This window comes from Pezoporus flaviventris, unplaced genomic scaffold, assembly GCF_033815535.1.
Source record: "Pezoporus flaviventris isolate CSIRO_AGI_PZ_B2104156 unplaced genomic scaffold, CSIRO_AGI_Pfla_v1 ptg000001l, whole genome shotgun sequence".
Lineage (NCBI taxonomy): Eukaryota > Metazoa > Chordata > Aves > Psittaciformes > Psittacidae > Pezoporus > Pezoporus flaviventris.
This window is the reverse complement of record NW_026892549.1, coordinates 51539359-51663458: the sequence shown is the minus strand read 5'-3', so window position 1 is coordinate 51663458 and position 124100 is coordinate 51539359. Positions and strand designations below refer to the sequence as shown.

Genomic DNA, 124100 nt, shown 5'->3' with positions numbered 1-124100 from the left:
AGTTGCAGAGATCTTAACCTATAGTAATATATGAAACTTTTTTTATTGTTTACTATTTTAATACAGTATGTGCTCATAATCAGAAGTCCTTGATTGTATCTTTTTATGTTTTAAAAGAAAATGTGGAGAAATCTGAAGTAATAGGACAGAAAGGTGTTTGGGAGATGAAGAGATGCTTTCTGTGTTTCTACTTACCTGTTTACTGGGAGAAGGTGACATGTAGTTCACCCTGTACGGAAGGATTGCTGTTGAGGATGAATTAAGTCCACAAAGGCCATTGGTCATCATATTCTCTTTTTTATTTTTGCCATAAGTTCTACCTGGCAAACCTATGCTTATCCAGAAATTTTCTCTCCCAGAGGAGGTTCATGAGATAGATACATTACTCCCTTTCACTATACCTTTAGTCATGGACATCTCTGGATTAAAAGTCAAAACTTCAGTTTTATTGCTGAATCCATATTCACTGAAAGCACACAAAAAATGTGCCAGAAATTAATCTGGCAGATGGAAGAAAAATTGACTCTACTAGCATCCTGCTCAAACTACTGCTGCCTGCTACCTTAGTACTTTTCCAGATCTCCCAGCAGATTATAAAACTTGCAATACTGATAGCACATTAGACACATTAGCAATCAAACTCTCCAAGTTTCTCCTACGTTCTGTAAATCTCTAACGCATTCCAGTCTAAATTTTTGCATCCCTCTGCTCAGGTCCTCCTGCACATTGTCCAGTCTATTGACTCTACTACAGTGTGTCATGTTTCTCATCTCTGACATTATGTCGTTTCTTCTTTAGCTTGCAGAAAAGAGGATTTCTTTTACCATTCTTGTAGAGATGCTGTGCAATAATCACCTCAAAGGGATGAGCAGCAGCTTCACAAGAAAGCTGGTCTTTTGTACCTAGTTTTCCCTTTGTGACCAAACATATGGTCTCTTGGGGTGGACAGGGTTTAATACAGGTGGTTTGCAATTGTAGTTCATCATATTCTTCACAATGGTTCACTATTTCTGAATAGCATCACAGCAGGTAAAATAGGCTGGCTAAAAACACTGCCTTTGAAGAAATTGAATTTAACTCTCTAGTACCCATCTAGCAACTTTGCTCAAGAAGGCTCCTTTATGGATGTTTTCTGCAGAATATGCTTGAAATTGCACACTTCAACAAAATCTTTAAACTTCAAGCCAACTGCAATGCACTGGACACAAATAATCCAAAATCAAAACTTTTTCTAGCATAAACACACCATTTGGCCAACTAGGTCTACAGCTCCACAGTTTCTTTGGCATTTCTACTTCAGCTATTGAACTGATGATTTTGATTTATATTTTGTCTTTTTTTTATGTTAATACCATCATTGCCTAATACTGTAAGTTTAACCTTTGTTTCTGTATAGTATTTGCCTGCTTGAAGGAAATCTTTTTTCTTCAATTGCATTTTTTCATTTCCATTTAGCTACATTTTTCCTTTGCTAATTGTTTTACACTGTTACTTCCTGGTATCCCATTTTTTTTATAAATAGCCTCTCAGCGAGGCCAGCTACCTAGCAGGTATTAAATCTTCAGGACAGCCTTTATTTCCTGAAAATAGAATGTAATAGTGTTTAGCAGCCCAATAACTGCACTGCTCAATCTCAAGCACCTATATGAGATAAAAGAAACCTAGGGGCTCTTACCCTACAGTAATAAGAAAAATAATGCTTTTTGCTCTTAACCCATCTTTAGACCTTTTTCTTGACTTGAGGAAAAGAAATCTCCCTCATTCTCCTATATTTGCTTGCTGTGTTTTGTAGACGTTGATTGTGTTGGTTTTATTTATATATTGTACCACCTTCTTTCTTATATTTGTGTTGTTTGATGCATTCTTCTACTCTACTCTACAATCTTTTCAGTTTAAAAAACTTAGAGCTAAGTATCTATAATAGCTACAAGGAAGTTATAACAGGCAAGGAATGAATCTGGGAGGGAGAGGCTACAACATTTGAACTTATGCTCTCATGCACCCAAACCCAACAAAATAACCACTGAGCTAGAGGGGAGCACCAAAACAGAAGAGAAAGGAAGACGTCTGGATGGAAGGAGAGTGGAGATGAGATGCATCTTCAGCTGCTCCACCAGCCTAAAAGAGCAAACATTCAGACAAAATACAAATTTTTCTCCATAGTTTCTCTAAAACAGGTTCAAAAATCCAAAGTTGTGATTTAAAAAAAAAAAAAACACACAAAATCTGTTGTTCAGGGAGGACTTAAACTATCAATTCCTTGTTGGTCTTTCACTTTAAGCATCCAGAACTACTAAAGAGCTCTCTGCAAGAAGGCCCTGATGCAGTCAGTAGGGGGGAAATGACATTTGATGTACACATTCAGAGCTGGGCTCCTCTAGGAAATAGAAAAGGAGCAAGAACATTTCATTATTTTTATAACATCAATATTAAATTATATGGTATATAAATCAATATTAATACTTCTCATTTAAGCCACTGGGCATGTAAGCTGAAGTATCCAATAAACTGTATCACTGTGATCAGTTCTGTCCTCTGTATCTCTTTCTGCTCAAAATAAATTAAGGAAATGTTGAGCAAGAGTAAGAAAAAAAGCCCTGGAGATGGCATTATTGAACTCCTTTCAAAATATACATTTAAATGTGAAAGATCGCTAAAACTAGTCAACAGCAAAAGAATACGCTAATACCTGAATCTCAATTCTTTGTTCATTGTGCTTGCAGATAAACTTTATCTGGAAACATTTATCTTAACCTCTAAGGTCCACTGAGCATATCTGAAAGATTTCTTTTTTACATTTTTTTCCCCTCTCTAATCTAGAATTTATTCTTTCAAAGTTTTCACTTGAAATAAATCCAGAAGTAAAATACACTGTAAAAAGTTGCCAGTGTTAGGACATACTGCTTGCAAAAAGAAATCCAACATGGATTCTGCTGCGTAGCTGCATAAAATCTGAGCTGTGAAGGTGAAAAAATTGTGTTAAAAAACCTCAATAGCCCTATAGACCAAACTGTTGCTTTTCATTCTTGGCTGCTTTATTTGCTCTCTTTGAAATACTAGAAAGGATAGGCTCCCATTACACTGACAGGGCCCCTCGCACAAGTAAGCTCTGCTTAGTCCCAAGCCTGTAATCAGCTGTATGATTACATACAAAGTCTTGTATTTTATATCTAGAGTTCAGTGGCACAGGGATAAAATCATGACAGTGATACTACAAACACCTTCGGAGCAAACAACAGCAAATCCAGATGATTTGGTTAAAATCAAATTATAAAAGAATCCATAAATCTTTCTTTAAATGTTTAAGATAAACTACCACATTGACTCTACCACTGATGTAAACATAGTGTAAGTGCCAAATTATGAGCAGCAAACAACAGGATTTTACCTTCTAGATGAGATTTTAGTGAATTGTTGCCACACAACTATTGCACTACTGGTTTTGAGAAACCGAGAGACCATGTAAGCTATTAGAAGTCTTGGGGCTCATTGCTCACTGAGGACACGTCAGTTATGGAAAACAATAGCAATGACCATATAATATATGATAATTTAATTTAAATGTAAGCTCTAAAATGATATTATCATAACCATTCTAAACTACATTTTCTACCCTTTCGAGGCCATCTGCAACAAAGAACTGTGCTATATGTTATAGCTGGTATGTATTTAATGCTACTTTATAAATTAAAATCAACTTTTTTGCAAATTGTCAGCTCATTCATTCTAGGTTCATGAAATTAAACCTGTATTTACAAGAAGCTGTGCCACACTGCCTGCATAACAAATAAAGTAGTTTAGAGCAGTGAAATTTCCCCCACCATGCTTTTTAATTTTTTTGTCTGCTTAAAAGGATTCTGCAATACTTGAAGGAATGCTAAAACAGGGAAAGAGATGTAATACGCATGTATGCTATAAACATAGCCAAGAGACAAAAAAAAAGAAAAAAAGACACGTCCAACAACTTGCATTGCAAAAGTTCCTTAGTCAACTACTTGGATTTCCCAAGAGCTCACACTTCAAGTGAGACTTTACCTCTGTGATTCTCCAGTGGTGGTTTTTACAGAATATTACTTAAGACTGCTTTCTAGTTAAAGCTCTTTTTCAGTGCCCAACTCACCTGACTGGGGAAATACTGCATGCATCATATGGAGAGATGCAAAGAGAGGCTTGAAAAGAAAAGAAAATGTCCCTCAAAATTAAATACTCTTTGCCTTCAACAGCCTCACAAAACATTTATAATTACTCATGGATTATAATAGCCTGCTGATGAAAATCAGAGATTAAAAACGAATTTCAAACGAGCACCTATACTCTGAATGTTATTTATTTTGTACATCTGTATAAACATCCAGTAGAGGTATGATCACAGCCACTGGTATTTATTTAATGCTACTTTATAAATAAACTTTTTGCAAATTGTCAGGTCATTCATTCTAGGTTCATGAAATTAAAGCTGTATTTACAAGCAGCTGTGCCACACTGCCTGCATAACAGATAAAGTAGTTTAGAGCAGCAGACCTACCTTTACATCAACATGTTGAAGTAAGCCATTACACCTCAGATTATCCAGTGAAATTAATGTTATCTAAAACTTCTCAGGGATCCAGTATCATAAACTCACACCTGAGTCACATTTATAGAAATTATTTCATGCCAGTAAAAAGAAATTACTGAGCTCCAGCTTGGGTAAAGAAAACCAAACAGATAACATTAGTGTGAACTTGTCAAATTCCCGATTCCCAGTCCCTACTTACGTGTATGGACAACCTTGAAAATGTCAATGCTCCTACTCTTTCAGAAGGAAAGGAATATAAAATTTTGCCTACAGTGCAAATTTATGTCTTGTCCAGAAACTTATCTATCTGATAACTTACACTGACAATGGAAATTGGCTAAGTCACATTGTATTCAGTCTTGAATAAAAATTCTTTCTCTGGAGTCTCAAATAATACTAGTTAGAGGCAGCTTTAACAGGACTGCTGGTGATTACTTCATACAAACTGCAGAATTAGCCCAGAGGGCATTATTTAAAATGCCCTCTTATTCCTATGTGTAAATTACTTCAGAAGAATGTATTCCAAATCAGCCATTCAAACAGCAACAAAGCAAAAGATAAATACTTCTATCTTTAATTTCCTGGAAATAATCTCATATGGGATACACTGGAAGGAATTCTACAAAAGGAAACCACTTGCAAAACGAGAAGCATGTATTTAATTAAATGCTTTGCAAAGATACATGAACAAAACTATGTGCATGACTTTCTTTAGGGATGGCCCCAGCTGTTTATTTTTATTTTTTTTTTTAAGGAACAAAAAAAAAAGTGGAGAGCACAGATGCAATAAAGAAACAGCCTAAATAAGTTTGTACCCACATACTTTACAAAATAAAGCATGCTAGTGGTACAAAACATTCTATATACTGTATGACCAACAAATAAATGCACTGTAACATTGTTCTTTCAAACACCATAAGCCTAAGAGCTAAGCTCTGAAAATGACACTGACAGTAGGCATCTTTCATTTCATCAGCCTTCTAGAGAGTCATTTAGCACCATCACTTTTTTTGTTGATTTTGCCCTGCCTATCTCCTTTCTTGAAATAACAACAGAAGCATAGCACCTTTTGATATCTAAAATAGAAACAGGAATATTAAATGCATCCCAACTTCCAGAGATGAGGTAGCTCATGCTAAGAAATGATGGAACTTTTTTGCCTTGACAACTCAAGACCAGTAAGTCAAATTACTGGGGATGCATGTCTGGATGTCAGCTAAAACCAATGAATTTCTGAATTTACTTTCTTTTTATTAGAAATTGGTCTGGTATACATGTGAATGACTTGCAACGTATATAAACTGGCACCACATGTAAGACATCTGTATCATTTGATATGTAATGGCTTCTTAGATGGGCAAATATTGGAAAATCAACAAGTACTGGGTTTAAGAAGTGTTTTGAAGATTAAGGGTAATTTAATGGAATTACACAGATACACTGGAGAAGTGAAGTCTGGCCTTAAAATTTCAGATCTAGGACACCCCTACTGAAAACTCATATTTACTCCAGTAGTGTTTTTACTTCATAAATTAATCATGGCTATGGAATACTCTTCTGAGCAGACTATTTCATAAAAAGTGCAGGAAAGACAATGCCAAATTAAGATGATCTTGTATGAAGACATTTTTTTCTACAAAAGTCAGATTTCTGTGAATGGCTATTTTACTGGCAACCACAGGAAGACAAACTGGGGTAGAAGGAGGAGGTATGATTGAAATGTAGCCAACAGGTCACAAAAGTGCTCTACTTTTCTGTTATTCAGTATGCATCCTAGCAAAAGAAATAATCCTTAGAGCTTTACATAGTCCCACATTAAAACTATCTATTTTGAATACCTGTAAATTTCAAAATAATTTGAAACAAAAGTGAGGAAAAAGATTGGTATTATTTTTAAAACATGGTTATCAATCCTCTTAAATTGTACTGCTGTACTAAACAGTTTCAATCATTTAAAACAGAAGGTTTGAAAGTAAAATAAATATTCAAAAGGAGGCTGGGCATTTAAAAAGAACCGTATATACAATGCTGATCCAATATCAGCCATTACTTCAAGAGTCTCAGGATTAACTTCAATCAGTCTAAGTTCATGTGTTTAATTGCTGCTGTTGCTGGGTAGTGTGTTAATTTCCCCCCTTCCTCCTACACAAAGCAAACTGGCCCAATTTCAATTCCAAATTCCTGGTCGGTACTGCCAATGTCCACCGGTGCCAAATCTATGATAGGTAAGCGTGCCACATTCTGCGTTCTGTACTCAAAAACAGTCTTGCCCACGTTCCTATTACGTTTCTGGAGGAGAAAAAAAAAAAGAGAAAAACGTAGCCAGAGCTCATGTCAGAAACAGCCCAAATTCTAGCTGGTGAGTCAGTTGTCTGATAGGTCAGAAGAAACAACAATAAAGGATGTTTTGCTAAGCAACAACCCCTGCCCTGTACTGCACCTTGGTTATTTTAAAATGTATGTATCTTGCTCTTACAGCAATGAACAGACACGTCAGATTGACACACCAGGATTTCTCCCTCAAGCCGGACTGATTTTTCTCTATGTTATGAAATTCTTCTCTATGTTTTAATATGCACCTGCACACACAACCTTGGGCCATATTACTTTAAAGCACAGAGAGTACTCTAACTTTTCAAGTGCCAAACTAATTTTAAAAATATTTTGCCAGTATCTTGGACTTGGCTGACAATGCTACTGAACATAAGAAAAAATTACTACTTGATGGGTTTTATGCCCACTTAAGTATATGGGGGACATTTTCCTTTCCAACTCAGTCACTCACAGTACCAGCAAGTTTCCTTCAGTGCATTGCTGCAATAAACTTACCCATCTGGCAGACAAATGCTTGTGGTTATCTGACCAATTTTTGTGATTACACACAATTAAACAAATACTAGGAAGTGCAAAATGCTCATTGACAAGTAGTAATTTGTAAAAATCCTCTAAATACTGCAGACTTCTATTATGTGAAGAATTCTAGTAAAATACTGATTTGATCAGTTACTTCTACAATTCATAACAAAATTCTGCAGCACTTTAATTACTTCTATGGATTTTTTTCTAAATAAAAATGACAAAAAGGCCAAACTTACGGAACAGCTGTCATGAAGAACAGTGTATCTGAATCGGCTATTGCCTTCTGCTTTTATCTCCAGGTCATTGGCCCCTTTCAGAATCACAGCTTTTTTAAGGTTCTTTGTCTGGTCATCCATGTACCCAACACTGTTCTGACAGATGTAAGTGATATTCTGAGAAGCTTCCTTTGATAGGAGGCGCAGGAATGTCATCTGAGTAACAGCTGTATCCCCATACACGAACTGTGAAGATAAATAAATAAATCAACATGTATTTCATAAAAATGAATTAAGAGTTCATGAATTTTAGAAACGTCTATCATTACCATAACCCTTTCCAGACATGACTAGCAGAAGCCCCATTACATGGTTTCTTTTGTAATATGCTACCAGTTAAGGACAAAGAAATGTAAACATCCTGTAACAGGGGCCATTTTGGAGAATTTTGACCATAAAACTGTGCAGCTGAACAACTCAAAGGCGGCTGGGCCCCCACAAACACACCAAGTTTTGGAATGAATTCTGCCTTGTTTCAAAAAGGGATTCAGTAGAAGTTAAACCTCACATATGAAATAGTGCATTAGAGCAACCTAGGTAGGTTGTAGGTAAAAAACATCAAGCACAGAAACCCCTTTTATAGTGTATCTGCTATATTGCAACTTCAGCAACTTGTTTTCCATAGGTTTTGTAATGTATTTAGAAGCATTACAAACAGCCAAAGTTTAACAATATAAAAATTAACTATACATTTGCATATGGGCTTTATTAACTAATTAACTTTCACAGAAGTTTGACAAATGCTTTACAAAGAGCCAATGTTTCTGTAAAAAAAAACAAACAGAAGCTATTTTTCTACTAATAACAAAAATCGGAAATTCATGAGGGTCTTTTTTTTCTCCTTGTACTGGTTTTATTTTATTCATGCTTTATGAATCATTGCAACATAAAAATCTATAGTCAAGACTTACTAAGAATGTATACTTTTCACTGAAACTGGAGAAGAAAAGAGAAAAATCTCATACATTGACACTGCTATTTTATACAAGATGTTTATCCTGCTTAACAGTCTTAGACACACTTGTTATTTAGAATTCATAAGGAGAGCATCTGACTATTACACAAATACTACCATTAGTTATAAAACCTGACAGAGTTTTCAAAAATGAAATACTCCTTTATAGTATTCCTGAAGATATTTTCTTCCTCCAAAGAGCATTTGACTTACAAAACCCCTATGTGTAGCTCTGCAGGCAGCTGAACATGAGCTCTGACATCTTCAGTCATGGTAAGTTCTGCTGAATTTAGTAATAACTGAAAACATCTCAAGAAACCAATCCATACCACATCTGTTCTCAGTATCACATGTTCTCATTTGTTCAAGTTCTGAGCTGTTTTCAGGAGTCCAGTTGATAGCAAGATAGTTTTTTACTCTCCAAATACTAATTTTAAAGATATTTAATTACTCCCTAATGAAATAACAACTGAAAATATTTTCTGTAGTTTTGATTGGATAAACTAGGTATAAAAACAGCAAAAGCTAGTTATTATGTATTTTTCATATCATAAACTTCTGTTATTTGTCAGGATCATAAAGCTGTCTTTGAGACGTTAACACAGCAGGAAAACGCAACAGAAAACTGAATGGAATTTTTGTCTGCCTGGAGACTGATGCGTTCAGCATGGACCATCCTGACACATGTGGTAATACTCACACTTTCTTTAAAAACTGATTTCTAAAGTTAAGTTTTGTATTTTTTTAGGGGTAAAGAGTTTTCCATAACAAAGAGTAGAATTCAACTAAAATGGCAGTGGCTTAAATCTTGCATTAGGGTAAAAGTACTTTTTTTTAAGGCAAGGATAGTGAGTTACTACAATAGATTGCTAGAAATGCTGATAATTTTTGGATCAAGAGAAATAAATCTCTTCCAGCAGTGGTACACTTGTAGCCAACCCTGCCTTAGATGCACTTGCATTGTTTTTCCAAGCTCTTCCTCTGTATACTGTATCATAATAATAACCAATTGAATATAAGCCAGTAAATCAATAGTTATAACGTTCTGACTGTAGTAGAATCTGCCCAGAATAGTAGATGAAGCTCAAAACCAGAAAGAAACAAGTTTCACAGAAATTTTATATATTTAATTACCTGTGATCCTCTGTTCATATCAAGGCCATACCAAATGGGCTTTAAGTCAGATGACCTGCTGGCCCACCATGTTTTACGTGGTATAGTAGATGGATTTGCAGAAATACAGGTCTCTCCAGTTTCCATGTTGCAGTATACTTTTATAGCATCTTCAACACATCCTTGGTTAGGATCAATCCAATATTCACCTACAAAGCACACAAGTTTCAGAAAATGGGGCAAAAACCTGGTAAGGCCTGCTACAAATTATCTCTAACTTTGTTCCGATTTATCTGCATATAATCCATATAAATTAGGAAAGCTCCTAAATGGCATGTTAGCGCATTAGCACCTATAAACTGCTAGTATGGAGCAGCAGCAGCAGCAGAAGAGAATTCTGGACAGAAAGCATTCACAGGTTGTCAGCCCACAGGTAACATTTTGAGCTAATAGCAATTAAGTAAATATTCACAACTGGTGTACCAATGTATCTCTGTCACAATATAAGCAAAATTCCATGGTAATAAGCCTTTCTGAAGAAACATTTCACGGAAGCCTAAAATATTTCAGATTTTAAAATACATTTCAATAAAAAACCTGAATAAATAAATATGGGATACATCAGCATATATAATTTATTGGCAAGAAGAAATACATTTTTGTGAGACATTTTCAAGCTCCTAGTGTGAATGTCGATTTAGGCCATCAAAAATCTGTATTACATTTTTTTTCCAATGTACAAGTATATACTGGAAACAAGACAGCATTATTTATACACACCACTCTTCTTGGATGGGTGGCAAAGCTTCAGGTCATCACAAGTCCGTGCTGGGTGTTTCTCTGACCCATCCGGGCTGCGCATAGTCTCAATCTGGGTGCTCAGTGACTTCAGTGTGGCATGGACTCCTGGGTCTGTTTTGTTATGGTCATCTGGGGCTGCTTCATCTTCAGTGAACTCTGGTAGAGGATCTGCCATAGCATCATCATAGTGTCCCATAATGTCACCAATGGCAGCAGTGAGGTGGCCTGGAGGTCCTGGAGGACCAGGGGGGCCAGGATCCCCTGGAGGACCCTAAGGTTAAAAAAAAAGAAAAGGGGGCAATAGAGGCAGCAGCAGAATAAATACTACACAAAATGACAGTGTCAGTCACCCTAACGCACAAGGAATGTTCAGATACAGATAAACAATTCCCATTTCCAGGAACAGGGGTAAGAGATTAGAACTGCATGTGAGGTACTGTCTCTGTTTCATGCCTTTTCTGCTTTTCTTAATACCTTGCTCAACTTCGTATCACTCATCATTTCAGACTTAACAGCTAGAAGGAGTCACCAAGGAATGGCCTCAGTCCATTTCTTGTTAAGCCATCTGTCCCTCCTTGTTCAAAACCCTACCCAATGACTTTACTTATTAAAGTAGAAGTAAGTGATTTTTAGAGCAATTGAAAAATTTTGCTTCCCCTGAGTCACCACAGGTACATTTTAAATTAGTAAAGCTTGGATAGCAAAGTTGGCACTAGAAACATCCTTACATTCATCCTGCACAGTGCTGAGATTTCTGGCCACAGATATGTGAGATAGGATCAACATCATCCTAACTTGGCAGAACAGGTGTTTTCCTGACTTAGTAGATTTTCCCAAATGATGGGTTGTGAGGTCCTTCTGTCAACCTGACTGTGACACCTGGGGTGCTAATTGAGTCTTAACACAGAAGATATCTGTTAATAAAACATTATCTCCACCTGCAGGTTCTGCCAGCTCTTCTTTGGCAGCAGAAAGTCTGTAACATACCTCCATTTGAAATTTAATGCTCTGGTGCATCAGACAATGTATCAGAATGTGGCATTTCCTTTGAGAGTAATTAATTCACAACTAGTAGCCCAAATGCTTACCACAGAGCACACACCCAAGTTTACACACTCTGCGTGTGACAAATGAAATCTCAAACTTTTATTTCTTGCTTTTGGTTCCAATTTATAGTTGCATGCAATCCACCGTGGAAAGTAAAACTAAAAATACCGGTACATGCTATTTCTTGTACTGTCTCATTACACAGATGAAGTAACTGGACACACAATCTTGCACTCTACCACAGACTTTTCATTCAAGTGTTGGTGCCTTGGCAAAAGTGGAAATACTGATAATTGGCAGAAATTGAAATGAAAAAGGGATACTATAAGCACATGATAAACACAGGAAACCTTATGTCTTATGAGACAATAGCCGCAGAAACTCTCTTCCCTTTCTTACTACTTTATTCTACCTTTTCCGCTTTTTCCCCAAGAGAATCATTCATGTGATCATCCTGATCACACTATTCTCAAATCCCTCTAATTTTCTAATTTATCTTCTTTGGTATAGCCTACCTTATGTTTTACGGCTTAGGGTTTTGTGAATTGGTAACTGTGGAATATGGATGGGGTATTTAGCAAAGGTTTAGGATTTTTTCCAAAACAGCCAATACATTTTTAACTGTCATGGTTGGTATCTGTAAAACCCAGATCAGCCTGAAGATCAGCTGATGTGAGTGTCAGAGTTTGGGCTGTTTGTTTGGACTGAAGGATTTCTTTAATGGATGATGGAGTATGCTGCTAGCAATCAGTCAGATAGCTGTTCTAATTTAGTACCATCTTTGTGGGACTACTGGCTTGAACAACTCCAGATTCCACATACACTAAATGACCTATGCTTAGGCCTGAGGTTTTAAAACCCAGCCTGACAAACAGCTATGCTGAACTGCAGATCCGTCAGGATCCAGTGAGGTAACTGCAGTAGTAGCCCCAGGCTTGCCTAAGGAGAGCAGAGGTAGATCAGACTGGGACTGTCACAGGTCTGGAAGATGAAAATGAGTAAGAAACAAGCCCTTTCAATACACAGGTACTCTGGCTATTTGTTAGAGAAATTGTATCAAATCTTACCATTTGTCTTGAGCTCAGGGATGTTTGAGGAAGTGGTGCAATGGACTGTAAAAAAGCCTGATAATTTAAAGGTAACCTTTTCCCTCATATTCCCATCAACTTACCTCAGGTCCGGCTTCTCCTACACTCCCTCTAACACCAGGAGGCCCAATTGGTCCAAGTGGACCAGGACTTCCATCTTTGCCAGAAGGACCAACTGGACCTGGAGGACCCTAGGAAGTATAAGAGAAAGAAGGAATGTATTTTAGCATTTAATAACAAAAAAGCAGGTTACAAGCAATAACTTTTCAGGAAGCAAGACAATTATTTGTGTCTATTACAAAACTTTTAAAAATCACCCTTTTACTTCTTCTTTAAAAATAAGAAGGCAGTTTCAACGCTGGTGTTCTGAAGTGAATCACCTCCTTGTACATACCTTGGATCAAATGTATACTTTTTTCCTGTTACAGGAAAACAGTTACGTGGGTTCAATTCCAGGTGCTACATATACTGGAGTAGTGCTGTACACCCACACGTATATGGACTAAGAGACAGACCATCACTTAGAAAAACCAAGGGAAGTCATTGTTCTCCTTTAATTTTGGGTGAATGACATACGCAGGGGTATGACAGGCAAGAGTAGCAATTAGCAGAGCTGCCACATATATGGCTTTACATTTGCTGCAGCAAAATTGTCCGTAAAAAGAGACTGTAGCCCTGTAGTTATTCTGAAATAATTTTTTTTCTAGCTATAAACTACACCAATTTCAATTTTACTACATTAAACAAAGTAATGACTCTACATGATACTGAAGTCAATAAAAGTCAGTGAAATAAAAGTGAAGCAGAAATAAAAATCTGACTTGGACAAAAACAAGCAAGAAAAACCTTAAACATAATACTCACCCGAGGGCCAAATGGGCCTGGAATGCCAGGACTGCCCTGTTCACCAGTAGGACCCTAAAAAGAAGGAATTATCATATCATTGTAACGTTTAAAGCATATTCCTTTAGTTTTAAAGAATTAGGGTGTGATATATACAATTCTGTAGGAATAGGATTTTAATATACATAAGCTATCAGTAGCACCTTTCCCTCTTACAATTAATTTTCATTTTACTGTTCTCTTTTGTCACAAAGTAACAACTATTCACAATTTAGATTAAGAGAATTTACTGGTGCTTGTCTATATCTAAAGTTGTTTCTGCAGAAAGGCTTTGCTTTCATAACATTTAGAATCAGACTGGCTTACAAAAGAGTAACTGACAGCACTACTATGAAGTGGAAAGACGCTTTGGATGTGGGGTTTTCTTGTTGAATCTTTTCTTGCATGTTTAAACTTCCAGCTCTTGCACAGAATCAGTGAACAAATGTAAAAAAAATTAAGATTTCCACAGCACTTCCATTCAATTGCCACTGAAATGATGAAGTTTTTGAAAATATTACCAAGATACTGTCACAGTACTCCTAGGATTTTGCATTTGATTCCTTGACTGTCAAGAGTTCAAACACTGGCAAAAAGCATTTCACACTCTAATGTACTTATCTGAAACTATCAACTTTTGTTACCAACTTGTGCTGACAGGTTATAGATTCGGTGACTGGCATAAATGGAACAAGAGTAGGAGAACACATATCTTGCAAAGCGCAAGTTTACTTCATCACGCAACAGTATTGCAAAATTACATTAAAAATATTAACAAGTACAGACAGGTTACTTACAAACACCTTGTGGGGGAAAAAAACCTCATATTTACCTTTTTTTCATTTTAAATAACTATGTTCCTGATACATTATTTAACTATCAAGGAAATAAAATGATAGTAAAAATAGAACAACTTACAGGAGGACCTGGAAGACCTTGAAGACCAGTGAAACCCCTGTGTCCTTTCTGGCCCCTGTCACCTCGATCTCCATTGTCACCTTTGTCACCACGAGGTCCTTGGGGACCCTGTAAAGATCAGTGTTGAAATGTAAAATTCTGAACTGAATAAAATCCCCAGCCTCAAAAACCTCTCACTCGCTTTTAGACACTGCATTCAGACCCCCTTTACTTCTAAAGCTAGAAAGAAGGTCGTGCTGGGGCAACTCCAAGAACTAATTTTTTTACCAAAAAAAATAAGTAAATAATCACAGAAAACAGTACTATACTTAATTATAGTCTAGCTGTAGTAAATTTAGTCTATTTAGCTTCATAATACAGTCACAAAAAGCTCACAGTAAAGATACTAAATCATTTACCTAAAATTTGTAAGATTGAGAATTTTTTTTGTCTTATTGGAATATGGCAAATGATTTTTGCAGATGAGACTGAAATATTGTGGATCCCTCACAAATTCATAATGATAAAACATAATTTCAGTATGAAATCCTCTATCTTGCATCTTCACTTCTGAGAGCTCCTTTCACCTTCACTATGATTAAAATACAGCTGAAGTTCCATCTCTAACTAAAGACAATAATGTTCAGGCTCCCCAGTACAAATAGTTTGGTTCTATTACCATCACAATTTCACTCTTTCTATTTTTGAAAGTTTTAAACTTTTTATACTAATTCAAGAATCACCGGAAAACACAGCTTCTGCTTTCAATTCTGTATTTCTCAGCCCAAACTGCATGCTAAATTTCTCAATGCCAGATTCCAAATAGCTTATCAATGGCATTATTATTACTAACTACTCAATAAACCTTTCCTGTACCTCATATGACATCTGCTTAGGGACAGGACAACATTCTTTTGAATTTCTCAAGATTCCAATTAATTTTTTGTTCCAAGCTTGGATTGTAAAAGAGTTATGTAATGCAAAAAGATGGGTGTTCTTTGTTTTTCTATTTGGACTGAAGTCAATCTCCTGAGTTTCATTAAGGCAGTTTCATGGAAACAGGTGATTTTGTTATATTTTTGCCATTTTTGTCAAAAAACGTGCCTTTTTGTTCAGCATTCATTTCCTTACCCGTTATTTGAATTGTCAAACACGGACTCCAGCAATTTGCTAACTGAATTCCTACCATCATCTGGACAGCAACAAACTCCAAATAAATAGGCTTCCAAAGCATTCATTATATCTTTGCAGTGTTGCTAAAGACAGCTAGAAAGACTAGTATATCCAAATAGATTTGTACAGGTTTGCAGCTCAGAAAACTACCTGTATCCACTTGCAATCTGAACACTAGAAGTTGAAGCCCTCAATAAAAGTTGAGGCCATGAGGCATTCTCATTTAGGTTCAACTTCTCATGCACTCTCCTCTAAAAAGGAACTCGGATCAAACCACAGCGACCATGGAGTACTTACAGGCAAACCTCTTTTTCCTGCACGACCTGGGGGACCCATCGGCCCTCGAGAACCCTACAAAGATTGCATACAGAAGATATGTGAAGCAATGCACAAAAGCAAACACAAGTTTGTTGTTCTGTTGTTGGGTTTTTTTTTTAATTTAGGAGGTATTTAAAAAAAAAAAAAAAAATCACTTACAGTTTCACCTCTTTGACCCGCATCTCCTGGAGGGCCAACAGGACCTGGAGTTCCTGGGCCCCCTGGGGCACCTGGTAAGCCTGCAGGGCCAGGTTCACCACGATCACCCTGCAGAAGATAATTTCAACATTATTGATCTAAAGAAGACTAGACTAGAGCAATGCAACAGGACTCTAGCATTGCTGATCTATTTTGTATCAATTAGAATCCACAAAGATATTAATTCTGTAAGAACTCAAGTCTGAGTTTGTGGAGACAGGTGTTCTTAGCCAGGTTTCCTCAACTTTGAAAGGCACTACTTATTCAAAGCTGTGAAACAATTTCAGAACAAGTTCTCCATTTAAGTTAACTGAATGGAGAGAAAATCTACAGTAAGTCAATAATGGAATGGAGATTTCCAGAAGTGACTTAAGAAAACAATATATTCTTACACGTTCTCCAACTGCTCCATCTCGTCCAGGAGTACCGTCATTGCCAGCAGGTCCCTAGAGTTACAGAATAAAAACAGAGAGTATTGATCAACTCTGTAATTTTGAATTGCCATAAGAACTAGAAAGTTCTCCACCTCTAACTTCAGGTAAAGGAGAATAACCACTGGACTGGTTTTTTTGTTTGTGTGGGGTTGGTTTGTTGTTGGGGTTTTTTTTCATATTATGAGGTTCTACTACTTACCTCTGGACCAGCTTCACCTACAGGCCCAGTGGCACCTGATTGGCCAATAGGTCCTGGAGGACCTTTATCACCAGGTGGCCCTGTGGGACCTTGTTTTCCTGGTGTCCCCTGGAAAAGGTGAGAAATGTATCAAAATTCTAATCACAAAACAAAGCACAAAAAAAACCTTGCTGCCTGCAAAACACTACTCATTAATCCAGTCTGAAGTACCATTTTTAACTTCAAACCTGACAATGAAGGAAAATGTTCTAGGTTTTGAATATATATTTAATTCACTGTGTATTTTTAAGCAGTTTAATTGTGTTATCTGCCTTTGAATAGGCTTTTATTGACTAGGCACTGAACTTGAAATTGGTCTATCTAGCAGCAAATCTCTTGCACACAACCTCTCCTGATATATCAATATGTCTGATGGCATTACCTGCAATAGGTAATGTCTTTCGCCTGGAAAAATATAATGTAGTTTGAAATAAGTAACATGACGTTTTTGTTGCTGTTATTGGAGTTTTTTGGCTTTTGGTTTGTTTTTTTCCCTCCATCTCAACACCAACAAACCTTGTTGGCATGAAATAATTTCTGGCCAATTTTATCTATGAATTGATTTTATTGATCCAGTGATAATGGCAGATCCTCCATACCATTCTTTTTAATAATAGTCCATTTAATGATTTGATCTCCTGGATCATAAGGCTATCCAATAAACATCTATAAATCCTACCTTGAAGCAAAGAGAGCACAAATGGCAATTTTGAAGACCATAATTCACAATTTATGAAATAGCAGTTATAGAGTATTTACTTATACTCAATGACCTTTGGGAACCTAAATGAAAAGTCTGAGATTTTTATTTTTTTTTTTCAAGTTTTTAGTTTTAGTCAAATAGGAACATTGTGGCTAGAAGTCTTAATGCCATTAACCACTTACTCTTGATCCAAGCTGAAACCTTCCCTCATGGCAGAAGCAAAATCTTCCACCTCATGCACCATGCCTGGGATTTAACTATTTACTATTCTCTCTATATTCTCTCCTACAATTGGATTTTTCCAACTTTCTCCTCATGCTATGGGGCACTATGTTCTGAATCCCACAAAGATTATGAGAATGCCCCAGGTGGTGGCATATTGACTTGGTTGTTACTTACTGCAGGACCTGGCAGCCCTGGCATGCCTCTTTCCCCTCGTTGTCCTGGCATACCAACAATACCTCTTTGACCAGTAGTTCCTGCTGGACCAGGGGGTCCATCCGGGCCCTGAAATCCGCAAAGGATAAAACATTACAGTAGCAATAAGGGTAAGTATCAATGAGAGCAAACCTAGAGCTGGCCAAGGAAGAGTTAGTAACATCAACCAGGACTTACCGGCTGCCCATCTTCCCCTGCATCACCCTTGTCCCCAGGACCACCAGGAGGCCCAGCTGGCCCTCGATCTCCCACACGGCCATGAGAACCGGGATCACCACGAAGACCTGGGGGACCTTCTTTTCCTGGCTCACCAATAGGCCCAGCAGGCCCTGAAGCTCCCTAGGAAAATTAAAACACCTCATTACATTGGACCTTTTTCTGATTAGGACAACCAAATTCTAAGGATAGTGTTTTGATTAACTAGAAATGTGCATATGCTAAAGGAAGGCCCAAAGTGTGAATGAGTTAAAAGCTTATTAAAACCTTATTAGTTCATAAACAAGATGAAACAAACATCAAATTATGTCCAAGCTCCCCTCCAATTTGCAATTCCAAACTCCTTTCTCATGTTTTTTTTTTTTTTTAACTTCGGGTGTACAACTACTGCTAAAAACCTCGCCTTTGCCCATTCTTCCCAATATCATCAAGCTAAAGTCTACATTCAAACTTTCAGTTTATATAGTACAAATTCGCATTTTAAATGGACCTTTGTTAACTTTTCAAATACTTTTCAAAGAGTTCACATGTATATTATGCTTTCCATAAATGTCACATTTTGATAAACTCACAGTGAATGCAATCAAAACATTAAAAAGCATAGGAAGAGAGTGACAGTTTTCTGTGTGGAGTTGGAGCCTTACTTGTTGATTGACAGATAATCTTTTCGTGTGTGTGTTTCTGAAAATGTTTAGATATAAGGAATTCTGTGGGGGTTTTTATTTATTATTATTCTTATTTATTTTAATGGATTTTATGATCCACCAATGAAATAGCCTGGTAGGGGGCCCTTCCTTTCCCAAAAACTCTCCTAACTTCAGTCACCACTGAAGGGAAAGGAAAGTAAAGTATAAAGTGCAAGACAATATAGGTTCTTGTTTTGTTCCTGTAAGCAATTAAGTCATTAGAGCAGCTCAAACAACTCGAAGCCTAATTACAGTGTAAAATCTTGCACTAATTTGGACACACTGACACCAGATCAAGCCCAAGACTGATGACTTTTATTTAATACAGTCGGATGTAAGCATGAAGTCACAGAAGTCAGTGCTGACAAGCTGTTATCTATAGCATCAGGCCATAAAACACTTCTTTACCTTTCCTGCTTTATTCTGTCTTAAAGTTTTTAAAATTTATAAAACACACCTATTAGGAATATGAAACTTGACTTACAGTAGGTCCTGGAGGCCCAACTCTTCCAGCAGATCCTGGGAATCCAGTAGCACCCTAAAAAAAATACATCTTAATGCCAACTTTGTTGCAAGAAATACAGCACTAAGTACCTCAGATGTTCCAGTTGAATTAGTAAGCAAATAATAATTATATATTATAATTAAGTTAATATGTAATATAGAATACATTATACATTATTAAATCTAATGTTATTATATGTATTAAATACTATAGAATATATAATACATAATAAATAGATAATATTGCATATTACATGTTATGTAAGTAATTGCAGACTGAAAATCAAGCTGAGATGAGGAATGATATACACATTATATAAAATTTCAGGACTAAATTATCTGCAGCCAGGCCACAAAAAGTAAAATTTACTTACAGGTGGACCCTGAGTTCCTCTACCACCTTTCAGACCGGGAACACCTGGAGGACCCTAAGAGGAAAGGAGAATGAGAGGGGTGATAGTGAACACCCAGAACATTTTTTAAATAAGCAAGATCAGCCTATGCCACTGGTTCTCTGATTATGTTACTTATACTCACTGGTGGACCAGGAGACCCAGCAAGACCCTGTGGTCCTGGAGATCCAGCATCTCCTTTCTGTCCAGGTTCTCCAGGTTCACCTTTCACACCTGGCTGACCATCAGGGCCCTGTAAGAATATTTAGGAGAGAAATAATATATAGGAGAGACATTAGGTCAGAGAACAGCAAATTTTTCCAGCCTAAAAAAGTAATTTTGTAGGGAATTTCTAGAAGGCAAAAGATAATAGGAGAATAAGTCAGCCCACAAAACACATTAAGCATTTGCTTAACAGTTAAGTTGAAGAGAACTCTAACAGTTCACCACAGTCTTTAGAAGATCACAGATGAGATTTTCTGAACAGTCTGTGAAGTCAGCATTTCCATTTAAAATATTCTGTTATCTAGCTCACATTTTTCTTTTCTTTAGATTTTCTATTTTCCTCATCATCTATTACATACTTAAAAGTAAAAGGGACTAAAAAGGCATTGTCTTTTCTAGTCTTGTTTTTTTCCCTCCAAAGGAAACAGGTGCCTGATTTTTTTTGAAAGGTCTGATACAGAGTATTTAGGCTGTGGGAATGTTTAGGGTATTCAGTGGAAAACTCATAAACCTTCCATTTGGTCCATCAGCTCATTTCAGCCTTCACTACTCATGGCACAAATTTTTGCTGCCTTCAGTAGATGACACTTTATAACTTGCCTCATCCTAATCTCAAAGGAGCAACATAGCATATTCATGAAAATATGAAATCTGGTGAACAATTACATAATTTTATCAACAAAATCACTTTTCAACTGTCTAGGGTATTTATTGGCCCTTTACCTGAAAAAGAAACAGCTCTTTCTGCAACAAAAATGCTACTCACATTCCAGAACACTGCAGTATTACTCATAATGAAGGAAACTAAGCATGTCAAAGCATGACTAAAGGGAACTTATTAGTGTCACAAAACACATACCGGGGGACCAGCAAAACCAACAGCACCAGTTGGGCCATTTTCTCCTCGGGAACCCTGGCCAAAAAAAATTAGAATAATTGTATTTAACAATTTTCTTTCTATATACAAAATAATTCACAGAAGGATGTTAACTATTTGCTATCATAAACATGCTTACACTTTTGCTCTATTAATCAGAATTAACTTTTAATCATGAAATAAACAATGCTAACTGTGATGTTAACATCTGCCTCGTGTTCAAGACTATATTTAAACTTTCAGAATTTAGAGATGGAAGGCATAAGCAAGCACTAAAAGCACAGTAGGTGAAATTCTGCTCACAACTACTTCCAGAGATGGCACAATTAGCTGAAGAGTACATATTTTATGCATATTCCAGCGAGATAGACTGGGAAAAAAACACAGTAGTTCAAAGATGTATTATTCTACAAGATCAGAATGGCTACGAGCTGCTTCAACTGAACTTTCCACACAACATTTGTTTGGAAAAGAAGGAGCTGAAGGCTGCCAAAATCCAGCACTCCCTAGAGGGGTGGAAGCTGTTCCAGTTTATACTGGAAATAAGATTGCTCTGATTTATGACAGAGACATAATCAATTCCAAGTAGTATGAAGGATCTAGAAGGGCTGAGCCTCTAATTTCCTAATCAAAGTCAACCCTTAAAATCACAAATTAACAGAATATGACAAGAGTTAACATAACTAGAGGAACTTAGGTATACCTCTGCTCTTTGTCCATCTAGACAGTTGTATGTTTACAGTAGTATCTGGTATAGGCATGCTTTGAACAATTAAAAGTGGTGGTGCATTTTCAGGAGTGAGGTAAATGAGGGTAAGTCTCTGTAAATTTTGCCGTACAAGTATAGGGCCAAGGGAAAAAATATGCTACTTGTTTTTGCAAGTGCCCAGCATCAAAAAAGAACTACAGATTTTATCTACAAAGGAAGGGGAGGAAAAAGAGGAAAACATATCAGCAAATGAGACAAATGGCTGGAGTCCGGATAAGTGTTATATATTATCAACTTATGTCAGTAAAAAACCGAACATGTTTACTCACAGGGTTTCCACGGGAGCCAGGAGGACCAACTAGACCTCTAGGACCTGGTTCACCCTTAAAATTAAATTAAAGGTTATTATTTCCCAAGTAACTTATTTGACAAGTAGTAAAAGTGCCAATAAAGTGTGATAATATTGAAAAACTTCAGTCGGGAATTGAATAAACATCTGTTTACCTTTTCACCAGTGGCACCTGCTGGACCCATTGGGCCTATTGGACCAGGAAGACCCTTTTGAAAAATTAAGATGAAAAGAAGTTAGAGAAGTTGTGCTTCAAAACAGTTAATTTAAATCTTTACATATGCTAGTATTTCCATACGGTTTTTCATTCCTTTAAAGTCTTGTCCTTTATCTCAGAAAACTTGTTGGGCTTTCTTTATCTAAAACTGACTTGAATTCCCTCTCCCAGTGACCAAAATCCCACATCTCAAAGGACCAGCTTTCCTTCATTCTCTTTTTCACTTACTTCATCTCCTTTATGTAGTGTTTGTGCATAAGGCCAGTGATTAAAAAAAACACCACACCGGCATTATTTTGCTCTCTCAGGAGAAAATTCAGTCCTTTTTCCCCACTTGCACTGAAGCTCCTTCTCTTATGCTAGTATTTAACTGTTTCAATTATCTTTAAAGTGTCCATCACTACTTCTGAAGATTCACTGATATCTTGCAAACTCCTCAAGTGTCCTTTGTCTCTTCAGGGGCTGTTAAGTTGCAAATTTTCCATTCAGACCCATCAGCTCCACGTAATGATCCTATAACATTAACTATATTACCTTCCTGAATATTTAGATATCCCAATTACAGTTCTCTTTAATTAGAAGCAAAATACCAAAACTTGCACCATGTTTGTCTTGAACAAAATTCCCCCTCCCACAAAAGAACTGGTCTGGAACTTAGTTCAAACTGTAGAGAAATATAGAAAAAGAAGGCATTAACAAGGGATACTGTAATGCCATTAATGCTCTAGTGGTCGTTAGCAGAAATATCTGCAGATACCCGACTATAGAATAGGGACGTACATTTAGCTCACCATTATTTTACCCTCTCACCAGTTACTGTAAGCTAAGAACACACCTTATAATGCCTAAGAACTATTTTGTATCCTTGGATAATATCTGACTTGTATAACTTATTCCAGCTCAGAGATGATATTTTTAAGTTAGTGCTTCGGTATACTAAGGTTTCACCAAAGACCTTTTGCTCTTTTAACAATAAATTTAGCCCAGGCAGAATCCTTATCTTTTGAATGTATCTCGCTTTGCAAACACCTAGCAGTTAGTACTCCAACAGGTTTGCAAAACCCAGGATCCTCAGATACATGAGATTCATGTAAAAAGTAACTCAACACTTCGGAAGAAAATATGGCCAGTGCATACACAGCAAACCCAGTGCTTCGGGGATTATTGCACAGCTGGTCTATGCAGAACAGCATATGTAATATGACTTGAAGAGATTCACCACGTTATTTATGCATAGGAGATTCAAAGCTTTACAGTAGAGTCAGTGACTTACTGCCCATATGGGGCTTAGTACATTTACTGGAATTTCCACCTGTGAAACTCAGGACAGACCATGGGGAACTCAGTCCAAACAAGAAGGTGGCATCTGCCTTAGTACAAGAGTAAGAGCTGGAAGGGCTGCTTTTTTGTTATATATATATTCTGCCTGTCCCTTTTTCAATATTTTTACTATAGTCAGCTTAGCTGAATCCCAAATCAACACACTACTTCTGGAAATCCTTTGATATCTTAACTCTCACTATTGATGATACAAAATAGGGGTGTGGGACACAGACATCCCAAGCCACTCTGCACATAGTATCACCATGCTGAATAGCATTTAACTCCATGAGTTGAGTACCCTAGCAAAATAGACAATCTGGTGAGTGAAGAACAGGTCTAAATAGGGCAATGGATTTACTTACTCTTGCCCCGTCGTTGCCAGCTGTACCTTCAGCACCCTTCTCACCTGAGCCACCCTATGGAAAATATACAGAAAGCCTCAGTTATGACACTAGATGCTGAATACCCTGGAATAACTGCAGTATTAAGAGACTGGTGACTTGACTCAAGACAACAGAAATAAACACTTACTCTATCACCCTTGGGGCCAGGTGTTCCAGCGATCCCTCTTTCTCCAGGCATACCTTGAAGTCCTGGTGGGCCTGCATCACCAGGTGTCCCACTAGGGCCTGGACTTCCCTGAAGCAAATAAAGAACAAGTTGCTGTCTATTCATCTGTGAAGTATCTTTGTCTCCAGGCTACAGAACACACTGTGCCTGTGTTAAAGTCTCTAGAGCACTGTTTTAAGTAATAATTTTCTCTTAAATTTGGACTTTATTCATGTCCAAATACTTTTCCCATTGTGTTACTCAGGAAGTTCAGTTGTAATACTGAACTGTAATACTGTAGTCCTTCCAAAGACATTATTATTTACTTAGTGCATGAGAACAGGCAAAAAAAAGAAACTCCAGCATCTTTCTACCTTGATGCCACATGGTTCTATTACACAAAGTAGCTACAGCTAGAAGTTGCCAGGAGCAGAGTGGCTGTATTTATGCTTTGCTTTTCAGAGCTCATGTCTCACATTGCTAGAGACAATCCCTAATTGGGGTGACCTTCTTAAGCCTAAGTAAACAGACTGCAGGTGAAAGAAATGCATGGTGTTTTCAGCATTTTCTTTTAAACGTTCATCCCTGCCAAATGTCTTTATGTAAACTGAAATGGCTCTTAAAACATTGCTAGAAGGTTTTCTGCAGTTCAGAAACAGATTTGCCCGGTTTTACTGAGAAGCACAAAAGCCATTCTAAACTTCAGAGCTATATAAATTAATACAAAATATGATTTCTCAACATTTTAGTATCTTGCAATTTATTAATATTTTTTATACTGGTATAAAAATGGATTTTATGTCACCCTAAAGCCCTTTTCATGAAAGAGATCTTGTTTATACGAGCTATCCCTTTTATAATGAAAAAAACCCCTCCTCTATGTTTGCATGCATGAGCAGTATCATACATTACATCACTGCAGCAACATAAATCTCCATTCAGCTTACCTTTGGACCATCAGGACCATGGCCTCCAGCCATACCCTTTTCACCCTGGAGTCCTGATGCACCTGGTTCTCCCCTCTCTCCTGGATTGCCCCGTTCTCCCTGCAAAATAGAAAATTATTACTTATTTGGGAATCAGGGTTCAGTTCTGGTAGACAAAATCCTAAATACACTGTAAGTGCAGCACTGCTATTTGAACAAAGAGCCTGTGATCAAGTTCTAGGAGAACTGATCAAATAAAAAAAACAGCTTTATGCTTTTATTGTTAAAGGTAGGGGAAATAGCATGCTCAGCCTGGAGAAGAGAAGGCTGCATGGAGACCTCATAGCAGCCTTCCAGTATCTGCAGGGGGCCTATAGGGATGCTGGGGAGAGACTCTTCATTAGGGACTGTAGTGACAAGACAAGGGATAAAGGATTCAGACTTAAACAGGAGAAGTTTAGACTGGATATAAGGAAGAACTTTGCTGTGAGGGTGGCGAGACACTGGAATGGGTTGACCAAGGAAGCTGTGCTGTCCCTGGCGGTGTTCAAGGCCTGGCTGGACAGAGCTTTGCGTGACATGGTTTATTGCAAGGTGTCCCTGACATTGGCAGGGGGGTTGGAACTAGATGATCTTAAGGTCCTTTCCAACCCTACCTAGTCTATGATTCTATGTTGTTCAGCAAACTAAAACCCGTCATTTCATAGGTGTAAACCAAATCCTTTAGCAGCTAGTACTCAACGCCACTTCATTACCTACAAAACCATTAAAGGTGGTAGGTTTTACAGAAGCCATTTTAAAATGTATCCATGCTTACAACCATTTTGTTGGTGGGGAAAAAGTAAATAATCACTTTAGCTGTTGAAGTCCACATTCTGTATCAATTGGCAACCTCAGAGAACTGTTACAAATGTTTAAACTCTGATAGAAAACACTTACCCTAGGGCCCAATGGACCAACTGCTCCAGGATCTCCAGGCACACCCTAAGCAGAACAGAATTCACCATTAGAATGAGAGCATTACTTATGAATAATGCCTTACAGTTATGCAAGTTAGAGATAAAAAATTAATTTCCAAAGTGCTATGAATATAGATGGCTAGTTCTATTATTTGTCCGAGACAAGAGCAGAGTCCAAATCAGTCTGTCGGTCAGATTCTAGAAATTATTTTATCCAAAAAGCAGTCCTCAGACAGCTTTCAGACTACATCAGTACATATTTTGAAATAGAGTGGGAAATTAAATTACAAAGAGAAAAAATGGTAAAAGTACTTCATGAAATGAATTCTTGTAACATTACACAGAAATTACCTGATCACCTGGCTTTCCTCCCTCACCTGGAGGACCTGGTGGCCCAGGCAAACCCTGTAAAAAAAGTAAAAAAAATGATAACTAAGATGGTAGGAAATTATGTAAATCCAGGTTTAACTAAGACACCAAGAATATCAATGTAATATTATACCCCATACTAGAGTATGTTGTCAGAGACCCCTAAGAAAAAGTTACATGAATACTGCAGCAAAGTGGTTTTCCTCTTCTAAATGGCAGCCTTTCTTTAATGCTAATTTGTAGGACAAAGGCGTATCAGCCCTAAAAATAAAGTTCTCAATTAATAGAGTTTGACTTAATTAATATTCTATTATCAAAATAATTCTTTGGCTCTGTATTTGGCACATCTTTGGAAAGTCTCCAAATTAAAACAAAAACAACAAAGGTTCTCTCGAGGGATACAGAGCTGGTATTTAAGCCTTTGCCAGTTCAGTTCAGCACACAGCTGATGTGAAAGCTAAGTATCACTCATTACTCTTAACGTTGCTGCCTTAGTTCTGAAGTTGTGTTTTGTTATACATCACTTGCTCAAATTTCTCCAATTGAAGTTGACATCGGTTTTTAATCTTTCTTTAAAAAAAAACATGAATGCACATACCTGAAAACCTGTAGGACCTGGAGGGCCTTGTTCTCCTCTTTCTCCTGCTAGACCCTACACAAAAGAAAGTAGTAAGTATATAGCAAAGGAATATAGGCAGGCCTCACAATTTTTCTTCTCTCTGAATATGTATATTTTCAATTATGTGTTTATTATACATTTTTACTTAACCCCAGGACAAGGCATACCCTATCTAAAAGATGTAATAAAATGCATATCATTTCTCTAGGATCCTCCCCCAGAAGTTCTATGCTGGCATGGAGACACTCAGTTCCATTGAAACTAAGAAAGCTAGGAGTATGAACCATGAGAAAATTTTGCTCCTTGCCCTATTTTTTGTAATGGTCAGTAAAAGGAATTGACCTACTAATATATTATTAAATACAAAATTTCCCATTTTCTAGGAAAAAAATTTCTTTAAATGTTCTTGTAATTTTTTGTTTGGAATCAACAACTGGCATGAAGATAGATAAAAACAGAAGCAGAAGAGCAGTGAATGGATGGAATGACTGGCAGGTAGGCAGAGTGGTAAAAGCTGACTTACGGGTGGGCCAACAGGACCAGAAGGACCAACTTCACCATCTTTACCAGGGGCTCCCTGAATTAAAAATGGCATAGGAAGTATTGTATAGTGAACATATATAACAGAAAAGCATCATATTTTGTTATCATTACAAATAGCAGTCACACTCACTCTCTGTCCTGGGACACCTGCATTGCCTGCTTCTCCGGGTTTTCCAGGATCCCCCTGATTTGCAGAGTTAAAAATTACTGCATTTAGATACTGTTTTCATCTATTAAGATATATGCAAATGTTTAAAGTTAAACAGATCTTTAGTACCAGGTGCCGTACTCACACTACTACCCTTTGGGCCAGGAAGGCCCATGCTGCCTGGCTGACCTCTGATTCCAATTGAACCTGCAGGACCTGGACGTCCATCTTCTCCAGGAGCACCCTGCAGAGATAAAGCATTTTCCACATTCGATTATAAATGTATTTATTCTTATGAACTTATTTACCCCTGTAAAATCCTTGTGTGTATATTATATATATATACAAACATTAATCTAGTTCAGTGCTACAGTTATCAATCAACATGTTTTTAAGGCAGACACAGCTGTAGCCATGCTGCTGGATTTAACTAAATATTATGCAATTTTTATAATAGAGCCACTATGTACAGATACTTTAGTGTTTTCTTGAAGAGACAGTTAGAAAAGATACTGAGTTCAGGATGGCTTAAAAATATTGCAGCAGCTGCTGAACAACAGATACTGCTGAAGAGGCAAAACTAAACGTACAGTATCTGCACTAATTTTGGAGCCAGGAATCTAAGGTGAACAGTTAGAAGATGAACTTGCAGAAATCAAGAAAACTGAAATCAATAAAGTAATTTCAGGGAGCTGGGACCCTTGAATTAATCTGGCATTAACTGAAAATACTAAGCTTTTGTGTCGCTTACCAGGGGGCCAAGTTTTCCTTCAGGGCCTTGAACACCTGGATTTCCTGTCAAACCCTAAAAGTGGGAGTAACATTGATGTTAAGGTTCTGCATATAATTCTAGAACAATAGAGAAATGCAAATAAATGCAAAAGACATGCTCAGTTACTACCATGTATCAAAGTTGTTCATCTTTGTCTTCACTTTACAGCCTCCTCCCTCACTGTCTTTGATCTTCCTTTTTCCTATTCTTATTTTCCCTATTCTTGCTTTTACACCTCTCAAGCTTCTCACAGGCTCATCTTTAGTTCTGCCATTATCTGATCTGTAACATCCCTTTCTCTGCTTTTGTGATATTCCAAATTCTCCTCAAATATTTTTTCTGAAAAATTCTCTAGATGACATGCACCACTCAACTATCAATCACCAGTTTAATGTAGGTTAGACTTCAATTAACTTGGCCCTTAGTTCATGTTATCTGTGGCAACTATGTGCTTTACAAGCACACCCCCTTCAGTTCCACTGGCTGGTCCTAATCAAGGTTATTTCTCCTTCTTCAGAGGCAAGTGGAACGTGTGCTTACCAACATCAGCAGGAAGACAGACATTTTGGCCTTTACCCTTTAAATAGCTCCACTGAAACAAGTCTGTCCTTCTATAACAGCTTCTTAATTCTGCAAAGTTCATTGTGGCTTTCTGAAAATGAAAAATGCTGTTGTTTATAGTGTACTGCTATTAGTTTCTTACCCTTGCACCCGGGAGGCCAGGTTCACCAGGACGCCCAGGATCTCCCTGACCTCCTTTAGGACCAGAAGAACCTGCAGGACCACGCTCCCCTTGGGCACCCTAGAAAGATACCATTAGGCTACAAGTTAAGAGGTGGAACAGCAACTGTAAGGGAAGGTTAAATAAAACAGGTATCTTCTATTAAGGATCTATTTTTTTGCAAACAAGAGTTCCAAATAATTAATGCTTATTATTACTACTACTATTTTTTGGAATGATTATTTAAAAATTGTCTCTTCAATTAAAAAAAATATTTTGGGAATTTTAGAATCCCTGCATTTTTACCAAGTCAGGGATTTACAGAAACACTAGACCAATAAATATGTGAGTCAGTTTCCTGGAAGTGTTAAAAAAAGATAGGAAAGCCAAAGACAGATAAGCACATCCGTTCAAGGGACAAGTCTAGGAAAAACAGTCCACACACAAAGAAAAGGCTTTCATACAGTTACCTGCTACAGAGCAATACATTAAGAAAAAAATAGTAGAACAGGTCAAATCTATCCATATTTCAGCAGGAGGGAGCATTAAGTCAGGGACAAGCAAGCAAAACTGAACATCACAGGAACTGAAAGTGATTTTTCCCAAAAAGCTTTTAGCCTCAAAACATTCAAATCCCTTTTTGGCACCTATCAACTCCTTTTGATCCTGCTGCCAGTGATTTTGAGGACCTGCCTACTTGCCTAGAAGCACACATTTTTAAGGGAACTCTTTCTTTCTATGTATCTCCATGTATGAAAATTTAACAAATGATCCAATAAAAGATGGACACATTAATTTCATTACCTTTGGTCCAGGCAAGCCATCAGAACCTGGAAAACCACGGTTACCAGGAGCACCCTAGGAAAAGCCATAGATATGGGATGATTATCTTAATTTTTACACACCTTATTGAAAATAAAGTACTAGATTTAGGTCTTGGGGTTTCAGTTCATTTCCTTACAAATTCCTTACTTCAATACTTTAAACTTGTCTTTTTTACCACTTGGAGTGGTAACAATGCCAGTGCTTCATTAATGCATGCTGAACAGCTCCTTCTATGTGAACAGTCTCATTGAAAGCAAGGTGACAATTTATACAGGATTAAGCAAGAAATCTGAGATTTGCCTGTCATATCTCCATCATTTATCCTACCATACTATCTGAGGCACTGAATCCAGAAATGAAAGTATCCAGTATAAGAAGAAAAAAAAGATAACTATCCTAGGCTCAGCAGGAGTAGTCATTTTTCTCCTTCTTAGTAGCTGGTGCTGTGGTTTTAACTTTCAGCCTGGGAACAACACTGATAACAGTTGTTGCTAAGTGATGTTTACTCTGACCAAGGACTTTCCGAGTCTCATGCTCAGGAGAAAAAATGACTGCTACTGCTGAACCTAGGACATAGCAGCAGTGGTTTGTGTTTTACCTTAGTTACTGGACTGTTCTTATCTCAACCTGTGGGTTACACGCTTCCAGTTCTCCTCCCTATCTCTCCAGGAGCGGGAGGAGGAAGAAGGTGGGGAGTGAGAGAGCGGCTGCGTGGTTCTGAGTTGCTGGCTGGGCTTAAACCATGACAAACGGTATGAAACTACTGTTAGGAAAATAGTTGGACTATACCCAGAATGAACCTGCGATAAAACTTGTGGTTAGCTCAACAGACATATTATTCCTTTGGATTGCTTACCCTCTCTCCAACAGGACCTGGTGGACCTACTGACCCTGGATCACCTCGAGGACCTCTTTTCCCTTCTTCACCTATAGGGCCAATGGGACCCTGAGCACCTTGTGGGCCCTAGCGAAAGTAAAATATTTCAAAAAGACAAAATTACTGTTAGCTTACCAATCCTCAGGTACATTGAAAAGGACTGTCTTCTAAACATGATAAATATTTTTCCAAATAAAGGAGGAAAAAAAATAGGTTCTGGATTACTTAAAAAGTGCAGCTCTTCAGCATTAGTTTTTCTCTTTTACAATGTTTATAATTTTTCAGTAAGTGCACTTCAAATAAACTAAATCTGCAGTTCAGCTGTATAGCGCTTCTAAAGTCACCTACTCGGTCAGACACAACAATTTGTATTTACTATTCTCAAAAGGGCAAGCTGCAAAGGATCCAAAATTCAGTAAGACTCTAGTAGAAATTCTAACAGGAGAAGAGAGTCAGTGGAAAGGAAATCATTACTTTGTCTGTATGTTTCTGTCAGTTATCACATGATCATTCAACTGGTGAGAGAGAAAAACTAAATATTGGTTGACAAGTCAAACTGATTCTAATTCTGCAGAATCACTTTTCTTGCAAAATTCATATGATCACAGCATGGAATTAGCCATGCTCTCAAATAATCTTTCACAAATATTAGCTATGTGCTACACAGCTCTTCATACCATAAATGTATAAATATTCATATTATTTTAATGCATGAAGAAAATATAATTAATATATACATAACTGCATAAGTATAAATGTATTAAATACCAGTGTAAAATAAAAAAGGATGCTATTATTATGATTAGCATGCAGACCTGTGTGCTCTTAAATGTCCAAGATCACATGAATCCATTTCATAGGAGATTGGGAAATTGAAATACAGTCATTCTGAGTGTTACAGAAACCTCAGCAGATGCACTAAGTTTTTTCTGTCCTTGAGTCTTGTAAGGCCTATATTGAGTAGGCGATTTGTAACAACAAAGGATCTGCTTCACCAGTCACTGTTAGTACTGTCTAGTCAGGCTCGCTTTGGTTTGTTCCACTATAATTACCCTCATGATTACGAGCATCAGAAGTGTCTTGAAAAATTTAAGAATCTATAAAATATTCATACCAGCCTTTGTGATTTCTTTTCATCTTATACAATGGAGACTTACAGGTTCACCTTTAGGTCCTGCTTCTCCCTTGAAACCTGGGACACCTGGGTCTCCCTGAAAACACACGAATAACATCCATAAGATTAAAAGGCTGCATAGATTTTTTTGACCATTTTGTATTATGCTATGAAACAGAAAAACAGTTTCTAGTTTAGTGACTAGCTGTAGGCACTATAACAGATGCTTATAATGTTTTGTCTTTCCCCTTAGTGTGCTTATTTATATATGTATATATTTGTTATCAAAACACACTTAAATTTGACAATTCCAGGAGATAACAGTTACTGTTTGTACAAGATTATACAGACACTCTTTTTTTCTTAGACCTTTAAGAAAGCAATCCCAGTATTTTGGGCACACAGAAGATTCACAAGATCCGATTTTGGCATACTCATTAGCAAGCTATTAACTTATTTAAAGGAACTCCACTGTTAATTGTAGAATCACAGTATGGTTTGCGATTGGGTTGGGCGGGAAGTTAAAGATCACCCAGTTCCAGCCCCCTGCCATGGGCAGGGACACCTTTCACTAGACCAGGTTGCTCAAAGCCCTGTCCAGCCTGGCCTTGAATGCTTCTAGGGATGGTGCAGCCACAGCTTCTCTGGGCAACATGTTCTAGTGTCTCACCACCCTCACAGTAAAGAATTTCTTCCTTATATCTAATCTAAATCTACCCTCTTTCAGTTTAAAGCCATCTCCCCTTGTCTTATCCCTACACACCCTTGTAAAAAGTCCCTCTCCAGATTTCTTGTTGGCCCCCTTTAGGTCTGCTATAGGTCTCCCCAGAGCCTTCTCTTCTCCAGGCTGAAGAAGCCCAACTCAGTCTGTCTTCACAGGAGAGGTGCTCCAGCCCCCTGATCAACTTCATGGCCCTCCTCTCTGGACTCCCTCCAACAGGTCCATGTCCCTCTTGTGCTGGGGACCCCAGAGCTGGACACAGTACTCAGGATTGTGCCTCAGGAGAGCCAAGCAGACAGGGAGAATCACCTCCTTCAACCTGCTGGCCACTCTCATCCTGATGCAGCTCAGGATACAGGTCACTGTTTTAGTTTCATAGACTGACACATTTGCAAGACATGACAATTTCAACAAAGACATCATTACCGGCTGGCCTCGAATACCCGTTGGGCCAGTACTGCCTTGTGGTCCTGGGGAACCAGGTGGACCTGATAAACCAAGGGGGCCTCCAGTCCCTGGAGATCCCTACAGATAGAAAGAAAAGCAACTACAGTAAGGAAACATAATAAAAATAAGAAAATAAAGTGAATTCACTTACATGATTTCTTCAATAGGTGGTAAGATTACTTACAGTAGGGCCCTTAGCACCTGGGGAACCATCTGTCCCTTCAGTACCCTACAGATAACATACCAATCATTAAAATTAATTCTAATGAGAAGGATATTGATAACAAAAGCAGATGATAATTATTTTATCCACTTTGACCAATAAAGTCTGGTCTCATAAGACATTAAATTAAATAAATACGGTAACATATATGATCTACTTGTGTAAATGCCAATTGGAGTAACAATGCAAGCAAGTTAATGTGATTCTTAATCTTTAAGATCTTAAGTTTAAGATTTAAAGTACTTCTAGGATTGAGACTATATAAAGCTGTGTACCTTCAGTTTTCCAAGTTGTTTTAATTAATCAATGAAAAGTTATTTTCAACAAAATAAGCACAAAACAAACGAACGAGACCTTTCCATTCCTGAGAAAAAAGTAATTTGAGTACAAACCAATGTCTATGAAGTTGAGTTGGGTATTAGAACTCCTCACAAACAAGCAACATGCACAAACTAAGCACTGAGAGGCTCAGTTTAATGTACTTACAGGAAGACCTTGTGATCCAGCTGGGCCCTGTGGACCTGTTTCACCTCTTTGTCCTTGAGGTCCTTCAGGACCACGAGGTCCTGTTGGACCTGCTTCACCCTAAGATTTCATAGGGGAAAACAACTGGAGATTATTCTGCTCTACAAAGTAGTGCTATGAAGTAAATAAGGAGGAATACTGATTTTATAAAAAAAAACAATTCAGAATTTTCAATAGTTCATTATCCTTAAAATATATTTTAGTTCACCTAGTTCTGCTTCTACTACTTTTATGTGAATGTAAACTTTAAAAGGACAAACAGAATTTTTCCTCAATGTATACAATGACAAGGAAACTTTCTACAGAGAAGCAGCACTGTAACACCAGTGACTCAGATCAGATAAAAGAGATAGACATCTCTCTCTAAAATCCCAGTATGTATCCACAACTTGGCAACTTTTTTTTAGCTTCAGTAACAACTAAAGCTTAAGATTTGGAAATCAAATACACACAGTCTGCTTAGCTTTTTCGAGTTCAACACAGCTCTTCCGATTTTACATCATCCAATGATCAAACTTGAAGACAGCACCTCCTTTCCAAAGTTTCCATTAATTTATCATATGACAGCTTCTCCAAACATTTATTTAGGTATTATCTGGTGTTTAGCCATACCAAAACATTGATGACATGCACTAAAAGGCCTATCATTTAATTGTATACGTTATGTTAATTCTCTTATTAAGACTTGTTCCCCAAAAGCCCTTTTGTGAATGCTGCCAGCTTCAGAACACAAAACATCTGCTGAACTTGGCTACCTGACTAATTGGGAGTTTCTTCTTACATAATTTTTTCCTGTCATGTGTAAAGGAACAAAGAGGAGCAACTGGGTGGAGGACAAGTACAAGAAATGTAAGGAAGTCGTATGAACCATAAAAGGTGGTAATCATCATGTGCTCTATCATTACGTACATCTCTGATAGGGTTCAGGCATTTGTCTTACCAGTCTAGGTCATCTCAAAAAGTGTCCTCAGCTGAAACTAGAAGTTTCAGCACTATAAGGTTCTGCTTAAATATTGTCTTAGACTAGTTCTCACAACTTAACTTGTAATAATGCATCTCGTTATTCTTTGAATGCACTGGACAAGATTCCTGAGGCACTGCATGACAATCATCTTATAATCACCCCTCAGCTCAAGCAAAAGTGAAAACAAAGACAGCATCCTAACTGTGGTAAATTGCAACTGCTTCATTTGGCCTCTGATTTCTATCTTCCATCTCAAGGTCCTGACTAAGACTGATTTCACAGCAACTCTTAATGACCTGTATACATGTCAGCCTGAACCCTGTGTAGTCTAGCACACATTTTTTATTCTATGGACTTAAGACATATTAACAAGGTATTTTATTTTTTACCTTTACACCTGGAGCACCTGGAAAACCTGGAGAACCAGTTATGCCAAGTGGGCCCTATAAAAGACAGACAAAGCTGTAATTCTGCAGTTTAGATCACAGATTAGTATCTAATCGCTGGGTGAATATGCTTCTGGGATTAAGTGTATTTTTTAGTCATAAAACATTTGTTTATAACAAAAAGAAAAATAACAATAATTTTTCCAAGTGATACCGATACATTTTATAGAATCGTGGTGCAGTATTTTAATAATGTATTTACTGACCAGCAAAGTTACAGCTCTTGATTAGTTATTAATGCACAAATTGCAATGTGCACAGTTGACAATTACAGCAATTGTTTTTCAAGTTTAGTTTTTAACAAACTATTATATCCTCTTTCTAGATCTATGGTATTGTTTTATGGAAATAAAAAGATCAGATATGTGTTAAAGGATAACAATTTGTCCTACAGAATGTAGCAAAGGAGAGTTTCACTTCTTTCAGACTTAAAACAGTAATCTAGGAAAAAAGAGAAATACAAGCCACATCTACACTAAAACAACTGGACTGCTAGACAAGTTTTCTGTAGCAAGCAACAAGTGAAAATGACAAGTGGAAATATAACTAGAGGCTAGTTTCCAAGTTTTCAAAATTCACAGGAAAATTCATTCACAAGCTTTAAAACACAGATTTTGTATCAAATTTTCAAGGCTGTATAGACACATACTGCAGATACTTTACTGCTTGTATCTTTGTTCAGAGATAGGCAGGTATTTCTCGAAAAGGAAATGGAGAAGAGGGTGCCCCACCATGAAACACAGTGCTGTGCAGAGGTACACCTTCAGCTCCTGAAGGCAGTGTAGCTCTTCCCAAACAGCATTGTATCTTGAGGCAGTCGATGCTGTGTCTAAGAAGGGAGAGGCTGAGCAGAGTGTAGTATTGAAGTGGCTACACAACTGCTGTTTCTAGAGCAGAATTCTTGGTGGTGCTGCAGAGTGTAGGTTTACCTCATCTGACTGTAAGGACATGAAGTATGGGGCTGGGATGAAAACAGCTGGGGCTGCATTATATGGCAGACTGTCCAAATTCACTAGAAAGCAAACTTTAAGTGTATACACTTGAATATACCTGTACAATATGATATAAACCTTGTTTTGCTAAACAGAAAACTTCCAATTAAGGGTTTTTCAGTAAATCTGTAAATTCTTTTCATTTTCATAATGCTTTTTGTGCTGAACAAGACATTCAACAGATCTTTCTACTGTATTATAAACTCTCTGGATGGTGGCACACAGTGGTTATTAATATTCACTACAACACTGTTCCCAGATGGTTCTGCTTTATCTTTTCCTGATTTTCTTTTTTGTAAAATATGATGCATACTGTAAAAAAAAAAATGTTCTATGTAATAAAGCTTCACTGAAAAACTTAATAAGAACAATCTGCCCCCCAGAGCACTCATTACAGACAACATTTCTGCCACGACCTTGCATGGATTTCTACAGAACTGATGTAAGAGCTCACTAAGTATAATTTTGAAAACTTATGTCCCAGTTTACTGCATCACAAATGCATGTCTGCCAAATCTCTCTCTCATTGCAGGAAGAATTCCAGAATTATGCTGTACCACCTCACTGACCCAAATAACAATGCATTTCATTAACACTTCCTCCAATGAGAAACATATGCATTAAGTACCACTATCTCCCTTGTGACACTACATGGAATTTTACCAAAAATGTTAGCCAACAAGATAACAAGTCCAGTGAAGCTGAGCTCATATATTATGCCAAAGAAAAAAAAAAAAATCAAGTTTCAGGTAGAATTTCATAGCTCAAGACTCAGGTTGTTTTGTTGTTTTTTTAAAAAAAAAAACAAACAAACAACTAAACAGTTTCAGATACTGAAATATCTTTTAATTGCAAGTTTCTTCTAACGAATTACCCTTCATTCATGATACACTAAATAAAGTAGTTTTGCAGCTTCTAGACTATTTTTTCGTTTCTTATTTCTCACTGAAGATCTTAATAAAAGAGTCTTTTGATTAAGATGACACAGGAAAATGAATTTTTCTCAGGACTTAGATCACTTCTAAATAAAGACTATGCAGGGAATGAAACTTTAATTGCAGACAGTATGCAGGTGTTTGGGGGTGGTGTGGTGGGTTTAGTGTGGGGGTTTTTTTGTTCTTTTTTTTATTCTGGTTTGTTTTTTGGGGTGGGATGTTTCAGGGGTTTTGGTTGGTTTGTTTTTACACAAAGTGGGAAAGGTTCAGGCTGTCTGCATAAATGGACAGAGACTGTCAACCACATCCCAAAAGTAATGCTTTGGAAAAAAAGGAAATAAAAAAGAATACTGCATTTTTTAAAGTGGAAGCTGACTTTACACAAATAGTACAAACTCATCATAAGCCTTCATTTGCAAAAGCAACACATAATTAACTGTTTGTATGTGAATAACCACACTGGCTTCCTAATACTCACGTGAATTCACTCAAACACATTTTGCAAATGCGCTGTGAGACCAAATTGTAGGAGTGAAAGCACCACCCTTTTGATATACTGACATCCACAGTTTAAACAGCCCTGTTGCAGTTGTGACAGATTGTCTGCAGTCATGCAAGCTTTCTTGGTTTGGCAGATATACAGACACAGGCTTCTGTTTCTTCAGTTCAGTGTGTGTCTCTCCATATTTAAAAGGCTATGGTTTACACATTTTTTACTATCAGTTACAGGCTTCTGTTTCTTCAGTTCAGTGTGTGTCTCTCCATATTTAAAAGGCTATGGTTTACACATTTTTACTATCAATTTTTACTAGCAAATGCAGTGAAATGCATTTTTTCTTGCTGAGAATGGGTACAATCTCATTTACCAACTTTGTATGTGAAGGAAGATAATATGTAATTATAAACTGTTTTATATTGCAGTGTGTATCTTTAAGACACTTTCCTCCCTACAGTATGGGCCTCACTTAATGAAAGCAGCAAAGCACCACCCCTCCAATGAAGATGCTAAAGCCTACTCCTCTGCAAATTAAAACCTTTAGATGAAGCAAACCACAGAGTATTATTTCTCAGAGGATATCACTGGAGCTAAAATATGCAGAACTAGGAACCATTCATAGATAATTCCATGTGCCCTTGGCCAACAATTTTCTCATGCTTCTTCAGGTAGTATGAGAAGGAAAGTGATTATCATATAAGGTAACCACCACTATAAGGTGAAAAAAAAAAGAAGGATGATTAAGAAAGAAACTTACCATTGGCCCTGGCTTCCCAGGCATACCATGCTGGCCACGTCCACCCTAGACATGAAAATACACAAGACTGAATATTTATAACATGCTCACCTTCAAGTTAATAGCTTCCTCTCTTCAGACAGGCCAGTAGTTAGACAGTCTCATTGTATGAGCACATAACGTAAGTAGAGCACGTAAGTGTCACAGGGAGAAAAAATACAATAAATACAAAATAAAAAAAAAATACCTGACACTGGATGTAAAGCAACAGAAAGAAATTTCTGCTCAACTATGATCTCATGTCAAAGCTAAACCCACTTTTTCTTAAAAATCAAAATATTTTTAAGACAGTTTTATTACCAGCAATTAAATTATAAGACTTAATTTAAATTGAAAGTCTAAACTTTCATTTTAAATTTTCTCCAGAAAAATCAATACATATTATTTCTATTTCAGTAATTTTTGGTGAAAATAGCCTTTCACAAGAAATTTCACAGAAACGACAATTTTGTGCCACAAAAATATCAAGTGCAGTAAGGTACTTGGCCCTGTGGGCAGCTCTGTTATAAGAAAGTACCATACAGCATTCTTCTTTCAAAACTGTCAACTTTTAAAATATTGAGTAAACGCCTCACCCCACAACACTCTGCTCAGCCCTAACGTTTTTAAGCTAGGGCAGAACTCCCTGTGGAATTGACTAGCAGTTATATGAATAAACACTTCCAGGTTCAGGGATTTAAATTTAAGTAAAACAAGGAAAGAGAAAGAAGATCCTACTTACAGGGGCACCCTGTGGTCCAATTCGACCTCTTTCTCCTGGCATTCCTCTAGGTCCCTTGAAGAGAGAACAAAAAGCACATTTAGGAACTTATCATGGCAGAACACAAAAATGGGGAAAAAGTTCAGTTGATTGCCACATACCCCCCCCCCATGCCAACTCCTCTTATTCTTCTCTTCTTTGCTTTTTACTTTTTTTAACATACTTCCTTTTCCTTTGTGTCGCTTTACACTGCATCACTCTCCAGTGATTTTCTGCTCAATCTTCTTCATTTGTTTTTATCAACATAAATAGGTTTACTGAGACTACAAGCACATCACAGATGATGTGAACAACAGTTACAGAATCAAGCTGTATTTTTCCCTCCTGCAAGTAGCTTATCTTGTCCTACAGCAGGAAAGAAGTAGCAGCTTACATAAACCACTGCAGTCTCACAGGCTTGTCAGTGGAAATAAAATAGACAGTGATTTCTCTTTTCCTATTCCAACAGTATTCCCAATTTTAAACACATTAGAATTCTGTATATACTCACCAAGGACACTAATGCAATCTCATTATTTACTACGTCTCATTCACAAAGTACGTTCCACTTCAGGGATATAACATTCTGCATGACACCAGATGGTGCTTCACAGAGAGATGTCATTATCAGAAAAGGTGCTTTAGTTCCAGAAGCACCACTATGAGTCTATTTTTGCCATGTTATGCTGCTCACAAGTATTATGTTGTCCAAAACTACATCTGAATGAAAATTACTCATTAAAATTTGTATTTGCAGTAGCATTTACAATCCTAAAGCCATTTCTGTAATATCCAGTGCATATGCCACTCACTAGGGGACCTGTTGCTCCCATGGCACCTGTTGGTCCAGATTCTCCCTAGAAATGGAGATGAAATTACACAATTAGAGGAAACAAGTTAGAGGAAAATGGAGTTACATGTTTCATCCCTGTGCTCCATGCTTATGTTAGACCTAAGAGGCAGACTTGCATGTCTTTAATCTCAAGAAATAGTTCTGTCCCACCTGTAATTGTCACCTAACATTTCAGCCTTGAGCCCATCTTGAAAGGATTGATTCCAGCTGGCTATCCTGTGTTACCAGTGCTTTGAGCTGATGCTGTAAAGATGCTGCAGTACCAGTGAGAGTCAAAAATTCAAAGAGAATAAAATTGCTAGGTGAAAAATAGCCAGTTGGAGAAAAGATATTCTCTCACTTCCCCAGTGCCTTTTAAGGCATAGTTTGTTTTAAGCCAATTTCTAGTATTGTAGTCTGAAAGAGGGGAGTCAGGTTTTAGTTATGCATTGCAATATGATAGGATTTGATTTGATGTTATGTTTTGTGTATCAGATTGTCATATTATATTACATTACATTATATTAAAAAATGTTTCAAAACTGTTCGTTTATCTCTCAATTTGGTGACATAAAGACAACAGGAACCACAAACTGGTCAAGTTTGTACAAAATCACAAGATGCCCATGTGCTCGTACTTAACAGGCTTTGTTGTCTGTAGTATTACGTATGTGTCACAGATAACAACTGTCATTTTGTGTGTCAATTCACCCAATGATATCTTACAGGCCTAAAACTGAGCTCCAGCTGAAACTGACTCGCACTGTTGAACAATCTTCTTTATAAAGCCCAGATATGTCATTGTATAGCACTTTGTATGAATCAAGAGCACAATAGTAACGGGCGATTCCACTTAGCCTCTCTACTTCATATAAGTAGCACTGACAGGAAAGGCTTCAAAGCCTTGTCCAAAACATCTACTATCTTTCATTATTTTGGCATTACAGAAAACATGCTTAAGCATTTAGTTCTTTGGGCCATGAAAATACCTTTGCTCCAGCTGCTCCAATTTCACCTTTTGGACCGTCAAGTCCTTTCAATCCCTGTAAGTTATAAAAATATTGGAAAATTACATTTATATATGTACAGACTGACAGCATTCCTACTATTGTTGTTAAAATAACTCAATATTGGTGTCAAGAATGGCTCTGAGGTGGCAAGAGTAAGAAAGGAAAAAAATAGAGAAAAAAAAACACATGGAATAAAGCTTTTAAACATTTCCTAAATGGAAACCATTTGTACAAGGTACAGTTCCTTGGATTTGGTTTCCTTTCTAAAACAAGAACATTAACAAAAAAATATCCTAAAACAAGGAGGTGGCTCTGAGCCATAGAAAACGTATTTATTCCTCCCCAAAGTAAAATTCTGGCCAGAAAACTTGGTAATTTGTAATCACTCCATGTTGCAAACATATCCACCTCTCAAGGTCTCCACCCTAACGCAAGACTTGCCAACAAAGCAAGAGAACTGTCAGGTTTGTTCCTTCTGAAGCTTGGCAAGGCTCAAGCAAGCTCCTTCCAGATTCCCAGAACATTTGAAAATAGAGTGAAGAAAGGGGTGAAGGATATAATACAGAGGTCAGCTTAAAGGGGAATAGCATAGCTTTTCTGCAAAGCCCTCTCTTGACTGCCAGTAATTCAGCTACAGCTGGCAAGTCTAGTATCTTTATACTGAAACATCATTTGTAAGGAGAGGGAAAATCTTGTCTCTTACCCTGTGCCCCTTGAGACCTGGGAGACCAGGAGCACCAGGAAAGCCTCGAGGCCCCTAAATAGATAAAAGGAAAAACAAATAAAATCCTGATTTCTGCAGACAAATCTAACAATAATGTCGCCAACAGGAAAGAGGATAGCAGCATTAATACTCATACTCCTAACATTCCTTCACCTTGATGACATTACATAGCAAGGCATAGCGTTTGGGAGGTTCTCAGACAATGCAGCCTAACATACTATGAAGGTAGACAGTCTCAGCATTATGCACACTCTCACTGATATTAAAAGCTTTTATCACTTACATCAGTGTATGACCCAACCTCAAATTTCAATAGAAGTAATGAAATAAAACCAGTGGTAGATCAAGTTTTGAGGCCAAATATGGAGAAACCTTAATTAAACAGAGACCAAAACTATCATTCGAAATAATTAGAAACTTAGACCAAACTGCAAACTGTACAAGTTCTTTCAGAATACGTCAGTCAAGTAGCATGATAAGCAACTGCTATTTAAACACATTTAACAATAAAACCGAAGTAGCCTTACACTTAATTTTCTATCAAGATTCCAGATCTCTCTTTCGGGAAAGACTGAGTAACAGAGGGGAGCTAGGTGCCTCATGTTTGACTATTGGTCACATGAATTTATAATAGAAAGCCCATTAACATCTTCATTCTCTCAGATAACAATTCAATGAACTGTTTAAACGTATAATTTCTTCCTTTGTGGTGCCACTGAAGCAAAGGTTATAGTTTGTACCTTTCAGCTCAGCAAAAAAATCACAAAGCTATACTGTAGAAAATGAAGCATCATGAAGCAACATCGAAATTCAGAGGAGAAAAAAATAACATCTGAGATCTCAGCATTAGAGAATTTCACATACAGACAAGCTATTTCCTTATTAGCATATATGTAAGAAAGGTCTTTGTCTTCCCACAGTCAATTATATGGACAATGTTTGATCATAAAATTCAGTGAGAAATTACTTCAGATTTTGCAGATTCCTAAAGAAAAAGATAATTCATGAGGACATGAAATTTCTGAAATTAATAGATTAGAGTGTTTGAAATTATGCCTAATGAGTTTCTCAGTGAATAATGATCTCTGTTGTCATACAAGATCTTGCATGTAAATTTGAAATTGTACTACTTATGCTTGTTTATTTGGCTTGTGCTCAGTGGTATATGTATATCAGTTTATAAAACCAGGGCAATCAATGATGAAGCACATACATGGGATGGGTCACACAGCAAAGCGGCAAATTATATACAAGGGGAACCAGCCATCGGGTGTCTCTGTGGCAGTCTACGAGCTTGTCCTTGATCAAGACATGGGAGTACTCTGATAAAATATCAGGGTATCCAGTGGTATTCTCTATAGTGCTGTCCAACTGCAGCAAATCCTAATGCCATTTTGTGTGTATGGGTGCAGTTGTAGTACTTCTTTCCTTCATTAAAGGGTCTTCTAAAAGATTATTTTATTGAGCAAAACAGCTTGATCAGAACAGATTACGACTCCACAGACTACATTTGCCTCATGCAGTTTAGAAAACATTGTCTTTGACCCATAAAACTTAGGAGGAAAGTTTAGCAAACAACATTGCCTTGTTAAAAAAAATTGTTTCTCCCTCCAAGAGATCACATCTCTAGCTGCTAAAAAAAAAAAAAAAAAAAAAGTGCCACGCAATCACTGGATGCTTAAAAAGAAAATGAGGCAGTTTAAGAGATGATACACATCAGATGGTTCCAGCTCTGGAATTTCTCCATTCCCTTTCCAGCCACACTACAGCTCCCATCCAGGTACAGAAACTTGACTGATGAGAGCAGAACACTTAATATGAGTCAAAATGATATATCTGTTTTATTTCTAGACTGAACCATGGCAAGTACCCTCTGCAGCACAAGCACATATTATTTGGATATCCTTTATTCATATTTGCATACTGAAAATAGATATAAAAATAAAATATATATGCATATGATATAATCCTGTCTTCCCCTGCCCTCAGACTGACCCTTATGAAGTGCCACCCCAGCATAACATCATTGTAGAGTCTCTGAGCACTTCCTGCACATGATTGTGAATGACCATTCAAAACACTGGGAAATGGAAGTAAGGTTTGTATATACTATCATCTGTTCCATGCATATTTTATCAATGAAGCAGTTGAAATGTGCACCTGTGAAAGGACTCTCAGGATTAACTCAAGGACCTTTGCGTGACCTGTTTGGTTCCAAGCTATCACTCTGATCTGAATTATTAGAGTAAGCTAACACAAGTATTTCAGAAATTGAATGGCAGAGCTTTGCACTTGTTATTAAGAGAGACAGTGATGATGTAAGTATGATCATTTTGCTAAAATGTAAATAAGCTCTTACTGGAGATCCCGGAAATCCAGGCTCACCGGACTGTCCTGGTCTGCCAGGTTCACCCTAAGGAAAGTAAGAAAAAGAACATATGAAAATAGCAAATGTGAAATTATCTTATCATTCTTCCATTCAAACGAATGAGGACATTCACATCAGTATTATGTATCTTCTCTTTACTGTAACAATTTCAATGATAAAAATCAACTACACACATCACTAACAATGTACATTGGACATAGTTTTCAATCATTTTAAACAAAGAATTGCAGGAACTGAAGACTGAGTCCAAAATGCATCTCAGCATCACAAGATGGTGCTGCAAGGTAGTTTTCCTGTGAATTAGTGAAGAAACCTTTTGTCATCCTTACACAGAGTCAAATTACTTTAATTTTCCATAGAAACAGCAATCTAAAACATGTGTTGTAGCATGTTACTTCTTCTGTTCAAATGTTTTAAAATGTGTATAATTTCATTCCAGATAGGTGACTATTTTCTGTGTGATGCAATAGAAAGTATGGTAGAACCAAATGAGAATATTTTGAAGATTATTTGAAGTCCTCCAGCATCAAAACTAACCATTCCTTTACTTGCATCAACCAGGACTCTGGGTTGCAGGAATATGTAAGGCTTCAGAAAAATAGTTTCTGGACAGAGAGAAGGCAAAGTGCTTCACAAATGCAATTAAAGAAACTCATACATACACTGGAGAATGTTCTTAGAGAAGTATCAAGATTTGGCTTCACTCTTCCAAAGTTTCCATTAAAGTCCTTATACACTTTAATGGGAAAGTAGCCGTGACACAAGCAATGGTAACTTTTATACTAAAATATCATCAGTTTCCTACTGATTTCTAAGTTATAAATTACAATTCAAATGGATTTACTGTACTTTGCAAACAAATAATATACATCCACCAGTAAAATCTTAAGCTACTGTTGTGCAGTACATACATACTTACATAACATGTATATTACATATATTTTACATATATGTGCACAATCATGGATAGAGTAATAAAATCAGGAATGACTATAATAAATTATTAAGAAATTTAAAGAATTTAAATACTAAAATTTTGTTGTCCAGTTCCAGGTGTGTGTTATCATTACAGTTCTTCTAACTCATGCGATTCTGAAGAGACACCTCCAATTGCCCCCTTGAATCCCTGGTATGCTGATTTCAAGAAAGACACCTCAGTTGAAGAATTAGCTGAGGCAAGAAATAATAGAGACAGCACTTAAGCCTTAGGTATGATGGTGACATGTAAGGAAAACAAAGGACTGGTTTGAAAAGGGGTGCTAAGATTTATAAAGAGGACGTTGCACTTAATGAGTATGATAACAAAGAAAAGTAAATGATAAAAGTGGTTACAACAGGCATATCTGCAGGTTAGAGACTGTCTCAAAGATGCCAATATTTGTTTTATTAAAAATAAAACAAGATACAAAGAATAACAAACTTACATCTTCACCAGGTTTGCCTGGAGGTCCCTCTGGTCCACGAGAACCAACTGGACCCTAAGAAATAAACAAATTTGTTGACAAGACAATTTAGCCATCACTAAAATATTTACTTCCTCCATTTCAAAGTCTGGTTTTATAAAAACAGATGTAGAAAAAGGATGATTTTAGGCTTAAGCACATTTGCTCAATTTTGTGCTGCTCTTTCTAATCACCCTGCCCCTAAGAAACCTACATTACATTATATAAAAATATAGAACGGATTCTTTAGGAGAAAAACAATTTTAACGCAGTTACTGTTATTTTAAAGCTCTGGCTCTTGCTTTTACTTTTGAATAATTTTGTTGCCTCCAAAACATAAATATTCTCAACGTCTGTGTGCGTTACACTACCAACTATAATTTTACCAGTGCTTAACCATCCTCAGGTCTGTGCTGGGAAAGTAACAATGTTTATAATCATTATTATGTGCATTCAAAACAATTCAAATTCTTTAATTCAGGACAACATACTTCAAACACCACAACTCTTGACTGAAGTTACTTAATGGCTTCAGCTGTGACAACATAGGAAAAAAAAAACCCTGTTCTGAAGTAAGGACATATAATATATTGTTTGCAATTCTATTGTAGAAGTGTCTTACCATAGGTCCTGGATCCCCAGGTTCACCAGGTGGGCCTGCGGGGCCAGCACCACCCTAAAATTAAGCAGAGATGAATACAATTACAAATTCCAAAAGGTAAAAAAAATAAGGATATAAATTAAAATCCATGATCAGGCCAATCACAGCCCATGGGGCAGTCTGGATTCTAATTCAGAACCAGCTCACATTTCCAAATGAGTGGAAGTTGGATAGTAAAATCCCTCAGGCTTTAGATAGATTTGTATATGGCACAGGATTTAAGTGGTAACTTAACACCATGCTAATACTGAAAGCGGAACAGTCACCATTTTGATTACTGTTCCTGCATTAAAAAATGTGTGCTGGGTTAAAACCTTGTTACAGGTCTAACTTTTCTCTCTTGAGAGCAGCATGTTTAAATTCACCTCTAAACGAAGATGCTCTCATCCATCTGTCACTGAAGATGGACATTGCCTCAGAGATGAACACAAGCGCACACGCGCGCACACACACACGCGCACACCAATTACTGTGTGCTTTGCCTCCAACTCTAGCCTGAGGTGAAGTACTTACTTGTTTTCCTTGGAGACCTTGAGGACCTCTTGGACCCACTGGACCCTAACAAAAAAAAAGCCTGTTACACACTAGAAAATACCCTTCCCCAAGTAACATTCATCCTAAAAAGACAGCAAAATTGCCTGCAAGTGACCTCCAAGATAACATTTCTGTGGTCAAATCCTCAGAAAGGCTTTTACCTGGGGGACTGATGTTATGAAATACAAAATGAGATAGAATGGAAATCTTCAAACTCAAAAAGCCACAAGACTGTAAATTAATTAGCATCTGAAAATATGGTCTTGCTTGCTTTCTGGACCCTCACAGTCTCTGGAATCATAGATCCTAGAAACAATCAGAATAACCAGGTTGCTCCACTGAAAAAAAATTGTAATAACAGGACAGAGTTGGTTAAGGTGAACTGCCTGTCCTTGAAGGGAATTCCTATTACTCAGATTAATCTCGTAATGGAATCAATGACAAAATAAATGAACACTGCTGTTCTCAGCCATGAGCTGATAAGCAGAAACAGAGGGATGTATTTTCATGAAACATAAAAACCACCAAAACAGCTTCTAAACAGCTGTGGTTTGTTACAGAAAATCCAGATTTCCCTGTAAAAAGTTTCATGAGATTTTCAGCAAAAACCTCATGCTTAATTGTGACTTGTAATGCGAGGTAAACATAATCTTGTCCGAATGTAATCTTTTTTCTAGCAATACAAAATCATCTATAGCAGACAATAACTTGCATCCTGACAGGGGCTCAAGATTTATTTTTTCCACACACAATTCATTAATTTTTACTAACTTTTACAAAGCAAAGGTAGAAGGGTTAGGAATAGGCCTTTTAAAAATTCTAATTAACATTAAAACCAAAACAAAATACAACAGTTCCACTGTCAGTTACTCAGTTTACAAGGAAAGGAAAATAGGATATCGCAGAACATGATGAATCAATATGAAGACAGTCAGTGCCAACTGACTAAGCAGACTTTGTGTAAGGCCTCAGAGAGTCTTAGATAGATTAATATTGAAATGAGTCACATTTAAGAACTACAAAAGAAGAGGCCATACAAGAAACACAATGTCTTGAGACAGACTGAGTGAAAGGATTAAGCAAAACGGTGGAGGGCAGCAAAGTAAGTAGGACAGCCTTGTGGAACAAACCACTGTATAAGCACACAGAAAATTCACTGAAGAGAGACATTCATAAAAAAGGGGAGTTACTTGAAGAAATCACCACAAAAGTTAAGCAAAACATCAGATTACCTTTAGAAGTTTTCAAATTGTATTGAAAGTGAGTTTGAAGGGTATTAATAGGGACTTGGAGGAATAAGATCCAGGTACACAAACTCCTGGACAGTGCAATCACTAAGCATGGTTTCACTATGAATGAATGTCAAAAGTAACAGCAAAAAGTGAAACTATTTTCAAGGTATCACAAAGTGATAGGTACACGTAGGGAAAAGAGATAATGTCCAAAACCAACACAAAGTTCTAGCAGAGACTTATGGTGGTTAAAGAGATTGCACAGATGGTAAAAAAATTCAGTGTTACCATTAATTCCCCAGTCTACTAAAAGTGAAGAGGATATCTGAGTACTGAGAGATGCTGATTGTAAAACTGAACCCAGCAGAGAAATAGAATGTCCGTTTTAAAATAATACAGCAAACTTTCAGTTAAGCACTGTTTTCAGAAATACTTTTTTTAAATTACTACCAAAGATCTTTATGTCACTATGTGAAAAGAAGCCTTCCCAGTCTCCTATTTGTTTATTCTACTTTGTGTTATAGATGACACTTTTCAGTTACTCTGCAGTGAATCAAGATATGAGAAAATCAGGAGCTGTTTTCTTTTTTTCCTGTACCTTAATGTTAATAGCTGCTATACTGCAGAAGGAGGGAAGGAAGACAACAAGTAGGCTAGAAGTGGAAAAAGAAGTGCTTTCATTTAACAGAATATGTTTTTCACTTCAGTCCAGTTACTGTGCAAAGCTGCACTACAATATACTGTTCTAGAGGCATAGGAAGTTGAAGAGGATTAATTCCTCTTCGGGTTTTTGCATATACACTCCACTTCCACCCTGTCCTACAGTACAGGGCTAATCTGGTCTTACCACTGCACCAGGCATCAGTCCCATCTGACTGCCAAATCCAGATTTCTCATCCAGTCCTGCCATCTGAGCTGAAAATGGCTGGGGGGGGGGGAAAAAAAGGATTCTTTTAGCTGTCAATCATTGTGGTGGTTCATAAGGTAAAAATCCATGTAACCATATCTTCAATATGTACATTGGCTTTGCAGTGCTCACAACTAAATTCTTGTTTTAATCACTAAAAGTTGTATTTCCTATAAATTTGAGGTGGTTTAAGGCTTCAAAGACCCACTGAATATCTGCTTACTGTTCTGAGTCTATCTCCACTTTAATATTAAACAAATGGGAAAATTGCCTAAAAAGAGAAAAGCGTCCCATGTAATTAATTAGCTTTCTTTCACCATTTTCAAATTTAAATTACACCTTAATTTCACCTTCAATATTCATTCATGTCTTCTAAGTCCTTCTTTTGTTTTCAATTGCTGTGTTTCAAGTTCAGAAATACATTAAGGTAAATGGAAACGTAGCCAATTTTTTGATTGCAGATTGTAACTTTTAAGCATGCTGCCCTTATCCTGCAAACTGAAGGTACTCCTGTTCATGCCAATTCACAGAGCCAAATGCGCTAAAGCAGAGAGAACCTCCAGTGTCCTCCTCCTTCTGCAAGCACATAGTTGAAATCAATTTCATTTTGCCTCATTCAGAGCCAGATCCTCACTCATGGCAGGCTGAGAAGGAGGAACAGCAAATGTGCATTCAAATCTTTTACGAGTCAAGGTTTTTTTCACATCAGATTGGTCCCCAAACATATTTTCCGCAAGGCTGGTTAACTTCAGAGACTAGAATACAAACCAAAAATACCTTAGATCTCTGGCCACACCTATTCTTTCATATTTTCTGTGGAAATCTATAATGGATGGTGATCTAACACCCATCCCTGGTGCTTCTGTGATTCTAAGGGATTCCTCTGTGCTGAAGATATTCACTTGGGCTGAACCTGATGGATTCAGTTTGGAAATGTGGTTCAGCCAAGAAATGCTGCCTACATTTGCAAGCCATTGGACTAACATGAATATTTCAGGCGACTGCCAATAAAACTTTACTGTTTTCAGTAACAGTGCAGGAACAATGGAGTGGTAAATCATAACAGCTATATTCTGAACAGCAATAAACATGTAAAAGAATATATACCTGATGAATTCAAACATGTACTTCATTATCAATCATGATTAGTGTTCCATAGTATTGAGGAAGTGGGGGGAAGGAGTCCTGCAGAGCACTGTGTCTGTATCTAGAGCTGGTTAACCCTTCTTTTCACAATTACCTACCTTACTTAATCTTCTCAGTGTTGGTCTGAACAATTCTAGCAAGAAATACACTTAGCCACGTTTTAATTTCTCCCATTAATTATTCTGTCATTTATATTAATCTTTTTTTTTTCTTTTCTGTATTCCTAATCTGGTACACCAGTTTCAGTGTGCTATTGTCCAGAACCACTGGGTTTAAGTCAGGTAGAACTAACAGAAACCTACCAAGGATTTTAGATTTGAGCACACTGGCTTTTCTAGATGCTAAAACCCACTGCAAAAGGTGTAACCCTTCCAAGAATTCTCACGCTCACTTGTCCCAGTTTTTGGCAGAACTTGCACTGCCGCTAGCTGCTGTCCCTCTTGACCAGGAAACACAAACTGTGTTTCATGTTCACTGAAGCAGAGAGAAGTTACTTTTTCTACCATGTGGGTCTGGCCTAACATTCACTTCACTTTCTGCTAAAGCAAGTGTAACACTTACCCTGCTTATTCCATCTGGTCCTGTGTGGGTAGGGTGCCCTGGAGGACCAGGGTCACCAGGCTGGCCAGGGATACCAGGTTCACCATCAATCCCTTGAGGACCACGAGGACCCTAGAAAAAAAATAAATTAGAAATGACAACAGTGTGCAAGGGTGTTCATTAAAATCATTGTAACTGGAAAATCACTGCCATGTTTGCGATAAATCTGCATTTCTATAGAAAGATCTTCAAACAAACAACATCCCTCAAGACCTGCTCCTACCTTCAGATCAGAAGCACTGGCTAAAATTAGTCACAAATCACACACACATAAGTCAACTGCAGTAATTTCTATCACAGGCTCTTTAGGCATCTCAAGTTTCCTACCATTCCATTCTAAAGCATATATTACTGCTGAAAAAGTATTTTGCTTTGCACACAGAATAGAGTATCACGAATTTACTTCCTAAAGACATATAGCTCAGATCAGTGTACATACACATGTTAAGGCAACTCCAGCGTAAGGCTGAATTTTTAAAGCCTCCTGACATCATGAGTGGTTTAGACAGCTCATACTTTTGCTGAGTCTCAACACAGTTACACTGCCAAAAATGCAGGGTTAAGTCCTTCAGTGTTGATGTTATCTCTGGCTAGTATTCGCAGAATGGGCTAGAAAGCCATGCATTTGCTCCCCACTTTTGATCCCTAAACAGCATTCATCTTGTATCAAAACTAAAATTAAATATGGAAGCAGCTAATAAACAATAGCAACAATAATAATAAAGATATTCTTCAATCATAAATACAGAGTTTAAACTGCTTGTCACTACTGCTTTCTTCATTAGAATAAAATACTCTGACTATGGCATGGAAAATTTTATACTATAGAACAAGCTCTTCTCTTTTAAGGATCCTTAAACATAAAACATTGAAAGCCTGTTTCAGTGAGTCATCTTTACAAACACAGAATCAGACAGATTGCTCATATTTCCATGTGATGAGACTTGTGTTTCCTTCCAGTCTGTGGCACATTTCATGGAATTAATGTCTGAACTAATACTGTTTTAATTAGTATGGTTCACATGTTAAAGAAAAAGCTTTCTCTTGGGAAAGGGCTACAGTGAGATAGCAGTGGCAATATGAGTCCTGAAAACTCCCAGCAAATCAGCTAATTCTCTTAATTCTCTATCTGTCTTGATGGTCTGGAATTCCTGTAAGCCTAGCAGTGAGGGGAAAATCTGTTTCTTATCAGACATACATGTACACATACACACCTCTACTCACAGAATGAGTTGTAAATAGATGGTATTCTGAAACAAGTTAGAAGATTTAAGCATGTTGGATGGAAAAAGAAGGTTCTAGCAGAAAATTTTATTATTTAATATTTCTATTATGAACAGAAGTACACACTGCCAAACCAAAAAGCGCATACTGCCCAAAAGAGGAAACGAATAAGCCACCTTCTTTTGTTAGCTGTCAAAATAAAACAAAGCGAAACATTACAGATAAACACTGTAAAGCCTATAAAGAATTAATCAAGCTCCCATACAACTACTGATTTTCAATATCTATACCAAGGCACCTTAACAAAATCTGATCTAGAAAAAGGCCTTTCTTTTGTTTCTTTTTAGAAAAGGACCTACTTTTTAGTCACAAAAATCAACTTTCTTCAAGAGCAACACTGCAATCCCCCCACATCACAAATCAAAAAGTCTCCAAAAAGCATGTTTGTATTTGTAGGTGGCAGCTAAACAATGGTATATAACCAATTTTTTTATCAAAATAATGATTATACCTTTATTTCTATTTATTTTACATTATTTACCTATGGGCATGTATATTAAAAAAGCTCTTCCACGTTCTTTCACCAGCTCAAGGTCAGTGAGTTAAAAAAAAAAAAAGAAAAAATGCTCACAACAGGCCACGAGGGGGCAGAGTTTAAACACGCAATTGACTCATTCTTGCCCACTGCTGCTGCTCTGGAAACTGTTACAGGTTTTGCTTGTAACAGAATAAAAGGAAATGCAGATCATGGTAGAATACTCTCAAGCTACTGTCTATTTTAACTGCTACAGCAATTACAACCGACTGTAAACCCATACTGAAACAGAATATATCAACGGTTCTGAGGATGCTCAAGCTTATTTTCTGTCTTCAAAAGATCATTTGTAAACACCTAAAATACTATCATGCTCCAAATGCATTTTGCAAATGCCAATATGTGATTCTCTAGCTATTTCTCTCTCACTGTTACACTAGAAAAGAATCTGAAGTAAAAAACATGCTAACACTCCTGATTTCATTTTACATCCAAGGGTCCAGATATTGCAAAATGTAGGGACCCATAGCAAAGTAGAGTTCCTGCTCACTAGTCAGTAGAAGCTCATTTAAGGAACAAACAAACAAACAAAAACATCCAAAGAAACAAACAAACAGCTTGCAAATGTGCATAGTGGTTTTGTAATAGCAGCTGTCAGTAATGAATTTAGCCAGATTAATTTCATAAAGGGTGCCTGTACAAGCTTACCTGCTCCACAAGGTATTTTAAACAAATTGCAAACAATATGCAGAGAGGTTTTATATAATGTAACTCCAGGTGTGAGATAACATTTTTTTCCCCACCAGTAAAAATACAAAATCCTGCACTAACAGTCACTCCGTATCCAAAATCAGTGTTCTCTGGTCTCAGACCTACACTCTGACATACATACAGCTCACCAGAACCTTTGACGTAACACTTTCAGAGGAGCCGATGTTCCCAACCCCTTGCTATTACTTGAAAGCAACATAATAACCTATGCCAAAGGAACTCAAAAGTGTTTACAGACTTTTGATATTTTAGGTGCTTCTAGTCACCACTCTATAGAGACATACAAGGGATGCATAGCACAGAATCAGAAATTACTTAGCATCCTACTGATAATACTGTCCATTATGAGAGCACTTCAGATGTCTGTACAAACACAGTCAAGATTCCTCTGTGTACCACAAGACTTCGCAATTACTCCCAGAATTCTTCTAAGATCTTGACAGTTATTCATCAGAGAAATATGTAATGGTGATCTAGAGAGCTGCAGCTTGGCATCCATCTCAAAGAGGCTACACGCTTACTCCACTGCTTTAGAAGTGTCACTACCATCTATGGACAACAGGCACACACTGGAGAACAGCACAAAAGGCCTATGCCTAAACCTAGTATTGGTTTGTTCTCTTCTGAGGGATAGAAAAATATCCACACAAATTACAACTATATAGCTCTTTAAAAACTGCTTTTTGGATCACTGAAGCTCTTTGACCTAGCTTTCTCAACAGGAATGTGTCATCTTTGGTATTTTCAACACTCCCTTTTGGCTTTTCTGCGGTTCTCCACATGCAGACAGCAAAGTTCTCTTCTGAAGTCTTTATTTCCACTGAGCAATCTTGATCATATTATTCACCAGCATATCAACATACGTAGCCACAAAATTAACTCCTGCTAACTTTCTGAGCTTTGCTTTTACTTTGAGCCACACAGCTCACTCTGCTTCTGATGCACAGTAGTAACCAGCAGAAAGTCAGCAAGTTCTTAAAAAGGAGAACGTGACGTTCCAGTTTTGTTCTTTAATTTCCTTTTCTTTTAAATCCTGAAGAAAGCCATATTCTCAGACACTACTTTGGGAAAAAGTATGGCTTTTAGTGGAAAGACTGCTAAAACTTTGTCAATTGTCTCAGAGCAGTCAGGTTTCAATCCACCCAGGGAATGGGGAAATGTGAATATTTTTCTGTTTGTTACCTAATTCTTGGAAAATATGAGGAAAGTTCTGGTAACTCTGGAAGACATGGAGGCTGTTTAAAGCCATCTAACCTTTAAGAGGTTAGTCCAGTATTTGATTTCTGAGACGCTTAGTAACTTACAGGTCTTCCCTTTGGTCCTCGTTCTCCTCGTGGTCCTTGTGAGCCTGGAGGTCCCTAAAAGAAAGATTAGAAATAGTAAGTACCATTTAAACTAGCTAACAATTAATAAAGCTCTGAAAACACGAAATGCAATGCTTATTTGAAGATTAATTTGTGGGTCTGGGCTTTTTCACATCATCATGAAGCAAACACCTAAAATCACCAAATATTCAATATATTCAATATTTATTCTCAATTGTACATTGCCTGAAAGGAGTAGAACCAGGATGCAGAGGTCTACAAAATACTTTTATCTCTCATATGCTCTGCGGGTTAATTTAGCAAAGGTTTTCTGCATGCTGGAGGCTTTTAACGTGGAGATGTACAAGTCTAAGACACCCCTCCTGCTAGTCCAAAACTGCTCTCTGAGAATGCTGCATCTCCTACTCCTGCTAGATCCCTGCCAGAGAAGTATTCACCAGCATCAACTTCACACAAAGGTCCTCAGACATGCATGTATGACAAGTACATATTCATTCACTTAAGGCGTAGGCTGACCTGAGACTAGTAAAACATCTCACAATCTCCTTGCCTCCTCAAATCCAGCATGGAAAAGTCCTCCTCCACATCATCCCCACAATACAAAACAGAAATGGCAGAAAGTGAAAAAAAGCCATCATTGGAGAAACAGAAGATCGGAAAATACTCACGGCTGGTCCCGGGCGGCCTCGTATTCCTGAAACCTAAAGAACACAATATAAATCAAAGTTACCATGCAACATTATGGCTGTATTTTTCATGACTACCCTACAGAAAATTAATTATTGAAAAGTAAATACCAAGACAGAAAATTAAAGAACCAGTGAAGTTGTAAGGTTTTTTTTTGGGGGGGGGGGGGACAAAATAAATAAAGTTCCACTGGTTATCTCTTTCTATTTTGTAGTCTTTTGATAAGCAATATAAGCAAAATCTTGGAAGTATCATTGTTATTCTAAAAAAAGGTTAAATAAATGTGTGTTACAATTATTTAGTCTCAAGTTATTGATTCTTTTGTCTGTCTTTGTGCTAGAAAGGTATAATAAAGATAGAAAGTGATAATTTATTTCACCATCTTCCTCAAGTGTCTCTACACTTCCAAAGTACTAATTTACCATTATACCTCCACAAAATTCTAACTATATATGTAAAGATTATGACAGATTTAACTCCATAAATTTTTTCCCCACAATGCAATTGACAGGGATTGCTAATGTTCCCTATGTGAAACAACACAAGTTTGTTTTTTTTTTTCTGTAAATTTTTGTTGTATTTCCTTAATTACTGCAATTTTAAAGCAGTAAAATACACTCTTCTAGGGTGTGCTGATACATGAAGAAAAAAATGAACTTACAGGTGGCACTATTCCAGGTTCCCCTTTTTGTCCCTGTAAGAAAGAGATGCAAAAATGTCAGATGGCAGAAAACAAGTACAATTAACATTACCAGTTTCATCAATACCATCCCTGTGACTGTGACAAATGCTAAGAATTCTCTAAGGAGACTCAATTAAAGTACCTGCGATAGCTAATCCATACAATTTTTTAATGACTATGGACACTGATTAAGCGAAGGCTATAAATTAACAGACTGTGTAACATACTGGATGAACGAAGAGACAAAGTAAAGAAAAGTACCATGATATGTAAGTACTGAAAACATGGTGTAGTTCTGGTTATTGGATGATTTGATTTGTATGAAATGCAGAGCCCAGAGCAGCATTGAGATTCCATTTCTTTAAGGTATTCAATTAAAATTCATATCACTAAACCTATGGACGGAAAATCCTGTATATCCATCTATAGCATAGAGACAGAACACAAAATGATAGCACATAGCTTCAGAGTGAAGGACATGGCATTTGCCAATTGACTTTGAGCTGAATGTGTTGACAACAATTACATGTTACATAAAATAACTAGGTTTATACTTATTTGTGGTAACTGTTTTAATAAGGGGGAAAAGGGGACTTTGTGACAATAAAAAATTTCCTACCTTGTTTATCAATTAATAATAAGCTGGTTACAGTCCATTCATTTCCATTACCTACCTCTGCATAGACAGCTACTCAGTTTTAGTGAGTATATATACTTGATCACCTAAAATATATTTCAATTACATTTTGTAGCTGCTTACTATCTTAGAATCTCATTTATGAGAATGTATCTTTATTTCTTGTGTAGGAATAGATCTGCTCTTTAACTGCATGCTATGAGAAATGCAGCCCACAGAACCATGGCTTTGTGCAAGAATGCGTTGCCCCAGTGCTACCTACTGCACACTGGGAAGCCAAGTCTCAGCAAAATAACCCAGTTTGGCTTCTAATGACCTACTTCTAATGACCCACTGCTAGAGATGAAACAACCAAACTACTCAAACTGGAATTCCTTTGATGCAAACAGCAGGGACTTTCAGCCAGAGGATTCTCTATATTTAGGCCAAGATTTTTGCCCGCATCCCAGCATTTTTTCCATGTTGACTGCAATCACAGAATACCAGGTTGGAAGTGACCTCAAGGGTCATCTGGTCAGCCATTCTTTGAAAAAAAAAACAGTCTAGACAAGATGGCCCAGCACGCTACCCGGCTGAATCCTAAAAGTATCCAACGCTGGGGAATCCAATCTCCTTAGTCATAAAAGATGACCGAGAGGAAAGAATTAGGTGTTTTTAGCAGAGCCTGTATTTAAATTCTGTGCTCCAAGGACATTCTTTTAACAGCTGTAATACAATTAAAAAACAAAAAAGGAAATCTTACCTTTCTTCCTCTGCCTATTAAAAAGGGCAAGAAAAGAAAAGAGAAGGAGATTAATGTTTTTACTCTGACAGAACATGTTAAGAGTTGAGTGAAGGTGTTGCAGCTAGGGCCATCCCTGATTTTTGATGCACAGAACACGGTGAATTGCCTAGAGGGAACTGGGGAAGTTCCCAAAGACATGCATGCTCTCTTGGTCAGCTGTGAGGAATCAGAACAGTTTGCAGTGGTGCCTCAGTCATTTTCATGATTGCACAGAATAACAAAAAGCACTTTAGGAAAACAGAATGTCTTACAGGGAATTGTCAGAAGCTGACCTAAAAACTTTAGGAAAGCAGAATATCTTACAGGGAATTGTCAGAAGCTGACCTAACAACTGACTGTGAAGTCAAAGGAAGCTTTATTACTGAATTAATACAAGTGATGTTGATGGACCCACAACATATTACATGGTATTTTTCAAAAGGGAGAGCTAACTGAGGGACTTCTGACTTTTCTTGTTTGAAAAGCATTTGCAGTATCATGTGCCTGCAGTCAGAACCAAATATCCACACTTATATCCAAAAAAATCCTTCAGGGGAATATTTGAATAATACCTTGAATAACAATAAGGAATTCTGTAATTTATTCATTCTGCTTTTATATTTTCTGAGTGCACCTTGCTGGCATTGGCCTAATGCCTCCCAAAACACAGTGGGATGCATCGTCTATTTATTGCTTGCCACATCTTGCTCCATTGCTCAATTACATAGGTCCCTGCTACGTGCTTTTTATCACTACTTTGTTCTATATTAAGTTCATAACAGCAATTATATCTCCTGAAGAAACTGCTTTATTATATGTAGAATGTAGTTCAATACTCAATATTAAAGAGCATTAATTTCTTTTAGGAAAATTGAGGGGAAATTGCTTTAGCCAAGTCTTTCCAGGAAGAAGAGTCTCCCAGGACTGGAAAAGACATATCTTTAAGGTATATAGCAGAAAGTATGCAAAACCAGGAACTTAACAATACTTCATGCTAATTTTGATTCACATGACTTACGAAAGAATCACATGTCCATGTTTCCATTTGGGGGAAACACTTTATACTGTTTACATATTTCTGTTTACATATAACGTTGACATTTATACATCAACTGGAGGGGCCTTGAGTTGAGCATTTTAGTAAATCATGCACTTACTTTACCATGTATATTTATATAATAAATCTATCTTTATCGTAATATGTTTATTATACATGTTTCTCTTAATATATTTACCTTTCAGTTCAAGACGAACCACAAAAAGAAGACAGAATTGAACCTCCTTGAAATATCAAGATGGAATTCAGATCAACCTTTTAGTTATAAAGGCATTTGGGCTTATATCAGTTTCATAGTCCGAAGAAAACTGTTTCCAGAGCCAGCTCTAGTGCAACCCAAAATGGAAGATTTTCAGATTCAAATTTCCACCATGGAAATACTAATAGAAATTTCAGTATCAGGAGGTTCCTACTTCTTTGGGCTGTCTCTCCTTTCAAAAGAGTAAACTGGAAAACAAACTTACCAATGGTCGTGTCAAAATCACGTGTTGTATGGGGACACACAGGACAGCACTCTCCTGGGGGCACCTGCGGGTTCTCACACTCCAGCACATCTTGACACTGGATTTCATCGCAAAGAATAGCTCCGTTGTCACAGACGCAAATCTGGCATGGTGAGGGCTTCCAAATATCCCTGTTCAAGTACATCTGGCCATTCTGAGTGCAAGCTATTTCTTCAACATCTTCTCCTGGGATAGGAGACAGAGAATATACAACACGTTTTTCAAATGTGAAATCAAAGGAGTTCTGGACTAGCAAGAGCACATCTGAACATGAGAAGCAGCATCACATACATGAAGAAAACAGTCCACCAGCATGGCTGAAGCCGATACTGAGAACTTTTAAATATCAGTCATCTTAAATGCCCTTCTTATTTTACCACCATATTTCTTGATCAGAAAGCAGTAAAATAGCGTCATCACAGAATGCACAAACCCACCACAGTGTCAAATGAACACTGCCTCCTAAGTCATTCTGGTACGGATGTCATTCTAGAACAAACTCTGCGTTGAGGAACTCCTGCCATTTTCCTGCTCTTTGTAACTGCTGTGCACAGGGCATTGGAGACACCAAACTGGGGAGACTTCTACAGCACACACTACCTGCTCCCTGATGCATGCAGCTTACACAGCCAGATTTACAACCACACTGAACAGACATGGCAGAGTTTCTTGAAGAGAAAGCACCTCATTTATTAGGGTCTTGCTGTAAGGTAATACCAACACAGAGAATCAAACAGGACAATCAGTCACTGTCCATTGGCAACACCAGTCTCCATTGCAAGGGTACTTGCAGCATCTCCAACTGAATGAAGAGAGGCTCAAATCACTTATTTTGTTTAGGTTTTTATAATCCAGTTGGGCATGGGCCTGCATGATTACCCAGGCAGAGACATAAATTATGCTACGAATATATATGAATCGCATACAAAATACTACCTAAATATTTTAATTATGCATGAGAGACTATCCTATGTGGCCACTGCATTGACTGACTACATTCATATGTCCTATGTACATATTCGCACATTTGTATGAAGGTCATTCTATTTTACTGACCTTGCACATATCATTTTTAACCTAATCCACTTTTTTCTTACAAAAAGTTTCTTTTCTTTCTTAACACTATTTCTTTTCTTTCTTTTCTTTGAATTCCAATTAAGAATTAATTTCTTACTGATTTTTAGAATTCCATTCAATATAGCTTTTGCTCTCTCCTCTCCAACCAATTTGCTGTCACCAAGGCAGAAAAACTTCTCTGGGTTGAATTAATAACTTAGAAATCTTGACAATTTCCCTATTTGACTGACAGCAGCATTTAAGGGGACATAAGGGTCTGTTTCAGTACTGTTCTATCCATCCCAAATCACACATCTGCAAACCAAGAACCCCAGTGCCAAGACACAAGTCACACACAGCAAACCTATTATGCACCATCCAAAATTATTCTCCTGTCCCGTGGGATGCTGCAGAGAAGATTAATCTTACCCATCTGGGAGTTCCATCTGACCACGGAAACATTCCTATCAAAAATGTCTTTGAAACCAGACAATCCGGTTAAAAACATTATCTGAACATTCCCAAACAGCCCTAATTTCTGATACAGGAATAGGAATAGAGACAATTATATTTACCATATATGACACATTCCACTAGTCAAAAATCATGACCATTATTTTTTAGGAAAACCTGTTATTAGTGTAAAAATTAACAGCTCTAAGCACATAGACAGTTACACTGTTCTATGCATTTCTGCCCTAATTTAAACCAGATGTAATCAGAAAATCACAAAGTAATAAATATGAACTGATTTGGAATTTCAGCTTCATCCTTCAACTCAAGTCTAGTTACTCCATCAATATCAGAGCTCAGAGAAATGAAGCAGATGTCTCATTAACTGTTGCCTGCCATCACTTCTGAAGCTTTCTAACAGAAACCGAAATCTAAATTTATACCAGGTCAGCTCCTCTCTTCAATTAGTTCAACCAACTGACAAAATGACTCAAAGGGGTGCTGCAGAAGCTCAGGAGGAAATGTTTTCAGTATGAAGTAAAGACATCAACTAAGTGTGCTCTACAGTCCATTTATGACACTGTGAGAATCATTTTCCAAACTGCAGATCGTATTTTGGAAAGCACTCTTCTCGCCTCTCCCTTGTGTGCATGACATAACACACTGTCTGACATATTTAGCCTTTTCCCCCCAGATGTCTGGCATATGGTCTATGTCTTCTTTAATGTATTATCCACAGAACTTGTTGGGCTGTTTAGAAGAGCAGCAGTATGCATAAATGAAATTTCTAACTTACTGAGCCCAAAGTCAGCATTCTGTCATAACTTCAAATAAACCACATAGCAACTGCTTTGGCAAATCAGAGCTGAGCCAGATGGTGACTAGCTTCTGCCTGGGTAGCCCGCTCAACAGCTGAGAAAGAGGCAGACAAAGGCAGGAGGAAAAAAGCACATACCAACTTCTGGAAGTGCTCTAAAAGTCTGTTTTACTCTCAGATTGCAGATACATTGATAATAAGGGAAAATAAAAACACCACCACCACCAAAAAAAAAAAACAAACAAAACCCCTAACCCCAGAATACTGCCAGAAAACACATTTTTTATATTATATCTTTCAATTATGGTTGATGCTTTTAGTTTTCCTTTCTGCTGTAACTGCATTACACAGAGAACAATCTGAAAAGTGCAGCTATTTCAAAGCCAACTCATCCCACAAGCACAGTTTGATATTTTACTCTCAGGCCTGAATTACAGGCATGTTATCCATCACTCCCAGGCCAGGAGAGGCAGCAAACTGTTCTATTATTTCCACCCTGGTTTGGAAATCTGCAAGTCCTTTTTTTATTAGAAAGACAACTTCACAAACTCTTTATGTCACATGTTCTTTCTACTTTTGCAGTTGTAACACAAGGCACTGAATGGCTTGGGAAGCAGCTTTGGAAATACTTAACGTGGCAAAAAGATCTGCTAACCCATTAACAAGCACAGCTCTAATTGGTATTGGGCCTGACTAGACAATCTACAGGGTTGCAAATCCATTGAAGTCAGTGAAAATGAGTTTCAAAGTTGTCTGCAAATACAAAAGGCAAGGTAGAAGAAAAATGCTATGATATATTTAAGGACTCATTCACTCATGAGCTCAGACCTTTGTGAAAGAGGATTTCAATGAAAAGCACAGTAAGTATAATGCAAATATTTTTCTGCTAAATAGTGGTCTGTTGGAGTATCAGTTTTGCTTTAAAGAACTATTTGATCTAGAAGACAAACGGTAACAGCTAATACGCTAAATCATCATACTTGAGACTACGCACATCAACAGTTTGAAGGTAAAGACCTCATCATGCACTGACATACCCAGGCCCAGTTTGGTGACACCACTGAACTTGTACTAATTACTGGGGGAGAAACTCCATACAAGCCACTAGATGGCTGTCAAAGCCCATCACTCATCATGAGCAAGTGTCAAAGAAGTTTATCCACAGTCAAGGCTTACAAGGCACACCCTGCTTGGGCAAGTTAAACTGAGCTCGTTTTTCTTTCAGGTAGATTTCTCTCGAGGTTAATTCCGCTGCTTAATAAGGCAACAATAGGACAAGTGTTTTAAATGACAGCGTAGGAAATCATTCCAGTCTCACATCACCAGATACACATAATTTTCAAAGCAACACCTGTAAATTCTCTGCTGCTCAGTTTGCTGTTGAAAGTCAACCCACATTATTGTACCCTTATTGTTTTCATTAACATCTGGTTCACATCATGAATGTGTAAAAGACAAGTAAAGTCTGGACATGGAACCAGAGAGAAAAAGAAAAAAAACAAAGGATGGAAAACACCACCAGAAAGAATCAGCAGAGGGGGACACGGCATGACAACACAACACAGTGTCTTGAGCAAAAACACTTTAAGAGAACAGGCTAAGAAGAAAAGAAAGACCACTCCACACATATAAACAGGGAGCCTTGCTGAAGGTATCCTTCTAGAGTCTTACTTTTTCTTGCAGAAATATCCCCAAAGCTGCAAACTATACTCTCCTGTTACCCATCTCTGCTTATAGACAATCTAATGTAGGAGGAGTCAACCACCATTACCTCAGCTGAGGAGATGGCAGGTGTATGATGGAAGGGAATACAGCTTTCAATGCTCTACTTGGGGAAAACAAAAAAAAACGGCCCGAGCAAAACTTGCAGATAGGTAGGTTTTCTGCAGACATTAACAACCGTGGTTCACACACGAAATGGTAAGGGACAGAAAAGGATTTCATCAGAACAACTCCATTACATTGCATTTTTACTAGTCCTACAAATGCAATGATTAAAGGAGCCTAAGCCTGACAGACCTATAACAGTAGAGAACATAGTTTTACAAAGGCAGGAAAGATGATGATTGGCATTGAACACACAGTCCGCCAGTTTTTTGCTTTTTTTCTCTGAGAGGGACTTCTCGACACATCCTGTAACCAAACCTCAATGCTTTTACACTCCTTAACACAAAAACACTGGAACAGAGGAGCTATGGTTATTTAATGAAAAAAAAAGGATAGAAACAAAATGGCTTTAAGCTAAAAAAGGGTAGATTTAGATCAGACATAAGGAAAAAATGCGTCTCTGTGCATGCAGTGAGGCACTGGCACACATTGCCCAGAGAAGCTGTAGCTGCCCCATCCCTCGCAGTGTTCAAGGCCACGGTGGATGGGGCTTGGAGTAACCTGCTCTAGTGGCAGAGGAGCTGGAACTGGATGAGCTTTAAGGTCCCTTCCAACCCAAACCATTCTATGATAATTCTATGATGATGAAAACAGATGGTTCATTTAGCTTTTCAACCTCTATTTGGCATTCTTATGCCAGTTTGTGAAAAGTGTAAGGAAATAAAAGATTACAGAGATACAGTAATTTTTAAGGTTGAAAAAAAATTCTAGAATATGAAAAGCCAAGTTATGAATTCAAGTTATGAATTACGATGTTTAATCCTGCTGACTCACAAAGCAGAGATGCAGAAGTAAATTGAAGTGAAACATGATACGTGCTAACAACCATTTTGCAGATGTACTGTTGTGTGTGTGTGCAGACTGCCAAGAGAGGGACAAGAGGAGGTTGGTGTTAATAATCTTTGACCATCAGCCTGTTGCAACAATAATGTAGGGCTTGATCCAGTTCTCATTAAATCAGTGGAAAAAACCCTCTCATTTACTCCAGTGAGAATCAGCCTGCTTTTGTTTATCTTTTGATAACATTTTTTTTTTGAGTAGTAATAAATTAAGCATTATCCAAATTACCATGCCATGCAAATTATAATGTAAACACCAATTATTTTGAAAATCAGATACTTTTCAGGAGCACTGATACATACAAAACCTATTTTGCATTTTCAGCGCAGATATAATTTATGTTAATAATGATTACTACAACACAGTTTACCTAAGTATTTTATAGTTACATAGACAAGGATGGAACTGGAATCCCTTGCTAATAAAAGGCTAAATGGATCTACAGTTCATTTAATATGAAATATTTGATTCTCAAGACAAAGTCAAATTTTCATTCAGTCATTTAAATTCTGGATACAGCATGCATCTCAGTGAACTTTAGATAACAGCTACTGTACAGCAATGCACTTAAATCCAAATAACTCAGTGTTCTCTTGGAAACACTGACCACTAACAAAGTCTGTAGCACATTGCTAGTACTAAGAGACACAGAAGATGTATATTCTCTTGGTGGCTTCAAATTCAGTGTAAGTCTCCCTGCATACCCAACAGAATAAGCAACGAATGACACACACAGATTCAAGAGTATTATGCAGAGGGTATATTCATTACAGGACTGTCTAAAAGAATTAACTAGCACAGAAGTTCATTGAAAACTGACTTTCTCAAAGTCTGTGGCTTTGTGTTGGTTTATGCCAGCTGAAGGTCTGTTTGAATGTTTCATTTTGAAATTCCCCTGCGGTTTCCTAAGGAAATCAGGCTTATGAGATCCTACTGGCTGTACTGTGACATCTGTGTCCCCAAGCCCATTTGATTCCAGTGGCTAATTTCAGCGAAGACTGACAGAGACCTTGTGACAGAACAGGTCACTAAGACAACTGTGCCCCTGCAAATTTGCTGAGCATACACAGTTAGGAAGAAAAGGGAGTTCCAAGTCCATGGGAGCCAATGAAGGCTCCCTTGCAAAACAAGTGGATATTAACAAATCCCTTTCATTAAACTTTTGGGAATGCATGCGCACAGGCACACAGTTTAAAACCAACCCCGAGTAGGAAACCAAGTTTCATCAGAACTGTCTCTTAGGAAAAGAGGTGAGCTTTTTCATTCATTCTGTTCAGTTCCTACTTAAAAAGAATCCTAGAGGGTAATTTTTAAAGCTGGCAATAAATGTTCTAAAAAGCATTCCACATATTGAAAGTTGCTGAATGGTTTTAATTCCAAATGACTTTTCAATGTGATTGAGGAGGTCACCCCACTAGACAAGGAACTGCAACCCTCTGTGCCTTGTTTTAGAAGCATGAAAGTCCCAGGGTGTTCTCCTAAATGATGTAGGTAATTTTAAAACATGTATTTTGGGAGTGGAAAATTACAGATTCAACTGTATTTCCTGCAGAGTCCACAAATAATGTTAAGTATGAATAAATATTGCTAAGTACCAAGATGCAAGTCAGCTCCCAAGAAGAGTCTTAATTAATTGTTAATATTGCTATAGCAGTTAACCTAATTCTTACTAAAGGACACATCCTTTGTGGCTGGCAAGTCACTCCTGGCTGGCTCTAAAGAGTTCACCCTCTGACACTTATCAAGCAAGAAAACCCAACCTCCAAGCTCTAAACAACAGTCCAGAGGCAGAAAGCAAGAGCAAAACAATATATCCTGACTCAGAAGAAGTAATCTCCCAGGTGAAGGGCTCCAAGTGTGATCTGGCAACTGGGTTTTATCTCTTCCAGGAAATTGAGTCAAAATAAGTAATTCTGTTTTTCGCTCAGCATTGTGACTCCAGATCTGGCTGGACAAGGAAAACTGAAAAGGAAAAACTAATGCAAGACACCTCTGAATGAATTTTAAATTAACAGTTTATTGGCAGTTTACTACTACTGCTCCACTATTTCCTTAAGTGGGTGGAAACAATACTATCCTATATATGGTTTGCTAGTCTGTATTTTCCCAACTCATAGGTTCATGTATTTGTATCTCCGTCAGCGCAAACAGGAGTTTTGCTTGCCTTTTATGGATAATTTCCAATACAGAATAATCAAGAACAATTACAAGACTCAACACATGCTGGATATTGCCACAAAGGCAGGATATTGTGGGATCCTTTCCAGTAAAAAGGATTTCTCTTGCTGGTCTCACAGTGCTATTCAATATTTATCACTGTACTATTCAATTCCACAAAAGCACTTGATGATGTTGCATCTGCATATGTACCACACTGGTCCTGAGCTACTGAGCAAGACTCAACCCTTCTAAACGTCCTGTTTTACACTACAGACAGGACAGGGAACTATGCAGCAGCAACAGTTTGCTGAGAGATGGGTCAGGCAGGTCCTTTTCTGTTGGTTAATCCACAGTCTTACATCTGAATACTTTAAAAGCAGTACTAGAGTTATCCCATGAATAAGGCTAGATGTAGACATGTTATTATTTTGTTTTTCTCTCCACTCTGGTTCACAGGTAGGATGGCTGGACACATCACTCTGTTCCTGAACGAGGATAGGGTGAAGGAGGGAGTTTGAAGAGCCTGATCTGCCAGCAGTGCTTATATAAATGCTCTCAGATGACAGCAATTAAGTCTCAAGCATAGAGCAGGAAAGAGAATTACTTCCAAATGTCTGCTGCACATAGATTGTTATGGGGAGGCATTCAGGGCATGCCTGAGAAAACAGTGCTGCAGATCTCAGCAGTTGGAGCAAATCAGTCAAAAGCTGAAGGCAGTAGTGGGGTGCCTGGTCTCTGCTGAAGCCCACATGGCCAGACACATTGCTTGGACTTTGTCATACAAGGGAGTTAGAGTGAAGTCAGTTCAACTACAGCTGCCTGTACCACAGTCTTCGTCCTGACTGAGTGCAGAAAAAGCCTAAAAAGAGTGCTTATCATAGCCAATCATTACATTTCATTATTTCAAAAGAGGCTTGAGACAACAGATATCATTTGTTTTTCTAAGCAAACTGTTGGAGCACATTCTTGACTCTGGGATGACATTTTTAAGCTGAATCACTTTCGTTTGCATGAGGAAAGGCTGGTCCCACAGAAACAGCAGATTCTTTTGGCGGGAAGCTTACAAAAAGAACATGCAGCAAGAGACTGTCAGTGGAGGCAGAACAGGGCCAGGGCTCAGCACTGCTGAACGCTCACAAGTTTCGCAACAAAGGCACGGTCTATACAATTAAAGCAGAATTAAAACTGCAATTAGCACATTTCCTAAAATGTAACAGGCTTCACTCTGGAAGCAAACATGCCCCAGCAGTGGGAATTTTGCCCAACCTGATGCTATTGCTAATTAAAACAAATTTTATCAGGACACAAGGAACTGTGCCTGAGTATTTAAACCGAAGTCTAAACCAGCAAGATTACACTGAAAATGTGGTATTCTTCTACTGCCTACTTTGGCTCACTCTTCTGGAATCTATGAATGTTTGGCTTTTGGTCTTTCAAAATCCAGCCTTGGACTGCTGTGCATCAGTAAAAAAAACAATGCATTTTGGCTGTGAAGAACATTCTTTCAGCTGCCTCCTGTGCCAGTATCAGCGAGACATGGTTTCCACTCACAGAACATTTGGATTCCTGTAGTAAATCTATCAGCGATTCACAAGAAGACATCTTGGTTGTCCAGCCAGAAACTGACTGCCCAAGAAACTAGCTATGCAGGGTAAGACTACACCATGTCAGCTAGGTTCTGAAATCACCGTTTCCTGATGGTCCCAAAACTGACCTTTGGGTGGTTTAGAGGTGGACTTTGCAGTACTACGTTAACAGTTGGACTTGATCTTAAAGGTCTGGTCCAACCTAAACAATTCTATGATTCTATGATTATCTAATCCCAGCTGGACTTTGAACTCCCAGTCATTAGTCTTTGAATTCGATAGCCCCACCAGGTTTTCATTCACTTTGCTGTACAAGCAGTCCCATACTGAATATTGAATGTTTCCCCAATTTGTATATGGATGCTACAGGGGACGGCATCAAAAGCTTTTCTAAACTAAACAGTAACCACTGCTCTTTCATTGTGCACCAAACCAATTACCTCATTGTAGAAGGTAATCAGATTTAACCAGTTCAATGGCAAAAAGGAAAATCCATTAAATAGGCAGCCCCTAACTGCAGTCTGATCTTCTCTGCACCCATCTATACAAACTCTTAACAAGTGCTACTGTTTTAGTTTCACCTATGCTATAATACTCAAAGTCTAACTGATAAAATAACCATGCAAAAGAACCAGTTTACCTTCCTTGTTTTGTAGCATTTAGCACCTTTGAAGTTACACAAAATGCGTATGGATGTCTTGCCTTATTACATCTAGAAGAAACATGCTGCTGCCCAAACATCCTCATTCTTTGAAGCTATACACATCAAAGTTCAATAGAAACATATCATTACACCCTGCCTTTTCCACAAAGCTTTTCTACATTGTGATTTGTAAAGTGGACTTGTGTAATCCCCTAAATGTATCCTTGCTGCTAATATCACCCTCTTTTTCACCTAAAAATAAAGATTTGTAATTAGTAAGAAAATTCAGTTCCATAATTAAAAACCCTTGCATTCCAACAGGCTCAGCATTTCAAACTGAAGCAAAAACTACCCCGTGTTTGGGTGGAGTAGGAAGGTATTGCTGGAAAGCTATACTCATAATATGCTGTTTGTACAGCAAAGCTATTAATTTGCTGAAACTCTGGGCTTCAGAGAAATCAAAGAATAGCAAGCAAGAAAGTCTGCAAAAATTCAGGGACAAACCCTCTCTTTTCTGCTACCATTACCTTTACCGCACTTCAGACAGCTCAGTCAGCAAGTTCGGTTTTCAAGATGACATGGAACAAACTTCGGCAGCTCTGAGGGCTGCTTTCTACACAGCATGAAGGGATGAAGGTTATAAATAAGCAGCCTAGTTTTAAGTGCAATCTAAAGTCAATCACACACATGTGCATGAGGAAGAGACAGTGATTTAGGAGTGTCTCATGCCCAAGAGAGAATTTAATTTCTACTCAAGTTAAAACTATTTATTTTTTACAGATAAAGGAGCAGTTTCCTTCTTTCAGTGCATAAAAGTAACAATGTCAGTAAATAACTGAATCGAGCTCAGTTCATTTAAATCAACAGGTTGGGGGTGAGAAAATCTTTGAGGCTGAATGTGAAAGTAAGGCAATTAGCACTGGTTGGGAATTTTTCTACTTTTTTTTTTTTAATATTGTTGGAAAGCAGTGAATTACTGAAATATTAAGGAAGGTACCTTTATTAGATTCATCCACTTGAAAGCCTTTCATTTCATTTTCAGGAAGTTTGGAATGACTTATTTCAGTCAAGAAAACATCAAGGTTTGTTAAAGAGAAATTTATACCAAAAAAAAACCTTGTAAAAAACACCCCAATCAAGCCGAGGAAAAATGTTTTCATTGACCTGACCTGATTTTACCTTTTCCGTCATTGCTGAGTAATGAAACATCTTCCAGGTTGCCTCAATTCATCTGATATTTATAAGCAGCACCCCTCCTACCAGAGGATGTTGGTTGTATATTGCAACTGCCAACATGTCTTAAAGTAGACTCACATTTGCACACTGATATACTTTAATGCCTACTAGGAGAAGAATAGAGCTAGGGCAGGGGAAGAATATCCTTACTCCATTTTGAGAGTATTACATAACTTCATTAAATTTAAGAAGGAAGTTTAAAAAAAAAACCATTTCTTGTTTTGCCTTTATGCAATGGTAGAAAATAGTAGCATTAACCTCGTTCATGTTAGTAAGGCATTAATGCTAATAAGGCATCATAAGAAAACTCCAATGTTTAAGAAGAATTAGAGGTGTCTTTGCCTACCTGGAGACTCTCTGTTACTGCATTATGCATTTGAATACAGTTACATATTTCTATTTCCATTTAATTTTTAACTGCGCTTTGGTACTGTCCCAATTCTTGGTCCGTATATATGAAAAATCAGCATAAAAATGCCTCACACTAAATGTTAAAAAAAAAACAAAAACAGAAAGGTCATCAAAGGAAAAATCCTATCCACCCTGTCATTTGGATGTGTAATGTTGATAGAGGTTTTTTAAAAAGATACATACCAGCCATTACTTTGCTCTCCTGCAGGATTATGATTTCTGGGACAGAGGAAATTAAAGGCTTTCCTGCAGGTTCTCTTGCTCTTATTCATTGGTTATCATTCCATACTTCAGGGATAAAGCATTATGAACTTCTGTCAGGCAAACAGACCATACTAAAAAGTCTTTGAATGAATTAAAATTCAAGTAGGGATGCGCAGTTTAAAACAATCCAGCTGTTATCACCTCCAGCTACTGCTTGCTTTGAACTTGATCTACTTTTTATTTCCCTTAGTTTCCCTTTCAAAACTACTTTATCATTTTCCAGACCTTTTTTAATTTTATCCTCCTTTTATCCTACTATTGTTTCTTTGATATGAGCCTTTAAAACCCCAAGAAGGCAGCATCCAACTTACAAGAACTTGGATGTTCCAAAGCAAAGTTGTACAAATACTGACATCTTTTTGCACCAGTTCACTCTCACAGCAGAATTAGGAGCTCCAATCAGGTGCATGTAAATGCATAAAATACACTTATTATTTTGGCTGTTTATTTTCCCTTTTGTAAAAGAATGAAAGTCTGTGTGGGGTTGAGAGAAGCATCCCTGCTTAAGGGATGCAGTGTAGATACTAGATTCAAGATAACTTTTCAGGAACAACTCAGAGTATGTGGGCACTCTAGCACATGACTATGCCCCATTGCTAGTATAAACAGTCTTTTCATTGCACTCAGAAATCTGTATAAACAACATAGGGAATCCTGACTTACAACTTGGCTTGTATGTGACCAAACTCCATTTGGTCTTTGAAGTGGAAGTTACCAGCTGGAAGCTGGAATCCTCCACATCATCTTCAGCTCAGTTTAACAATGAAAATATGTCTTAGTCTACCTATCTCCAAAATTACATTATAGTAATACATACCCAGCTGAAAACAAAACAAAAGAAGGACTGCCCTTTTTTTACAGTTACTTAGTCTTCCATGCTATTAAATGATAAGCTTTTGGGGACAGTCATCAATCAAAGACACCAGTTAATGGCAATGGGCTTTAATCTCATGCAAAGCATTACTGTGTTACATTTAGAGTCACTGAAATGTCATGATGCATAGCATGACTTCAGCTCCTTATAGACACCTTTCAGTGTAGCTTTTTTCTCTCTAATGCAGTAGATCAGTATTACGTGACTGTCTGTGGTACAGGAGATGTATCACCAATCACATCTTTCACACAGTATTTCAGAGTGCAATGCAAGCAACAAATTAAGAACAGCCGAATTACTTCTTTCAACTTTACAGTTTAGGACTTTTCATAAATGACCTAAAGATCCTCTTCAGGACCCTGTGGGTAGAGAATTATCACAGGGTTTGCATTTAAACAATAGTCTGTGATTGAAGAAGCTTGACGTATAAATATGACATAAGTCCATTCAGCAGCTCTCTGATATTTTTCAAGTGACTCCCTGGAGAAGCTCAGATAATATTTTGCTTGCTTCAGATAAACTCCAACTTACCACAAGCTCACCTGAGCCTTTCAAGGTCTTACTATTTTTTTCCTCAAAGAGCACCTTCATTTCCTATATTTTTATGTTCCTAATTGCATTTTCTGAACCTCAATACCCTTCCACTTCATCTTCTTCCTCCAACCACCAAAAGCCCCCTCTGTTTCTTTCCCTAAGAGAACAAACCATATTTTTAACTTTATTTCACTGCCCTATGTATCTTTCAGTGTCACATCAAGAAGATACCTTAACATTACAAATTCCTGTTCAAGAACTGCTCAGTAAAATCTTTTAAGTATAAGAATATTATAATCTCTAATAGCACTGACAAAGGTACTCACATTTCTTACACTTGAAGAGAAAGGATGGAAATACGGTGTTGCATCCTCAGCTGATTCAGAGAGCCACAGCTTTGAAAAATCAGTAACCATCAGTCAATTGGATCTTCTCCGCTTTACATCCGCTAAAGATTTTGACTTTCCATCCATCAATTAGCAACTGTTTTTTTTTACATAAGTATCTATCGCTCTGTTCCAAGAAAGTTCCCAGAGGATTAGAAGTAGCTGTCATCTATCCACAAAGTGCTCTAGAGGTCTGTGACAATTTCTAGAGCAGTGTCCTATTTTATTCACTTTAGTGAAGAAATGTAGTATTTCCAGTGTCCTGTCTCACTAACACATTCTCCACCTGTGATAATGTAGCCTCCTGCAGCTACTCCCAACAACCTTTTGTGCAAATAAGGCCAAATATGTCAAATCATTAATCAAATTAATTAAAGTGCTTTTAAATATATTTTCTAAAATAAAATGCACTACAAGAAATAAGGAGTGAATATTTCAGTCATTAAAGATGCACACCAATGGTTATTTAAGACTGACAGGGCATCCTCAGGGTTGAGTGTCCAACTGGGTGTACAAAGTATGGGACACACGATTGATCTGCACATACACAGGGGCGAGATATGAACAAGCAAGGTTGCATCATGTATGCAGCAAGACCAAGCTCTTTATGTCATGCCAGGCAGGACTGTCATGTATGTGTGCTGTACCCAGACTTTCTAACACTTAGTGAATGACTAGTACTCAAAAGCAGCTTCCTAACCGTCTTCAAGCATAACATGAACTGCTAACACACCAATGCGTATCTCCTTGGTAGAGTGCTTTGCTGCCTAGCTCTTTTCAAAACATCATGTGAGAGTTCAGACTTTTTAATGGTGCAACATATACTAGATGCATGTAATAATAATAATAATAATATTTTCTACTCCTAGACCACCCACAAGACTTTTTGCATACCTTCAGCAGGCCTTTATCCCTGAGTTGGCAAAAGCATGTGAATGAATTCTTCTCTACTTTTATTCAGAGTTTAAAGAAAAATCCTTCAAGGCTTACAGTCTCCTAAGATCTACCTGTTGTCATTAATCTGACTATTACACGTGGCAAAGACAACAGACAACTGCATTAAACAAGTGAAAGAGGAAAGCAGACAGATTTTCACAGATTAAACACACAGAAACTTACCCTGTTTGCTCAAACTTTGTGCGAACAGGTACAGTTGCACTTAATCTAATAGATCAATATCACCACTGACAGATTCCCACTGTTTATAATCACTCTTCAGCACAGTCATCTGCAGTACCATTTTTTAAACAAGAGCGGCAGCATGATGCATGTCTGAGTGTGATCCTCTGTGCTGTAACACTGAGGAACTACCAAAATTGATGAACTGGGGGGGAATATAAAAAGGAATACAGCTTTTTGCCTCTGGCAACAAGATATGCATGAATTGATGTGTTAATGGCATGGTATTAAAGGGAAAACTATGCTACATAAACCGTTCTTACCATGTCCATAACTGCAGTCTTGTATGTTACAGGCATTGAAGAGAAGAGACTATTTTTGTAGTGGTAAAAGTTTGACAAGCAAAGATAAAAACCACTTTACTGGAAACAGATAGTTTACACTGCTATGCTATAGATAAAGTTGCATCAGCATTTCCATAAAAGACCTCCCTGTTTATAGCAGTTTTCAAACTGGCAGGCACCATTCCTACCTCAACTAACAAAATATAATCCCAGAAATAACCTGGAAAAACTGAAGAAGAAGTTATTCCTGAGCCAGCCCTGGAAAAGTGAGAAGGGATGTGTTTGTGGGGGCAGACTGACAGCAAAAAGAGATCGTATCACAGCAGTTCACTGATCTCTACCTGAAAGCAGTCTCTATGCAAGGCCGTATCTTAGTCTGCTTCTGTGGATGTTCATGGCGCAACTGCAGTGATTTCACTGATGCGGAATTGTAACACACTTCATCTCTATAATACATGCATAAATAGGCATATATAATACATATATTTTATGAATAGCTGTAAACCAAGGATAATACCTGTTAGAAACTGAAAATAACGCAGATAAAATAGCTATTTGTGACAGATGGAAAAGGTTATGTCCTAAAGGTTTTAGAGTCTTTGTCTACTGGATGATCTGACACAGATTTCATTACAGTTGAAACAAACGCCAAATCAACAAACAACATTCAGATACATCTCAGAAAACATTAGTTCAGCTTTGTCCTTCCTAAAGCATATAACTGTTTTGATCTAGAACTGATGATTATCTAGGATAGTAGTGTATGTATGCTAACTGTATCTATTGAAAATGAATTTTTTTTTTTTTAAGACCTATGTAAAAAGTAAATATAACCATGCTTCTTTTGCTACTCAGTTCTGGATCCAACACAGAATTTAACACTACAGTTCAGATTCCTCTAATTTAACAATCACAAAAAAATTTTTCTAACTTCATTAAATTTGGGTCAGGTTCTCCTTTGTACACTTACACAATTCACTTTACATTGACTATTACTTTGTTCTTGTGCTAGAAACTTAGGGGTATTCGAATTTCTTCCTATATTTGGACCACAAATCCTTTCTTTCTTCACAAGGAATTTCCTCACTGTTGGACAGGGGATTTTCAGACAGGGTTTATTTTTGGTTGATGGGGTGTTTGGAGGTTTTTTACTGTTGTGGAAGGCACTGAAAATGAATTAAACACTGTCAATGTGACAGACTAAATTTGTATCAGATGCTGTGAGCTACTGTAGTTACTCATATATAAAACATGTGAATGTACAAAGTGCAACAAAGATTACACTGACCTAAAGCTTGGTAATAGCAATTTTATACCTATAAAAACATGAAAATAAAAATATTTAATTAGATAAGATGTAAATTATATAGAAATACACACATATAATCACAGAAACCCCGTATCAATTAGGTGATACAGTGAATGAGTACTCAAACTGAGCATTGAGCTCAGTAGCATTTTGGCACAGGTTTGGCATCTTGTACAGTTCTGTAAGTATGAACACAATAAATTTATATAAATTGATATAAATTTGTGCTCACTTTGGGGCACAGGGTGAATCTTCCCTGCTGATACACTGCAGGACAAAGGTGGAGATGTTTATGCCCAAGATGAGATGCACCCCACTAAGCACAGGTGATAAACTGCTGTATTATATTAAAAACCATGCTTATTTGATTTTAATACAACACTCATCAATTTAGATATCCAGTAATTTGAAACTACTATGGAGTATGTTTAGCACGTTTTCTCATTTAAATTTCTTCTACCAGGAGCAAATACATGAGGTGAAAATGTGCCTTTCTTCAACATCAGGAGTAAGCCTGACTTAGTGCTAAAAATACATTATGCCAAAATAGAGACTAATCCTTGGGCACTACAACTACTTTAAAAAAAAAAAAATAATATTTCATATTTATGTCATATTTCATAAGTAAGTGATTCTATAGACCTGTATCAACAAGGTTTGGAGATGCAAAATATCTTTTCAACATATTAGAAGAACAGTGTAAGTTATATGGTTTCAAGGCTGATTCACATAGCACAGTTGCACGTGTTTGACTACACCATTTCAACAAACAGTTATAAATAAATGGCGTTCAGAAGCAAGCCTCACTTTGAAGCATTCCTTGGATATAAACAGCCTTGTTGTTTCAGGGCTCCTTACACTTTTGATATTAAGCAAAGCAACACAGTTTACATGCAATGCAGGTTATAATTCAAATATAACAACTCAGAAAAGCACACAGTTCAGAGGTTGCTCTACTCTTTATAGAATCTTGCCTGAAGACTTGTTTGCCCCACCAGAAGTTATCTTCCATGCAATCAGAACTTGAAGAAACAAGTTACAAAAATGACAGAAGGCAGGAGCAGTGGAAGATCACTGGAGGTAGATCTCTTTTGTGAGACCTGCATGTTCATGCGTCATTACACTTGGCTTTGCAGCAGTTCCAAGACACTTACACAGGCAAAGAACGTTATTTGTAATAGGGCTGATTTGTGTACAAGAAAGGAAAAGAGAAACCAAAATACCAAAACCCACTAAAAAAAAACCACCAACAGTCTGACCACCATTACAGATACAATCATTTTCCCAGACCCAGCTAAGTCTGGGAAGGACATTCACTGAAGGACATTCACTAAATCTCGCTCAAATTAATTGGAATCCTGACTCTGTAGGAGTCACTGCAACCTGCTGCAAAAGTGTCAGCAGCACATCCCTGGACAATACTATGTAATTACTTTCGAAGGCTGGCTAAAATGTGGTTAACACAAAACCACCCTAGGGCAAGATTTTTAGTACATGTGAATAATGATAAAATGCAACAATTTTCAAACTCTAAGTAACTCTAAGAAATCACTGTTGAACTTTAATTCTTTTACTGAGGCACAAAAGAGTAATAAAGATTATGTCATGTTAGGAATGGAACCGTGGATAAGAGAGATGATAGTTTCACTATACATCTCTCTAAATGCTAAGCAAATGATGAGGTTCCTAGACTTCAACAGCAAACCAGTCCTAAGGAATAAATTCTCATCTCCTGGTGAGTCAACAGAGAACAGCAGAGAAAGGCATTTCAAGGACTGTAAAGGTCCTTCCTGCTCAGTGAGATGGGGTTTCTCCACAGACATCTTCAGACAGACCAGCACTGTGCTCACAGGGTAAGTTCCTGAGCCTGGGGGCAGCTCAAGCACAGATCTTACCACAACGCCAAAATGGGGCAAAGCCAGCAGGATGCTGAGCCCTGCACTAGCACAAGCTACTGGGAGCTGCTGAGGCCAGCAGTCACTCTGGGAACTGCCTGAATGCCTGCACCAACAGAGCAGTTTGAAAAGACAGCTCACTAAGCTTTATAATTAACCAGTCTTTAATGACTGAACTAAACTGATTACCTTCCCCCCCCCCCCCCCCCCCCCCCCCAGACACTTATTGCCACTTTGGTACATAAAAGCTTTCTTATATGTTTCAAGAATAGTTACCTTTACTAGACTATCTGTCACCATATGCTTTGCAGGGTGCTTTCATCTCAAAAGTGTGAGTTAATGAAACTCTGAGACACAGAAGTACACAGAAATCTATTTTAAAAAAATGCAGAAACCAAAATATTGTCCTGTGGCTACTAACATCCAGGAGGGATTTCAGTTCTTACAAAGCAGTCCCAAAGAAACTAGACAACAGTGGGAGATATAACTAATGACTTTTCCAATACAAAACAAAGCCATGTACTTTCCTCTAAATTGCTCTATTGTTTCCAGTGCTGAAATAACAAATAAGTCCATTTTCAGCTCAAACCCTAACATTTGGATTAATTATCCTTCAATGATTCTCTCCTCCTTCATAAAGATACGTTCTAAAAGCTTTAAAACTAAAACGGAATCCTCTTAGCAAAGTATTTCTGAGAAGTAAGTTTTAAAATATCATAATTGTGTTTGCTTAAGGTAAGATTAACTCAATTCACAGCATGATTGGACTTCTGTTCAATTATTGCAGATAGTTTTGACTCCCAAATCCCTCTTGTTCAAAAGTCACTGTAGAGCTAATGTTGTTTTCCTTCAGTGAATGACTAGTCAACCTCTGATCAATACCTCCAATAAGCACTTTCACATGAATTTCCATCCTCACAGAAAGCTTTCCAATCTCAAGAGACAAAAGAACTTCTGTGCCACGTTGTATATCTATTTTTATATTATAGCAGCTCCCTTTTTTCTAGGCTGTAAGTGGTAGTTTCCTGCCAGATCCACCCACTCATACTGCAGCTTCTCACTTCAAAACACCCAGAGAAGGAATTATGGTTTAACAAAGATCAAAGCTCTACCTAGAAAAAACACTGACCTAGGTTTTGCAACCTAAGTTGTAGCTTACGATCCATTTTCTGCTTCTACATCAGCTGTTCATATCAGCATACATGAAAGTACACCTCTGGACCATTACTGATGTTCAGTCTTGGATTTTCTTTTATAACAAAAAAACAGAATTCCTCCTAAGGGCATATTGCCAGAAGCTGATATTAAGAAACTAAACTATTGACACCATTTTTAGTCACTGTTTCCCTTGCTCTGCCTATAGGTTTAGACTGTGCCAGTTACCTCGTCACTAAGTGTAACAAATACATCTAGCAAAACCCTCACACTGTTACCACAATATTTAGAGTAAAGTTTAAGACATTGACTATAGCAAAAGACACTTCTCCCTCCCTCCCTGCTGCATGAAGGAGCTTGAAATATCACTTTGAAAAATACTTACCCTCAGACATAAATGACTTTTACATTAGAGCAATCCTTCCTCAGAAGTAGCCGGTAGCTTAGGGTTGAGAAGGAAGCAACATTTATCAGCTTTTTTGTGCAGTAAACAGATGGGGAATGCTTAAAATTTACACACATTCCTCAAATTTCCTGTCTACAGCACATAGCATATTTTTTAATGATTTAAGTTTATTTGCAATCTTCATGTCTGTGGAAAGCATAATGGATGCATACTGAGGTGTCCTGGGTTCAGCAGTAGCAGTCATGTTTTTCCTTTGTGTTAACTGGTGCAGTGCTGTGTTTTGACTTCTAGCTTGAGAACAGTGTTGGTGAAGCCGATGTTTTCGGTTGTTGCTAAGTGATGTTTACCCTGACCAAGGACTCTGTGAGGCTCATGCTCTGCCAGGGAGGAGGGGAAGCTGTGAGGAAGCAGAGACGGGGCGCCTGACCCGGGCTAGCCAGGGAGGTATTCCATACCACAGCACGTCATGCCCGGGGTGGGGGGTAACTGGGAGTTACCCGGAAGGACAGGGGCTTCCGGGTGGAACTCGCTTTCTTGGCCGGTGGTATCGTATTCTCTTCCCTTGTTATTTTCCCTTATCATTGTTTTAGCTGATAGTAGCGGTGGTGATTTGTTGCTGGACTGTTCTTGTCTCAACCCGTAGGAGTTGCACTCTCTCGATCCTCCTCCCCGTTCCTCCGGGAGTGGGGAAGGGGAGAGCCCCGGTGCGGGGGGAGGGGAGACGGACATGGACCTCGATTGTTGTCAGCTCGGCACCACTCACTGGGAGTGAGTGAACAAGTTACCTGACTGGGTTTAAACCACGACAGTTCTTTTTGGCGCCCAACGTGAGGCTCGAGGGGTTGAGATAAGAACAGATCTGACTGGATTGATAGTCACTCGTCACAATGCTGATTTATTTGCTCTCAAGGCGTCCTATTGTTCAAGAGAGGAGATACAGGAGGTATACGCCACGGGGTACCCTATGGTTTTACCTGCTGGATCACAGAGAAGACATGACAAAGTGGGATGGAAAAACTACTTCAGCTTTGGAGGAACGGGTGAGTGAACTGAAGAGGGGAGCAAGGGCCAAGACTGATCGTCCCATGAGAGCTACGGCTTCAGTCTCTGGTGATCAGTTTCCCAGATGGAGTGGAAGAGCTGATTTTACTCCAGCTCCTGTGATAATGAAGAATAATCCCTTTCAACATGACTTAAGTGTCCAATGCTGTGACGACCATTAGAGGGGCCCTGCCTCCAGCCAGGTGGAGGTAGGGGACAATCGGATTTACTGGACTGTGTGGATCAGATGGCCTGGCACATCAGTCCCACAGAAGTATAAGGCTCTAGTAGATACCGGTGCACAGTGTACCCTGATGCCATCAAGCTGTCAAGGGGTGGAACCCATCTATATTTCTGGAGTAACAGGAGGATCCCAAGAGTTGACTGTGCTGGAGGCTGAAATCAGCCTGACTGGGAGGGAATGGCAAAAGCACCCTATTGTGACTGGTCCAGAGGCTCCATGCATCCTCGGCATAGACTACCTCAAGAGAGGGTACTTCAAAGACCCAAAAGGGTACCGGTGGGCTTTTGGTATTGCTGCTTTGGAGACTGAGGAAATTGAGCAGCTGTCCACCTTGCCTGGTCTCTCAGAAGAACCCTCTGCTGTGGGGTTGCTGAAAGTTGAAGAACAACAAGTGCCAATTGCGACCACAACAGTGCACCGGCGGCAATATCGCACCAACCGAGACTCCCTGATTCCCATCCATCAGCTGATCCGTAGACTGGAGAGTCAGGGGGTGATCAGCAGGACCCGCTCACCCTTTAATAGCCCCATATGGCCAGTGCGAAAGTCTAATGGAGAATGGAGACTAACAGTAGACTATCGTGGCCTGAATGAAGTCACACCACCATTGAGTGCTGCCGTACCGGACATGCTAGAACTTCAGTATGAACTAGAGTCAAAGGCAGCCAAGTGGTATGCCACGACTGATATTGCCAATGCATTTTTCTCAATTCCTTTGGCAGCAGAGTGCAGGCCACAGTTTGCTTTTACTTGGAGGGGCGTCCAGTTCACTTGGAACCGACTGCCCCAGGGGTGGAAACACAGCCCTACCATTTGCCACGGACTGATCCAGACTGCACTGGAACAGGGGCAAGCTCCAGAACACCTGCAATACATTGATGACATTATTGTGTGGGGCGATACAGCAGAAGAAGTCTTTGAGAAAGGAAAATAATCCAAATCCTGCTGAAAGCCGGTTTTGCCATAAAACACAGTAAGGTCAAGGGACCTGCACAGGAGATTCAATTTTTGGGAATAAAATGGCAAGATGGACGTAGACAGATCCCCACAGATGTGATCAACAAGATAACAGCAATGTCTCCACCAACTAATAAGAAAGAAACGCAAGCTTTCTTGGGTGCAGTGGGGTTCTGGAGAATGCACATCCCAAATTACAGTTTGATTGTAAGCCCTCTCTATCATGTGACCCGGAAGAAAAATGATTTTAAATGGGGCCCTGAGCAGCAACAAGCCTTTGAGCAAATTAAACGCGAGATAGTTCATGCAGTAGCCCTTGGACCAGTCCAGACCGGACCAGATGTAAAAAATGTACTGTGCACTGCAGCTGGGGAGAACGGTCCTACCTGGAGCCTCTGGCAGAAAGCTCCAGGGGAGGCTCGAGGTCGACCCCTCGGCTTTTGGAGTCGGGGATATAAAGGATCTGAGGCCAGCTATACCCCAACTGAGAAAGAGATACTGGCAGCCTATGAAGGGGTTCGAGCTGCTTCGGAAGTGATTGGCACTGAAGCACAGCTCCTCCTGGCACCCCGGCTGCCTGTGCTGGGCTGGATGTTCAAAGGCAGGGTCTCCTCTACACATCATGCAACTGATGCTACATGGAGTAAATGGGCTGCACTAATTACACAATGAACTCGAATAGGAAATCCCAGTCGTCCAGGCATTCTAGAAATCATCATGGACTGGCCAGAGGGCAAAGATTTCGGAATGTCACCAGAGGAGGAGGTGATGCGCGCTGAAGAGGCCCCACCATATAATAAACTGTCAGAAAGTGAAAAGCAGTATGCCTTGTTTACTGATGGCTCTTGCTGTATTGTGGGAAAGCATCGGAGATGGAAGGCAGCTGTATGGAGTCCTGGATGACAAGTTGCAGAAACTGCTGACAGAGAGGGTGAATCGAGTCAATTTGCCGAGGTGAAAGCCATCCAGCTGGCCCTGGACATTGCTGAACGAGAAAAGTGGCCAGTACTTTATCTCTATACTGACTCATGGATGGTGGCAAATGCCCTGTGGGGGTGGTTGAAGCAATGGAAGCAGAGCAACTGGCAACACAGAGGTAAACCCATCTGGGCTGCTGCACTGTGGAAAGATATTGCTGCCCGGGTGCAGAACCTGGTGGTGAAGGTACGTCATGTAGATGCCCATGTACCCAAGAGTCAGGCCACTGAGGAACACCAGAACAACCAACAAGTGGATAAAGCGGCTAAGATTGAAGCGGCTCAGATGGACTTAGATTTGCAACATAAAGGTGAATTATTTTTGGCCCGGTGGGCCCATGACACTTCAGGCCATCAGGGCAGAGATGCAACATATAGATGGGCCCATGATCGAGGGGTGGACTTAACAATGGACACTATTGCCCAGGTTATTCATGAGTGTGAAACATGTGCTGCAATTAAACAAGCCAAGCGGTTAAAGCCTCTTTGGTATGGAGGACGATGGTTGAAGTATAAATATGGGGAGGCCTGGCAGATTGACTATATCACACTGCCACCAACCCGCCAAGGCAAGCGCCATGTGCTTACCATGGTGGAAGCAACCACCGGGTGGCTGGAAACATACGCTGTGCCCCATGCCACTGCCCGGAACACCATCCTGGGCCTTGAGAAATAGATTTTGTGGCGACACGGCACCCCAGAGAGAATTGAGTCAGACAATGGGACTCATTTCCGGAATAACCTTATAGATATTTGGGCCAAAGAGCATGGCATTGAGTGGGTATATCACATCCCCTACCATGCACCAGCCTCTGGGAAAATCGAACGGTACAATGGGCTGTTAAAAACTACACTGAGAGCAATGGGTGGGGGAACTTTCAAGCATTGGGATACACACTTACCAAAGGCCACCTGGTTGGTCAACACCAGAGGATCTGCCAACAGGGCTGGCCCAGCCCAGTCAGAACTTTTACATATTGTAGAGGGGGACAAAGTTCCCGTGGTGCATATGAAGAATTTGCTGGGGAAGACAGTCTGGGTTATTCCTGCTTCAGGTAAAGGCAAACCCACTCGTGGGATTGCTTTTGCTCAGGGACCTGGATATACTTGGTGGGTAATGCGGGAAGATGGGGAAGTCCGATGTATACCTCAAGGGGATTTGATTTTAGGGGAAAACAGCCAGTGAACTCAATTGTATGCTGTTGCCTGCTGTGTAATGCTTTTATAGCCCATCAACTAGATGTCTCCAGGTCACCAGCGACTGGCCCTGACTTCCCTCCAGCCATCATCCCAACAGAGAATGATCTTTGAACATCATGGACCAAATGGACTCGGCAGCATTATAGGGATTGGTACATGCACTAAGAAAATGATCTTTTCCTCTTGGTCTGTATGTATATGGATGTATATATATGGGAGAGCGATGGTGTATTGAAAATGTGGGATCTGAGCACGACGTGAATGGTATGGAATAAGGGGTGGATAATGTCCTGGGTTCAGCAGTAGCAGTCATGTTTTTCCTTTGTGTTAACTGGTGCAGTGCTGTGTTTTGACTTCTAGCTTGAGAACAGTGTTGGTGAAGCCGATGTTTTCGGTTGTTGCTAAGTGATGTTTACCCTGACCAAGGACTCTGTGAGGCTCATGCTCTGCCAGGGAGGAGGGGAAGCTGTGAGGAAGCAGAGACGGGGAGCCTGACCCGGGCTAGCCAGGGAGGTATTCCATACCACAGCACGTCATGCCCGGGGTGGGGGGTAACTGGGAGTTACCCGGAGCTTCCGGGTGGAACTCGCTTTCTTGGCCAGTGGTATCGTATTCTCTTCCCTTGTTATTTTCCCTTATCATTGTTGTAGTTGATAGTAGCGGTGGTGATTTGTTGCTGGACTGTTCTTGTCTCAACCCGTAGGAGTTGCACTCTCTCGATCCTCCTCCCCGTTCCTCCGGGAGCGGGGAAGGGGAGAGCCCCGGTGCGGGGGGAGGGGAGACGGACACGGACCTCGATTGTTGTCAGCTCGGCACCACTCACTGGGAGTGAGTGAACAAGTTACCTGACTGGGTTTAAACCACGACATGAGGTATGCAACAAACCAAACTGCTGCTTGCCAGAACAACTTCCAAGCTCTCAGATGCATAGCAAAAAATCAAAATGATGCTGCAGAAATTTATCTTCCAGCATCTTCTATTTACTGCTTACTAGCAGCACTGCCTTTAAAGTGTTATCTCGCATATGGTGAGGAGAAATGTATCCTATTGCTATTTACTATCTTCTGGCACTAGATGTTAATCACAACCAGGCTACAGTTCTGCCATTACATCCCAAGGACCAAGGACTTCAGTCAGCCCCCAGGGAATGGTGAAAATCCTACTTCAGGGAACTGGACACTTGACCCTATAGCAGTCCTTTCCATTGCTGAATGGTTTTGAAACCTGAAGCAGCTGAATGAGACACACACACTTGCACTTAATAAGCACATTGCTCAAGATCTATTCTCTGTTAGCAATTTTTCTCTCAACTGCTTTTTAAAGTCATTTTAGCAATTTGGGCATTTGTCTTTAATGGCAAACAGTATAAAGTAACAGGAAATTTCTTCTTCGTATTTTAAACTAAATCAAGTATCACCTCACACTTACAAAGATTCTGGAAATAGGCATCTGAGCCTAAACCAGAATTTTTTAACAAACAAAAATAACTTCCGTTGGCAAGAAAACAAAACTGCTAAATTACTGATACAGTACGTTATTTAACTGTTTACCAAAAGATGTAGGCATGGACAGATATACAAAGCTGCAAAGTCTTTTCTAGGAACTTACCCATTTGGAGTAGCCCTTTACCACCAAAATACAACAAATGTTGGTGTTCCGGCTGTCCTCAGGTAAGGATTCAGTTTCTTTGCATGTTCAGGAGTCAAGGAATGTTAGCCACAGTCTGAAATACTGGTTTCCCTTTTTCTTTCCACTAACTAAAATCCCCCACAACATTTTAGCTTATGGCTTGTGCATTACATTATAATATCTTGCTCTGTGCTGGACAGCATATATAATAAATGGAAAACAGACAAAATCACTCTGGGATTTCACTCATTCTGAATTTTGAATGGATATATATGCATGGAATTTTCTCCTGTCTTTCAAATAGCCCAGTCTGGAAATATACCGGGTTCAACATACATTTAGTATATGTGTAATAGACATTTAGTGTATGTTCTTGCCAATTAAAAAGGGGAAAAAAAAAAAAAAAAAGTACATTGTAACAAAATTGCAGCTTGGGATGGTAGGTTTACATTTAAAAAATTCAAACTCATTTGAGAGTAGGTATCAAAGTGTTTGTATGGGAAGCATAAAATATAGTTCATTGTCCTACTGTCCCATTTATTTTTTATTTATCAAAGTGTAGCAATATAAAGAGGCATTATAGACAGAAGCAATTCATTTAGCTGTGTGAAACCAGCTGTTTGTATGTCAGAAAGATAAAACATATCTCAGACTGCTGTACAAAGAAAAATATCTGGGACACATTGTGATCAATGTACTGTTCCCTCCCAGAAAGAACAAAATAAGCAGGTTATGGGGATTCTTGCAAAAAATATTTTCCTGTATGTGGATGGTGTTGCTATCATGGCCAACAAGTTCTAGAAAAATTCAGTTCAAACACTTTTCTTCAAATTAATCATGCAAATAGCTTTACAATCAGTTTTCCATTGAAACCTTTACAGCCATTATAAATGTGTCTACCAAACTTCAATTCATAAAATCATCTATATAGCACTGCAAAGCTATAAACAAATGAACTGCATATCACAGTGCACATTAAGTAGATATACTAAATTACATACAAATAAATATTGCGGTATTTAAACCCAAATTACCTGCACAATTCCTTAAATATATTTCCAGATGTTTCATGTAATCACTGTTAATGTGCAAAGTACAGAAATAATACACAGCCACTCATGGTAACATCACTAAATTGAATAGTAATCACAGACCACCTCTATATGAGTAGTAAGGGTAAATATTATCTTATAAAAGTCTCCATTTCTACTGTGTCTCTACCAATTTTCTCAGCCAGGCAGCTGCAGCTTACTTCTAAGAACAGATATACTTTGAATTATTACCTTCATACCAGGAGGTATCCATCCATTCATCTGAAACACAGGCAAATATTTGGTCCTACTTTCTCAATGAGACAAGAGGTGTAAGGGTCAAATGCTCAAAATATGGTAATCCCTTGAGTTATCTGCAGTTAACCAGGCACCTACATAGAGCTAAGCAATGAAAACAGCTTGCGAGGATGCAAGAGGTTCTAGAAATACGTATTCTGCACAGAAGACTGAGTATGATGCCCAAACTTAGATTTTAATACTTCAGTATGGCTTTAGCCAACCTCCTCCATTATTTGTCTTTCTCTGCATATTAACCTCTTTTAATGAAAGTTATAGGCTTTCTCCCAGTTTACGTGGTAGAGATGTTGGCAATACTCTCAAAGCAGCCGTGAACATAACTACACATGGAATGAATAAACAGCAGATGCAGTAGTGTGCCCCAGCTGCACTAGATGTCCTGATACTCCAAACCTGAGCCCTGACCACAGAGTATCAAAGTCCCCTTCTAGGCATCCCCTAATGTTTATTCCTGAATAAAAACCAGGACACAAAGGGAAACAACCAAGCCAGTACTGTGGAAATTGGTGGTTTGCTGCCAACATGGAACTGGAATGTAGTTAGGACGTAGACCTCAGCCCCTCAATTTAAAGAAAGCTGGAGAAAAAGCAAGTATGTTGTTAGTAGTGTTAGACTGCTCTACAGTCCTCTATACCCCAACATTTTTAAGGGCCCATATATTAAAAAATGTTGAAAAGCTGTTATGCCAAGAATCAGCTGCTTTTAGCAAATCTTTGTGTTTCTTTTCCTGCTACCCTGCAGTTCCCATATATTTTGTACCCTAGATACATTTCATACTCAGAGAACTAGATAAATATAATGAGAGATTGGTAAGGCAAAATTCCTGATAGTAATAGCTACTAACCCAAACATGGAGGGGTGTGTGTGTGAAATAAAAATCTACATTTCATGTGTCTCTATAATTGACTATATCCCACCATAGCACAGAAGAACAAAAGCACATTTTCCAGTATTTTAATACACATGGGAAACTGAAACGTAGCCAGAAAGGCTATTTCATTCAGAAATAGCTTCAGTCTTCCAGAGTTCAGACAACTATTCCATTTCTTTAAAAATATCTCCGAGATCCCAAGGCAGATTAAATCCAAAAAGAATGTGGAATGAAAACCAGTCTGAAAGTCCAGGTTAGCACAAAGCTTTATGAGATTCATTTTCAGTCCTTGGCTAGAGTTTATTTTCCTTCCCATTTACACTCAACAAATCACTACTTGTGCATTTTCTTTCATTCTATTTCATGTTATTGCCCTGACTTACTTAAAATAAAGTCCTGATCAGGTTATGGTACCTGAAATGGTGTTACTGATCACAAGAGAAAAGCATAATCCAGCAGAGGTGCACCATTCAGCTCAGCAATACTCCACTGCTTGCTTGGCACCATCCTTTTTTAATCTGAAATGTATCACCAGAGCGGAGTTTATGAGGAGCAGAGTTTATGGCTAGCAAGCACTACCAAGCAGCGAGAGGACACCATTTTTATAGGCACATAGAGCATTAACTGAAGCCTAATTTATAAAGCAAATTAAATGTGCATCACAGGAAAATGCACAGAAGTGCCAGATATCTGTAGAAATATATGCTGAAGTACAAAAAACCCACCAGCTGGTTCTGTGGGAGTGAGCTCCAAACATCTTTTAATCAAGTATACTCCAGTGTTTCCTCACATGGTGTCTGCATGCTCACCACACAGTGTGTTTGGAATATGAAAAGTAGGCACATGTGGAGTATTTTCTTTTCAATAAAGCAATGCCCTCTAAAGCAAAGCTGCCTGTTAAATTTCAACTATTTCAGGTTTTCAATTGTTAAAAATGCTTAAGACTTGATCTTCACACATATTGAGCCTTCTAGTCACTGATTACTATACACCACACAATTAAAATGCTCGTATTGATGTGTGGCACTTACTGATACAGAATTGTACACATTACTGTTCACACAGCTTTATTTAAGTAGTGGGTCATGAGTTGCAAAATTCCCCACAAAGGTCCCTTGCTAATTTTCTAGGTCTTTCTGAAGAGCATTTTTATATACAATTATTTCCACTGGAGATGAAACAGCACAACTATAGATCACATCAATTCCCTTCCCTTCTTTCAGCTTATGAGAGTTAAGTGTATTATTTTTGGAGCTATGAACAATGAATTCACATTTGCACCCAGCTTGACTTAAGGCACAAATCAATGTATCAGTAGCAATGATAACAAAAAGAGATGGATTAACACAGTTGAAATAGCTGGGTGTCTGTACACTGTTTTAGAGACCACCACAACATTTCACATTAGTGAACCAGAACAGTGTCCAAGAACCCCAACACCATCAGACACAGTATTCCATCCATGAGCTGAAAAATTCTAAGCCTATTGGGGCAAATCAGAATTAATCACCTATGGACTTAGTTCACAGATAAAGGATGTCATAGTTTATAAAATACTATCAGAAATCATAGTTCCAATACTTATTGTTCTATGCCTTCCTGTCTGCATTAGCTTTACACATAATCATCTCTATACCACTAACTGAAGTTTCAAGCCCTAACAGTTTTCAGAAATCAGCATGTTACCAAAAACTAAAAGGCAGCTAAATTGTTTTAGATAATTTGATCTGAGCATATGAGCAATAAACAGCTTGCAGAAAAAGCTCGCTCATCTGATCTATGACAGGAGTGAGAAACCTCAGACAAGCTTACTTCTGAAACAGAAGCTACACATTTGAGAATAGTTTCCTGCAATTTATTTATACAAATATCTGTTAGACTGTCCCACTCTCATACACACAAAATAAAATTAAGGTATAGTGCAGCACTAAATACCTTTTTCAGGCAATGTTTCAGACTGATTATTTTAAAACTCTTGAACCTTATTTCTTAGCTGTCATTTACCTCTGAATTCAGGTCAATATAATTTTTCTTACAGAAACAGCATAACTGATCATATTTGGAAATTCTGAAGAGCAATGTAAGAAAAGGCATTTAGAAAATATATTATACCATGTTCTATTTAGTTTTAGTCTGGCTGAGCCTTTCCAGGTATTTCAAATCCTTCCTATTTAAATACACATCTAGTCTAATTCAGAAAAAAAACACATAAAGTGTGCACATTACAAATAAAATGCAAAAGTTAAATCTTACTTTGAATTAAAGCTTAGTTTACATAGAATAAATAAATTACTATAAATTTACTAGTCTAACATTCATGGCTTTCACCAAGATTCAGGAAATATTCTTTATCTCCTGCTATTCATGAGTAGAACACATTTATCATAACTGTAACAATAAAACTCCTTCCAAATATTATCCAGCATAATTATTATTCCATTATTGAATGGAATATTCATATGAAGTAAAATTGTACCTATTTCTACCTTACATATGATTCAAATATAATCACATCTGTCAGTAACAAGAAGTAACAGGATATGTTACCCTCTCTATTCCCATGATTTCATGATGGGTCTGAAGATGTACAGTATTCTTCTTAAAACTACAGATTGTGGTTCCTACAATTCTGAGGGTATAAGCTGTCATGAAAAGAAAAAGTTAATTCTAGCCCCAAGCTTGCGGAAGACAGCTTTAAAATTGAAATTAACTTTAAAAAAATAAGGGGGGAAAGAGGGGCAGAACACTAAAAACTTAAACTGACACAGAAGGCAACTGAAAAGCTAAACTGCTTTTTTTTGGTTTTAACATGACTCATTATTTTATCAGCTGTTGGATAGGAAATTCTGATACATTTCTTTTCATATAATTCCTTTAGAAGCCTGTATTCAGTACGCACATTCTTTCTTACTAAAGACCTCAGCACATTCTTCCCTTTAATTTCAGTCCCATTCATTCCCTAAAATATTCCTTCACCATCCCCTAAAATTCTCTATTGTCCTTTCAGAAAGGAAGGAATCACCACAAGCACTGCCATTGTCTCCCTCTCTGTCTGGGTTACCAGGTTTCAAATTAGGCCTACCCTATTCATGTTCCACACCTCATATAACTCTGGTTGGTTGGAAAGGAATAAATATAGATTAAGAGATAATCTTACAAAAAGAAAATACATCTGTATAGATACAAATTTTGTTTCTTTGACAGGGAGCAGGACAGTTTTTGGTTTTGTGGGGTTTTTGGTTTGCTTTTCACAGTGGGAAAACTAGTATTAGAAAATGCACTGTAAAATCCCAAGGGAGACAAGATCAGCCATCACCATCGTAACACTATCTCACACAGTTACTTTACAATAAAATCCAGGCTGTTTCTCTACTTTGGCATGAGTAAATGCATGTTAATTATCTAGTGGTGAAAATACATCTTCTTGGCACTGAGGACAAAGCTATCTTTTTGTTCACTTTAGCACAAAATCAGTTTCCAGATTTATTTCATCTCCTATTATTGAAACAATTCATAGAGTCACTTAGAATATGCAAACTCTCATTTTGGTGGCTGGTGATAATCCAAAAGCACCTTTGGTGCTTAGTATTTAATTGGTGCTTAGTTATTTAATTATTAATACACCTGCTAACCATTAAAGCACCACAGTTTTAAGTAGGTAGAAGTAAATAGGCAAAGGATATCCATAAAAATAGCCTCACTACCATTATATACAGGTTTATTCATAAATTTCCTGTTGTAGAACTTCATTTCACGCCAAAGACTGCATCAGAGAAGAATATCAATCTAAACATCTATAAATTAAGGAAACATAAGAGTACAATTGTTCATAGGCAAGCACAGATTTGCCTTTTTCCATAAACCCAACAGGGTTCCACCCAAATCTGAAGTCTAGAAAAAGGTCATCTCAATTTTAAAACTTTCAGGTGGATTTGTAGAAAAGGTCTGCTAAAGTTGAAATAAATCAGGAACACCTCGATAGATTATGTTATCCCTTACTAGAAGTGTGTCCTTAACTCTGTATTTCTTGATCTCCTAACATTCAGGAAGACCCTGCTTTGGTTTATTATCTTGACGTTCTGAAAGAGACCTTTCCTATGTTCTCATCACTGCAGCCCCACTCATTGACCATTTCCTTCCATTTGCAAGGAAAAAAATTAATGCATGAGGCAAGCTGTAACCAACATATTCTATATCTTATTACTGTAGTAAAACAGTAGTCTACACAGACACTAACACTGCAGTTAGCTGATTGCATGTGCTAACAACCTGTAAGGAAGACCAAATCCACTGGCCCACTGCCATCACAATGGCAGCCACGTTGAGCAGAAGAATGAGGCATGGGGTGAATGTTTTATAATTCAAAATTCCTCCTCCTTAGCTTCATGTAAGACCTCCCTTTTTAAGGCTGTGGTGGCTGGATCACACCCCCCAGCCAGGTCTGAGCCACACAGAGGATGAGACTTGCATCTGAAAAAGGCACGATGTGGCTGGATACCCTGTCTCAGTAGATCCAGGCCCACTCCATAGTTCACAGGAGAGGAAGTCAGATCACCAAGACTCAAGTCAGCTCCCACCAACTTTCACTTGCTAAAAGGTACGATACAATGCCACTTCATTTGTGAATCTAGCGAGTACAGGATGACTCTATTTCAGTGACAGGGTTTCACCATGTCACTGAATGGCAGCCATGGCCTTGCTGCAATCACTTCAGAGTACAAGTGAATCTACAAGCTACAGAGTAGCAAGCAAATCTTAAAAGTCCCTCTAAATCTTCAAAAAAAAACAATAAAAAGCAAGTGGAGGCATCACAAGATATTATTATATATAGTATAATTATATATTAATAATATTATTATATTCTACTTCAACCATAAGAGGTACAGGTAAGTCCTCACAGATTTCAGTACATTTTCAGCATACTGGGAAAACCCAGCTAATCAACTGCATATGTAAACAAGGCCTTGCAGAACAGTTTTTCATATAGGCTTGTATATTTTTCCTCTGTAAAGCTGCACACACATCCCCTCTGGGCGTGCAGCCTCAGTGGTTTATACGTATTAGGTCTTGTTTGAGCAATGTGGTTGAGGGAAGGTCTCAACTGTATGCTCAAACACTGCTTTTGCACAGAGAAGAAAGTAATCAATAGAGTAACTGCAAATCTGTGTTTATAAACCAGTCTGCTTATCTCCCCTGCACATAAGCAGAAAACATCCTCCCACATTTTGGCTGCATTTCACCTATTATCTCTGAGAGGTTATGGTCTTCTACCTATAAAATATGGGCTTAACAGCAGTCACCTTTGGCAACAAGTGTCCTATTCAGTAATGTTTTAGATCTGTAACAGCTAACTTTTCGTCAAATTAAATAAGACCTTCATGAGCCACACAGCATTAACTGTATTTTGGCTCCATGACAATAACCTCGTCTACAACTATCAGCATCAGGTTGTTCTTTTTATTTCCAATGTTCTATTTCAAAGTGGTTTATTAGTAACCAAGCTTTAATTAACTATGTTTCCCCAGTTTCCAAGAAAAGCCTATCATCAGCATTGTATGTATCAGAAGCAAGTAAACATTTTCTAAATCTTATCTTTGATCTACAGCCTCCTCCTACAAAACATCTACATACCCACACAAAACAAGATAAAGGTATCCCATAGCTAATAAACTCACATTTAATCAACTTCAGGAGTACCAAGCATTCATTGTATTCATTGATGCAAAAAAACATCAAAGGGGACACTCCTTTTTTGCATTATCAAGCAGTTTGAACTTGGTTTACCTTCCCACCTTGTAGAAAACAAGTCAATTAAAAATAAAAGGGAGCACAGGTATTTTGCTTTAAAATCATTTGCAGGTCATGAGAACAGCAAAAGCACAATGATGAGTCCTGGCCTGCATGTTTACTGTCAGGTTCTGGCAGGTCTGCACTATTCAGAGTCAATTTTCCTCAAAATGAAATCCTGACATGTGAGATACACCATTTATATAAGGGAAGGCTATTGGGTTGATATACATCCTGCTGCAGCTGAACTCTGGATTCCTGAGCCTTCATTCCTGCTCCTGCTCTGGCTCCTTACTCTCCAGCTCTAGATATTTACCTCGTAACCTGGATTCCTTGACCTCCTTGAATGACTGACCTTCACTCTCAGAAACCATGGTGCCTTGCTCTGGGCTGCACTTCTCATGACACATTATACAACATTCTATTTGTTCACAGTAATCCTCTCAGTATAGATTTAGCATATGCAAGCATTAATGTGCTTGTTTTTATTCTGTAACTGCACCAGTGATCAGTTGTCTAATTTTCTAGTTAACTCTTTACACTCAAAATAAATTTCAGGTAAAACACATGCTTCAGTCAAGGATATTTTTTTTTTTTAGATTTTATAAAGTTCAAAATATTGCATTAGTAAGTTCAATAAGTCTGTAAATAACCCATGGAAAAAACACAACTGCAGGTTTGCACATGACAAAAATAAGGTCTTCAAGTACAAGGCAGCCAGAAAAACATATACAGACAGTGCAGAAGAAAAACTGAGCACAGGAACACACATTCCTCAATACATTGGGCTTGATTCAGTTGCTTTAATATAGGTCATCTAGTGATATTTTAGATGCCAAAGAGTACAAGACCTCTAAGTAAGGCTAGCAGATATAACACAGGATGTACAGGAAGACCCATGCTCTTCTGGTCTAGCAGCTGAAGACAAAGCAGGACATATTATAGCTTCTCAAATGGCGTGAGATGCCTACATTTAGGCAATTGTTATGTCCCAGATCCAGCATAGCATGTCAGTATGACCCTGAAGTAAAGCATATACTTGAATATTTTCCCAAATGGAATAAAAGTAAGTAGGTTGCACTGACTGGGAAAACCGATTTAGTGCTTCCGTGACAGTCCTTACAGCAATTTATCTCAGTGTCCATAGTCCCAGCATATCTGAAGTGAACAATGTCCCCATTTAATTTTACATTCTAATGTTAATTGTCTCAGCTTGCAGCTTGTATCTGTTTTCTGCATCCACAAAATAATAAACTAATGAGAATTAAACTTGCTGTTTATTATAAATCTACTGAACAGTCATAAAAGTCAAAATAACTGAGATAAACCCACTATAAACAGATAAATATATACTGCTTGCATAACCACTTTAACTAAGGTAAGAGTAGCAGCAATTCACCAGTGGCTGTATTTATTGACCTTCAATTTACTTATAATATTTAGGGTTCTGTCTTGACTTACAGAAAATGTCTTTTATAAAAGGAGTGCAAATGCCTGTCTGCATCCAACAGGCTGTCACATGGTTTCACTAGCAGGTTTGGTCATGCTGTTGTATTCAGGGTAACAGTTGGCACCCCTTTGCAAGCTTCATATTACTTTGGAATAACCTACGCATAGGGCTGGAGGTTTTTTATATATCTATAGAATAGCTGTGCTTTTGTTTGACTCAACTCCAGTTTCAGCTTGCAGGTCTGGCTTTGCAAAAACCCAATGTCTGAATTCAAATGGAATTACTAGGTTATCTTCTAGTTGTAATATTATTTACAGCCTTAAGCCATGCTTTGTATTTTGCTGTATTAGGAACATGAAAATCATTTACTGGGTATTTCGTTTGCATAATTAACATAAACCATTTGCTGCAAATTTTAACTATGTGAGAAATATTTTGCTGGCATGTAGTGCCTTCAGGAGAAAAAGCAGAGTTTATCAGCTAATCCTGAAGTACTTAATACCTCTGATGGATGTAGCATCACAAATAATTTAACTGGAGACACATTTTTGCAGATACCATGCCTAAAAATTACTAACACTCAGATACCTCTTTCAAAACTTATTTTTTCCTGCTGATTTCTTTTTCTATTCATTGAATGAATTCAGGGAAGACAGACTCTGCTAAGTTTCCTGTACAACCTCTTCCTAAGGAGGTTAGGATGTTTACCTTGTATTACATAAAGTCTATATTATACATATTATGTACATATTGTAAAGTACTTCAAATGTGTAAGTACAGTTTGATCATGCTACATTTCTAGATATGATTACTATTCTGAAAGAAGATAATTTGTGAAATTCATAACTTAAGATCTTTATCCACTGTACCATGAAACAGCAATATTTTAAGACGTCATCCATTTACATAAAAAAAAAAGACTTAATTAATTCCATCAAATGATATTGGGTACTTCAAAGTTTAGGAAAAAAACAAAAACAAAAAAAACACAAAAACAAAAAAAAACAGGTTATATAATATTACTTTGTTCCTGTTTTCAGTTGAGGAATGTGTAATATTTGAAAGTCACCCTTTGTTTCTGGCTGTTCAGCTGGAAAGATTGCTTTTATTGTTGTTTTCTAATGACATGATGTACAGCTACCACTCAACCTGAAGTAAAAAGGGCAAATAAATTGCTTCTTTCAAATTCAGGCCCCAAAGCCTCCCAGTTTAGAACACTGAAATTTTTACCTCTCTGAAACAGTAAAAATAGTAGGCCTATTCACCTTGAGAATTTTGGGGACAGCTACTCACCAAGTATGTTGCTTCCTCTTTAGCTGGCCAAATAAAGGTCACTTTTCAGAAATTTGACCTTAGTCTGCAATAAGTTGGAAAGATAAAAATCACTTTTTCTTTTTTTTTTAGATCTAGGTTCTCTTTAACACCTGATTTGTGTACATAAATAGCTTTTACAAAATTCGGAGCCATTTTCATTATTAAACTGAAATCTAACGCTTTGCTCAGTTTACTCACTTCTTGATAGCATTACTAATTTTGGTGTTAACATGTTAATATGGGAGATGGACTCAGCAATGTTTATGGGTCCCGGCCAACTCAAGATATTCTATGATTATTTCAACATGGCTTGGCTAATCGTATATTGTGAAAAGTCATGCAGTTCTGTTCCATGAAAAGAAATTTGTTCCCAAAATTGGCCAAGGGTGATACTGTACTTCATATGCTTCTCTGGCCATGTCTTAAAAACATCTCCAGGAACTGGGCTTACTTTCCTTACTTTGAAGTAAGGCAAATCCACCTGAGATAGCAAGCTGAATAGAACTCACTCTGATATCCCTCAGAAGAGTTTTTCCTACTTCACTGAAGATGCATAAAACAAAGCAAAGGCACAGCAAAGAGTATTACCAGAAGACCAAATTTACTTTTCAGTTTTATATCATCTGACCATTTTATATTCATGCTCTTTAGTTTCAGGTTGTATCTTACACAAATTAAACTTTATGTCACTGTTCCTTAAAAAATTAAAAAAATTTATTAAAGGAAATGGAATATAAAAAGATTAATTGTATTGCAAGAATGAATGACAGCAAGTTATATTTTCTGAGTTATTAGCATTTTGCTAATAATTTTTAGAAGCATTTTAGAGATTGAGATATCTGTTACTTACAAATAGCTACATCACATGCAACATTAACAACACTAGTACTGAAAGTCCAAATACCTACCTTTCACCCACTGAAAAGAAATCCATCAGTTCTTTTCTGAGACACTCCACAAGTATGTGAGGTGTTTCTTTTTCAGTTTCTAGAAAGTACCCAGTCCATGCTCTTCAAAGCCAAAATACTCAGTAATACACTGCCGGTCATATTTTAGTATATTCAGTGAACTAAAGCTGAGACTGCCAGAAGACAACAGCTAAGCAAATAATACTGCTTCAGTCTGATTTCTTCTCATGAGCTGGCAATGCCATTATTAACTCTATATAAAGATATCTAGTCCCCATGGTTTCAGCACCTTGTCTTTTCTTTAAAGCGGTTCTTCTACAAGGATATTTCACCCTTTGGTGTGTTTCAGTTGAAAAAAAAGGGCTTCTTGATGCCTTAAAGTGGCTTAGCTTTAGTCTAGGTGTAAATCACCATATTCATACTTGCACACCTGCTCAAGTGGTTTTTAAAATACACTATGCACACTTTTTGGAACAGATTTTACTTTTAAATACTGCATCATAAGTTTTATTTACTTCTTCTATCTGTAGACTTTTCTCTGGTTATAATTAGTGTCCTTCATAGCTCTTAAGAGAAATGTGTTTTCTCCACATTAAAGCTTTGTGAACATAATCATGAAAATGGAAAAACTGCTCCACAGTTGCTTACACTGCCTTGATCACAACCGAAGATCACTTATAATGGGAAAGCACAACTTTAAGCATTTGTCTTCACTTTCTAGCAATACAAGCCGGAACCTACAGCCTTTTCCTTATACCACAGTGACAAACATATCTAAATTCAGAGATGTCACGCTCCTTGCATTCAGATTTAGAATTCTAAGGTCTCATGCTTCTAGCACCGGAGTCAAAGAATGTCTTAATTAGCTTTAACAATAAATAAGCAAACAAATGTAACTTTTTACTTTGGATTTATTCATAAGGACACAGAAAGTGAAATACAAGTTGGGTGGTTGGTTGGTTTGGGTTTTTTTGGAAGTGACTTCCCACCATTACAGCCACAGTAGAGATACTTAATACAGTGAAACAGTCCCATCTCCTCAGGTAACTGAGAGTGCAGTATCTGCTTCACTGGAAAAGAAAAAGCAGGAGCATAATAGATGAAAAGGTAATTATGGAAACTGATGTGATGTCAAGCTATTAAGTATTATCAAATAGATGTCTTCTCAGCTTCAACACACTAACTATACAAGACTTCTTTAATCCATAGCTATAAAAACAAAACCACAGACCACAAAGCTTAACAGCCTTTCCTGCCTCTCCATACAGCCTACAAAATATTTCCATTGCACTTGCGTCCAGATAAACACAACTAAAGGAACTGCTTGTTGGAATGGAATTTTTAAAGCTGATGTCAGTATCATACTTCATATTTCCATTTTCCCAAACTACTACAGCCTTTTTCAGTTATGCTTATCAACTGGGGAAAAATACCCAAACAAACCAAGGCAAAACAACAACAAATACCTAAAAAGAATTATTTAGAGAGAAAAAAAAACCGTATCTCATCTCATTATGATAATCCATTAAGTGTAAGTAGGTCATTCGCTTTCTTTATGCACATTTCCTCGGTTATTCTTGTTCTGAACACAAGATGTTTTACTAATATTTAATATTAAACAATAACTTACATTCAAAAATGCTACTTAAGTGTTGAGCTAATTCTAGGGAACACTAAATAGCACAGAAATTGAAGATCTTAAACTGACAACCCCCTAAGCTTTAAGGGAAATATGTGCTGATTTACAGCAAGGATGAAAGAAAGGTGTTACTTCTCCCATTTCAGTGTTGTCCCATGATCCTGAAAAGCAAGGAACCAGCGAAACAACAAATGTTTCTTCCCAACATGGGACTTGACTCTTGCCCCACTCCAGTTTCACGGTTTGTGAATTCTTTGACCCTGTGCCAAAGTCAGCAATACTGGAAACATCTATGGCAGTGCTCTATCAAGGAGAGTGATCTTCCTGCATATGGGGACAGCAGTTACTGACTTTGTGGAAGACATGGAAATCAGTCAAGAAATTTCCCAATAGTAAAGGACCTGATGTCCAAGTGTATTTCTTTTCTAGTATGTAAAGTTTTCTGAAATTGAAAGCTTAATTTGTCAAAACAAGATAAATCCATTTTTATACAATTTTCTGCCTCTTGCTTAGAAATACAGCAATTTTGCCATAAGAAAAAGAATTTTTAAACTTTAAGTCTTTCCTAAATGTTCCCATAAAAGTCAGGAAAGAAAACAAACAATATCTCACTATGCAAACATACACAATGTCTTGTTTTTCTTTTTTGAGACACACCCTAATATTTATTCATCAACATAATAAACTTTTACTTTTTTCCCCACATACACATACAGAGATTCCTTTATATGTGCTTTATCGCTTTCCCCACTCTATTAGGAACTGACAGAAAATATGGGAAAGAACAATATGCTTATTCGTGGACATAAGTAATTTGCTCAACTTTATTCACTTTACTGAACCATAAGTTTGATGATATCCCAATGCTTTATTTAAATAAGATATTTCCATCAGGAGAAGACAAACCAGCTTCCTATGGCTACCTTTAAGTAACATTATTAGTAGTTTTATTAGTGTCATTAGAATCTATTTTATGGCAACGCTTGGAGCTCCAGCAAGGACTTAGCCAGCTCCTGAGGGATCAGCCAAAAAGATCTGCTCTCTTAGAAAGTTTACAGTGGTAGCAGGGAAAATACTAAGTAATCTGCTACAGATTGGAAATTAATACACTGAAACCTGCCTTTTTCATTGCCCATAATCTTCAACTCTGATGCAAGTTTCCCAGGACTCCAAATGCAGTCATTTTCACGCATAACATTAAACAATATCTGAGCCACTCCTATGAGTTGTCAGCATCGACTGACCACTCACAGGAGTTCAAAACTGGGTCCAGCTTCTCACCCAGAAGGAAAGAAAAGGTCTCTTTCACATTCTCCAATTAGGACTTAAAGGACTGTGAAACTGCTCAGTAACAACATCCCAACAACTGAATGAGGCCCTAATCCAAGCCTTAATTCAGGCATTTCAGGGCTGTGTTGGATGATGGCCCAAAAAGCAGCAAACAACAAATTTTTATTTGTTGTTTTTCCAGCTTAAAAGCGTGTGCATTATGGGAGTTTTGCCTACTCCTAAATTACAGCCTGGTGCTTAGGGAATATTTCCAGAGTTATGGATGTACTTTATATGCAAGGTAAGCATTAGTAAGGATAATATTTTAATTGCACCACTGCTGTGGTTAACATTAGCTACACACACCACAACAAACAGATCAGCACCATACTGGAAACCCTCCAATCATTATACATAATGATTTTACAGACAATAGGGGAAAAAAAGAAACTAAAACATGTGGCACACCTGGTCTCTGGATAATGTTGCAGACCTTTGGCTTGTGTAAGTTATTCCACTGAAGTAATGGAAGCACTGTAATTTACACCAGATGAAGATCCATTCCAAGATCTGCCTCTTCCAAACAGAAATATCATGACAGTATGTCAAATGATCTGACTTGACAGTGCATTTTTTTCATGCATTAGTTACCAGAGTATAACACTGCAAAGGGAAAATATACTGCAAATATTCTGTGTTGAAAAATAACCCCAAAGAATCCTCTACAGACATAACCAGTTTCACTACTGCTCAAGTAAGCCTTTCAGAAAAGTGCTGGTTGGGATTTGGCTTCAAACACAGAATCTAGAAAATCAGAAAACCCAGACTGGTGTTGGCTTTTCTGGGGTTGGAGGGCTGGGTGTGTTATTTTATAGTGTGGGTTTTGCAGGGGTTGTTTTTTTTAAGGCAACTCCTCTCCACTAGAAGCATCATGTTCCAATCTCCCCAATTAATGTGTACTGGGAGTCCCATTTTTACATCTCCATCTACCCTGTCAATAGCCAACAATCTTTGGGTTAATCTAGTGCCAAAACCAATGTTTCTGTATTTTCTCTTAACCAGAAGATGGTAGTCTAGAAAGAACCAGAGAAACAGAAGCAGGACTGAAATTAGGTATTGCACCATCCTGTCCTGCAAATTAATAATCATACCAAATACATTATAACTTTATATTATCACAATTCAAATATACCCTTTGACAGATGTTTGATTACTGGAAATATTCTACCACGGGACAGTAGCTGAGAATGTAAGTTTAAATTAATTTTTTCCAAATAAACCAAGATGATCCTAAACTGCCAGTTTTATTCTGATCTCAGAAAGTTCAATGTAGCCTATTCCCTTGCCTATTACATAGATGGATGAAAGCAGACCACTCCATAGGTTTTTAATCCTAGCTATGCTGGGAAAAGGTTTTGCACTCAGAGCACACAGGGAATTGTCTTTAGTGTGTATCGATGACCTTTTCCAACTGAGTTCTGATTTAGAAAAGGGACTTTTCAACTGTCCCAGTGTTTTCAACAGTGGGGCTTTGGTTAAGATCCAAAACTCCAGGCTTGTTTAATAAGAAGATTCCAGGCAGTCCAGAGCTGACCCTGGCCAGTCGCACTGGAGCTCCAGCTTGCTGACGTGGAGGAGGAATACTGTGCAGGGGACTGAGTAGGTCCAGATGCTTCTTCTCTCTTCAGAAAGAAAATTACAATCCATAGAAGAGGAGCGTGGCACAGCCAGCTTTGTGAGCTAGGAACTTTCATGATCTGTTGGACTATATTCACATGTACACTTTTAACTCTAGCAGAGACATAGACTGTTTCTGGAACACATGTTTGATAGGGGCCGAGTTGCAGGACCTAAGGCAACATGGGGGGCTGGATGATTTCATTTCCCCTAAGCTAAGGCAGTTGGTAAACATGGGTATGGCTTGCTGCTTTTTTTGCTTTTACTGTTATGAATTGTGTGGCTAATTGATGACAGGTTGCCTAGAGCCTGGGACAGACCTCCTGCATGAAAGATGGAGTAAATAAATGGTGGCTTGCCTTTATTTCACTGGTTCTGTGCTGATTCCTGGAATAGTAGATTGGCTTAGCATTTAAAGGTACCAGGCTAAAAGAAGGGAGCAGGCTCATTACATACAGGCAGCCTGCATGCCACTCTTGAATCAGTAACTGCTCCTGGTTCTCAGCAGTGGCTCCAGGCACAATCTCTTCAGGTGAAAGGGGTTTTGGCTTCCAATGAATTTTCCTAAGACATTCCCAAGCTCTGAATTTACATTATATACTGCAGATCAGAGGAAAAATAAATAAAAACATGTGAGCCTCCTGAATTAAAAAAATTCAGTCATTTTCTCAGCCAAAATTTTTCTTGTGCAAATAAACCTGCTAGTATCTTGCTCAAATAAAGTGTTTATTACCCCAGTTATACACAAAACCTGCACAGGTGTCTCTCCCTCAAGCTATTTCAACGCCTACTGCATGAAAAGTATTTCCACTACATGTAGAATATCTAAGGTTGTTAGTTCAGTGCCAAGCTGTACAAGAATAAAATGGAATTAAGTTTCCATTTCGCAATCAGCTTGATTCTGAGAGTAAGATTCCATGGTTCAAAGCAGCAATTTTAAATTAATCACATAGTTTACTTTCATGATAATCTAGTAAGGATAACAAGAAAACTGGTCATGTTTATTCAGTATGGAAATCTACTCAATCTTAATTAGGACCATTAATCAATCATGCATCTCCTAATTGTTTGTTCCACAAATGGGAATCAGTACATATTAAATAAACTAATTCTCCCATTTTACCACTGAAGCAATACACCTACAATGAAAAGAACTGTGGAGCGAATGAGAAATTAAGAATTTGTGAATTCCCAGTTTGAATCAATGTTGGAAGGTGACCACCAGGGACGGAGCTGAGGCACAGAGAGGTGGGTGCAAGAAAGGAGTGAGAACACAATGGTCCCTGTTCGTCTTGCTTGAAGCAAGTAAAGCTGGCATGTGAAATGAAGAAATAAAATGTCTTAAGTCAAATAAAAGTGAATTCCCTGCCCAAAACGTGTTTCTCACCTAAGACAGCTGCAGCTCAGCAGCAGGGCTATCCAGTTAAATGCAAGTCCAAATGCTGCTCCACTGCCCTAAGTAAATGTCACATTGCCAAAGTGAAGTTCCCTCCATCGTCCTACCCATACCCAGGAGAGAAACTGCACCTTCTGAAGTCTCCTACTGCCCTGCCCTTAACTGAAGGATGAACAGCAGGCTCACAATCAAGCCTGGGGCAGGCAGGAGGTGTTTATAGATACAGAGCAATTAATTTATTGACTGACAGAACTAAAAATATCAAAGGATAAATTCATTTTTTGCTAAAAATTCCTAATAATTGGAAAATGAACATTATTGTAAAGGTATTAAACAGCTCCATAAGGTCATTCCTATTGTTAAGATTATTTCTAATCAAAATAGAGAAACAGTCAACCTCACAGCAGATACAGATTAGATGTTTCTTCCATGACACAGGATTGAGGGAAGGCACAGCAGAGGGTATAACTAACCATACATTTCCCATAAACAGCTATGTAATTTCAACTTAACTGCACTGTAAACACTATAAAATCCTTCCATGAAGTATATTTTCTATGCACACCTCCTTGTTATGGTTGGCTAGATTTATGTAATTACGTACTGCTTGAGGTCAATATGGAAAGCAGGACTCATTCATTACTGGCAAGATCTTTCCAAAAAGAATATACCCTGAGGAGTCCAGTGATCAGGCACAGAAGCAGAAAAGCCAACTAGTAAGGTACAAAGCTTGTGACTACTTCATTAAGAACATAATTACTCTTCAGAATATCTCAAGGGCAATAAATTAAATTCCACATGCACATCTGGTAATAAACAATGAAAGAGCAGAATAGCATCCATATAAACCTGGTAACGGAAGCATCTTCTTCCAAAGAGCACTGTATATGAAAATGTGTAATAGTCTTTTGCAAGACATCCTCCTGCTATACAATTAATCATTCCTGTTGTAAAGCAGGTGTCTACAGTTCACTGTGAAACATCCTTATCCAGGATAAGGTGGTCACTGTGAACACATCAGTAGGCTGGTTACTGCCTACTGTGTGAATAAATCAGTAGGCTGATTACTGAGGGCTCTCCATCAGTATCCAAAGGGAATATTCAGAATCAGCAGACAACTGGAAATAGATGCTTCACCACTCTATGCTTCCATCACCCTACCTATAAGCAGTGCAACATCCTTAACACATGAAGAACTTAGGCATAATGCATAGGTATGTAGACTCTTTTGGAAGTTGATGCCTTTTTACTATGGTGTAGCAATATTATACTTTCAATTAATATAGAAATAAAATCCATTTCAAAGACCACCTAATACAGTAATATTAAAATATAATTAAGGAGGCATTTTAATAGACCTCAAGAAAAATGTCTCTACAACTTTGTTTCCTGTTTTAAAGCTCTGTTAGTGCTTGAAGAACAAAAAGGTTATTGCTGCCTTGAAACTGGAGAATCTCACAGATCAGAAGATCTTGTAATAATGACTGAAAAACTTTCCTATAAAACCAACAACTAATTAATTTCAGGAAATTTATAGACTATTCACAGGTAATAGAAGTAGAGAATTCAAATGGATGGTAAATCAGAGGAATACTCCTTAATCAAAAATTAAAGTCAGTTTGGATAAAAGGCAGTTGTAACATGTTAAGTGTTTTCTACTCTCTGTTCTGTTGTTCTTATACAGTATTCTTATACAGCCTAACACTTGTAACAGCCTATTCAAAGCTTCAACAGATCCTTCCTTTTTACTAGATAAGGGATGTTCATGCTCAGACCAAACAGTACATGCTAGTACATAGAGACTAGTCATGTTTCTTTCTGTAGAAAGTTTCTCTTAGTAACAACCATCTATAGCACTGGTGCAACATATGACTTGAGCTTTAATTCATATATGACACGCCAGAAACATCACAGGCTACAAAAACCTGTATTTTCCAAGTCTGTCAAACTCTTCATAATACAGCAGTGCATGTATTAACACAAGTGCTGGAAAACTCGGTATGCATTTAGTTGGACTGAAAGCAAAACACTGCCCTTTGGGCATTTTACATGAAGACAATTCCATTTCCAACACTGGAGCTGCCTGGTAGCAGGCTTCTACACGTTTCCCACAGGATGGGAAGGGGAAAATAAAAGAAAAAAAGAAAGAAATAGCATAAGCTAGAACAGATTTAAAAAAAAAAAAAAGCAATTTGAGGTGCACTCTGTGTTCTTCAGTAGTACATCTGTTGGTAGGGATAATGGTTAGATCTGCAGTGTCTCCAAGCCTCAAATCTACTACTGATCCCTGAAAATGTATAGCAGAACTATACACAAAGAATGGCACATGCCTACACCACCCTTAGGAACAGGGGCTATGTTTAGTTCATTAATGAACTAAAGTCAGAAGATGAACCATTCCATTAATCCTAACCAGATTCAGTTTTATATGATTATACTGGGAGATAATAGGGATCCATTAAAACCATACCTTTTTTCTTGTGTGAGGGAGGAAATGAGAGAACAAACTAGAGAATGGCTCTTACACATGAGCTTAAAACAGCTTATACTTACACTGTAACCATTATAACTGCTGCACAGTGTCTCGCAGCTCTCTCCAAGAAAAATGCCCTTCAGTAACTATTTGATAAAGCTATACTCTCCTGGATCCTAAAAGTGTCCCAGGTAATCTGAGTATCAGTGGCTAGTCCAGACAAAAATACTATCCAACACCACATATTTCCACTTCAATTTGTCATCTTTCAGCCTATAGACCACCTTTATCTCAAAAGCAATGATGTATTTTCGGCTTTTTCAGAAGTTGTACCGTTTAACCCATGGGTTAGACTTAAAAGTAAACTGAAAACAACAAAACAAGCAAAATGTGTTACTCCTTTTCACAAGAGAACTCTACTTACCAAGCAGTAACAATGAAGAAATTGGGGCTTCGAAAGCAGTGACTCTGGATGTAGACATGAAAAGCAGCAGGATCTTGCTCTCTCGCATGGCATTTTGAAATGTACGCATGTCATCAATTGCTCAGTTGTGATTTCTGTCCCAGTAAGAGAAAGGCAGCAAACTGTCATGCCAGAAAGTTTCTTCTCATGGCATCGAGTCAATGCTCACTGGCATTTATAGGACTTAGACTAAGCCACAGCTGTGTCCTGTTACAAAACAGGACCATAGGAGCCTTCCAGGCACAGTCACATTCCCTCCTATGACCATTGCTTCAGCACAGGGCTCCTGAAGTCTTACTCCAGGCAGAGCTACAGGTTAGGGTGTTACACACATGTCATGGTTTAAACCCTAGCCAGACAGCTTGTTCACTCACTCCCAGTGAGTGGTGCCGGGCTGACAGCAATTGAGGCACACACACCCCACACCCCCCCCCCCCCCAGGTCTCTCCCCTTCCCCACTCCCGGAGGAACGGGGAGGAGGATCGAAAGAGTGCAACTCCCACGGGTTGAGACAAGAACAGTCCAGCAACCAATGTACAACACAAATCACCACCGCTACTATCAACTACAACAATTATAAGGGAAAATAACAAGGGAAGAGAATACGATACCACCGGCCAAGAAAACAAGTTCCACCCGGAAGCCCATGTCCTTCCGGGTAACTCCCAGTTACCCCTCACCCAGCCATGCGTGCTGTGGTATGGAATACCTCCCTGGCTAGCCTGGGTCAGGTGCCCCATCTGTGCTTCCTCACGGCTTCCCCTCCTCCCTGGCAGAGTATGAGCCTCACAAAGTCCTTGGTCAGGGTAAACATCACTTAGCAACAACCAAAAACATCGGTATCACCAGCACTGTTCCCAGGCTACCACAAAGGAGAAACATGACTGCTACTGCTGAACCTAGGACAACACACCAAACCTCAAGTCACTATCCAGATTAGGCACGCTTAATTCAGCCCCAAACTTAAGTGTTTACTGAATATTTTGTAGCTTTCCCCTAAGGTTTACCAGGAGTTCATCTATCACCCTAAGCACACAGATTGCCTTTAGAACCTGGAAAGCCTTATATTGCTGCTTCTTCTCTAGTGGGATGCAAGGACCTTTTCTACATCAGATTTGAGCTCAGAGCAAGCTCAAACAAAAGCCACTGAGATTCCCCTGACCTGCCCTGAAACCAGAAATTGGGCTGTGTTTGCATACTGACATGTACTCACAACTGGAAGCAACCTTCAGTCAAAACCAAATGAATTTGTGCAAAATGACAGCACAACTCAGCATGGCTTCATCTGGGGGATGATTACAAGAAGTCTGCATAGCTCCAATACTCCAGTGATGATCGATTTTAAAAACACTGCTTATATGAAAATAATCTCTACCTGCACTTAACATTTCTCAGTATAATTGAGAAATCATTTCTAAGGTAACTACTATTATTACATGTAACTCACTGCTATATCATTTTTCTTCATTCTTCAGATTAATAGACCCTGGTGTTTGTTGCCTTTTTAAAAATGAAACACTGAAATAGTTACAGTTTTCTTTCATGAAGGGGCAAACAAACTAGGTATAAGTCATCTAATTACAAGAAATAAGGCTATTCACGTGCTTAAAGTCAGGTTCTAAAGTACTCTTTTGAATGGAAGACTTAAATCACCAAATGTTTACTTTCTGTGTTCATTACTTTCAAACACAAACAAAATAAACTGCCCATCTTGCACAGTGCCTGTAAAACAGACAAATTCCATCCTGCAGAAGTTTCCTAGGAAACCAGAGAAGGCTCAAAGAAACATAGAACAGATGGAAAAAGAAAAAAAAAAGTGCTCCATATCCCTCAATTTTAAAACCATGAGAAAGACACTACTAACAAAAATTAGAGCAGCACAATTCACACTGGTTGGCCCTTACACTCTTCATAAAGGCAAACATGTGCAGCCTGAAGAGATCAAGATTTAACACTTCTCCCCCCATCATCCCATCGTGCCCCTAAAAATACAACTGAAAAAGGCAAGAAATGTGAAGATTTTGATAGAATGTGGTAAAGCTGAAGATTTTTGGTCTGTACCCTTAAAGGATTGCCAACCTCTCAGAGAGGTGGGCTTACTGAAACCGAACAGCAAGCAATGGTTTATGTGATTTACTGCCTGCAGATTTCTTTACAGATGAGCTAGATTCCACTTCTGAAACTTCTGAAGCGATTCAATGTGAAAATCCATGCAACTCAAGAAATGTATTATTAGCATGATGACTCGGTATGTATATTACAGTAGTACCCTAAGGCTCCATTTGAGATCAAGGATGCTTTGTGCTTAGCACCGCACAAATTCATAGGAAGGGCCCGAGCTTTACAGTAACAACATAAAATCAAAGTATGCCCAAGCCACTCAATCTCAGTATCCAGGTTTAGATAAAATTTTCTAACACCACAGCAAATGTTTCAACAAAATAAAAAAAAAATAAGAGAAAAAAGGAAAAACAGGTAAAAAACAATTTACCTAACTTCAGTCCTAATTTCTGAAGTAGGCTTCCAGCACTCTGCCAGCCATCAGTATAATTCCAGGATTCAGTGCTGTCACAGCAGCCATAATGTTGTGCTGGCTTTTCCTTCCCCACATGGCTCCATTTTCCATGTTATGCTTTGCTTGTCAGCAGGCTTGATGCTTTTTACATCAGGTTCTTCCCTTCCTTTGTTACCAACACATGTTCCAGTACTTTCTGACTCTTGCCAAAGCAAGCATTGAAACATCTGGAAATCATCCTCCATTACTTTCACCAGCGAGATGCATTTGCCTTGGATGTATTGCCCATACAGTGGGAATGTCTGATGTCTTAAAACTTGACATTTTATATATATGTGTATATAGCTTTAAAATACACTACATATATCTCACATTCTATATATTACACTACTCTAAAATTTAACATGCAGTAAGTTCAAACACACATGAATTTCTTTCAGAAATTTAAGCATGCATGCTTTACAGCCCAAAAGATTCCTGATTTGGAAGAGCTTAAATTACAGATATTTAAAATCAATACAGTGCAATACGTTACATTCAGCATTTATTATTTTCCTAGTGCATGGGATTTGAAATGAAATATATTACTTTTTCCCCCTGAGTTTCCTTGGCTAGGGGAACAGAAAAAAGCACATTTAATGAACAAGATGACATTTCAGATGTAAAACTGGGAGTCTTTTGTACAATCTGCCTGTAATGATGACAAAGTGCTAGGATTTGAATACCAGGTCTATGAGATACTTAGCTGTGTCTTCAGAAGCTGTTGCCTATGCATTCCCCTTCACTACTCAGAACAACCAAGTGTTTTTTAAAGGTTCAGTTTTATATAATGTAGGAGGGGTAACAAATTAGATGCTGTGTGTTGGAAGATACAAAGTATGCATAATGCAACAACTCTGTCTTGTAAGCCCTTTGTCAAAACTTTTGCTTTAATGCCTCACAAGCCTAAGGAAACCCCATCAAGGCTGATATATAGCATGTGAAAATCTCTTGCATGTTGCATAGAGCCAAGGACTCCTCATGAGGTACAAGCTCCCCCTCACACCCAGTGCCGCTCTGGAAGTTCCTGCCTCCCTTGCTTCCCTTCCTCTTCCTGTGTATTTCTTTACAAATTCCTACTATATGACAAAGAACAGCATCTTTAGTTTTATCTCCCTCTCTGTTGTTACCACCACTTTAGCCTACAATTTTTAGATAATTCTCTTCCTGGTATTTCTTACCCATATTTTTACACAGACGGCAAGTACTTAATTCCTCATTCTCATCTGAAATTTCATTAAAAACTTGTTTCTTTCCTGAACTAGATTACAGAAGACTAATTGTGAAACCATGAGATTTCATCCACAATAAGGATTCATTACTCCTAATCATGTTCCTGTATTTTATTTTTCCCGCCTCTCATAACAGCAACATTCAAGCCAATACTAACTTTTAAGATTTCATGAGAGAGTGAACCAAATGCTTTACTAGCAGTCAAACGTTTTTACATCAACACAGCATTAAGCCATCAAACAACAGCCTTTCAAAATTATTGGTGGGGGAACTCTGCAATGTTTTTCCTCTGTAACAACTGCTATGCAATTTATAATTCGACAATACACACAATGACACAGAGATGCTACCATCTGCAAGTCTGATCTCCAAAATGTTTTTGAAAGATCTGTTCATACTCCAAAGACCTAAAGTTTAATAGATTTTCAAACTTGATGAATAAATCATGAATAATTTATTATAATAAATTACCTGTCCTTGTAGAAATAATACCTGACAGCTAAAGACACCTTCAGCCAGATCAGTATCAGCAGCCATGCTGTTAGGCAATGTTAAGCCAGGACAACCCCAGAACTATACCATGTTTTGCTAACTAGAGCCCACAATGGTTAATCTCAGCTTTGCTTGATTTAGTTGGCAGGCTTCTATATGCCTGATCACAGCCACCTCAGCTAATGCTTTCCTTTCTTGACATTTATTTCCTGTGCAAAGCATCACCACCATTGGGACAGAGACACATGTGAACATAAGTGATATTTTGTGATGGGAAAAGAAATCTAATTTAGGGTAGCTAGATACCACTACAGTAGCACTGATGGCTTAAACCTAATCATATATTCTATCCATATATCCATATTCCAGGAGATTTCAACTACGTATCTCAACAATGTGCCATGGTATGCTGTTGTCCAACCACTGAACCTGTGAGTCTCAGTATTTGGAAAACTTAAGACGCTGCAGCTGAGGGGAAAAAACACACCACTTTAAGGCAGAAATAAGACAAAAGTAATTATCATAGGATAGTAATCATTATGGTATTACATCACATTTTCATTGGATCAAAAGATTTGGTAGAACCCTGTAAAGAAAATATTAGTGAACAGCTGAGTGGAAAACAAGCCACTGAGCACACACAGCTTCTGTTCACTGCTTCTGCTTTAGTTTTTTCCTTAAACATTTTTTCTTGACCTACTGGAACATTTAACAAGACAGAAAACAGAAAATGATTAAATACCAATAAAGGTCCACCATGATTTCCTGGAAGAGAAAGGACTGCTTTAAACAAAACCCTCAGCACAACCTCTGAGGTTTATTCTTGTAATACAGCTAACCAAGAGGTAACCAAGAAGAGGTAACGGTTTTCAAATGAGGAAAAGTTTATTCCTGGCTTTTAGCTTGTATTTCATTAACATTTTATCATGCTGTATTAATCTTGGAACAATTGGGCCAGGACAGACTCATGATGATACCTTTTCCTCCCCCCTTCTCCTGCACTACAATGTCATTGTGTCTTTAATCCTTCACTTCAGATGGTCAGCATGCAGAGGGATGCTGGCAAGCATTTCATGACCAAAGAGTATTTGGAGAAGATACTGTATGGACCTTCTCAGCCAGCCATCTACTGCACAGCAGGGAACAGGCCTCAGTGAGACAGTTTACTCTTCTGTTCCTACTCTAAATGAGTTCATGTCCAAAACCCTGAATTCCTGCCAGCAGTATCAGAGTCGCTGCTTGTGTTTCTGTTCAGCCACATTATCCAAAGAACAGGGGCACAGAGATTCAAATTAATTCTTTAGTCCTCCCATGCTACCATTACATAGTCCAAAGGCTATAAATGAAAACAAGTGAAGACACAAAACACTGTGGAATTTTTCCAGTATAAACCCAACTCCATTATATCATTCTCTCAACTGCACAATTTACACAAAGCTGCAGAAAAATACAAATTCTCCAAAACTCCAATCAACTTTCAGCTGGCAGCAGCATGGCCAAGGAACAACCTTAGACCAGCTCTTCAAAGACATGACCTGTCTTCAGCAGCTAGTAAAACCAGAATCCCAAGGGCCTGCACTGAATAGAGATTCCCTGTACAGAGAGCATCCCACCGCTGGCCCTCTGACAATCATTCTTAGTCTTCGTGCTTATATAACACATGACCTTCCTGCAGCAAAAGCGGGTGAGATAGTGGGATAATGGAATTGGTTCTCACTACAAGAATAAAGGCCAGCACAGCAGGCTATGAAAAATGTATGTTGCTTACTAAGAAGATAATTGTAAGCTACGGTTTGGATATTTTAATTGCCACAGCACCAAGGGCTTATCAGCATCCAGAGCTTCCTACATGCTATTCTTTTCATAACCATAAATCAACCTAGAAAATATGAATTTATAGAACAAATTGGTGTGACACTTCCTTTGGACAGTATCACTCTTTTATTCTTTCTGGTAGTTCAGCAACAGCCCTAACTCTTCAAATTTCTCAGAATTTAAGTCAGGAAAAGCATAAATCGCAGAACATAATCTGTGATAAAAACTGTAGAGAAAAGGTGTAAATTGTGCACAAACGCATTGATTAAAGATGTAAACAGTACACAATGTTACCTGATGCACCTCTCAAAGTGTTGTGTGACTTATAAGCCATTTTTCTCCAGCTTTAAAGTACCTGCTTTCTTAAGTAACTGAAGAAGACTTACTTTATACTACTAGAAGAAACACATTTTCCTCATTCCCTTCTCATTATGCTTTCAATTAATTCATCAGACACTATAGTTCAAATTACACCCAACCTTCCTCATGTGATGGGACTCAGCAAAGCTTTCAAAGGGCAGTTTAACAAGGTAGGTCTGCTGCAGCCTGAGATTTGAGACAGTGAGAGCAACAATCTCTCCTCGTGCTCTGAAAGTTCAAACTCCAAGAAACCTTTGTCAAAAAACTTGAATTCCAAGTTAATCTGATTAATTTATTCATTTTACTCTGAAAGTTACTTGGTTTTGTCCTGTGCATTAATTAAGAATAGGTTCTATTTTTTATAAAATAAGTTGAAGTGCAAACACAGTCTCTCATCTCCAACCCAAGTGAGAATCCATTGGATTGGCACTTTGATTTACTCTAAGAATAATTTTCAAGGAAAAAAAACAGCTATATCACCAGGACTGTACACAAAAACATGCAGGGTCACAAAGACAAACATGGGTGAAACAATCAGTGTACATATAAGGACAGACCACATGTCTCCAGCTGGAATTTTGACTATTTTTTCATTGTTACTTTATTGGGTTTTGGCATTGAGTTCATTGCCTTTCTCTGTATATGGAAAAATACTTGCACACGGGCCATGAACATCTGCTCAGTTTTTCTAAAGGATCATAGCGTTACATGAAGGTCTGCCTTTGGAATTTGTGCCTCTCCACATTTACGCACAAGAATCCCTACGTTTCTTTTCTCACAAACCAGCAAAAACTGAATAATGTGGCAAGATGAACAGCTCTAATTCTAACCACAGAAAAAACATATAACTTCCTTTTAACCCAGATAGAAATAGTAAATACCACTTAAACAGCAGGAGCTGTTCCTAAGCAGGGTTTTGGTGGACAGTTGTTTTTAATGAAAACATCTAAGGAGTTAAACAAATTTAAAAGGGCTTTTTTTTTATGTCAATATACACTACTGTTAAACAGGACCAATCCTGCAATGTTTTACATGAACAAATCAACCCAACAGAAGATTATCATCCTGAAAAAAGTTGCAAAGATGAAAGGACTTCACCAAGAAATGAGTGTGAGCATGCCAAAACATGAATGAGAGCATGAAATGACCATTTGGTTTCTATGGGAATAATCTATATTTGTAAACATTGTGGGGGAAAAAACGCCTGCACTAACAACCACAGCATGCAATTACTCGTCAACCACAAAGTATGTTCTAAAAAAACCCAAGCTAACGTGGACAGCTTAACATGACGCTCAGTTCTATGTATTCCATGATTTTGAGCAGAAGTTTGCTCAATCTGAGCAGGAGGATTTTTCTTGAGAGCTGTTCTTGTGGAAATTTCTGTATAGAGTCTCTTTCCCACACTTTTACAGGCAAGGAAGGCAACCACAAATATTCTAAAGTCATGAGTCAGTCCCCAAAGAACTGTGATATTTTTTTCTAATACATAATTGATCCTCATGTTCTGCTTATTTAGAGCTATAATCTACTTTCAAGTTATTTGCTATGAATAGACACACAAACTGATACCTACATGCATGCACACACACGTTCATGTTTTCTCACTAAGAAAACAGAGGCACACATGCAAGTGAATGATCTTAAGATCTGGAATTTTGTGGGGAATAATTAAGTACAGGAGAACAGCTGCTCAGACCCAGTCAGCATCAGTTTATGAAAGGCAGGTTACTGCCTGACTTAACCTGGTCTTCTCTAGCAAGGTGATCCGCTTCATGGATGATTTTGTCTACCTAGACTTAATAAAGGCTTTGACACCATTTCCCACAGCAACATCCTGGAGAAAACCGCTGCTCATGGCTTGGACGAGAACACTCTTCACTGGGTAAAAAACTGGCTGGAGGGCCAGGCCTAAAGAGTGGTGGTGAGTGGAGTTAGATCCAGCTGGTAGCCAGTCACAAGTAATGTTCCCCAGGGCTCAGTACTGGGACCAGTTTTATTTAATATCTTTATCAATGATCTGGAGAGAGGATTGAGTGCACTCTTAGTAAGTTTGCAGATGACACCAAGGTGGCTGGGAGTTTTGATCTGCCAAAGGACAGGAAGGCTCTGCAGAGGGATCTGAGTGGGCTGGGTCAATGGGCTGAGGCCAGTTGTAGGAGTTTCAACAAGGCTAAGGGCCAGGTCTTCCACTTGGACCACAACAAGCTCATGCAACCCTTTAGGCTTGGAAAGAGTGGCTGGGAAGCTACCCAGTAGAAAAGGACCTGGGAGTGTCAGTCAACAGCCTGCAGAAGATGAGCCATCATGTTTAGCTAGAACATGAGTTTGCCCACAGGTGGGTAAGAAGGCCAACAGCACCCAAGTTTGTACGAGACATACTGTGGCTAGCAGGACTAGTGAAGTGATCATCCGCCTATACTCAGCACTGGTGAGGCTGCAGCTTGAATACTGTGTTAAGTTCTGGGCCCCTCACTACATGAGAGAAATTGAGACCCTGGAGTGTGTCCAGAGAAGGAACAGGAAGCTACTGAAGGGTCTAGAGAACAAGTCTTGTGAGGAGCAACTGAAGGAACTGGGGTTGTTTGACTGGAAAAAAAGGAGACTCGGGAGACCATATCACTCTCTAAAACTGCCTGAAAGGAGGTTGTAGTGAGGCAGGTGTTGGTTTCTTCTTCCAAGAAATGAGCAATGGGACAACAGCAAACAGCCTCAAGTTGCTCCAGGGGACGTTTACATTGGGTATTAGGAAAAACTTCTTCACTGAGAGGGTTGTCAAGCACAGGAACAGGCTGCCCAGAGAGGTAGCTGAATTACCATCCCTGGAGGTACTTAAAAGAGGTGTAGATGTGGTGCTTAGGGACATAGTTTAGTGGTGGATTTGGCAATGCTAGGTTAATAGTTAAACTCAATTTTTTAAAGGTGTTTTCCAACCTAAACTTCCCTCAGTAATTCCCTTACCTCCTCATAGCTAGAGAACTTTCCCATGCCATCATATTCCCCACAGTGACAAAACTGCTATGTAGTAACCACTTTCCTCCCTAAAGATAATGTCTCCAATATTAGGGAGGGATATAGGATACATTTAATAGCCCCCATGCAATCATGTGAGCTGTTTCTGTCTCCTTTAAGGCCAGTTAATTCTCTTCCCTTTGCATGGTCTTCAGACAAAGTGAAGGACCTCAAGAAATCAAAGGTGGCAAGAGGATGATTAATTCAAGTTGAATGACTGTTGTTTGGTTTTGTTTGCTCACACTGTCAAACAAGACAAATTAGATACTTTTGAATCAATACAAGAACTCACACAGATCTCAGCTAAAGTATGGCTAACACCACAGGAATGAAACAGGGAAAGATACATCACCACAAAATTCAGAGACAAGGATGTGTTGCAGAAACTGATGAGAACCTAAAGTATAGGACTGCAGTGAGAAATACAGGAGATGGTGGCAATAGACCATCGCTGCCATGCCCATGTAGAATTTGCAGACAAATTGGCTCAAATGAGGCAACTCCCACAATTTCAGCTTTGATTCAAATTTTCCACTGAATGTCTAAGTTTTCTTTAACTTTTTGAAGAATCACATTTACACTCACAAGTGGATAGTAAAGTGGATCCAGAAGCATGCACTGCTTCTACTAGTACTTTCCTCTACCCTGAATCCTAAGGAAAGAAGAAAGATTATACACTGTGTGGAAATCCCTACACCAAAGTTTCAGGGCTTCCAAGCATTCCATGCTTATACAGCACAATTTCAGCCATCTCCTGGGCACTTTTTGGCCCCACTGCATGTCTAAACTAGTCTGGGCCCCTACACAGAAATTAAAACCAGGATCTTATAGTCTTTTTAGGATTTTGCAGTGCTGACTTTATTCCTAAATAGCTTTTAAATAGGCACATTTTAAACAGCTAGTCCCAAAATGACCAATTTTGTTGTGCTAGGTTTGAAAGTGTCAAGTTTTTCCACAGTTTTATGTGCATTTTAAGAGTAAATACTACATAGCACTACCAGCCAAGTGCTCTTGAGCAAAAGAGATCAATGTGCAAAGGTTCCAAGAGAAAAAAAATAAAAATATAGAAACTGGCATTACTTAAAAGCACAGCAATGGTAAGTGCCAAAAAAAAATAGAAAACAGTTGAAGTATTACAATTCTTTCATTAATGTTTTTAAACCATTTTGCCTGATTATATTCAGCTTATCAATATCACTCACCCTTATTATGATAAATTCCATAACATACTTCTGCAAACACTATTTATTCCACTGTGGCTGAGGTTAGCAACAAGTATTTAACATTTCTGCTTTTTACCAGCCATGAGAAATGGTAAAGCACTGTTTCTGCAGATACCTCCAATATTTATCACAGCACCTATATTCAAGTGACAAATTTGACCAACTGAATGGACCCAGGGAAGCAGATGTACAGGCAGAATCACCTGCACAGTGATACAGTGTACACTGATGTTAGACCTGTGCGTAAGTACTAAACCCAAGACAAACTAAGGGTAAAAACCTGCCCATGTTGGAGCACTTGTGGGCTTTATTCAGGAATTAGAAAACCCTTTCTGAAGCAATTAAACCAGACCAATGTGCAGGATGTACCCCCCTCCTTCTACCTCACTGTGCACCACCCCTCACAACTCACTCAAGTAGCTTTGGGATTTGGTGGGGGTTTTTAACACAATGAACACTGGAGAAAGGAGCCTCATCATACGTATGGTAGACAAAAGCTATTACACTCTGAAACAGCAACATCAGTAAGTGAAGTAAGTGCAAACAGATGTCACTAATTTATTACAATGTATTTTGCTCTCTGCCTTACTACATACCTCTCAGTTTCCTCAGCCAGCAGCATATGGGGAGTACATCCCAGAAGGTGTTGCTACATTATTGGCTCATCCCATAATGTCCATAATAGCACAAACTAGTAAATGACACTTAATAACCCCACTGAAATCTCACTTGTTTTTCTAACAGAAGTGATTATTTTTGCTAAATGGATACCAAAAAACAATGTTTTTGCAACTCTTGCCTTTGGTAGTACATGTAACTGAAAAATGCATAATATATGCTTCCCTTTATGGCAACTGTATGAATTACACTCCCAAGGTTACACGAAGTGCCCCCTCTGTGGGACTCCTTACACAGCTGTGCTTAGTCAGGACATAAGTAGAACACGAGTTTCAGAGTTACTGCACTGGTTTATTCATCAGGCTTTGACTCCTCCTCACTTGCTGCTTACTGCCAGAGAATTTCAGTTACCAAAAAAAAAAAAAACAAAACAACCAAACTCTTAAAAATACGCGATAATTGCAAACTGTATTGCAGGGTAAAGCACTAGTGTCTCTGTTGGGCATTATTTGCAAAAGAAGGCAGCGTTACACAGGAGAAGCCTAGGAAGCACGCTGGGAGCACAACAGCCACCGCCCGTCCCGCAGCCAGGCTGCTCGCACTGCAAGAAAGCGACCGTCCCAGCTCATTCTCCTCACCATCACTCTCAATCCACTCAATGATGCTTAATCAAAGCGGCTCTCAAGCAGCCACAGAGAGCTCAGGTTGCGGGGACAGGTACACTGCTCGCCAGCCCTCCTGCGCTTGAGCTCGCCGCGGCCCGCCGCGGCCCCAGGGAGCCCGCCCGGCACCCTGCGCCTCGGGGCAAACGGCAGCCCCGCCAACATAGGGCGGGGAGGGAGACAGAGGGAACGGGACGAGGAGGGAAAGGGGGAAATAACACAAGAAAAGTTAGAAAAGCAGCAGAGAGGAGAAAGGGAAATGCACGTTTCCGTGCTTCCCTAAAACAAAGAATGTAATAAAGCAGATGTAGTTGAGCGCAAACGGCTCCGCCCTACGAGGCTTCTGCGTTCAGTCCTCCCCGGCTCTCTCAGCCGCCCCGCAGCCCGCCCTCAGCCCCGTCCCGAGCGCTTTCTTTTGTTGAGAACGTCCCGGTCTCCCCGGCCCCCATCCGCGCCCCAAACCCAGCTCTCAAAGCCTGCCTCGGCAGAGCCCCGGCTCCCAAAGCCTCCCTCTGCCCCCGGTCAGAACAACGCACAAACCTCTCTGCCCCCTGCTCAGTATGCAAAAGTCTTGTTACTCCTGTACCGCATAGGTTTTCCGTTTCACCTACTATCCAGATCGCACACGAAGCACATTGTTTGCTACGAGTGGGAATTATTGCCGGGTTGGATTTTTTTTACAAGGGGGAGTGAAACTCACCACCGTCGTATTCTTCCTCTTCTTGCGATTTTATGGTTACAAATCGGCCTAATAAAGCAGCCAGGATGAAAAAAGTTCTCGTTTGTACCCAGACTGCCATCACGCCTTGGTATCAGGCATGTATCCTCCTGGGCAGCAAAAAGCGGAGAAACGTGAGGTTATTTTAGCACCATGAAGCCAGCCGGAGAGTCTTTCTGCCGTTCAGCATCAATTCCAGGACAAAGTCTGCGAGCACTCTTTTTCAGCACCAGCTCCAGCGCAGTCTGCAAACACTCCTTTCAGGGGATGCAGCTTTAAATAGGAAGAATGCTGCCTCCACTCCTCTTCCTGCCCCTTTTCAGCTCGTTCAGGCTCCTAATCATCCACTCCCTGACAAGCAGCAGCCTGATTGATGGTAAAGAACCGAATCAGAGCTGACTTCGCTTTTCCTTGAACTTTTCTCTTTACGAGTACACTTGGCAGGGTACTTTCCTGCTGCTGTGTAGTGCATGTGCTGTGTCAGGACCACTCAGTAATAAAGCAAAAGCATAGTTCCGTAAGAAGCTGTCAGGAAGAGAAAGCCTGGCTTTTAACACACACAGTCTATACCTCCTGGAAAGGGAGGGTATCCCCCGTTTGGAGCCGGCTGCCTTATTAGGAAAGTGATCCCTTCCAGCTTGCCGAGCTGCCCCCTGCCTCGCTGTAACTGCATTATCAAACGGGACTCCAGTCCCTTGAGAGGGGCCGCAGAGCCACCCAGGCAGTTTGTTTCAGGAACCTGTGGATAACCTCCTCTACCTTTCAAAGGGAAGGTTTGACTCAGGTTAATTATTTCCTGAATACTCTTTCTTTAAATGCTTAGTGTGCTCAGTGTTCACTGTCCTGCCTGTTGGGAAGACTAGTGCAAATCTGTGGAAGATGCTCTACACTTCTAACACCAGAATGATAGTCTATCCAATTACCTGCTTTTCTCCAAGGCTCTCCACCCTTGCTCGCTGAAAACTGGAAACCTACCTAGGGCCCAGCCTAGCATTTAGCCCTTAACAGTGTTCCTTAATTAGCATTCTAGTGTTGGCACCAAGATGATCTCTCTTTTGTGGATCATTTGCAACTGGGAGCAGGATGCTAGCCTTTTTTTCTTTCCATGGTGTTTATGGTCTGCAGAAAGGAAACTCAATCACTAATCTCCATATTTGCTAAGAATGGGATTGTCTATACCTGCTGCAGGGAAATACAGATGCATCTGCTTGAAGGTTTTCTAACGTTCAGCCATTTCAGCTTGAGAACAGTCCCATTTGAAGTGGATATGATGAGAAGTAAACCTCTTTGCCTGGATTTAGGCACATTGGAAACAGCACAATTTAGCACTTCTCAGTGATGCAAAATGTTAAAGCCTGTGAAGTTTTTTTTCTGTCTCTTCAAAAGAATAGCATGTGCAGAAAAAAGGTAACCCAGAAAATGCACTGCAATGCTAAACCAAGACTACCTTAATAGCAGAACTAAAGATTAATGTAAAACTATGCTGAAAAAGGAAAAAAAAAACAAAATTCCCTGCTCTCTTGCACCGTGCAGTCTTCCCTCAGCAATCTTAAACTCATACAGGGTTTCACTGCAGGAGTGTAGTATTCGACAGTCCCTGTTGCTTGAGAGCAGTAACTCTCTGAAAGAGAAATTTTGAAGCTCTGCAAGCCACTACAAATGAGAAGCAATCATAATCATTGGTAAGTATCACTTGAGAAACTCAGAACTGGAAATCAAAAGTTAATATTTGTTAACCTGCCCAGTCATAGCTGAAGTTCTGTTTTGACGGATTCATGAGTACTTGCTCCGGTTTGCTAGTCTCCAAAGTCTTATGTTTTAGATGTCATACTTCAGCAGGACCCCAAGAAATCTCCCTTGGATAAGGTGATATTATATGATGCTGGCTAGAAACATCAGGTGCTTTAGACACTATATCTAGTTTAGAACCAGATCTGACCTTTGCACTGTTCCATGTGCTCATTAGTTATGAAAGAGCAGCAAACAAGAAAGCTTACAGCCATAACCCAGCACACTGCCATTGCTAAATCATCATATGAAACTATATTATGCAAAATCACTGCGCACATTAGAAAAGGAAAATTACACATTTTTGAAAACCACATTACTCAAGGCTTCTCACAGTGAGAGGTAACCTGTCACGGTAATATGTACAGAAATCAGTTATTTAAGAGGAGATAGGATGAGAATATGGACAGTGTTCTGAAAAGACTCCTCTGCTCCTTGATGAAGAGCCATTACAACAGATATGTGGGTGTTTCTGAACTATATGCTACTAACTGAGAGGATTTGTGTGAAACTTCTTACAATAAAGTTGACAACTGCTCAGAGAACTCACAGCTGAAAGTCCTCTATGGAGCCTTGGGGAAGCTACAGTGAAACCACAGGGAATTCAGACTACCACAGAATCATAGGAATGGCCACACACTGGTAAAACTTGCCTTTATAGTTGCTAACTTTGTCCTCAAAATTAGATAACAAGTGCTGATACTTATTTTCCCACATCTTATGTCTGCAGCAGGTTGGTAAATTCTTACTGTATTCACAGCAAGAACGACCCTTACAATCGTCATCTCTTACAGCCTCCAAGACAAACACCAGAACAAGAACAGTATGGAATTATGGTGACACATTTTTTCCCCAAACAGCTCTTTGAGAAAAAAATCAGAACCATCCCTTTTACCATTTTCAATGGAACTTCTGTTCTGAGGACTCAGATTTTCAAAGGTACCTTCTGCCATTTCAAGCCTAGTCTCTCGTTTGGAGAGATTCCTATAGCTCTATTTAAAAGTTGCCTTTCAAATCTATTTCTGCCTTGGTCCCACCAACAAATTATGCCATATTAACTAAACCAGATGCACAACAGAATAGAAAAGGATGTTAAAGCGCTTAGTAAAGCCGTCTCCTTATGCCTCCTTATAAATACTTCTTTTCATCATGGATCTACATTTAAAGAGGTTTTCAGTTTTATTGCAAGCATCATAAGTAGTCATTGAGTCCATCATTTTTCATTTAAACAAATTTACTTCTAGGCCTAAGTTGTTTTGATAGCATTACATTGGATAGGAGTGATAGAAATTCTTTAGTTAGCACCACTGTAAACAGGGTCAGACTAAACAAATAAGAGTGGGCAGATAAATAATTCCAAGTATGTTCAGCGTCACCTCCCCCCTCCTCCTCTCAACAGGAGAGAAACCAACATTGCATAGAATACCACTATATATTTACGCAGCAAATTTTCTCCACTTTTGCCATAGATTTTAGGATTCTGTAAGAACAGAGGAATGTGGAATATAGCAAACTAGCCTAAGGTCATACATTCAGTAGAAGTAAAGCCAGATAAAGACTTTTTGGAGCTCATTTCTCTTCTGTGCCAAGGAAAACTTATACAAGCTAAAAATTCCTTGGGAGGAGAATCCAGGGCTGTGACTTTTGAAGACAATGCACCTTCAATCTACAATCATTACACATTATGCTTAGATTATGTAACAAACCCAAATTTAGTAGGAGTGGTAGGACCAACTACTGCCCTCTTTGTCTAGTACATCTCAGTAGAGCAATAGATCTGAAAATCCAGAACACAAAACCAGTCTCTTTCCACCAGCAGGAGATACTTTGAAACTGGGACAGTCCCAGCTACCAGTTTGTGACTAATTTCTGACTCCCAGGAGATGAAAAAGTGATATGACAAAAAAAGAACACTTTCTAATAGAATCATAGAATAGTTTGGGTTGGAAGTCACCATTAAAAGTCATCTCATCTCATCTCATCCAACCCAAGCCCCTGCCTTCAATAAAACAGTGCCATCTTCAACTAGATCAGGTTGCTCGCAGCCCTCTCCAACCTGACCTTGAATATTTCCAGGGATGGGACATCTATCAAGTGTTTCACCACCCTCACTGTAAAACATTTCTTCCTTTTACCTAGTCTGGATCTCCTCTCTTTTCAGTTTTAAAACCATTACCACTAGTCCTATCACAACAGGCCCTGCTAAAAAGTCTTTTTTACAAGCCCCATTTAAGTACTGAAAGGCCACAAAAAGGCCTCCCTGGAGCCTTCTCTTCTCCAGGCTGAGCAACCCCAACTCTCTCAGCCTTTCCTCATAGGATAAGTGTTTCATGCTTCACACTAAATCAATCAGATGCTTTCAAGTTTGAAAGGTCTTTTTATCAAATGAAGAGAAAGAACAAAACAAAAGCAAAATCTTCACACAAAAGCAGCGTGTGCTCCTTTATGATATTCTCTAAAAACTCTTCATGAAACAACAGCTGTCCCCAAAGCTAGGACACTCCAAGAAATTTGAAGCTACAGTACTTTGAAAACAATTAATATCCGGTCTGTTGATACCAATTCCTATATTTTAGCCAATAAGTAGGGACTGTATGTTACCTGACCTAAAAATCACATGTGAAATTCAAAGTTATTCGAAAGTCAAAGAGTAATAGATAAAGCTAGGGAATGCTACTGGGTAATTGTGGGGACTCAGAAAATATTTAAATATAATTCACAGGCTTACACCTTTCAAAATCTTCAAGATAGGCCAGAAAACCCAAAGAATTACTAGACAAGGATGCCTCAGAGCATGCATACATATGAGTAATTAAAATTCATATATCCATGAGGGTCTGTCTTCAATAGAGTTTAGTGACCTTTCACACTGTTACATACAGTGTGACAGTGCTCCTGTTTTGAATTAGCATGTACCAAGCTGACAAAAAAATGCCTTCATATACATGACCATGCTATCTGCTACAAGTAAGATCCTGGACTGCTCTTTCAGCAGCAATAGGAAGTAAGTGGGATCACAGAAACTGAGAAGAAGCTGTACTTGAATTCAAAAAGTATCTATCTGTTCAAAAACAAGCAAGATTTTTAAAGGCAATGATGTTTCACCAGAATGAGCTAAAGTCATTCTGAGAGTTGCTATCAAATTTTATACAGACAGTTCAATCCATGGTAAGTGCTGTTTGAAATTTCCACCTTGTATAAGTTCTTCGATCGCACAGTTTTAAAAAATAGTAACAAAAAAGCAGCAAACTTACATATCACATTTTTAGTCACAAGACTATAGTCCACATAAAATGTTTTATTTCTTAGAATTAAACACCAAAATGAACACAATGGAAATCACATATGAGAGAAAAATACTTATTTTCTTTGAAGTGTGTTCACTTTGCACTTTTAAGACCCTTTACTGCATAAGATACCAGTTCTCTTGTTTTATACAGGTCTTCCATGTAGTAAAAGGACAGAAAATCCTGTTATGTAAAAAAAGAAGATTTAATAGGAAACTCAGAAATTGGAAAGAATATAAACAGAAGACCGTGATACTACTTTTAAATCAGAACTTTACATTGACTAGATTCCAAACCATATCACTTAAAAATCCTAATCTGCTGATAAATCCACCAAAAATCTAGTCTCATCTATAAATATTAACAAAGACACATTTATATTCTAGTATTATATGTTATATATAATATATATAATATTTTTATATATATAGTATTATATATTATAGTAACAATGCAAATGTTACTGCCCTTTTGCAGGAGAATTTTCTGACCAACTTTTGGGTAGAAAGGTTGAATAAATGAATTTAAATCAAGTCCTTAACAAGAAGAGGGAGGAACTGTATTTTTCTTGTTTACATTCAAACTTTGTAATGTTGTTTCAGTCAGTTTTAATTTGGGGAAGCAGGATGATACTTTGCTTTTAAATTGTTAGTGTGGGATCTTGGATTATGTCAGTCACCATAAGTCTGCTTTTGCTATGAACAATTCCAAACCCAATAAGCTCAGTAAAGTTATTAGCACTGGCAGCCTTTCCTCCAGAATGCCTCAATTAAACTAAGCTCAACATTAGTCTAAGCAAAAAATCAAGAATAATTAGGGAAAGTCTTGCATGACTTCTGTAAGTCATAATTATTCTTTACGTAGAACAGGAAAAACAGCATCATTATTTCATTGTTTATTACAAATTCATTGCCAAGCTAGTTTTTGTCTAAGAGTTTAAACTGATTAAGTGAAAACATAAAAGGGCCACAGCAAGCTACCCACTTAAATGGCAAGGGCAAATGCTAACCTGTAATTCAAATAGACCTCAACAGATGACAGGCCTTCTCTGCTACTCTTTTCTATATTATATTTGTTTCATATTACATTCATTTACCGCAGGACCCTAAGATAATTTGTACTTTTTTCATTAACTGAAGGTCCATGCAAAACTAAAGTCCTATCCAACAAGCAGATTCACATCTCCAGTCATTTTTCTGAGACAGGGAATCAGTGAAATCAAGGGGACTGTAAACAAGGAATTTGGCTGAAAGTTCATTTCCAGCCCTCTTCAGGAATAGATTTGTTAGAAGCTCTGTTGAGGCTCAGGATTACTTAATCACCACCTCAAAGCTTTATCCACAGTTTTAAAAGAATACTGCAGTGATTGTTTTATACTCATTTCACTGGTACCACTTTATTTAAACATCTCCATCTAAGACTATGTGGAACTATTTTGTCTTATTGTCACAGATACCAGAGCACTGAATGATGCTTT

At 38.4% G+C, this 124100-nt stretch overlaps 1 protein-coding gene across 1 annotated transcript; it reads right to left on the bottom strand.

Annotated features, from left to right (window-relative positions):
* Positions 1 to 5200: 5200 nt before the first annotated feature.
* COL5A2 (collagen type V alpha 2 chain) lies at positions 5201 to 118087 on the bottom strand. The gene is made up of 54 exons (XM_061457816.1): positions 117531 to 118087; positions 58804 to 59028; positions 57262 to 57275; positions 55862 to 55894; positions 55182 to 55214; positions 54493 to 54546; positions 50620 to 50730; positions 48853 to 48930; positions 46753 to 46797; positions 46201 to 46254; positions 45561 to 45614; positions 44107 to 44160; positions 41727 to 41780; positions 41003 to 41056; positions 39994 to 40038; positions 39164 to 39217; positions 38404 to 38448; positions 35167 to 35220; positions 33775 to 33873; positions 33250 to 33294; positions 33045 to 33143; positions 31941 to 31994; positions 30763 to 30870; positions 29886 to 29939; positions 29064 to 29162; positions 28340 to 28393; positions 27734 to 27832; positions 27571 to 27624; positions 27421 to 27474; positions 26877 to 26930; positions 26261 to 26314; positions 25890 to 25934; positions 24972 to 25070; positions 24007 to 24114; positions 23838 to 23891; positions 22091 to 22144; positions 21916 to 21969; positions 20860 to 20913; positions 19921 to 20028; positions 19758 to 19811; positions 19364 to 19417; positions 18155 to 18316; positions 17939 to 18046; positions 16798 to 16905; positions 16557 to 16610; positions 16126 to 16233; positions 15946 to 15999; positions 14497 to 14604; positions 13561 to 13614; positions 12780 to 12887; positions 10541 to 10832; positions 9782 to 9969; positions 7654 to 7878; positions 5201 to 6847 (listed from the first exon to the last, which is right to left on the bottom strand). Exons 1-54 carry the CDS (start codon positions 117628 to 117630, stop codon positions 6701 to 6703), a joined length of 4488 nt encoding a protein of 1495 aa, XP_061313800.1. The 5' UTR covers positions 117631 to 118087; the 3' UTR covers positions 5201 to 6700.
* Positions 118088 to 124100: the final 6013 nt, after the last annotated feature.

Bases quoted from the DNA above. Each gene is read 5' to 3' on its own strand.
- COL5A2 (XM_061457816.1), bottom strand. From the start codon at position 117,630: ATGGCAGTCTGGGTACAAACGAGAACTTTTTTCATCCTGGCTGCTTTA. The intron at 40,039-41,002 runs GTATTTTCATGG...CTCCATTTCTAG, and splicing joins TTGGAGCAGCTGGAGCAAAG to GGAGAATCTGGACCAACAGG. The intron at 16,906-17,938 runs GTAAGTAACAAC...CACCTTTTCCAG, and splicing joins CAGGGCTGCCAGGTCCTGCA to GGGACACCAGGAAAACAAGG.